Source organism: Pempheris klunzingeri, chromosome 2 (assembly GCF_042242105.1).
Source record: "Pempheris klunzingeri isolate RE-2024b chromosome 2, fPemKlu1.hap1, whole genome shotgun sequence".
Taxonomy (NCBI): Eukaryota; Metazoa; Chordata; class Actinopteri; order Acropomatiformes; family Pempheridae; genus Pempheris; species Pempheris klunzingeri.
Window position 1 is genome coordinate 16,995,250 of NC_092013.1, and position 108,076 is coordinate 17,103,325.

The 108,076-nt window shown below is 39.1% G+C and overlaps 1 protein-coding gene across 1 annotated transcript; it reads right to left on the reverse strand.

The window, feature by feature from the left end:
• Positions 1 to 3,001: 3,001 nt before the first annotated feature.
• Positions 3,002 to 92,511, reverse strand: LOC139217590 (A-type voltage-gated potassium channel KCND3-like). Its single transcript, XM_070848948.1, has 6 exons — positions 91,409 to 92,511; positions 17,726 to 17,888; positions 10,367 to 10,468; positions 5,666 to 5,758; positions 4,604 to 4,863; positions 3,002 to 3,239 (listed from the first exon to the last, which is right to left on the reverse strand). The coding sequence occupies exons 1-6, from the start codon at positions 92,509 to 92,511 to the stop codon at positions 3,002 to 3,004; spliced, it is 1,959 nt and encodes a 652-aa protein (XP_070705049.1).
• Positions 92,512 to 108,076: the final 15,565 nt, after the last annotated feature.

Here is a 108,076-nt window from a genome sequence, read left to right on the forward strand (position 1 = left end):
ACAAACAGCGATGCCAAGACTTTTAAAAAAGTGACCCCCACAATGCCTTTTGAAGTCCATCATATAATAACAATACAGTAGTCACACTGGTGTGAGGGAAGTGCTTCGTGTTGTTGAAGCATGATGGTGTGATGTATGATACTGCAAAAAGCCCTAATGTGTAGATACTGCATCAGTGGTAACCAAGTTAATCCAAGGTATGAACACAATGACTGAGCGGACGCTCGCTATTTTCAGCACTAACTGAGAGGAAAAGTTATCTAAAGGGTTTGTATTTTTTAATTTTTTTTTTATAAATAGCAGCATAAAGACCATGACATAATACAGAAGTGCAACATAAAGTATACCGATACAGCAAAAAACAATTTCACTTGGTACTTCATGATCAAAAAAGACATGAAGTTAAAGCAAAGTTTCCACTTTAGCTAAACAAAAGACGAACACAGTGTTTATTTCATACAGATAAACCAGAACATACTTGGCAAGTAGTCACAAACTATTCCAAACACCAGGCGACTATCAACTTCAAATGAGCAACAATGTGCAGCAGGTAGGTATATAAATAATATATCAATGCAGGAGTAAGGCCAAAACCAGACCAATCGTTTTAAATTAGTTTTCAATTGTTTTGTTTCAATGTCAGAACGCACCTTTGCTGCCATCTTGTGACCATCGTTGAGACCTTTCAGTCAAGCTTTGCACAATTAAGCGCATTAATAGTAATTATTATATTAATATTGAGTTCTTTATTGGCATTGGAAATAGTTCCATAGATCGATCCTAACTCAAGGTCCACCTGATGCCATTTGCTGAAGCTTTCAACCATACCACACATTCTTCATCTGTGAGTTTGCTCAGTTGTCATAGAGACGGATCTGTCGATATTCAAGCTCTCTGCTGTATCACTTTTAGGACTAATTATCTATGTTGTCAAATTTAAGCTAATTTTAAGTTAATATCAACAGATCTGTCTCCATGACAACGAGCAATCTTGATTTTTGGAAAAGCTAGTAAGAGGACACACTGACTTTTCTGATTATTCTGCCAAACGAAGACATTCCTGTGTTTTCTCATTTACTTGATTGTGTACACTCTTAATGCTCTTGACAAATATAAAATCAAAGTTTTAAATTACATTTAAAACTTGTGTTCGGCTGTCAGAAACAGTTAGGCCCTAACTGTTCAAAGGGAAAACATATTTTCAATTTGCAATGATACAACATGAACAAGCTGTTGTTTTTCTGCTTAGTTAGAATTCATCCAAAGAAAAAAAGACAGTAGAGAGAGAAGATAACAAAACCAGGGTAACTGGATGCACAAAACACATTTTTAAAGTTGCATATTTTACTTTCATTCTCTCCATTTCAAAAGCGTAGAAATAATCACATTTTCATGTCGCTTCTTAGTTTCACTTTTACTTTGAAAAAGCTGTATTGAACATGAATTGGCCCCATCCCTGTGATGTTTTTCTGTGGTTGTTTGATATGACAGTGTTGCCAAAATGCCCACTCATGCACATGATGAATACACACATTATCATTTTCTATTATATTTTCTTTCTCAGCCTACGACACTCAGAGAGTGGAGGCAGCGTAACAGTAGCAGCTTTGAATCATTCCACAGGACAAAAAGCACCAATCACATTTATATGAACAGGAGCATAAAAACACTGTATATATTTCATTACTTTAAGGGTTAAGGCTGGAAATGTTTTATATTTTTCTTATTGTCAACAAATCCCATGAACAGACCAAAATCAACGACGGATCGTTCCTACTTACAAGTAATGCCTCTGTAGTCATTGGCTCACTGATATAAGTTAAGATATACTCTGTGCCATAGACCTCCATAAAAAACATCACTGAGCTTCAAAGTTTCTTTGGATAATACGTCCTTTTGTTACAGTGAACATGGGCATTGTAGTTTATTTTCCCATATACGCCATCCTGGTGCTGCTCACTTGCACTCTAAATTTATATTCATCCACAGCTGAAAGTAGTCCCAAACGAACGCACTATTTTCTTGTGTTTGAGTAACGTTTGCTAGAAACAGCAGTGCCCAGGGGCTTTTTTTTTTTAAGAATGAATGATTTTTGTGATGCCTTTTTAAAATGTGGGCACACAGGAGGTCAGCAGGAGGCTTTTGACTCTCAGGTCGAGAACCACTGCTCTGTCTCACCTCGGTGTGAAAACCCATAATGTCACAAAGACAGTGTTAGAAATTTAAACATGAAGCAACTAAAAAGCACAGTGTTGTTTGAGTCTTTGACATGAAGAATAGGTACAATATTCTAACAAAAAATAACAAAAACACTGTTTTCAGTCTCAGACACATCAAACCCACATTTCAGCGGTACGATATTAGCAGCATCAGTTACTGACTGTTCAAATGATGCTGTAAAGAAAACTAGTTTTCAACCATTGTTCTTTTTTTTTTTCCTCAAAATACTTCAGACAAACAACACATAACACAAAAAAGACCAATCAAATTCAAGTAAACACAGTCAACACTTTTGATCATCTTTCTTCAAACACATTTAAAGTCAACAAAATATTCTTTTTACCATTTCACTGTGAATTCACTTTAAATTTACTGTGAATTTGTGGTACGTCGACAGCATCTGCTGATGAAGGGATTTGCTAATTGCACAATGTCTTTCAATCTTTTCCACAGTACTTGCTGTAAACCTGTTCTGCTGTTAGTAACTATTAGAAATGCAGCAATTCTGTCCGTATCTACAGGGCATACACGACATGACGAGTGCGTGATTCTCGGTTCAAATATCTACAGTCTTCTACCTCAGTGACATCTCCACATCATCTGTCCTCTCTAAACCACCAACTGGTGACTCCTTTGGAGAACAGCGCTCTTCCTACCGATCCTGTCCGACGAGACACGGTGCGACCATAGTGTAACCTGCTTCGCCTCCTTCTCTTCATCTTCTTTCTCTTCCTCCTTTCTTCCCTCCCGCTGAGCAGAGTTTCATCCGTCAGCCCGAGAGTCACAGAGCAGAGACTTTGATGATGTTGATGCCAGCTGAGCTCGTTGTGGTCTGGATGCTCGGAGTTGCAGGGTGACCCGGTGGTGGGGGCGGCCTCCTCTGGGGGGGCCCGTGGAGGCCATCGCCATCAGGGGTCAAAGCAGGGGGCGTCGGGAGGCTGATGATCGCTGTGGTGATTCGACCGCCTTGGCAATTGGTCCTGCCGCTGTTATCAGTTTTCAGGTTGAGATTTGAACGACTAGACACAAACAAAAAACAGAGAGAGAGAGAGAGAGAGAGAGAGAGAGAGAGAGAGAGAGAGAGAGAGAGAGAGAGAGAGAGGGAGAGAGAGAGGCTACATTATACAATTGTATAATGATGATCTACCTAGACATCATTTCATTGAAAAAGGCTGCCAAAGAGCCATTACACATAATCTTGACTTCGCACAAAGTAATATTTGAGTTAATATTGTCTACAAGATGAATTGCATAATGACTCAAATTTGATGTGTTCATGGAATAGCCTGGGGTAAAAAATATGCCTGTTAGCTAATAATAAAAACGTTGCCAGACCCCATAAACAAATAATCCAGATTTCCTCTATTGCTGCATATTACGCAGCCTAGAGATCCACTGTTACCTTTATGAGTTTCAAGTGAATCGCTCTGCCATTTTTCAATCTACTACTGTTTGTTATAGTTAATCATTAGCTTATCATTAACTGTTATAATAATGTAAATAGGTTTATCTTATTAGATAGCATTTAAAAGTTGGGGGAAAATATAATTCACTACTAAATTTAATTCAATTTGAAAATTTTGATTATATTGTACACTGTTGCTACAATCCCCTCTAGTGTTTGTTTTGGGTAGCATAAAATTTTTAGTTTGTCCAAAATTACTTAAGACGTTTATTCTTTCTCTACCTTTAGTTGCATCTGGTCTTCAACATTGTTTCAGTTTTATCTGCTGAGGTTTTGAGATTTCTGTTACCCCCCTCCTCCAAAACGGAAATGAATGTCATGTTTTTTTTGCAGTGATCAAAGCATCGAAAGAAACATCTTTCAAGAAACCATGTCCTCGATTCTCTGGATATTCTCTGGGAGAATATAATGCACAGGGGACCTGGTGTCACAGGAGGTATGCTGACATGTGTCTCATAGAGGGATAAAGGCATCTTATTTTAATTCCATTCCTCTTTTCCTCAAAGGAGTGTAGACAAGCAGACGCTGCCAATCCTCTGACGTCCATAGAATAAACTCAGTATCTCACAGGCGCCTCCTCAAGGGGATTTTTATCAAAATTCTTTAACACGCTTTTCTGCCAAAAACTGTTGAATATTTAGAGTTGGGATGTTGTTTCTGAAAAAGACACACTGCGAATAAGCTTTTCAAATGTAACTCTTCAATGCTGTGAGATGCCTGGAGGAGGATAAAGTATCTCAGAAACTTGGCACATAAAACTGAAACATTATGCATGGCTTTACACCACTCGCAGCAAGAGAGAAAAATCTTTTTTGCAAATTGAGTGAACTGACCCAAAATATCAGCAAACAACCTTGATACCGAGCATCTGTTCCCCCTCTGATGCCGCTGTGTGTTTCTGCTGTCCCTGAGTTTTACCTGGCGCCGTGTGACGGCGGGTCGCCACACTGTATGTGGATGGCACTGAGCTCCTGCAGTGGGCTCTGGTGTGTTGCGACAGGGTGGGTGGAGGGAAGGCTGGAGTTGGGCAGAGGAGTGTCTCTCTTTACCCTGCGGCCACAGCAGGTACCCACAGAGCTGTCGTGGCTGGTTATAGACGGGCTGCGCGATGGGTAGGTCTGTATCGCTGTTTCTAAACAGTTCTGCTCGTACAACTGTTCGTCCACAAACTCGTGGGCCTGGAGAGAAAGAGAAATGAGGAAAGAAAGAGAGGAAAACAGTATTTGAAGCAAATGAAAGACAGTCATAGTACGTGATGCCTTGACTGATATATCATTTCGATTTTTACTAATAAATACACAAAAAAAAGGATAATTAATGCTGATTATAATGATAAACTTTAAAAATTATCATTCAAAAACTCACGCTGGCTGTAGACCAGATCCAGTGTCACTATTTTATACAGATTTGTGTTTTTTAACACCAAAACATTTGCAAATCAGTAGCTGTCTGCACTTTCAGGAGTACACTGATGCACAGAACATCCGAATCACTGTGTACACTACTGACACAAAATGTCTAGTGAAAAGTGTCTTCGAAGGATTTTTGCCAAGACTTTGTTTCTTCCTTCTGACTGATGCTGAAGCACATATTCAACGGGAGGGAAAAGATTACTGTCACAGAGACATCTTTGACAGCAATAAAACTCCCTGGAGGTTTAAATACACACCCACACCGTTTATGTAATGACTAACAATGGCATACAATACAGGTGTGTAAAGCAAACACCATGGAGAAAAAGGCACGGGAAAGTAGGCAATGATGACGAAGAAAAATACACAATTTAACATTGTTGGTGGATTGAGTGTGCAGTTTTTAGCTTGCAGTTGTCAGCACCTCCAGCCCTGAACTAGATGCTGTGCGCAAAGCTTGCTCTCATGATACAATACGTAAATGAAAATGAATACATCCCTTCAGCCTTGGGTTTTTAAAGCCTAAAGTGTTGGAGTCAAAGATAGAGAAGCGTTAATGTGTACCCACAGTGGTTTTCTCCAGACAGTGCAGTAGGTGGTGGTGTTGGCTCTCTAACAGAGAGATGGACTTCGACAGCTTCTGTTCATCCTCTTCTGTATCCTTAATAAGCCACACACACATGCACACACAGACACACACAGACACACACATGCAGATTTGATGAATGTTGGCAAATTACATTGTTGGTGTATCCTGGTAACTCATTAAAGACTCAAACTCAGCCTGGTCTCATCAGTGCTGAAATGCCAGTGACGTCATGCTTTTGTTCTGCTTCGTGTCGCCCATTTTAACTGAACCGTCTTGATATGTGCTTGTTGATTTTACTCTCATTTCCATTGTGAGCTGGTAGCCAACCATCCCTGCTGTTTACTTTCAAATCACTTACTAGCCATTTAGTTGCATAATTGACAGCGTTTCTGCTTGGTGTGAATTGATCCCTCAGCCTTAAGCCTGCTTTGGCAAGTGATTTGGTTCTAAATCATTTTCTCCATTGTGCATCTTTTGTGCCATTAATACTCTTATTGCCTCTGGTTTGGTTCCTAGTGTAAGAAAAATATCCCTTCTTTCAGTATTGAACTAATAAAATATCAAGTCTAGCGCAGTGTTATTGCCAGCTCTCTTACTTAATTATCCAATAGGCACCACTGTGCGTTATGTGATGCTCCAGGAAGCTGAACACTTATTGATGTGTGATTCTTCAAAAAGAGGAAAAACAGAGGAGTTGAGAAAAACAGAAACAGAAACTTATGGAACCAGTTTTTGGTATTTCTCCAAAAGGGACTTGGTTTCAAAGCTCCTGCTCAAATATAGCTTAGTCTCAAAGTAATCGCAATTGCCAAAAAACATGAAAAACTGAAAACAAATTAATTCTCTCCCCACAGCGCAAATTGTTACTCAAAGGATTTGGGTGGGTGGCGATCCAGCCCAAGGACTCTCATTCAGACTCCAGACACATGAACAATACAGCGATGTGGGCACGAGAGCAGTTTGCCTTCTCATGTCTCAATGTGTGGATTTCCACTGTGACAGGGGCTTTATCAAAGACATCGTATGGCTAGAGACTGTGACCTGTGTCAAGGCCGAAGGTTTCTTTTCATGTAAAGAAAGAAGGCAATTTGATGCAGTTCACCTGAAATGTGACCATGATAGCTTTTTTTTACCTTAATATCTAAGTAAATGAAGAGAGGATGTCGGCAATGACTGGCAAGAACGAGTGATATGGATACAATCTCTAAGGGTATAGATCATTTTCATACTATTTTATAGATAGAAACAGTGACTGAAATTTGAAGGTTATATCATAGACAATATTACCATATGAGATGGTTTCTTTCTGGCTCAACCAGTGAATTAAATAGCTGACAAATCAAGGTACTTCTTCAAATAGCCTGTGACTCAAGCTCTCCCAGAGCTTGGACGTTTCGGTCCGTCATCGTTGATTTTAAATGGCTTGTACTAAACTCAAATGGAGGAGACCTTTCTTTATGTGGATAAATCATATTTCGTGTTTCTTTATAGCTGCCCGACATCATTTTTTCCAAGCTTTAAGAAGAATTCCTATCATCCGCTTTCATGAGCAGATCTGTAACTGAAATGTCAGAAGTCAGACCTTACTCTATACGGTCCTGGTTCAGTGCTATTCATCAGATAGATGTTAAGGTAAATGTACACTGTAAAATCCAAAATCCCTCCTGCTTATTGATTTACTGTGTTACCCACGAGAGAAACAACAGGAACCTCGGTATAACTCGAGAAATGGTGTACATTTCTATTGTCTATACTAAGATGTTCCGGAGACATGCAACATAATGAAGCCTTAAGAAAGGCAGGAGCATGTTCAACAGACTGAATTCATTCATTAAATTCAAGCGCTTCTATTTCTGTAGGCCAACTTAAAACAATCCGTTATGAGGCGATATGACAAAATACACCTTGACATGATATAAATCTGTCAGACGTTTTGACATACAGTGGTGGGTACATCTGTGCGTGAATTAGAGCACTGCTGCAATTTCCTTACTAATATGATAAATGACTTTTTCGGTTATCATTTAATTTGCTGTATTAGCAAGACACTCAAATCTGACGTCTTTGTCAATTATCAGTTTCTTGATTGATGTATAATGTACAAATTCACGATACACTTTCATATGTCAATACTGTACACTGTAATATGATATAAAGCATGATAGAGGAACCATGTAGCTGCATTATTCTCATCTACATTTGTCGCCACTTTTGCAGCAATTTGATGCCAGTTTTTTTTGCCATTAGTACATGAACAGGACATGATCATGGTCCTTCCCTACAAAGATCGGGTTGGTTCGGTTGTCCATTCTCATTGAGCACCTTCCCAGACCTGTTTAAAACACTGGCATAATCAGCAATGTGGGCAGTGATTTGGAGGGCAAATCAGCAGAAATCCTGTCATTCTAAAGTGAAAAGCCCAAATTAGGCACCCGAAGGGATAAACTCTAAGGTCTTGTGAGGTCCTATGCAAAACTTTACAGGATTATCAATAAATCACCCTCTACGACAGTGTGCCTGTCATCTGGATAACAAAAAAATGGCCGTCAAAAAATTAGAAAGCCTCCAGGGAAAACTGAAAAAGACCAGCAGACCAGAACTTTTAATCTAACTATAGGCTCTGAGAGAACCAGTCATTTTGTCATATATATCCCCACTCACTCCCAACCCAGACTCACGCAGCGCTACTGACTGACTGACAGCAGTGACACCACCGTAATTTGATGTGCCAGGACTCTGGCAGCCTCATCACACACATGCAGAGGGTTGGGGGGTCGCTCTACACTCACAGATGGCATTTGTATGATAATTCTAACCAGACACCCATGAGCTTTCACACTGGACTCGATTAGATCCAAATGGATTTTAGTAACCATCTGCAAGGAGGGGACTGTGTTACTGAAAGCAAGAGTGATGGAGTGGATGGGAAGGATATTGGCAATTTGCTCACGCATTACCAAACACATTTTTCCATGGTGGTGACAAGTTAAAAAAAGTGGAGGAGAACATTGTGGTGGATGACTACTGATGTCTGCAAGTGGCCATAAAGAGAAGGACATGTGATTGAGATAAATAGTTAAACAGTTTGTTAAATGCATTTGTTTGCGTGCTTGCTGAGTGTTAGATGAGAGGATAAATACCTCGTGTCTCTGTGTTAAGTACAGTATGGAGCCAAGAGGTAATTAGCTTAGCTTGGCAATAAAAACTGAAAGCACTGGGAAACAGCTAGCCTGGCTCTGTGGAGATAGTCTCTAAAGTTGACTAAATCTACTTTAATCCATACACGAACAGAAATTAAAAAATGGCAGCTTTTGGTTTTAAGGGAAGTCATGCCCTGCATTTTTTGGTAAAGACCTATTGGCTGATTGGCAGCCTCATGGTAACCTCAAGTCACTCCCTGTAACACCACAACTTCTTGTTTTTATATTTAAATCAGATGTAATGTGTTAATTAGTGAGCCAGGGGACGGTGCTGGTAGGCATGTTTTTTAACTTTGGAGAGAGCCAGGTTAGCTGTGTCCCCCTGTTTCCTGGCTGTATGCTAAACCAAGTTAATTGCTTGGCTTTGGTTCGTCACTGAGCGCACAGACATGAGAGTGGTATCAATCTCCAATTCACAGCAAAGCGGCAGAAAAGCTTATTTCTCAGAATGTTGAACTACTTCTTTAAAGCAACTATAATATATGTACGACACCTGCTTTGCACTAAATAGCAGACAGACAATGTTAGCGGATAGCTGGCGCAGAACGTGGAGTTTTAAGCGACTAAAACCAGATATTTACCTCAGGAGTGGTTAGAGACCAAACACTGAGCTAAAAGAAAGAGTAAAATATTACTGGATGTGTAAATACACTAAACTCTTTTAGAACAACTTCGCCATATCAACTTTATATATCAGTATTATGTTTACAACTTGTCTTGACTTTTGATTTGCCACAAACATCAATTATTGAAGGTTTAATGTATGGTGATGACCAAAGACAAGAACATAACCCCAGAGTTATCCTTATTCATATACAGGGGGAAAGACGGAAACATTTTGTACCCTTGCAGGACCAGGAGTCTTGGTGCGATCTTGAAGTTCGCTGCAGCCTGTTTTAATTCATTAACCTTCTAATTACCAGTGATGCAACAAGCAAATAAACTAAAAACATACTCTACTGTCTGACTTTACAAGTTTTACAGACATGGATTAAATCAATCTACGACTGAAAGAAAACTAAGAGAAGTACTTTGTGTGATTACACTGATAACGACAACATGGAGGATTATTGGTGTAACTCCTCTGCTATCACCCCTGCCCTGTATAACAGCGAGAATGTAATGACTCCAACTTCTGCTGCTCTTTTACAGCCTGTAAATGACTTCTAAATTGTCCTTTGGTTAATTAAGGCAGTAATTGTTTGTCATTTTGTGTGTGTGTGTGTGTGTAGTCGTTTGTGTGTGCATCCCGCAGTTATGAAGTTGCTGCTTTCAAGCTATTGAGTTGCAATGAACTGAAATAATTAGCAGAGGGATGTTTGACAAGGAACAATATGATTAATCTCTCTTACCGAATTACATTCTGCTCACATTACATGTCATTTTTGATGAACACATTTGAAAAGATGTCTCAGTAATCATCGCACCCACTTTCCTGTTGGTGGTTTTTATTGTTTAGAGGGTCAGAGGCCTTTCTTACCGTCAGCTCCAGCAGTTCGTTGAGCAGTCCGTTGCGTTTGCTCTGGAGGAAGGCGTTGGCGCTGCTGGACTTGGATATTCTTATCCTGGCCAGTCTGGCTTTCTGGGTGTGGGAAGAAGAAGAGGTCACAGCATCAGACAGAGTGGGCGGGAGGTCACAGAAGATGACTAATGCCTTGTTTAATGGCGAGAATCTGCCAATTCGCCATCCAAGCTCTGTAGTAATTCTCACAGCTACTACTGTACTACCCCCACAATTTTGGATTTTTTTCATAAAGACTTTCTTACATAATGTATGAAAAGACAACTCTACAGTAGTTATTCTGTTTGAATTATGCAGCCCACATACAGTACACTATATGGTCAAAAGCATGGGACTGTTCGACATCTCATTCCAAAACCATGGGCATTAATGTGCTGCTAACGGCCTCCACTCTGAAGTCTTACCACAGGATTTTGTATCCTGGCTGCAGGGATTCACTCCCATCCAGCCACAAGAGCAGCAGTGATGACGCGGGATAATGCCAGGCTCGCAAGCGTGTGCCAGTTCAACCCAAAAGGTGTTGGATGGGGTTGAGGTCAGGGCTCTGACTGCAGACCAATCAAGTTATTCCACACCAAACTGAGAAAAACAAGTTTTGATGGACCTTGTTTGTAAGCAGGAGCATTGTCACATTGAAACAGAAAAGGGCCTTTCTCAAAATTATTTGGGACTGTTTGACTATTGTGAAAATATTTTACTTCTTTGTAACTAAGGGGCGTATCCCAACTGGTGAAAAACAGCCACAGACCAAAGGTACAGAAGAATATGAGGAAAACCGCTGAAACAGCAAGTCCATTAATCAGCTAATCAACAGAACATTCACTGGCAACTATTTTGATAAGTGATTTATCATACAAGTCATTTTTCAAGCAAAAATACATGTTATATCTAATATTCTCTGGTTCTAGCTTTTCCAGTATGAGGATTTGCTGCTTTGTTTGGTCTTCTGTTTTCATTTCAACTGAATAACTGTAAGTTGAACAAAACAAGATTTTTGAAGACATTGAAGACACTGGGATTCAGAGAACTTGATTTTTGTCACTAGTTTCTGACATTTTATAGACAAAACAACCAATTGATTGAACACCAGAGATGAAAGAAATGAAGAAAATAATTGTCAAGAAAGATTTATTGATTGTGAAAATAATGTTTGTTGTAGCCCTAATTAAGACAGCAGCGTCCACATACTTTTGGCCACATACAATGTGGTGTAGACAAGATCAAAAGTAGATTTTCTCTGAAGGAAGAGCAGGTGAAATAATTTTATGTGATTTAATTTTGTTTATTGGGACTCCTCTTCCCTAGTTTTCATTGTTTTATTTTTTTGTTTTCACTTAAAAAACAGTCCTCCTGTTTTCTGGCACTTCTCTTTGGTTTCCTTTGCCTTTTCTTGTCCCACTGATTCTCTCTTACCCTAAATTGCTGTTTTTATTAACATGATTTTATGTCAACACCAGTAAAACCAGCAACCACCACGAAGCTAATGAGGATCCAAACAACAGTGAATTATCTTTATTATACTCTCCCAGTTAAAAGGATGAATGAAAAATCAGCCTTGTGTTCAACCTTTGACACATCTTTTTCTCTGTTGGCAGTGAGTTGTAGCAAAAGGATAAATGTGATGACTCTTCCCGAAGATACGATGACTGATAAGATGTGATAAGTGAACAGAGTGAGGGAGACAGAGAGAGACAGACAGGAAATGAGAGAAAAATAGTATTGGGAATTTCTACAAATGAAGAGGATATAAGGACGACTCTATACGATATAGAGCTGCCTCGAGTGCCTCTGAACACGTAAGGTGAGATATTTCTTTAACCTTGTCCTGCAGCTCTCTCTTGCCTGATAAATGCATTTGCAGAAACAGGAGAGAGGCAGAGCAATATCTGCTTCCCAGACGTGAATCAGGAGTAATGGAATTAGTTTGGATGCTTCAGAAAGTGTCTGTCTGACTGCAAATACCTGTGAAGGTGTGAGGAATGCTGAAGACTGAGATGTAATAATAACGCTGGTGTATGTACGTGTGGGGTATGTGAAATGGAGAGAAAGAAGGGAGACACTCGTCGACTTCTTTCTCCGAAGCCTCAGTTAAAGAGTGAATGAATTTGAAGGAGGAAGTGCTGTCGTGTGCTGGCTGCCTTTCTTATTGATCAAAAGCTCCACTTGACACGAGGAAGGAAAAAATATGAAAGAATAACTAACTCTGATCCTTCAGTAAGTGCAAGAGCACTGCAATTGGTTGCTCTGATGTGGTGATGAGTATTTCCTCTTGTCTGATGGTCCATTGAGCCTGAATGCTTGTTTAAGGAATCTTAGTCTGAGCTGATGAAATACTGATTTATTTTCCAGGGTCCAAAGGTGTAAGAAACTCAAGTTTGATCAAGTCCTGAGAAACGGGTTTCAAGTCACAAGTCTAGTTCCAAGTGGAGTCCAGGTCCACGTCATCATCAAGGATAAGGCTGGTGTTTAATATGTACTTTTCTTTCTTTCTTCCTCTTTCGTCTGCCCAACCCTTATGTTCTGTTGCTTCAAAAAACTCCCCTCAGCACTAAAATACATGATGCAACTTTGTTCACAGGCTGGTTAGATGAGTAAATTGACCTTTCTGTGTAAAAGAGGAGGAGTTCCCCTTTTAAAACAGGTTATGAGAAGGCTAATGAGGAGAACAACTGGGCACTGATGTGTTTAGCAAGTACATTTGTTGGGGATTAATACACACGATACATTTGGTGCGCTAGTGAGTATTCACAGCAGCAGGACTAAAATAAACTTTGCCACATTGATAGTAATGAAGGACCATGACACCAAGTTCATCTCAATGATGTGGTTTTAAACGTTTTTGGACATACATTAAGAGCAATGAGGAAGTATAGAAAACTTTATACATTATGCTAAAATTATGGTTGAGATCAACTATACCACCCACAGTCCGACAGCCAAACAGTCAGGCTGCAGCAGGTCAAGGAAAAGGGCACGAAGTGTTCACCTCTCACACAAGTGAGCCTTGAAACTACTGCATACAGAGACCTTTTCCCCTTTCTTTTATTCTTTCCATTACCACAGCCTCCCTCCCTCTGACTGTCTCCTTTGTGTTTTCTCTCTCTCTTTTCTCTCTTGTACGACCTCCATCTCTCTTTCCTCTCTTGCTCCTGTTGTCTTGTTTTGCCCTCACGTCTCCCATCTTGGGTTTTTTTTCCCCAGACAACCTGCCATCTCTGAGTGTGGCTCCACTTGACTTTGCTGTCCCATTACCGGTATGACCTCAGTCTATTTACTGCATTGACACTCAGTGACACTCTATGTACGCTGCATCTCTGAGTTGTGCAGACATAAAAAAAAAAAGAAACTTTTCTTCTTCTTCTGGGGAAGTCTTCTTTTTGACTTGTCTAGGAATAAGGCATATTAATATCATGGGTTGTTCCTCTAGGTAGTTATGTCCTCTGTGGGTGACTGCACATAAAAAAAGAGACGCTGTACTCTACACTGAACCCCCTCCGCCCTCCCCTCTACACACACTACAGTAGATAGTCAGGAACGACTGTCATTAAATCCAATTTAGATTCTCTATTTCTACTTTCTGATTGTGAAGCTGCAATGGGTACATGAGAGGACCTTTTTTGTAAAGGCAAATTCCCAGATGACTACATAATTGTAATGGGAGCCTGGAGCAGCCTGTTGTTAGAGAAGAATGAAGACGAATGAGACTTAGTGAGGAAAGGAAGGCCAGGAGAGATGGAGTAATAGAGGTAGGGAGAAAGGATGAACAGAGTTAATATAAAACAGATCTCCTTGTTTCCCTCTTTTTCTACATTTCTTCCTTTTCTCTCTGTTGTCAAGCTCATACAATAGAGTAAAATATATAGGACATAATTCAGTTCATCTGTGAAAAATTGCTCAAAGGTGCACAGTAAGTGGCTTGTGAATGTGATTTGGTAACCTTTTTTTAGGTGCAGGCATTTACCAGATAAATACATGGTAAGAAGAGAAAATTACACAGACCAGTCCAGCAAAGCACCTACACAATGTGCAAGGCATTCTTATTATGTAAGAGGATTACAGAGTATTTTTAGAGCTGTAACAGTAACTCATCATATTGTGACAAAGATGCACCTTTCTGTAATATTCATTTCTTTTGTAGTGCAAATGTATTTATATTATTCAGCATGAAAAAAAATCCCTTTGGCTTGGAAGGTTCTATCTTTATGTATACATGGTTTTCTGAAAAAGTCCTGTTTTATTGATCTTTAGGAATATATGTATTGAGGATCAAAGAAAAATATCCTAGCAAGATCAATTCAACAACTGTGGCTTTCAATTAAATTGTTTGACTGATCCCTTCGCGAACATCTCAACTCCATTGGCTTAAGTTTCAATATTTTTATGTTAACAATGGATTAAGTGACTACTTGTATGTGAAAGAGGTCGCTCATATTACCCACAGAGTAAGTCACTAGTCACTAGAATTAGCAGTTTCCCTGAGCTTTATAGTGTCTTTCAGCTCATTGTTCTGATATACAGTCTGCAACTTAAATGTTTTGGTTCACACTCACCACTCTCCCCAGTGTTGTTTATCTGTGTATGGTAACACCTGTTTTCAGAAAAACAAATTCTATAAATCCACTGTACACGACAACTGGTGAACATAGTGAACACAACATTTTGCAGCTAAAGAGCCACATATTTCCCTTAGGAGTTGGTGGAGACCAAAACAGAGCTAAAAGATGAGTGAACATTGGACTTTGATGAACCATAATGTTGCTTTGGATGTGCTGAACTGTTTGCAAACAAAGTCATCATATCAACTTAAAAAGTGATTATACGTTAGTATTGTGTTTCCAGCTTGTTTCTGCTTCCCCCAAGTGGCGAAACAATCAGTATAGGTTTTTATTGCAGGTTTAAGCTAGCAAAATATAAGTTCTTAAAGTGTTCAGAAAATAAGAAATTGCATTGCAATTACAATTGAACTTCATGAGAAAAGGGAAAACTCTGTACACTGTGATGAGACTGTTTTCTCAAGTCTAATATTTCTTTTATCTATTATCTTATTGTTATTGTTATCATGTTGCAAATGCTACTGTTCACTCCACTCACTGCACCATCCATGTATGTGACTGATTCAAAGAACAATACTTGAGTCTAATATTGAACATATCAGATTAATGTTGGTCTTAAAAATAATACCACTGCATTACAGTCTTCCACTTCTGGTCCCTCTATGACTGCAGCAAAAAAAAAAACTGTAATAAAAAATGTCATTTCTTTTTCATTTTCATTTAACAGCTCAATAGTGCTTTGATAAATTAATTCCTCATTTAAAATGGGTTATGTATCCCAGAGTTTCACCTCTCACTAATTTAATGGGATGGATAAGCCCCAGGAGCTGCTAACTCTAAAAGAATGTCATTAGTATGAGTTTTACTGTCTCACTGTGGTCTAACACATGTTTTACAACAAAAAGAATATCCTTCAGGGGAACTCCTCAGGATCTATGTAAAACAATAGCATGTACAATGAGTACAAAATACTAAATGACCAACAGAAATGCTGCCAGACTGAAGATGCAGCAGTCTAAGACAAGGTCGTTGTGGTTTTTGTGCTCTGAATAACTCCAACTCAAGAGTTTGTATTTGAATATGAATGTTACAACATCTGTGTGACTCCTGTAGCCACTCAGTAATAATGTCCTTGGTGCCCAGTAATGGTTTGTAGAGGATGAGTCACAAAAACCAACAGCTTCCTAAGATCTTGTTCAGGCAGATTCACATGACCATCTTAACCGCAGTTGGTGCGGTTTGCCAAATTAGAAATGATGCTGCCAGATTGAACATTGAACTTATGACCAGAATTTGCATTCTTAGTCACAATCTACTACTTTAGGCTTCCTTTCAATTGTAATGGATTTGGCCTACTTAATTTGCAGCTGAAAGTAATTACACAAGTGATTATTTTACTTTTGAGATGCTCTTACAAACCTGTGTTAAAGAAAGAAAAATTATGGATAGACACAAAATTAAAATTGTTTTTTATTAGACTAATTTGGCAGATGATTTTGTGCTAAGCGACTCAACATGAATGCATTCAATAACAAAAAGGAACTATTTTAACTAAGAGGACTGTTGTGTTGGACAGAATTCATAGAAGTAAACTTACCATTGCTTACTATCAATACATCTAAAAATATCAAAATATTTTCACCCTTTAAAAAGCACCCACTATGCAATTCTGCTCTTAGACTACATTTTTCTGTTTGTTTATTTAAAAGTCAATAGATTACTTAATGCAAGTTTTACAGGCATCATGGAACAATTTACATGGAAATCTTATTTGCAATGTGTATTAGGCCTACAGCATTTTCACTTATTCCATATTTGTGGTGTAATTTGCTAAAAAAATGAGAAGTTAGGTAGGAAAACTGTAGGAAACTTAATTTCATTGCAGTAATGATTTGGCAAAGTGGTTTTAGAGTGTTTTTTTTTTTTATTATCTCAACTGTGAAGAGGCAAACTGAACCACATGAAGGTGTACAAGATTTCACTCCATTGTGTTTGAACTGCATTTTTTCCTTCTACTTCTGTTGATTCAAGGCTACATATAAATATTAATGAGACAATGAGCTACCAAGGACTCTTATATCAGTATGGTTTCAAACCAGACTTTTCCCTCCTCAATTAGCTATCAGCAGCTGCTCTCTACCTTAATAGCACTCTTATCTAAACCCGTTGAAAGGTCAAACCCTCTGGGTGAGTGTAGTGAGTGGATAGCTAACATTTGGTGCTTGGATTTTAAGTGTGTGTGAGAACAAGAGAGTGTGTGCATGTGTGGAGGGACCATGAATAATGTGGGTCTGAAGGGCAGCAAATTTCCTGTGTGTGTGAGACGGTGTTGGAAAATGTGGCATGATGTAGGCTGAAGGACAGCCATTTGCACTGAAGACACTGAATACATAATTGGGGTCAATCCTTTTCACCATCACCTTGTTTAATTTGTAAAATGTGTCCGCTGTTCTCTTCATAAAAAAGGAGACTACCACTTTGTCAAGCTCTTTTAACCTCTCATTATATTAATGATCTGAATATAACAAAAAAGAAATTCAAAAGCTATTTCAGACACATTAGTGTCCTCTCACACAACATTTTTACACTTCGACCTCCCATTGATTCTCATTAACTTACTTATATCTAATGATCCTATGGTACTCAGGCCTTTTGAACATCAAGAAAGTGAACTCCTAGTGGTCAGGTTATATGTATGTGCGCACACTCCAGCACAAACGCACTTATTTGACCCCCACATTACTCCCTGTTGGAGGACGTTTACCTTCTGAGCACGGCGCTTGTCCGCTCTCTGGTTCTGGTGGTAGATGCGACTGAAGTTGGAGACGATTACGGGGACGGGCAGAGCGATCACCAGCACACCGCTCAGGGAGCAGATGGAGCCGAAGATCTTCCCGGCAATTGTCTTTGGCACCATGTCTCCGTACCTAGAAATGAGACAGATGAGAAGAAGTTAGGCAGATACATGCTTTAGGATACACTACGTATGTTTCATTCCACCTGTTTCTATGCCCATTTTCCACTCATTCAACCTGAGTTGAAATGCTCTGAAACACATATCAGAAAAGAGAGTGTAAAGTTTTGGAAAACACCTTGACATTGTCTGCTGCTGCACCTGCTGCTGTAGACAAAGCATTCGTTTAATGCTGCTTGACTGCTGATCAGGAAGGTCCAATAGAAAAAAAACAAAAAGAATGAAAAGAGCGATGGTGCAGTGGGGGCCAGACAAGAGTTCTTGTTGCATATGAGTGCAGAGGCTGTTGTGCCTGATAAAAACACCACATGGATCAAAAGAGACAAATTAATTGCCATCATGGATCAAAGCATCCAAACCACTTCTGCTCAATTTATTATTATTATATTCTCACATCATCTTCTGTGTAAGAACTTGATGACAGATGAGTTCCTTTAAAAGGTGGTTAAAGGAAATTTTCAAAATTTCAGAAATGCATCTTTGTAAAATTACACAATTTTAAATGAGCGATAATTGCTGACTCTACATTGCCATACACACACACCCACCGAGGTTGAATTATTCCAGCAGATCAAGTAGTTCTGAATGCACTCTCTACTGAATGAACTTTCTACTTTACTGCACTACACTTTGTGGCAATTTATTCTAATGTTTTTGGCAAACAATATCACAGCACAACACATTGCATCTGATACATGCACCATTTTACTGCTTGCTATAGAGTTAGAGTACTATATCTGCATTAGCAGTTTTTTTTGGCTACGTTGGGGGCAGACATCATGGTATCACCTTCTAAGTGGCTATGGTTATCACGTTAGCTTATTTACACATACGGCAGATTCATTTTTGATAACAGGTGAGTTTCTATTATACATTATTGGTAATAGTGAATGAGTGAATAAGGGCCTGTTTTAGACATTGTTAGCCTTTGCTGCTTTCCTATTCTTTATTCCCCATTTTAACTCCTTTTGTTCTGTGCTTCTTTCGGGCTTCCGATAATTCGATTACACAGGTGAATGGCTGCTGTAACAGGTGGACAGAGGTAGAGAGATAGGACCACTGCTATCTATGCAGCTCAGACTGGACAAAGCCATGCCAATGGGATCTGGGGCCAGGAAGAAGCCAAGGTAGACTTGCTGGCCAGAGCTGTGGGGCATGGTGGCGTGTAGTGGAACAAATTGATTTAAAATCACAGACTTCTAGGACAAGCTTGTAATCGGGTGGGAAAAAAATAACCCTGAAACCTCCTGGAGAGGCTGCTGACATCATATTTAAGTAGTGAGATGTGAGGCGATGGGAAACAATGTCTGCTGGTACCATTTTGAGAGAAAAACTGAGTAAAGTCCCTGATGACTGATTTCCTCAAGAGCCACTTTTAACAGCTGATCCAGTTCGGGGGTTTGATTTTGATCCTCAGATTTTTGCTAAAACACTTGCACTTGTCAAAAGACCTTTTCTTCTCCTTCTCTCTCGCTGTTTGGCCTCTTTGGCTCCTCTGAGTTTCCTCTTCACTGCATTCTCGACACAATGAGACTCTTGACAGGTAAGCCCCATGCACTGTTGACCACTGTGTCTCCTGAGGGCCGCTCTCTGCCCAGACGTGGGTGGGTGTTGGCTTTCTACTTTTCTAACTGTTGTTTTTTTGGCTGAAAGCTCCCACTCTTCATGCAGAAAAGCGCTATAATCGCTAGACTTACCTCCTGCTTACTACCCACAAACTGAAGAGCTGGAGGATTATCACAAACCCTGCCTTCTGCTCTGCCTGAACAAATATGAGCAAGAGGGGAGGGCATAATGTTGCTCAAATCCTCTTTGAAAATTACTTTTTCCTCTCTATAGTTTTTCTTTGTGCGAAGTAGAGATGAGCACAAATGATGAAGACCACAATAAATGACACAGATGAGTTATACAGACTAAAGTGATGCTGTTTCGACTTCTTTTTCCTGTTTATTGCAGAGAAAAAAAACAACCCTTTCATGTACACATTGGTACATTGTACAGTAATTTTACAGCTCTCGAATGATCAATCACCAATAGTGATTGTCCAATCATAGCTTAGCAACCGTGGCAGGTTTGTCAGGCTTTGGATTTCCTCACATGTTGAAGTGGTGAGCATGTGGTCTGGTAAGAGAGACACTTGAAACGATAAGAGTGTGGAGGGTGGAGAGCAAAAGGGTAAGGAGTGGATTAAACTTTATGTTTGTCTGCGCTAACATAACGTAACGTAACTCGCATAGTACTTAGTACTTAATGGTCATGCTGCATGACTTCCAATGTCAAGCATCCAAGCAAAAACAAAGTTGCTCCTTTATTTCCATATCTTCTAAATAACATGGATCATTCATTTGTAATGCAAATAAATTAGTAAACTGGGCAAAGAGTTTTAAACAAACTCATAAAGCTAACGATTATTAGCAAACTAGCTAGAATAAAATGCTCGAGAGACAGTTTTCTTTTGCCTACCACAGTTGAGACTAAAGTAACTAAAGGGTCGGGGGGGGGGGGCAGCTCAGAGTTGTTACTCATGTTGCAGTATAGAAAAACATTCTCATTCCTCTTTACACGCCAAACTCAATCTCAGAGCAACACTTTTTCTCATGTTCAAAAACTCCTAGCAGGCAGGCTGATGTGTAGTGCAAGTGCAGAGGGCACAGAATCAGAAATATGACGGATTATTTAGAAATGATGGAGATTTGACCACAGGGCTTGTTGTTATTGTTGCTCAGTCCTACTCCTGGCTGCCAGACAATCAGACAAATGATTTCACAGTTCGCTCCGCTCACTGTCTGTCAGCCGGTGAGAGATGACACTCTCCTGGCTGCCTCTCTGACTGCTTTGTTGTAATAATGTTTGACACTTCATACCCACTATGATGTGTCAAACATCATTACAACTGTGATATGGTGGATTATTCAAAACTTTGCTCTTTGCAGTGAGTTCGCTCACAGCAGGGTGTTGTATTTAAAGGGATGGGTGCCAAAACACTCAGTTAGCTATGATTGCTTTTATGTTGGCTCCAAAAAAGGCCGACGTCTCTTTCAATTCGGAGTTGACCCTTCACTCCTAGTGGTGATCACATGCTGTGACCAATCACTTTCTCTTCTCATTATAAAATTTAAATGTACCTTCTAATCAAATGGTTCGCTAATACAGACCAGTCTGCCTTTTTTTTAACAGCTCTTTAAAAGAGTTTTAATTATCATACGCTTCTAACTACCTTTCAGGTAATTGTCGATGATTTGATTTGATTATTCTGATGGTAAAGGTAATTTGCCACTGGCTGGACGCTTGCACAATGTGTTATGGGTCAAAATACTCTTTTTTAGTCTGTTTTCAGTCAGATTTTAGCCGCCTTGAAAAAAAACACAGTCCCCTCATTATTTTTAATGCAACAACTCTGTTGACCCAGCAGGGCTGGTACACACGTTCCTAGAAGATTACTGATGCAAACACAGTATTTCTACTGGTCACTAGCAGCTAGCTGATCACTGAGATGCAAAATAGAATAGTTGCTGCTCACGATAACTCTCTAGAGTTGTCATATCCTGTCTCATAGCAGTATAAACCACTGTGTAGTGTTTTGCCAACTGATAAACCCTCAAACTAACAGATGTGGATCATATTTCACTGTTTGACCGCGACCTGAAGCAAGAACCCGATGGTCACTCTGACAGAGCTCCAGCGTTACTCTGAGGAAATGGAAGAACCTTCCAGAAGGACAACCATCTCTGCAGCACTCCACCAATCAGCCTTTATGGTAGAGTGGCCAGACGGAAGCCTCTCCTCAGTAAAAGGCACATGACAGCCCGCTTGGAGTTTGCCAAAAGGCACCTAACCGACTCTCAGACCATGAGACACAAGATTCTCTGGTCTGATGAAACCAAGATAGAACTATTTGGCCTGAATGCCAAGCGTCACGTCTGGAGGAAACCAGGCACCGCTCATCACCTGGCAAATACCATCCCTACGGTGAAGCATGGTGGTGGCAGCATCATACTGTGAGGATGTTTTTCAGCGGCAGGAACTAGGAGACTAGTCAGGATAGAGGGAAAGATGAATGCAGCAAAGTACAGAGACATCCTGGACGACCCGAAGCACACAGCCAAGATAACGACGGAGTGGCTTTGGGACAAGTCTGTGAATGTCCTTGAGTGGCCCAGCCAGAGCCCAGACTTGAACCCCATTGAACATCTCTGGAAAGACCTGAAAATAGCTGTGCAGTGACGCTCCCCATCTAACCTGACAGAGCTTGAGAGGATCTGCAGAGAAGGATGGGGAAAACACCCCAAATGCAGTTGTGCCAAGCTTGTAGCATCATACCCAAGAAGACTTGAGGCTGTAATCGCTGCCAAAGGTGCCTCAACAAAGTCTGAATAAAGGGTGTGAATACTTATGTACATGTGATATTTCAGTTTTTTATTTTTAATACATACAGTGTCTCTGCATAACTACAGTGGAACTGCATAACTTCCACTGCAGCTCATTTGAAAAGTTACATCAATACAAACAATAAAAAACCTAAATTTGTATTTAAGAGTTAGACTCTTGCTTTTAAGTTGTTGTCGTATATTTTGAAAAAGAACTCTCTTTCATTTAAAAAATCAAAATGGAATACGCAGCAAAATGAAATGATGAATGAAGTGTTTAATAAAAGCAGCAACTAATGAACGATGACAACCATATTGACCCTCTGGTGCCAAAAATACTCACAACTCACCAGCTCACATGGATTTTGTTCAACTCTTCTATTACAAATGTTTATATTCTATTTAATATCATTATCATATTAAATGAATATACTATTTTTTCTATATTCTTTGACAGATGTGTCATCCCCTTTAGGTCACTTACAACATCAATGTGTATTTCTATTTATTTTTGGCACTCTCATGTACATTAGCCTCAGTCCTCACACAGCAGTGAGGAGCTGCAGTATCAAGTGCCAAAGAGTTCAAAATTTCCTCTCATTCATATAATTATGATTAATTAGTCAGGAGTCAGAAGTATAAATATTTGTGTATAAATAATGCAAAACACTGCAAACTGGGAGGATGCTTTTCTCTCAAATAAGCAATTATGGTTAATACATGGACTACTCCTGTTAACCTGAATATCAATATTTACACAGTGATATATGCTAACATGAGTAACAAGCCAGTAAACAGTTAATTTGGTTAACAATTAATTGTTCACGAAAAGCCTGAAAGATTAGTTAAACCAAGCAACAAGATACAAAACACAGCAGTAAGGCTACTTCTCCGGTAAATGCGCTTCCACAAACATTCATTACTTTGCTGTTTCCATCTGCCACAGTTTAAAACACAGACCTAAGCGGGTGGAAAAATCAATTGTGAGGGAATTTATTCAGTCATGGGTTTTATCCTTTCCAATCTCCTGCTCGTTTTGCTCTTCATTAAAAGAAGCTCTGCTGTTACTTCCACAACATGTGGAGGGAACAGCGTGCTCGTGATAGATGTTTGATGGGCATCAAATAAAACAGAATTGGGAGGACGTGCTGCATTAAAAAGGCATGATGAAATCAAAGCAATCAATCTGGCTGAATGATTTCAGCTTATAGGAGGCAGAATCAAACCAAGTCAAACTTTGTTAGATCTGTGATGAGGAACATTAAAAACTGTTTTCACAAGAGCAGCTAAAGGACAAAAGCTAGTTTTTCATCATTTGGGCCCTGTGTTACTCTTGCTTTGACAGGTGTTAAGAGTTTATACTGTAATTTTCATTTATTTCTTGAAGATTGATCACCTGTACGAGGGTACCTGAAAATGATCAGAAAACCAACAAATGACCAGATTTACTGGACATATGAGTCATCAATCAACACACACACAGATCTACAAAATGTCTCGAGGGCTGGTAACATTTTGTCCTGCCACATTTGTGGTTTGCAAAGTCCCCATGAAGACATTCTCTTTGGACTGAGCATCTTTTTAACATTACTTAACCTCATGTAAACATGTTTTAATTTGCCCTACCAGCTGGTACCTGACATGTACGACAACCAATCCAGATCAGGGATTGCTGTTGTGAATGATAATTGGGGTCATTGGGGGATTCCCTTGGGCTTGTTCAACTCTAATAGCTCCGAAGCGTTAATTATGGACGAATCCAGAAAACACAAAAAAATTGGCGACTTTTTTTTTCATCAAGAGATAACAGATAATATGAAGCAGTGGAGAAGGCAGCACAGTGGGTGCTGTGATTGAAGACGGAGGGTCACTGCTGGCTGCTGATGCTGATGGATGCTAAAACTGCAGCTGAAGTGGGTCCCAGAACTGATTTAATGGACTATTGGAGCCATTCTTTAGAGGCATTTAGAGATCATAACAAATGAGTAAATTACACACTGAGGTTAGTTTGAACAAGACGGATGAAAAGAGAAGACAAGTAAAAATGCAAAGACTGTTGAGTGTAACCTTCTATTTTTTTTTAAATCCAATCAAATTATAAACTATATTATTATAACTCCACTCGTCTTGGATCTCTCACGAAAATTGAATTCTCACTATGCCACCAGCTTAAAGGAAGAATGGGAAGGGCAAAAACTTTAAATTCTTGTTCACTTTGTACCAACTTTGAGCTCATTACTCTTCAACAAGAGCATCATTACATTTTCTAAATAGACAAATGCCTCTGGCATCCATCTGGTGCCATTGATTTGAAGCTGACAAACAAAATGATGGGTTTATTGCTTTAAGTCATCACGGATCCCACCAATTCATGGATTGTTTTTCAGCCGGCTTTTGCTGAATTGAGAGAGCTTGCTTAGTCCTCACAACACCAGTACAACAAAGGGCATTTGGACTAAGACATATTTGCTATAATAAGATTGAATTGATCAGAAAAAAAATGATTTAATTGGTTATTTATTCATCAAAGTAACAAACACAACGAGGCAACAATGATTAATGTAGGTGAATGACTTGCACATAAAAAGTTTAAGTATTCAAAATAGCCCTTTGCTAAATAATGAATTCACGTCTTTAAAGGATTAACAGATTTATATAAATCTCTTGAATATGTGGTAAGCTGCCAAATCCTGATTGCTTTTTGTGACAGGCACACATTTTCTGTGTGACACTGCAGGTTAATAAGAGATCTCTTTGCATGATGTTTACATAATCTGCCTTGAATCTGAACAGATCTAATAGTATGCTGCTATCAGTGTTGGATAATCCCATTGTAGATAGAAGTGCAGAGTTTGGAAAATGTCAATCCACTTTGGCTGGTGCTCAAATACTCACCTAAACAAAGAAGCAACGAGCAGACATTTGTGACCATTTTAAATACATGAAAATAAATCTCATGTTAGACAATGGTAACAAACAAAAACACTGTCAATACTGATTTGGCATTTCTGAGATGACAACTTTGGCTTATTAGAACATGGCTGCAATGTAGAGTGATGTGATCAGACAGGCTGTAACAAGCCAACAATTAAACTAAACCACACAATTTAAGGGTAAAACTGAAAGTAATATGAACTGTAAAGTTCTCATCAATCCCTTTCTGCCCACAACTGTACGGCCACAGTAGATGTTTACAATGGGACAGCTTGGGTAATAATTTCACTGTTTGCCTTCTTGTTTTTCTTCTTCCAAATAAATTTGGCTAATCTGGGGATTTGTTTAAAATATAAATACCACTTGGGGGTATTGGAACAGCCAGTAAACACAAAATTGACATATTACTGCTTAATAAAGTTGATGTGGTGAATGTGTTAACAAACAGTTGCCTACTTACACAATTAGGAGACATATTTGAAACCCTGTTTCTGGCCACCTGGCAAATGTAAATCCAATATTCTGTCTCTTTTCGCTCATGTTTTTGGTCTACTTCAGCTCCTGAGGCAACTATCAGGCTTTTTTGATGCTAAAGTCTCCACAATGTTCACCAAGCAGTCAGTACAGTTACTTTGTCTTAGTGTCTTAGCATTTTTAAGACAGTGAGTCAAAACAAGTTGCAGGCAATAAAACCAAAACAACAAGCTGAAACATGTTAAAATCGTATTAATTCTACTCTAATCTATAAAATGATTGATGTGTTCATCACTACTAACAATGCGACATGTAGTCATCCAATCCACTCTTACCATAAAAATGTTGATTAGCGCAGCTAAAACTTAATTATAGTACTAATGACCCAAATATCTTATAATACCACAAGCTGCAGTTATAAACTCCAAAACTGAACATCACTTGATAAAATTTCCTCTCCCCGACGAGTGAAGCAGTGTTCACAGGCCTTGCACGTCTCTGCAGCACCAGCTTGGTCTTGTTTGCTGCTCACTTTCATACTTCAGGACACATTTACGACCCTCTCTTGTCCTCTTCAATGCAGAAACCAATCTGCTCTACTTCACCTCAAGAAAGTGAACGTGATCAATGGCTGCCCTGACCATCTTTCCAGGGGGACTATATAAGGGCACACAACCTGCTGTATTGATATTTCCTCACAATCTCACCTTCTTTCTACTGGAGGGAAACAGAAGAGTGGGTAATAACAACAGAAACAAGAGGGAAGAAAGAGCTAGGGGCTGCGATGGGGTTAAACTGAAGGAAAAGAAACAACCTGATGTCTGTTATTACACACAAAGGCATGTGAGGGATATGGGACATTAGTACATGTGACCTGCTGCCAGTGGAAAGAAAGCACCATCCATCATGACCTATGTGAGCTCCTGTTTAAATCAGAGGCTGGTCAATCTCAACAGGAAGAGTTAACATCAAGGGCAAACTAACCTGACACAGAGGGCATGATGACTGAAAACAGTAATGAGTTTATTTAAACGCATGATTACAGCTGGTATTCAGCTGAGCTTCATTGTTGGCCAAAGGGTGATATATGAGTGGCTAACTGCTGCACAATAGCAGAAAATAAGAATGAAGGAATAAAAGCTATTTTCCTTAACCTTTATTTACCCAGGGAAGGTTTCCAAGGCATGCATTGTCCTTTTCAAGTGCCTGCTTAATATTCAGACAGCTACAGTGTACTCATGCTGCCCAGCAAAGCCACTGTCCCCTTCTAGGTGATTAACATTGACTGTTGCTTATTTTCACGTTAAACTGTGCTAGATAATTGTCTTTGAAACAGAGGAGATTGTATCAGCAAAGCTGTTCAAAGTCTTTCAGATACTGTAAAAGCAAGAACCACTAGAAGAAGAACCGGAAGTCCTTTCTATATTATTTCTATTTCCAAAAATATGGAGCCCTTTTCTTGGTTCTTGGTCTTCAATCTTCTCAATCCTGTTATATCCCAACTGTCATGACTTAATGTTTTAACACTGAACCACTTGCACAAACACTTGCACAAGCAGATTTGTTCTTACGTGGCGTGAAGGAGAAGTTTGAAAGTACTTGTCGTAATCACCAATCACAAGGGGGAACAATCACTTGTTTGACTTGAAAATTATACTATTTTAATTCATTATTCATTAATAATAATTTATATACTATGTCTCTGAAATTTACTGAGATCTGCGGCTCAGCGGTAGAGTGGGTCGTCCCTCAATCGGAAGGTCGGTGGTTCGATCCCTGGCTATGAGTCTGCATGTTGAAGTGTTCTTGGCTAAACACTGAACCTGAACTTGCTCCTGTGTGTGAATGTGTGTGAAAGAATAGTCTCTTCCTGAATGAATGATGTGTGAATGAGGATGTGATGCTTTGAGTGGTTGAAATGACTAGAAAGGTGCTATACAAATATAGACCATTATTTACCATCTACTTATTTAGATCTTAACGGCATAAGTACTTATCCGTAACATGTGAACAATTCAGAAGTTGTCGCACTCCAACAGCTGCCTCAGGATCTTAATGTAAATCGTCATTGCACCAACATTGTATATACATATAACAATGTATCCTCTCGTCCATCTGTTCTTGTCCCCTTGACTGCCTCTCATTTAAGTCGTACACCGTTGGCTTTAGAAAGACATTTTTGGCATCTAACTTCCCGTTACACTGCAAGTCTCTGTGGTGACACAGCACTGACAGCTGTAGTAATATTTTCTCTACTGACACTGACACTGTTATGATTTCTCCTGCTGATTTGTAGGCATAGGACTTTTACTTCTTCAGTATGAAGTATTTCTTTTTATATGTGGGTGACATTTTTGTCACTGAATGTTGCCTACAAATGGATAAGAACAGGTAGCCTTGCATGGTAATTTTTTGGGTGAATCTCATGTACTCGCACCTGCTTATGAGAAGGTGGTTTTTACCAGTGGAAGAAGGACTTTCATTTACATAAAAATACCAGTGCAAGAAAGTAAAAATACCACTACACTCAACCACAAATATTATAAAAGTGAAAATCCTACACTGTAAGAAAAAATAAGGTCATTTAACTTAAAAGTCTTTGTTGAGTTTTTGCCACAAAGAGCTGAGTTCTTTGAACATACCGATATCCTTTCAATCAAATAAAGCAAGCAAGTTATAAGTGGTCCAAAATGTATTGCTGTAAATTGTTACAACTTAACAGTTTAAGTTCTTGCCAACAAACAAGTTATGTTGTGCCAACAATAAACTTGTATTACTTCTTCATATTAATGCAAGTTTGTGCGTTTGTTAAACTCACCAGCTTAAGTTGAAAGAATTGTTAACCTATAAACTGTTGTTGAAAGAAAACAATGTTTTGGCTTTGAACAACATAGCAGGTTAAGTTGTGAATAAATCTGAACTCATTCACTGCAGTTGAGTGAAACCAAATATATTTGCTAATTGGACACATAATACTACTTTTTTCAATATTGGCACCACTTACAGTCTAATGTTAGGAGAACTTATATTTTTATGGCAAAAACTGAACTAACCTTCGTTTGTTAAAAGAATGTATAGTTGTAATTCCTGTTGACAAAGTCCCCCCCATGCATGCAAACAGGCTTTGTAAATAATTCACAATAGACAAGCGGTCAAAAGATTTTTTTTATTTTCTAAAGTTGAACAGAACAAGTCTTTAAGTGCTTATAAAGGACAAAATTGCAAAAGCTGTAGGCCAAATACAAATTTTTAGGCGAGATACTGTAGATGAATAGGAAAAAATAAATGTATAGATATCAATTTGAAACTTTTGTTGTAGATCATTGACATAAATGAGTAAATTACTGTATGTTTTCTGTAATTTTATGTTTTCATATAAAAAGTCATTTTAGGGATGAAAATGGCCAAAATTTGATTTATTTTCAGCAACAAAATCTAAATGATTGAGCCAGTTTTAAATTTAAGTTTTGTTTTGTTGGTATATTAGTTAAAGATTTTTTTCAGCAGGGATTTTAGATCTTTTTTGAACAAGTTAGTTATTTGTGAGAAAACCTGTAAAAATTAAAATTTTGCCTGTTTTTTGGGGGCTCTGAATTCAATAACTCAGGCAGGAATTAAACATTAAGTCACTGAAAATAACTCAAAATATTCTTAAGTACAAGACTGGAACATTTGGAGCCTATAAGTGCTACAAAAGTGGAGATCTTGTTGCAAGAGTGTAAGGAAAACTATTTTGAGAAAGTGAGCCCATGAACATCGATGTTTTCACCTGACGTGTCTCGCCTTAAGTAGAACATTTTTGCAAAAACATTTAATCTTTCAAACAACATTTTTTCATATGGTCTTGTATTCTAGACAAGCTTGGAGCACACCTGCAGTGCCTCTGAGGCCACTTTGGGAACCACTGGTATATTAAAAAATGCCAGGTTTTAAAACTAGTCAACATGTATCTAAAAGGGGCCAATTAAACAGGCCTGCTATTTCAAATATTCAAATCCTCAATATTTCAAATCCTAAAATGGCTCAGAACAGTGAGCAGGAAAAGATGCAACAGGATTTACCTATGAAACAGTTACATTTTGTACCTCAGTATTTTATTGCGCAGTCCATGTATTCTGGCAGAGGCCTGTTCTGGTTTGATTTTCATGATGACCTTTTGCAGAAACTCGAACGTGTACTTCATTGCTGAGGGATATTCCAGGTTTACGGCATAGATGACACCCATCAGCATTGCCACACCACATGCTACACTTTTCTCGTGGTGAATCACTATGCTTTCTTCGACCACAACGGCAACATCAAAGACCTGATGTGGCACAGCATCCTGCTCCTCTTCATAGGCAATAAGCAGTCCAAGCTCCATTCTCTTCAACACTTCATCCAGATGGTCAGAATGGGCCTGGAGAAATAAAAATGAAAGAAGATGTGCTGTTACGGTTTAGAAAACATAACAAAATCTTTGACGTTAAGATTTTTTTTTTTATGCACCAAAACAGTGATACCAAAGACGGTATACAGAGCTTTTAACTGTATCTGGTGATACGGTTGAAAGCGCAATGGCGACAACTTATGGTCGATACATGAACACATAGGGGGTGAGATGTCAGGTGTATTTTCCATCATCTGAACGCCCAAAACCTCTACCTAACAACACGCTAACGACTTTTACGTGACATGTCACAGAGAAAGGGTCAAAAAACGTTGGACACTTTCTTTTTCCGAAGTCGGAAGAGCACTGGAGGAGACGATGAGCCCGCTCGTTCATCATGGCAGCAAGCAAAAGTAACCAATAAATAATGTAAATACAGTGCACTGACTAAAATGAAATATCTATTATGAAATAACTAATAGCTTTCACGTTTTTCATGTTGTAGGCTTGTCAATCACTGAGGCCTTTGAGCCAGTGATTAACATGGAGCACGAGGCAATAATTGGTGGGTTTAAATGCCTTTACTGGCTGCTAAAACATGAAATTGCCCACCATACAAATTATGGAGCCTTGCTTGATCTTGCCAAATTACTTGGCTGTGACTACTCCAAACTTCAGGTAAATCACTGATCCAACCTGCACCATGTGCACCTGCACCTCTACCACCAGGCTTAGCAAGTTTTCGGGGGGAAACCCTGCAACTTCATAACCCGTTTTGGGACTAGCTTGAGTTTATATGATGGGGTCATACATTCACATTTTGTGACAGAAGAATTTTAATTTGGATCAAATTTACTGTACTCACATCACACATCGAAAAAACATTGGATGGATCTTCTTTGAGGTAGAGTGGCAGTCCCAAAAGAGCAGCAGTCCTCTTCCTCTCATTTGTGTTCTGCAAAAAGTGAAAAGTAGTTTATGGCCAACTTTTCTTCAGTTATGCTACAAAGACATGCCATCAAAACATTTTGCAAGATCACATCAGTCCATAGAAGAATGAAGGAGGCATTTTACAGGTGGCAAAGAATAGAAAAGTTCAAAAATATGTAATACAGCTATGCTGTAAACCCCAATTCAACTGTTGAAAGTTAAAGGGATAGTTCAACGTTTTGGCAAATTTGCCTACCGGCGTAAACCCTATCGTGATACGAGTAGGTACATACCTCATCCTTTTCGGTGCGTGCTGTTTCGAGATACGTGAGGGCAGAGACGCGCATTGCGTAGTGAATACAACGGAGCTTAATGGTATTTGCTGCTCCGTCCCTCAAAACTAATCAAATACGCAACCCCACGACTTCAAAACACTCGTGTGGACAAGTTGTCACCTACACATTCACAGCGCTATGAAATAATACTGTATAATTTTATAACATTACAACACAGGAAGCAAATACTCTGAACTACTTTCTTTGAAATCACTCCGCCTAGCGTTTGGAATGTAGTTACGGCAATGCATTTTACTCAAAAACAACCCTATTTTATAATTTGAGGGACGGAGCAGCAAATACCATCAAGCTCCGTTGTATTCACTACGGAATGCGCGTCTCTGCCCTCACGTATCTCGAAACAAATTTAGATATTCTGAAGAAAATTAGATTCAACAGGCTTTGAGCAAAACTTTGTGTAAAACAGACAATTGAAAGTGACTGAAAATTTACAGAATTTCATCAAAACCTGCAGTTATGTTTCGAACCATAATCTTGTATGAACGTTTGGACCAAAAAAGTGGGGCAATGATACTATTTTTCAAAGAAATTTAGATTTAATGCCTGTTAGAATCCAATTCAATGCTTTTTAAAAACATTTAAGGCCTTAATTTTGGCAGAACTCATTTAATGACTTTTAATGCTTCGTAATGCGCGCTGAAACCCTGACTTACATCTTTCTCAAGGGAGGTCAAAATGTCACACAAGGAGCGACACCTTCCAGACTTGCTTGAAGATTTGTAGAGTTCCAGCAGCTGGGGAACAACTTCATCAAGGCCATCCAGAAATGAAGGCAGCAGTTCTTTTGCAGCAACTCTTTGAAATTCAGCTTTTATCTAAGAACAAAATGAAAAACAATTTATACTGGCAAACACACAAAACACGATTTTTATGAACTGTAAGCAGTTACACTACCTGTCTTTCTTGAAGCAATGCTGGCCATCGGTTGCGAACTTCAGTAATTAGTGGTTCATCACCTATTATTTCTCTCCTCCGCTGGGCAAATGTTGACACCATCAGCTCATCCACCTCGTCATGATCGGGGTTTGTTTTAAGCATTTCCCTCTCAATCTTCTTCCGGTTTTCCTCCATTGCTTCTACACTGTCACCTTCTTGTAGTTGTGGACAAAAGTGAACTTCGCCTTTTTTAGACTTCTTGACTTTTCTTTTAGCCTGCCCTCCTTTTCGCTTGTTCACAACCACTTCTGGAAGTCCAGCATCAGCCAAGTCACGACGAAAGTTTCCAAGCTTATACTTAAGGCTATAGACCCATGAATACCATCCTGCTGGGGACCCAGGATCCCTCAAGCCCGGATGTTTGTCCACAAGTGCCCTTGCCACCAACTCATAATGATGATTTTCAGGATATGGACTAATTTTACACATACCATCTGCAAGAGTATCTAGAATGTCTGACTTCATTGCTTTGGGTACCTCCATCAGGAGTCCATCCTTTGCATATCTTGCATTGGCTTCTTTCAACTTGAGCTCATGGTCATAGGAGAACTGAGGTATCGGGTAAGGGTCAGGCCACTCAGCCAAATCCACGTTACCAATAGAGGGGCTTGACAAGCTTCCTGTGTCCAGTGTGGAGTCAGAGCTTTCTCCTGGATCAGCAGTAAGGAGCACTTTCAATGTTGCTCGGTCCACAGGAAGTTCTTGTATATCTTGCAAATTGCAGAGCTCATTATTGAAGTCAGGGTCCTCAAACTGTAAACAAAAGCTACCCCTTAATCCAAAATTCTTTCGGAGTATCTCGTAAAGTTTGTCAACAGTAGGTGGTCTCTCTTCAATGGTCAGGCGCCTTATGTCATTTGGAGATAGGATTACTCGTAGTAGCATTGTGGATTGTCGCAGCTATGGAAAAATAAAAACAAAGTTAAAACACTGACTTGCTAAAGTAACAAAAAGACTAACAACAGTAAGGTGAGGTAAGGTGAAAAAGTTAAGAACCTTTTATTGTCACATGGATAGTCAATGTGTTTTGACACCAATGTCAGGACAGTTTAAACTGCCAAAAAGTTATTTGTGTTGAAACACATTGGCTATCCATGTCACAAAAGCACTCTGGTCACCAGAGTGCCTCGGATGTCTACTTTTTTTGACTGCCTTTACTCTTTTTCTTTTCTTTAGCAAGTCAGTGTTTTCTGCTCTAACAGATTTAATAGTTTTTCATTAATAGTAAGCAAAAAATAATACAAAAATAAATCAAAAATGACTTACATTTACTTCAGCAAGAAGGTTCTGGGCGTCATCAGAAGGCAGCCTCGAATGAAGTATGCAACAAGAGGAATGTAGTCATTGAGTTCTTCCTTTTGAACTAGAAGACAAGGAGACAGGCTTTTCTTCAAGTGATAACTCCTTAAATGCTTGACATAGCGGGCTGTAAAAGGTTCAAGGATAAAGCAGACATGTGTGGCTGAAACAATGCCTATTTGAATTATTTTCCCAAAGTTCGGCAGTCCACTAGTGTTGCCAACAGATAAAAACATGTCAATACAATATTTGGTTCCATTCAAAAACACACGGGGAGTCAGTTCAATGTCATCAACATCACCAAACCTACTCAAAACCACCTGTTGCACAGCACTGTCCAGAAGTCTCAGTGGTACTGTTGTCAACTTAGGAGTCTCTACTTCAGGTCTGAAAAGGCTTGGCATTTCCAAGTAGTGTGCCAACATAAGTTGATGCCTCTTGGCCAATGTATGTAAAATGTTTTTAAAGTTGTTGACATCATTCACAACCTTCTTGAAGAATGAATGTTTTGCCTCAAATCTGATTGTCCATGTCTCTGTTGGAGGTCCAAACTTTTTAATCAAATCAGGATAATGTTCTACAAAATGATTCTTTGGCCGTAGTTTATAATCAGGGAAAACTAACTGTAGTTGCTGCCTGTGGTCAGATATTTTTGATTCCAAATAACATAACCTGGCTGGAGTGAAACATGAAGTTGACAACAACTCCACCAACTCTTTCAGTTCAAGGACCAATTCCCATGTTTCATCACCTTCTGGAATTTTGTGGCCAATGATAAGTGGTAGAAAGCGCACAAGGCTCCAGTTCTCATGTCCATTTCCCCCAAGGCTTCCTTTCTTTTTGTAATTCGGTGGAATGTTTTGAGGTCTGTTTGTTTGGTCAGAATACTTAAAAGGAAAGTTTTGTATTCCCTCATTGAGTTCATCTAACGTAAAATACTTTTTAGAAATCAAGTTAGCCAAACATAGACTGAGCTCAATTGGTACAATTCCTTCAAGTACATCATGTAAGAAGTCTGGTGGAAAACCTCTGCATGCATGAAACCCTGCCAATTTATTAAGTGGACATTCTTGTTTCACTCCATCAATGACCCCCAAATTTCCCAGTTTCAGTTCTTCCACAGCTTTATCATACAACTCTGGTGATCGTAACACAAAATTACCTCTTCGAACATCAAAAGTTTGTATCTCTTCACGTGAAGCAAGACAAAACCTACAAAACTTATCCACATTAAAGGACTCCTGAAATCCACCCAGTGAGTGTGCAGCCAAGTTATCAGCAGCAACTGAAAAAACAGTCCCTTTCACAGTACAATCAAGTTTCTGGATGAACACTCCAACCGTTTCCAAATATTGAATATCTGATATTAACGGTGCCAAAACCTTTTCATAGCCATATACTTTAACATGTTCAGTTTTGCACAATATAGCAAGGTAAATTGAAGACAAAGCTGATTTGTGCTGCTTTGGTAAACTAGCTAGTGCCCAATAAATCCCACAAATTTTGTGCTTTTTTCTGGATGTACCTAAAGGGTTACATACTTCGAAGTCGTCAATGTATAACAGTAAAGAGACACTGGGTTTACCTGAGAGAACTAAATTTTTTTTAAAGTAATCACTATCCTGACATGAATTGTAGTGCTCTGAATGTTCAGCTGTGTTTCTCAATGCCTCCAGTACTTCATCTCTTTGAAGAAGTTCAGTGAGTAGTTTTAAAATTGGAATATATACAAATTTATGAGATTTTATCAATGGATTTAGATCATATTGAACAGGCTCAATAACAGAAAAATGGCGCCTATAAAATGCCTGTCTTTTATATTCTGTACCGAGTGGGCCTGTTCTTGAAAACCAGGAAAATGAACTTGTACTTTTTAAAATTTCAGTCACTGATGTGATTAATTCCTCAGAGGTACAATTATGGGACTTTAAAACATCAACCACAGCCTCCTCAGTTATTCGACAAGCACAGTCACCAATATCAAACAATTCATCTACAATATGTTGAATGGCAGTTTGTGACACATGAAGAACAGCTTGCATGCACAGTAGCAGAGAAGCTATTCGCCGTTGTGTAGGGTCTTGGACAGATGGATTCTCAGGTTCAGAAACAATCAACTCAAAATCTGGATCCTCTTGTTCCGCAGTTCCAAAGGCTTGTGGCAAACTACTAACAATTAGGTCTGGTCTAATATCATCCAAGGTAGAAAACTTGTGACGACGACTTCTATGACATGAAAAGCTCCCATAGAACCTTGACTTATAAGAGCAGTCTGAAAATGGACAAGCTACTGTTTCTAGTGTTTTCAAATGTTTATTTAAATGAATGAAGTAGCGCTTGATGGTGGTGGGTTCCAAATAACCACATAGATCACACCGTAGTTTTTGGACTGAACTGGATCCTTTGTGCGCTTTTAAATGTGATGTCAGATCCACATATGACTTCACCACAGTTGTGCAGTTTGAATAAATGCAGATCAAGCCTCTTCTCCCGCGTCCATGTTTACCTTTGTAGTGATTCAGTATTGTCTGCTCGGTGAAAGTTGTGAAACAGCAAAATTTACAGCTCCACTTCATCCATGTTCTTCGCCTAGAACACAAAATTGGAATTAAAATGTAATTAATATTCTTAATAGCCAACTCAAATTTATAGGTAGTACTTACAAAGTTCAAAGCAATTGTTTTTAGCTACACAAACTTTTACTATAAAAGCTGCAGCCAGAAACTTTTTATTGAATAGTTTAATATCTCTCTCAGTGTGCTTCGATAAAAATACCACTAACTTAAGATATGAATTCAATGATATCAAATCAAATCAGTTATGAATTTTGTGTAAGAAAAATGTAGTGCTGTAGGCCTACATGATGTAAGCATAAGTTCAATTGATATTTGCAAGCATAGCACATTTTTGCTTCACATGGTCACAGTCACGTTCAAACCTCCATGCGGTGCATGGGGCTCTCTCCTACACAGTGACCGCAGACCATGGCCTGTGCTCGGACTCACGCTGCACCGCGCGTTGCAGCGCGGTAACATTTAACACAACGCAGAAATTGTGTATGCATCAAAACAATTGTTTAAGTAGTAAAAGTACTTGCTTAACAGTAAAAAGCCAACATTAGAATTTTACCTTTACAGGCACAAGCCTCTGGTAAAACTGCAGTGCCTCTTCGCTTCGACCAGCCGGAATCTGCCTCGCTCCTGCCGTGTCACACGAGCAGACATGCAAACACCAAAGGCATGAAAAAGGTGACTTTTATAAAAGTGATGAAAATGTCAATTTTCATTGTCTAGCAATCTTGCGCGCCCGAAACGGGGCCAAGAGGAAAACTAAACCGTTGAAAGTCGATTTGTAGGAAATATTCTCATTATTGTGCACAAAGGAGCATTTAGAGCAAATTAACAGTTTTTCTAATTTATATTGCTACATTATTATTACATTAAAAAACTACAATCGATTTAAAAACATAACTTAAACCCACATTTCTACAAGTAGCTAACCGTCCCCCCTCTAGCTAGCAATAGCACCACATGGCTTACTCGACATGAAAAAAGTATATAACCACATTTATATGTGCGTGCAGTGCATGGCTTAAGGTGATATAATGCATATATTTTATTTGGCTAAAAAAACAAGTAAAATATAATTTCCTTACATTCAACGCGCTTCTGGACTCCACGACGAAAGGAAGAAAACAGTCCTCACGTCAGCTTTTTCCAGCAAAGTGTACCAGGACCGTATGGCGGACTGATGTAGATAGTATTCTTCCGCGAAGTCGACAGTTTTGTCCAGATTAACTTTTCTCAAGCTCCTTTTTCAAGTTGTTACATTAGGATTTATATTAGAAGCACGCATTAACTCATCAAAATTATTTTATATGTGAACGTCTGCATTCCTAGCACTATATGTGTGGCGCAGTAATATTCCTGTGCGGTTACAAGATCCGGTTTATACTCTACAACTCACCACACTAAGTCAAGTTCACTTATTGAAATTTTATCCTTTGTTTGTACAACACAACTCAAAGAGTTATCCACATCTTAACTTATGAACATAAGTTAAAAATTTAAAACGTTCATTATCATGTGAAAACAAAATACAATCTAAAGTTACAACAACATAATGGGTGAAAGACTTCTTACAGTGTACTTAAGTAAAAATATGTAAGTATTATCAGCTAAATATACACAAAGGATCAACAGTGAAAGTACAAGTTTGGCATAAAAATGCTGCCATGGCTTTATTCTAATGATTCCCTACCATGGGATGATTAATGGGCGGAAAAGAAGAAAAAACAACGTTGTGCTGTAAAAATGTGTATTCAGTTTTAGACTTAACTAAATGCTGACATAATGCATAATTTCAGTGGAAATGTCTGCTTGCTGGAACTGCTAACAACTTAGATATGTGAAACTAGATGTTGCTTTTGTAAAGGGGCACAAGGTTGGACATACTAGTTGAATCTTTAACCCTGGGCTTTATTTTATAAGATTATCATACGTTTTTTATGAAAATTATTAATCTGCAAAGTACTTAGTAAGCATATCTGCCACACACACACACACACACACACACACATATATATACATATATATATATATATATAGGAGTGAAAAGCAAATTGTGCAGTTGTGCAGTTAATATTGTTTACTTCTATATTAGCTGAATCACAGAGTCACAGCGAAAAGTAAGAAATGCAGGAGAAAGAATAGAAAAGGTTCTTCCATAAGGGCGAATGTATATCTAAATGATGACAAAGTTAGTCCGACAATTTAGAGTCAGAATAATACTGCATGTGTTTCCATTTCCCCTCCACACTCTTGGATTACTGCTCTGAATCATCGCTCTCTGTTCTTTGCTTCTGTTCGTAAAGGCTGCCCAGGCCTCTTCATGGAGTTTCTCTCTCTGCTGTCAGACAGGTTTCATTGACAATTTCAGCCACACAATCATCTGAAGTAATGAAGCATAGTGTCCCACGGATGTGACAGGAAATTCATATTTGTTTTTTCTGTTTCACTCCTCTGCAGAGCGGTAGCAGCGTTTACAGCCCAGAGAAGTGCTGGAGTAGCAGAACATTCGGGAACAATTGTGTATCAGTGCTGAGCAAGGCAACAGGATTGGTATTGACTTTTTTTTATTGTGATAAAAACACTACAATGAAACATTAAGCCTGCTAAACCTCACATTTCAGTGGATTCAGACAATAAAAGATTATTGCCGGAGTCAATTATAAACCCAGCCTTAAAATACAGCATCATTCAATGGGCTTTGTACTAAATCACATTCTTCCTTACTGTGAGAATTCACTGATGCTGAACTATATGACTGCAGTGAATAGCAGACGAACTAATCCGGCCGACTAATTAACATTTCTGTGTGTTTAGAATGTTTCAAAATGATGAAATACTGAGTATAAACTGACCAAACATTGAAAGTGTTTTAATCAATCGTATTTAATGGCTCAATAGTTGGGGACTTGATAATCTATATCGACCATCTGTGAAATCCTGAGCATTATTAGTGTGAAGGCTATAATTTGGTATAAGAATCTCTGTGCCACTGTGGAATACATTGTGCTACTGTATAGTCTAACATTTTCCTTAAGTAAATACATCATAAAAATCTGGCTCCCAATGATCTTTCTTGTACACAGCGCAAGCACACAGGCGACTTTTCCATCTTTACATGTCCCCACAGTCAGGAAATATTCCCACTGCTAAGCTTTTATGGACTCTACCTGCTAATTGATGTTCAGTCTGAACCTACCAACACAAGAATATGTGACATCTGGTGAGTGTAATGTTGGACAAGAGAAGCCATAATTGCAGCCAATGATTTAACCCACAACCAATTACTCTCTCATTTCTGCTTGACTTGTGCCTCTCTTCCTCCTGGCTTCCTTAATCTCTGTCACTATGCGTGTGTCAGGTGGACGAGGTGAAGCTCTTGATCAGTGGTACTCAAATTTCCTCTACCATGATGTGACGGAGACCTAACCAATTAGCTATGGATCTGGGGAACTTGCCTCCTTTGTCGTATCAGGGACAGGGAAATGAAAATGGGGCAATTAATAAGCAGGAAGTGCTTTCCTCTCATTCCTGCCCTAATGGGCCGATCTGGTAATTCTGTGATTGAGCTCCATCAGTGGAGCAATAACAAACTCTGCCCCGACTGTGCAGGAACCAGACTGAATAGACATAATATCAAAGGACAGCCGGATATGACATGCCAACCCACTGTTCTACCAATTCCTTTGAAATGCAAGTATTTTACATTATACACCAGCAATTGCATTTTGAAGGAAACCTAAGGCCAGCTAGAAACATTTATACTGAATAAATTCCCAAAACAATCGTGGGCAATAGAACAATTACAAAAGTGTGGCTCAACAAATGCTGACTTGTTCCTCTCTGCTGCCCCCTTTTTATTAGCCCAGGACTGGATAACTGAGAAAACATTACATACATTTTACATTTCCTCACACTCCCTTTTTATGGTGGTTTTACTATCACAGAATGTGTGGTAAAAATAAAAGCAGCCATTACTTTGTAGTTAGCTAAATCTAATTGATTTGTCCGACATCCATCGTTTATGAATACATCAGTCGATTAAAGAGCAAGTTATTGTCAATTAAATACTAATACATGCTAACATGCTCACGATCACAATGCTTACCTGGTGATGTTTAGCCAGTCTGATATTTACCATGTTCACCATTTTAGTTTAGCGTGTTAGCATGTTAACATTTGCTAATTAGCATTAAACACAAAGTGTATCGTCAATGTACCAAATGTCATTGCAATCAATCGAATAGTTGCTGGACCATTTCACAAACAACAAAAAATGTTTACTATCACCAGTTGTCATGAGGATTCATCCTTGTTGATATCTGTACCAAATTTCATTGTAATCAATCAATCTTTCATTAGTTAGATTTCCGTCTGGACCAAAGTGCTGCCATTTCAATCCCTAGAAAAGAAAAGACAACTCAGTGGGAAGTGGAGTCACTGAGACAGTTTCAAGATTTAAACCAACAACCATCCACTACTTTCTTAGACAGGTTGCAATGATACGCTTCAAAAGAACATCCAATTATCTACTGTCTTTGGGTCTCTAGGTAAAACTTTTTAATGGCATTTCCCCAATTTCAGTTGTCAATTATCAAGCTTCTCTTAAAAAATACCATCTCTGGACCACTACCAGACTACTGCCAGACAGCCAGTGTAGCCGCATTAATACCACATAGACACAACACAGACGACTCTGAGGGTAGAGGAGTACTGGCAGAAAAAAATAAAAAATGAGATGATGGGAGTCGAAGAGCAGGGACCCGTTATCCACCACAGATGGTCAACCAGACGCCGCTGATCACTAGCAAGTAAGAAGTGTGCTGAGTGGTTTACTGGATTATAGCCACCCTTCTGGACAAGACTCTCCAAACAGCTGCTCAAGTACATTTTATCTTCAAAATACAAGATTCTCAAAACAACCAAGGACGTTAAAGAACAGTTTCAACAAACCTACAAACAGAGGATTAGGAAATTATAACTATAGCATAGTATGAAGGCAATGAAGAAGCAAAAGCATCACTGTGAGCTGTAAACAAGATTGTTGGCTGATCAAAACCCACAATGCTGCAAAAGGAAAACATATTAAACTGCCAACATTTAGCAATAGAAAGTGGCTTTACAGACGATAGGAGATTGGGTTTGTTGAAGACTTGTTGCAAAGTAAATATGTTTTACTGTCATTGATCACTGATGGTAAAATGAGGCAGCATGACATATAGTAAGACATGATATGACAAACACCGTTTACATCACACCTCATTTGCCCTTTGGTTCGGCTGACAAGATTCCTAGTGGACAGTTCTTCCCACGTGTTTATCTTCACTCACGGTGTATCCCTCCTCACATCCAACCTCCAATCAGCTGTCTCTCCATCTGGCTCCATTAGAGAGTGTGAGATGAGAACAGAAATGAAAATGCTTTCTTTGGGATCTTTTTAAAAAGCCTCCTAAGTAGGTTACAGGAGAAAGTAGGCTGTCAGAGAGGCTCAGGAGACCAAAGGAGCTACTGTTGTAGCACTCGAGAGGAGTGGCATCCCACTTCAGGAGTCCACATGAAGAGATGGATACAAATGTGGTATTTGTGATGCAGCAGGTAGAGCGTAATTGGTTTCACATGTGTCCTGAAGCACGGGGATCATTCACAGTGGGGTGAAGCTTCTGCTCTGTGTGCACAGATGAATGGAACTACAAACACCTCCAATACTAATCTGTCTTTTTTGGAGTGGACTATCTCACATACTGTATATCACATCCACTTAATAAAGATATAATAATTCTTTCTTAATTGTTGGCTTATGCCCTTAAATAGAAACTATTTTTGGCACAAACTGTGTTGGCCTTTATGGCTACAAGTTCCAACAAGTGGGAGGAGCCACTGCTTATAAATCTCTTCTATCCCTCTTTTTGGATATAGAAAAATCTCTCAGACACCTTTAAATTCACAGCATTTTATTTCTACCGAGGCAAATTTAGCCAATCTCATTCCCTCATTATATAAGCAGAAGCAATCCGCAGTAATTAAAATTTAATTAAGCATGAAATTTGTAATAGATTATTATATTTCAGTGCGGGGCAGCAGATGCATGCTATTATGTAGCAGGATTGCATAAAGAATGTAATTTTATTAACCATCAGTAACTCATAGCCTTAATCACAGATATCCTTTATTTGAATAGCATCCACCCAGGATGTAAAGAAGGGGAATTTAGACAAGCCTAATAAGTAGTAAATGTGTCCTGTATCGCAACAATCTTAAATGCCTTGTGATGTAAGAGTGACATCCATTTGCTTTGGGAGTTCAATGCATCTACGATTACCAACTATGCAACAGATAGTAATGGAAGTACTAACACTGATTCAATTGCAGTATGTCAAGTTTATGTTGAGTTGGGTATTAGCAGTGAAGAAGCTGATACTACTTTGATGTATGTGTTACTTCTGACTTAAGTGAAGCTAAAAGTAGACTGATATAAAGAGGAGCTAAAAATAACACAGTACAAATGAAGTAAAACCTGGTGACATTATGTAAATTAAGTCTCCCAGAGCTGTTGTTGTTGCTGTTGTGTGCGTGTTAAATTTGGTAAAAACATAGTTAACATTAAAACATTTCACTGCCACGGCAACATTAATTACTTCCAAAAGCAGTGCTGGTAAATGTGCGTCTGCGCAATCCATTTTTATTCATGTCTTTGTTGAACCATGACTGAAACTACGTTGAAGTCTTGACAGCAGCAGCACAGCAGGAAAGGTTAACTGCGTGGTCACACGTTTCATCACGTCTCTGCTGTCTGTCTACATACTATAACCGTGGGGCAGGGTAGGACAAATCATCTTTAGTTGAGAGACAACTAAAAACAGTGCACAGTGACCAAACATTAATGAAACTTAGTAACGGTGTCATTAGCCAGTAAGGGGAACACTTGAGCAAGTTAACATCGAAAAGAAAAGCTTATGAAGCCATTCATTCAGATAGGACATAAGTGCTAACAGAGTAGACTTATCAACAGGATGGTTTAAGATGCCTCTATTCGCTTTACTAAGCACTCCAGCGAAATTTAGCAAGAGAGAGAAGAGGTCCTTTAATAAGATATTTTAATTAAAGTCTAGAGACAAAGATAGAATCTAATTAAATGATAACAGTAGAAATTGTTTTTTTTCAGGAGGGACAAACCTAATGAGAGAACAGAACTATGTGTACACAAAGAAATTAGAGCATCATGCTTGAACAGAACAGACAACCATTCCTTCATAAAAAGGACAACTATTCCTAGTCTTTGAAATTCTTGTTTGTACACAGTACTGAGAGGCAACAGATTAGCTTGAAAGATTTGTTTTTAAAAAAACAGAGAAACTACCGGCCTGTGGGTCCACTAATGCAGTGGGAAAAGGGAAGAAAAGGAGGCATGATTTTATCGGGCATAAATGCGAAATCGGACTACGTGAGTTTCTTCCATGGGGGTCAAAAATGCATTGAAAAATGTTGCATGAAATTTCATCATGAAGTCAACCTTGAGCATACTTTCCAAAACATGTAGTATTTCAGTGCTTTTTCATTTGATTTTAGAAAACAGATTGACTTCAAACACCACAAAAGAGGACTGTCAAGTAATTTTCCACAGAATCAGTCATTAATACTAATTATCAAAAACATAGAAGTGGTTCAAAGATCGTTAGATATCTTTTGATGCCTAATGACACATTTGGGCAATGCATGTATGTAATTAGCGTATGACCACGATCTTTTCAGATGAGTATGGAACATGCCGTTTTTTCATCACTGTGGCTTAATAAAGACGTATACCCCACCCACAGGCATCCATAAAGCTCACTCACAACAGCAATGACTTTCTCTGCTCTGATGTTCCTAATTAAGGCAGCTTTGTTTTCCCTTGTTGGTTCAGTAAACTGCGCCCCCAGGCTGATTGAATTCATACCGAGATGAAAAAACAACACAGGGCATCCCCTCCTTACATAATATTTGAACATGAAGAGAAGGTATTCAGAACCAGCCTATAATTAAATAAATACACGTTGTTTTTTTTTTACTTTATCATGCCCCACACACTGATGTTCTTGCTCTTCTAGCATATTGTTTCACTCTATGAATACGTTGTTGACATGCCTTGACTGCTCCAATATGGCTTGACTTATTGTTTTTGCTTTTATTACTTTATTTCCCATTGAAACTACTAATGACTGTATCTACTGGTTAATTTCATTGTGTTGTATTTTCACTTTTCCTGGTGTGAGCTCATCTTCCCCAAAAGGTATCGGTTCCACCTTAAATTACAAACACAACTTCAACAATAATAACCCTGGAAACCTATAGCTAAAATAATTGCTCCATGAGGCATCATTTCAATTGGATGACTAAATAATGAGAGAAAAAACATTACGTTTCTTAGATCACATATTCCAGTGCTTCCATCTGGCACTGGCCTCGACATGTTTTGCATTTTACCAACTGTTAATGCACAGGACATTTAACAATTCATATGGATTATTTGGACATGAAGCCAACTCTATGGAGTTATAACAGTTTCATTAATATAGTAACTCAAAATATATGAGGCAAAACTAAATGTAGACTGATTTGTAACTGTATAAATCTGATGTTGTATCTGTAAAGTGATTTACAAAATGCAAAGTGAGCGAACAGAAGAAAAATCTAAATCAAATCAATATTTGGTGTGACCAGTCTTTGCCTTCAAAACAGCATCAATTCTTCTAGGTACATCTGCACGGATTCAGGTGTATGATTAACCAGTTATACCAAGCAGGTGCTAATGATCAGCAATTTTATATGTAAGTTGAAGCACAGTCATTACGTAAACAGCTGTAGGAGGCTTAAAACTGGGTGAGGAACAGCCAAACTCTGCTACCAAGGTGAGGTTGTGGTATTGAAAGACTGAGCACAGCAACAAGACACAAGGTGGTTATACTGCATCAGCAAGGTCTCTCCCAGGCAAAGAGTTCAAAGCAGACTGAGGCTTCAAGATGTGCTGTTCAAGCTCTTTTGAAGAAGCACAAAGAAATGGGCAAAACGTTGAGAACCGTAGACACAGTGGTCGGCCAAGGAAACTTAGTGCAGCAGATGAAAGACACATTATGTTTACTTCCCTTTGAAATCTGAAGATGTCCAGCAGTACCATCAGCTCAGAACCAGCAGAAACTAGTGGGACCCAAGTACACCCATCCAGTGTCCGGAGAAGTCTGGCCAGAAGTGGTCTTCATGGAAGAACTGCAGCCAAAAAGCCAAACCTCTAACGTGAAAACATGGCCTGCTGTAGCAGAAGGCAGTTTGTTCGCTTAAGAGCTAGAGAGTGGTATAATAATAAGCGTCTGCAGGCAACAGTGAAGCTGGTGGAGGTTCCTCACAAGTTTGGAGCTGCAGTTCTGCAGATGGAGTTGAGGATTTGGTCAAAATTAATGGTTTAAGGAAATACAGGCAGATACCATCATGCAGTACCATCAGGGAGGAGCCTGATTGGCCCCAAATTTAGTCTGCAGCAGGACAACGACCCCAAACATACAGCCAATGTCATTAGGAACTATCTTCAGCATAAGAAAAGCAAGTAATCCTGGAAGTGATGGTGTGCCCCCCCCCCCCCCCCCCCCCCCCCCCCACAGAGCGCTGATCTCAACATCATCCAGTCTGTCTGGGATCACATGAGGAGACAGAAGGATCTGAGGCAGCCGACATCCACAGAAGATCGGTGGTTAGTTCTCCAAGATGTTTGGAACAACCTGCCTGCTGAGTTCCTTCAAAAACTGTGTTCAAGTGTATCTAGAAGAACTGATGCTGTTTTGAAGGCAAAGAGTGGTCACACCAAATGGATTTTTCTTCTGTTCGCTCAATTTGCATTTTGTAACTTGATAAAAAACAATTAAATTTTATATTTTTCAAAGTATTCTTACTTTTAGGATAAAAGAATAACAGAGAATGAGATGCAGTAGAAGCCTGGATCATGTGCCGATGTCAGTGTGTGAGAGGTTCTCCTGGCCCCCACAGGACTTTGTCCCTTATAACTAGTGTTTGTTATGAAACTTAGGGGTGTCAGCCCTTCAGTTTAAAGGTGGTCTACATGCCAGGGCTCAAATGGGAGCAACTAACATCCTCTCCTGCTTGGAATTTTAGGGTGAACGTGATGATGGACGGTCTGGTTGACATCTGGCACTGAGGTCGTGTGGCAGTCAGGCAGAAGGCTATATGTACGAGCCAGGGTTTGCTCTAATTGAGAGCTGCACAATCACTGCCAACTTGTTATCGGGCAAAAACAACCCTGTAATAAATGATGATGTAATAAATCGTTTTAGGTGTGTTGATTCACTGCTGGTTTCCATAAATGTATAATGGTCAGATTGCCACTGTTCCACTATAGAATAAGAGGGTGCTATGAGATGATGTCGTTAAAAGAGCCATAGTGGAAAATAAATGTAAAGCATTTAGGCTCATTTCGTGTATTAATTTGAGAAACTTATCTGGTGCTTTCATCTCTTCAGTGGAGCGGAAGCATCAGTGGATGTTTTAAGTTAGATGTTTTATGGACGTCATGCTTCATTAGATGAATCTGTTTCTATTGCACTTTGTCACATTTTATTTTTTATTGATGCACCGACCTTTCCACCTTCCCCAAGTGTAAAAAGCTTTTATCCATATTTCAACTAATTTTTCAAATTCTCTCTGTTTCCAGTTTCCAGGTTTTTTCTTCTCTGTATGCACAAATGTAAAATGTGAATAAAAAAGGTGTATGGAAACCCACCTATTCTCAATATGGAGGCTTTAGGTTGTGGTGCTGCTGAATAGTATGATGTTGTACTATGTTTGTAATATTTTGGCCACCCTACTTAGGGTCAACATGTTACCATGATGATACCATAATGATTCAGGGTAAGTTGTAATTCAAAACTAACAAAACTAGTCACTGAAGTATTTAGGGTGCATGTAAAGCACAACAGTTAATTGCTTTGAACATATGTTTGAATACTTATGCATAACTTTGCATACGTTTGGCAAATCACATAGTCTTAGGAAATGAATTTCAACATATCGCCCAGCCCTACTCCTTGGTGACTGATGACTAATGCAAAGAAGTTCTATAAATAAAGTAGACATTTGTATTGCTTGTTAAATGCCCACATCTTCAGTCTTATTTTCATCTGCATCATTTTGAATTTGTTCAGTTGTGGAAAAACACCTCACTCGTATGTCCATACATTTACGTTTTAATCCTATGCAAACCAAGCAGATAGTGCAGATTAATTACGTCTGATGCCTGAAATCTGATATGATAACTTGCAAATAACAATGTGGTCAGTTATAAATGGTGAATGTGAGAAGAAAACAAATTGGATTTTTCAACTGTAGGAGCATATTCTCAAATGACTTCAGCTGTGATGAATATATCAGACTAGATGGTCTGAAATTTCATATCTGCATCCAAACACCAACAAATCAGAGGGAGTGATTTTCATGATAAGCGTTTGAGCAGTATAGTGATATTCACTGATATCAAAAATCTTTGTTGAATACAAACATTTTGTCATTTTGGAAAAGTCAGATATGTTGTAGCTCTATCAAGGCCTAATTACATTAATGAAACAACTGTTGTCAGAGCAAGAGGGATAGAAGATCCTGCAAATCTGGATTACATAGTGCATTTTGTATGTGAATAGCACAACAGATGAAAGAACTCCGCTGAACCCGCACTGACGGATGAGGTCAGTTGGCAGTGATAGCAGCAGACATTTCACATCAGTAACAAAGGCATTAGCCAGCTAAATGTGAGGCAGAATGACTGCACCCCAGACAAGGATTTTGTTATGAAGTCAGTTTTAGGCGTACTTTTAGGTAATTCCAAGACTATTACCATCTGTTTGTGCTTGTCTCTCCATGTACTAGGCCTTTAAACAAACAATATTTACTCCGCTGTTTCCCTGGGCAAACATCTGCTCGGCTGCGATAGGTTTTAAATATTAGGCAGCAAAGCTTCCCCAAGCTACCTGGCAGTCGCAGAATAAATTATATTTGACATTTTCCATGGGGATGATAATAGAGGGATTCTGTTCCAGTGGAAAACACTGTTTATTTCCTTGTGTTATTTACATACTGGTTTATTCCCTTTTTGCACAGCTATATGTGATGTGTGCATGGCGAATGAATGAACTCAAAATATAAATATAATCTTGTTGGTTACCTGTCGCTGTCCCTGTGGTTTTCACCACATCTCTTGACTTTGTCTCTCACCTTGTATTTCATATTGCTCTTTTTATCTCCCAATCAATCTCTCCATATGAGTTCCTCCAAGTGCAAGCAGGGATGTGAACAGTATGTAATAGCACGGAAATGTGAGCTTTCCAACAAAGAAAGAAGATTTAGATTTGATCCTGTACATGTGTGGAATCAAGATGGCTTACTGCATCTCTGGATTTACTTTATCTTTCTGTCTTTCTATTTATGTGGGCTAAATACTTAATGGGGACCTTTAAGAAGGAAAGGAAGATGGAAAAAAAAGGTTTATAATGGTATATGGTTTTACTGCTGATGTGCTTGACATTTGCTCGTTACATGTTACAGTGCTAATTATTTTCTTGTTAACGTACTGAGCCTGACAATGTCATTACGCACTGTATGCATGCTAACATGTTTACTGTTACATGTTAAATGTTAAAGACCATACACTTACCATATTAACTCCGTTGTTAGCACATTTGCAGGCAAACATGATAATTAGCTAACTGAAGTGTTTGGGAATAAAGCATGAGTAATCTTAGGTGTTACCAGATTTGTTTATTTATTCATTTCTTCTAAATTTGAAAAGTGCTTGGCAACACAGGACACCACAATAGGTTTAAGTTGTAACTGCTTCCATATGCAGGCCTTAAATCTTGGCTCTGATCTGTACCATCACACCTTTCTCATCCTTAAGCTGTTCATGTGTTGCAATGATTTCTCTGTAGGTATGACATACACACTTGATGGCTATAGTTTGTGTGCACCATCTTATTGGTCATACAGCTAATATGGTTACTACCTCATCGCTGCCAAACATTGACTCGTAGAGCCCCTTGTGCCTGGGTGACTCACAGATTACCACAGCTATGCCCTGAACAAAGTTCAGGGAAACAGTCCAGCGAGCGGTTGGCACCGTGTAGAAACAGAGATACTGGCCATATTTCCTTTAAGCACTCCTGCACACCCAAAAACAGTCCTGACATATTACTAGCTCCATTAAAATAGTATCTCTGAAGATGTTTAGCCTGAGACATACATATTTGACGTATAGGGTCTCTCTGCTACATTCAAGAGACCTGTAAAATCAGAGTGGATCTCCATGTTCTCGTTTATATATTGTACGGTCAATGAAAACTGTTCCATTGTACTAGCGTCCATTGTGTCCATCAGAGGATGAAGCTTCGTTCCAGGGTAGGTTCATACAAAACTAGAAAAACACAGTACAGCGCAATTTACGCTAAGTAACCTCTGCCATGCCTTTTGCTGCGTTCCAGATAACTCCGAAAGTCAAGATATCCTCCTGCAAAAGATAAAATAGAATGCCAGCTCCTACGTGTAAACTTGGGGCAAATCCATTGACTCTGACTTCGAGGTTGGATATGGGACACTTCAACTGGGACATTCCAACCCCCGATTTTGAATGGGCACAGCATGGGCCCACCGATATGGGAAATACTGATGGGGAAAAGGCTCTGTTACAACAGCTGATAACACCAACTCCCTTGCGGTCAAGAAGGTGATGAAGATAACAAAAACAGGGATTTATTGATGTCATATTGGGCGAAAGGTCATTCAGCATTAAGGGTGTAAATGTGTACAAAAAGGCTGATTGGACTGGTAGCATTAGACATTATCTATGGACAGGCAGATACACACATGCATACATACAACCAAATGCCATCCCCTTCTTTTCCAGGAAGAGCTCTGACCTGAGCGTCAGCTCCAGAGTGCTGTATTCGGAGCTTGGTGGGCAGCGCCAGAAAAAGGGAATTAATTGGAGTGTTTTCAGAGAAGACATTTTCTTGAATGGCATCACTGTGAAGCTTTGATTTCTAATACTTCAATTTTCCTTTCTTTTCTTTTCCACCAATTTGTGAAGCCTCCCTTAATGAAACTGCTGTATAACTGTATGCTATCTTAATCAATTAATTTCCCCCTTTGCTGTGACAGTTAAAACAGATAACTTGATTAGCATCCTTGATATAATTTAGCCCTCTCCATTTCTGGAACCAGCTTGCATTGATTGAATGACAAATCATTTCTTTTCCAAACACCCTTCCAGGAAAACTAAAGCTGGTTGGTTGATGCGATGCGGTGGGTGCCTCTGAAACGTGAGCATTTTAACCTGCAACGATAGCTTGAATTGTGGAGGCATGGCTCCTGTCAATACTCTGCCTCCAGTCATCAAACTCTTGGCTCCCCTACAGTTTCGAACTGCAATTCAATTTTATACCACTGTCATAAATACAATATTTGGGGTGGTAATAAAAGAGGCACCATTCTCCATATTACAAGTCGGTGTGTACCCTTGAGAGGATTTTGAAGCAGGTAATTAAGTTGAAATAGTTGCATAATGCTGCTTTAATAAACGTACTCTCAGATGATCATCTGCCTCTTTTTATCAAAGCTAATGGTTCATATTGTAATTTTGAGCAGTGTTTATGAAGCGCAAAAACAAATAAATAGATTCAAAATTGCAGTGGACTTTATCAACAGATATTCCACAATAGACCTGATCAGACCACATCATCACATGTATGTCTTGAGTCAGGGACACTGACTTACTGTGATTTACTAGAAATATATTTACTCAGTATGACAAATAAACAGTATTACAGGGCATGTCAATAGATGCCTCTAAACATGATATATGAGCTATATCACACCCTGCAGAAGATAAACTATGTGTGAGCACACACACTTGTGTGTTGCATCTGTGTGAGTCGTGCTTGCACAGCCTCACACTGATTATATCCAATAATGTCATCATGTAGAGGTCACACATCATGATGTGTCTGCAGGCTGCTGTTAAGGGCTGGACACCTGGAGAAATACAGCCAAGGAGAGGTGGATAAAAAAACACGATGAAGGGCATGAGGATGGATAATACCTGGCTGATGCTTCCACTAAGGTTGTTGTTATGAATTGAGATACTTGTTCATTTGTGCAAGTCTACTTCAATTAATCAGTTGGAAAAAAAAAAGAGAAAAAAAGCAAGTTTTAAATGCACGAATGGTACAAAGAGTAGTTTGTTCCAAAGCATGACTGTGTTGGTGTTTATGTTGTGTTTCCTACTGTGAATAATGGGTGCTTTTCTGAACTATGATTGGTTTTGTAAAACTGAAATAATTATTACTATTTGAAGAAAATGAAACTTCAAATATTATTATGCCAATAAATACCAACCCATCAAAACTTTAACCGAAATAATTAAATCTTCGGTTAAAAATCAACGAGTTTAGCATAAAATATATCAGCCAATCTGCTTCATCAGAACCGTGAGGGTGCAGCTCAGATCCGACTGACAGTGGTGTCTCCCTGACAATATGGGCAAACATTTTTGACTCTTACTGTTTTTGTGAAATTCAAAGAGTAGGAAGTATTTTCCGTGTCCTGTATTCCCATTCCCATTTTTAATTTGTTTTTAAACAATATCCTCATTGTTACTCACCAGATATACAGGGTCTTCTGGATATTGTAACAAGGTTTATGTTAGAGACACAAATTTTACTTATTTCAGCTCTAATTGGAGAAATCCTGTTTTTTCTGTCACACTGGTATGGTGTATTAAATACTACAACACCCATGATCCTTGGCAGCTATTACTATGAAGAAAAAGTGGTCAGATAATCTTTAGCTTGCTTGGTTTGGGCATCATAGTTAATGTTTCACACCACAGGGATGGTTTCATGTACAGCCAAGCCTTGGAAGTGCTCCAACTGTCAGTAACCACACATTGTCTATGCAGAACTTGGATGGGACTTATATGGCTGCAACCAGGAAAGCCCAAAATAACTCCTCCCGCTTTGCAACTCTAGTGTTAAATACTAATTGGTTGGTGGAAATACCCAACTTCACCTTCCTCCAAAAAAACCCCCATCCAATTCAAGCAAGTGAGAGGAGCCCAGACACATAAATCTGTCGTGACATAATCAGCATGGCTCTAAATCTGTGATCTGATTAAGAATGGGCCTTAAAATTAAGGTATATACAGAAGGTACAAAGGTATGTTTTTTTTTTAGTTTGCTTTGAAAACATCATCATCATGTCCACGTGGATTAAAGAAATGATAAACAACTGCATTTATTCACCTACAGTAACTTTCATTCACTGCACTCTGTACTCACAGAGCAATACTCAGGTAATGGTGATCCCAGCTGAGATTAAAGCGTGAAAAACTATGCAATTAAATCACTAATTTCTGGATGGGGTGCACATCTTGAAGACAACCTGCAAGCTAGCTTAATAGGCCTAAGGTACTTGTGAGGAGTAATAAAAAAAGGTGGCATCTTGCCAGGCTCCTGTTTTGAAGTGTGACAGGGAATAACGTGTCTGTTCTCATCTCTTGAGATCAGTTCTAAGCCTCTGATGAGTTGGTAACTGAGAGTCAAATCAGGTGATGAGCTAAGAAGATGGGGCTAACATAAAAAATGAGTACAAGACTGGATTTGATAAAATCAGTTCCACAATAGCTGAAAGCATGAAGCAATGAGATGATAGGACTGACATGTGATATGATATGACTGCCAGGAATAAGATAAGTGCAACGTCTTCACATTTCAGTGTATAACAGAGGAAGGGAAAAGGTCCCGCGTGTGTATGCATGTTCCTGTCCAATTTTCAAACATATAACAAAAGGAGTCAAAATCACACAGATTTCATCACAACAGTCAGATATCCACTGTTATCGATTCTTCTGAAGCCCCATTCTCCCGCTCACACCACCACCCCCCTGCTCTCATCTCATAGCAGCTTGGGTTTAGTGAGAGAGAACAGAACATGTTTGTGCTATTCAGAGCCCTCCACCTGCTGTGGTCCTCAGCAGGGGAGCCTGCAGCCCAACTTACCCCCACTCCCACTCCGACTTTGAGGCCTCACCTCATGACCTTTTAAATTGACCTCAACCTTTTGCAGTCATCAGAAAAGAAGCACGAGGAGACTGGCTGCCAGTTTCTCTACATTTTTTAGCGAAAGCCTTTATCACTAACAGTTTTCAGTGCAGTCAATGAAAGCAAGGGGTCAGTCCTGGTCAGGAAGTTCTCTGCATGCATTGGCATTGTGGCGCTAGAGGAGGAGTGTTGGGATCACAAAAGTCAACAGGATTCATCACCTAAAAACCGTGAATGCACCGAATGTGCCAATCGAGTGGATGTTGAGATATTTCACAAATTAACTGAACATTTTAATCAGCTGAGAGCACAAGATGAGTCAATAATATTCATCCTCTATTCACCATTGATACCAGGACCAAATACCATGTCAACCTTGTGGTGCTAAAGGAAAATCCAGGGGACTGTCAAACTCAGTGGCAATCCTCATCTAGGGACACGAGAGTCAATTTCAAGGCAATCTACTCAATAGCTGTCGAACCCGTGATGTGACCCATTGGTTTATGGACTGCCATTTTGAAGCCTCAAGTTTGGCATTTTCAAAGTCGCCATCTTGGTTTGAGGCCATCACCATCTTGATTTTGGAGCCAGAATTGATATATGATTTTATTTTCCCATCGTCTGATTGTTTAGGTTTAGGCTCTGATCGGTTAGTCACGAGGTAGTCTTGCTCTAAAGCACGCCCTGCATCTTGTCTACAAAATGAACATCATGCTTTGTTGAAGAAGACTTGAAACTAGCGATTGAGAACATAAACTTATTAGGAAAGTGTTTACTGAGGTAACAAATCAAGTGAGAATAGGGTCATTTTCTCATAGAATTTGATACAATCACAGTCGCCCCCTGCTGGCCATTAGAAATTATTTGGATATATGGCATTTAAGCATTGGCTTCCCTTTTCAGACTATGAAGCTATATCCTCTTTTACACGGTCGAGATAATCCAGTCAAGTGGAAAACTGATAATTTGTTGTATGGCTAAAAACTTAACGATCACCTGTAACCCAATCGCTAGTTCAGGTTGAACAGTTAGTCATTTTTCAGTTAAATGAAGGCTTCCATAAGTGGATAATTGTTTTCTACAAATACACAAAAACAGAGAGACACTTTCAACCAGTCATAGTGGCACAATACAAAAGGCTTAACATTGTTGTAACACAGGCAATGACATCGAATAAAAGCATTTGAATTTAAAGTTTGTTCTCTTGTACTCCATTGGGAGGAAAGCAGCTACCTGCAAAATCAAATAACTCAACCTTTGTCACCACTCACGGGTACTAAGTGCAATTCAGCCAGAACAAGGCCCTGTAATTTACAAATCACCTTTGTTTTGCTGTCTGGGGGCGTCTTTGGTGTCCAGCTGTCAGTGACTAAGAGAGACGTTTGTTTACTGTAATCAACCAGAGTGAGCAGAGGCACTGCAGATTCCACAAATCACATCCAGTCTCTTAGTTGTGACTCTCTGTTCATTGGGCAGGTGAAAAACACTTCAACAAGCCACACTGAGAAAAAGACTCTAGTGGACGCAGAGAATGAGAGATTAATTTTTTGGTGAATGCATGGGGAAATTCAAATTAATCTCGGGAAACACTGTAAAGAAGAGGTACAGTAGGAGTTGTGGGGGAAAATAGTCTTTTCTTTTTTTCCCTCAGAATTCAATTCATTTTTTTAATACAAGACATGCCCCTGTAAGATGTGGCGGTCAAACTGATTAACTTTCTGAAGATGTCCAATATCTGTATTTTCTACTGTTTACAGTGTGTGCGCTGCATGTGTGCAAAAGGTCTGGATGCCCCTACATTCCTCATACTACAAAACAGACAGTCCTATTATAAAATAAATAATAAATAATAAAACAAGGCCAAGAGATACAACCGTGTTTACTTCACAGCAAAAGTATAGTAGTAGTAGACAACATTATATTTTGTGATGTAGCCTTGCACTAATGTGCATTGTAAAGTGGGGTTTGCACTGTTGCAGCGGAGCATGTAAAAGCCCCTAGATGGCAGCACAAGCAGCATGACTTTAGACTTAAGAGTTTAGTTTGGCTGCATTCAGATTTAATTCAGCTCACCATGAAAAGCTGCAGCCCTCTCATTCATTTCACCACTCTGTCAACACAGCAGGGATGCTGATGCAGAGTAATCTGGCGAAAAACCGCAGGGTTTTCTGGGGCAAGAGTTGCAGCTCAACTTTTGCCAGACTGCAATGTGACATCATCTGGCGTGGCACTTTGTTGGCCAATCAAATACACTGATATTACTTCATAACATGAACACTGTATTTCTACAGGAAAGATAGTTTGATTGCTACCATGATAACTTAAGGTGTAAAATCCTGCGTGAGGTTTTTGCCGTGTTTTTGTGGCCTTCAAACTCAATGCTTACCCGGAGATTGTTTAGTGACTCATCAGTGCCTCAACTACCACGTCCGTACTGGTGCAGCCCCTTGCGTTGTTAAAAGCAGGGCTGTCTACGATCTGAACGCTGACTTATGCTTCAAAGGGTCTGGGTACTCTTCGTAGGAAAAAGCCATCACGTCAAAAACAGTGTAGCAGTTTCTGACCACATTTCATATTTATGTTCAGAAACCCATCAATTAAACACCTTGGTCAGAATCAGCGGGCTGTGTTGCAGTATTTATCTCCATCACTCAGTGAAAGAAGCAAGACACATTGATCTAGTTTGGTCTTTTCTGTTCCATAAGAGCTAACAAGCTTTACTGCATTTTTCACTGTTTGTCAGTTCCCCACCAAATATTCTTCAAGTATTAATAGGTACCTCTCTATTGTAAGCAGCTTCAGATCAGATATTCCTATTCAGGCATTCTCAAGACAGAAAAGACAAGCAAGGCCTCACTGGTTATTTCCAATATTTAATCTCAGCTCATACCTAATGTACAGCTACTGCAATTCTCCCCTATGGCCTCACGCCAAAGCGGTTCTCCCATATTTGCACATAAAAGTTCACTGCCCGATGAACATTACTGCTGGAGGGCGAGGTCACCATAGTGATGAGAAGTGCTGGGTAACTGCGACTCTTTCTATGTCATTCTTGTGCGGCTAGCTCACTAGCTTTAGCAATAAGTCTGCTTAGCCTTGTGGAAGACTTCACTCGTGCACAATGAGTTCAGAGGCAGAGTGCGCGCAGATTTGGTACATTGGTAGACAGGCAGGTCAGCTGTCCAATTATCTAATTTGTCTGAGTAAGATGATTGGACAGACTTATTAAAGGCCTATGACAGCTGCAGAAAGCAGCTCTTTTTGCAGAACCATATGATTTATTGATTGCTGTTGGACTGTTATTGCAACAGATATGACAAAAGCTGTCTCTAAAATAAGTTGCATACTCTGCCTGTAATGGGCAGTGTTCAGTTTTCACTTACTTAACCAGCTGCCAATTTACAGAGCAGCCTGCAGACTCCTCACACATGAGGCAAAAACACTGATTTTAAGTTTGGAGTTCAGTCTGGCATATTCATTATTCAAAAGCTGGGTATAACTTCCACTAGCCTGCAGCATACAGTGTATTCTGTATCATATTACACAGCGTATCTGAGAGTGTTAGTATCACTTTCATTTTCAGTCAGAGGCCTTGTGCACATATTTCACAGACTCTGTTAATTTTGTCTTTATTGTCTGCACCATGTGCAGCTGTACTGTGATAATAACGAAAAGAATGTGAACACAGGCTTATTAAACTAATTTCTTTTAAACGTAACATCATGTTTGGTGTGCCTACGATGGACTCATGTGGAGTTTGTGAGGAGAATGGGCACGCAGTCTAAGCAGTCATGGACAACTGCACATTGAAACTCAGACCGCATCGAACTCAGTGTTCATGGAGGTCCCTGGAGGACCAACGAGCAGTGTGAACAGGAACTCATCTGGCTCAGCCTCTGCCTGTAACCCAGGGGACTAAAGCCTTGTGTTAACGCCATGATAGCGTATGTACACTCCACCACCACAGAGTTTAACTCACATTAACAGATGGCCTATTTTGCTGCAGCAGTTTAATTAATACCAATGAGGCTTTCAGTTTCCATTGAGTTTTATGTTCCATCATCACTCAACTCCTTTTCGATGTCTTTTGTTCTCATATGGAAGTTTGTTTTGCATCTGCTTATGGCTGATTCTAAATATGGCCCCTGAGATTTTTTTCTCTCCCTTTGACAGGATGGAATTCAAGATGAGTTGTGATTGGCTGCAACAGCACAGCCCCGTCGTAATGAAATTTAGGGCACATATGGCATTTTGTGTTATTGTTTCATTTCTTCCTGTTGGAAACAGGGCCGAGGAACAATTTCATAGCTGCATAGCTAAAGGCAAAGCATATCAGTACAGTGCATTATTTTTATTTTTATTTTTTTATTTTACCAAATCTTTATTATCAACTGTATTTACATGAAAATATACATACATACACATTGTTTCTGAAATTGTAGCTAAAACCATTTATACAGCTTCCCACAATATGTATTGTATTAGCATGAACAAATTATTTAGATTCACACATCTATGGAAATACATCCATATATATTGTAGCATGTTTAATAAAGTAGTAATAAAGTGTATTTTACCTGTCAACAGACATATCTACGTTCTTACATTCTTAATCAAGCAGTCAAACTGATAACGAAGTCTTCCTATTCGCAAAGGCCCATTTCATGTGGTAATCTGGCATATCTGACTCTAGAAGCACAACAGGTGCATCCATCTCCTGCTACATAAACACTAAAAATCGCAGCTTATGCTTTCCACCACATGCTGTAAAGATTGGGTGCTATGGACTGCTCAATTTGTTTCCTGTTGAATATGCCTCTCTCCTGACTGATTTCTGGGTAATTTCATTAGTTGTGTATGTGGTATACTACTGTAAATACCAGAGGTCCACTTTGGTCTATTGTAGGTAGAAAAAAGCAGATTGTGAGCATGAAAAAAATGTTATATCGGGAGACCAGAATATTACACAAACCCACCATCTCCCATTTTCCCCATGAGAAGCACTGAGGAATCTGGCTGTACTTTGAGGAGAATAAAATCCTGCCTGGCTTGAAAACAGCTTTTTTCTTTTTTTTCTGTTTATCTTTTTCAGTAAAGCCTCTGTTCTATTTTCTATTTGCCCTTTTATTGTTATTATTAGGCCTATTAACTTTTTGTGCTGTAACAAAGTGATCTGCAAGACTGAATTAGTTCAAACTGCTGCTATGCTGTTTTTACTGTCATTAGTTTTAAGCCCTAATGGCACTTTGTTTCTTGTTTTATTTCATTAGGTTTTCAGTCCCAATTGCACTGTTTTGTTTTGCTGATCCATTATGTGAAATAAAATTTAATGGGTGTTATGTTTGACTATGTGTGGACCTTGATGACTGTGGAGAAATGTGAAGCCTGAGGCTATGAACACTGCTATGCACTTTATCCTCAAAATAACGAATTAATTTCTAACTTAGACTTCAATTAATTAAAGAATAGTCACTCTAAAATGAAATGATGCAGCAGTAAACCACACACACACACTTATTAAGCTAAGCCCTGAAGGTCTTAGCTAATCTGCAAAAGTCTTTGAATGCAACACAACAGAACTGCCTAAAGGTCAGAGAATTAATTTCTTCTTTTTACCGTTAACGTCTGATGCTCTTCAGGATCTCAGCCTTCGTGGCACAAACATCTCAATAGTGATGATGCCTCACTGTGGTCCTAATTTGTGTTCAGCAGGAACCTCACTCTCAGGTTTTGCTGTTTATTATGAGGTTTGTGTCAATATAAACAGCATCCAACTACCTGTATAAAATTAAAGGAATGCCCTTTGCAAAAATACTGAAACACTGAAATAAAATGCAAACATTAACTTGCACAAGCAAACATGTTATTGATGAGTTCCAGAGGACAAAAGGGACTGAAGCACACCAATTAGTTGACAGCCTTTAATTGTGCAAACAGACTAATGTTTCAACACTAATATTTAGTATTGACACAGACGTTACTCTCAGCTTTTAAAAGCAAAAACACACTTATAAAAGCTGAGAGAATCTGCAATATTTATATTGGACAATTGTTGAGATTATGCAGGAAGTGCAGCACTGTAACAGATTTCCAGTTTAAAGCTGTTGAAATGAAAGATAGTGTCCAGCGTAGGGATTAGCCCACAAGGTAGTTGAGAAAACAAAAGCTACCACTACTTCCTCATAGGTCTCTTTCCTCTACTGAGTAGTTCTAATTTGAACAAAATCACTAAAGCTGCATGGGCTTCACATGCACATTACACTGCGCTACACTCCATGTGACACGTGCAAGTGAGACTAGATGGAGAAAACAAATCTGTAAAATGCCACAAACACACGCTTTGGTGCTGCAAATACTGCTCTGTAAAAATGGCCTTGGCAGAAATTAAGAATAAAGAGAGAATTTTCACTGTCAAAGAGGAACAATACGTCAGTTGTCTGAGCATATGTTGGGTTTAGACATGAAGATGTTCAACAGAGTAACATAATGCCTTGTTAGCTACAACACAAGTAAACACTACACATATGTTCCAATATTTAAAGCATGATGACTGCAAGAAAAGTTCAAGAGTATAACTCCTTATGAACAAGATTCACAACGACACTGTGATATCACCCAGGCAACACAATTCACATATTCATGTATTACATGTCTACACTAAGGCTTTGACTTACCTAACTATTTTTAGATTGTAAGTTAGAGCCATGGTCAATGTGTGCTTTGCTTTGTGTGATTTGTTTACAATACTGTTTTTGAGATTGATACGATTTCTATTTAAATATAATATCTAATTTATAATATTTATAATATTTTGATTATATTTAAGTTAATGTTCACAATGATCCTCCGTTGTGTCAGGGGAGAGGTGGCTGTTTGTGAGGTTTTATTTACATGTAAAATCAGCACGTTCGCATGATGCCATTGAGCTTTAGGTTATCAAAACACATTAAAAGTGGCAGAGCTGTAGTCATGTGACGAGATTTGTTCTGTTGTATGTTTCTTCTGGTGGCGGCTGTGGTTAAGAGGCAGAGCAGATTGTCGACCAGTCGCAAAATCCTGCACGTCAAAGTGTCCACTCATTCATTATCTGCTAGATTTGTGAGATTTTGGTCTAGACTACATACTATATATACTATACATGTTGTTTGCCTCATGTATGTGTCCATTGTAACTCTGATGTAGACACAGTAGTCTGCTTGCACAATCAAAGGCTTTGAATTAATTAATGTGCTCCAGCCCTTTTTGTCCTCTGGAAGTTTGCAGTTTGCTCTCGTCGAGCTGAGGAGCACCTGATTCAGTTGCATTTTGCTGGAAGATGTGCAGAGAACCTTGCACACATTATTGATGAGGTTTTGTTAAGTGTGCCAGCAGAATGCCACCTGTGTAGCTGTGGGTGGACATCCATCACTGATGTTGACACACACACAGAATCATTATCATTAAGGTCCTCCTCTCCCTCCTCTGGATCTCTGTTTTAATGTAATGACATCCGGCAGTGCTAAGTTGAGATCACATTAGCATTTCATGATACACAGTACATATTGAGGCTCTAGGGAGCATTGGCTCTCTGCCTGATCCCTGCACAAACATACTAAATGGTCCAATGCAGAAGCAAATATCACTTTGATCAACAGCTGTGCCCATAGGAGTCATGGGAGTTTACGCAGTTAACATCACTGCTGTTTGCTTGTTTTTCAAAAGTAGACCTCTGTAGCTTCATGAAAGGCTAAATGTCAGATCTAATGTACATCTGCTGCTTTCTCTTCACCTGTTTACCGTAGGGAACTGTTGCGCCACTAACCCATCATATTTAACCCATAGTATTTTCTAGGAGATGATACACATTTGAGAGAGAGTAAATTTGGTCTATTTGTAGAGTTAGGAGTGGAAGGAGTTGGAGGGAGGGAGACAGACATAAAGACAAACTAAGATGTGTGGAGCGTTGGAGTAGGTGTGCTCACTGAGCTCATTTCAAAGCCCTGAACATTCATCGTGCTCGAGTGGTCATCTTGCGGCTCACTCATAAAAGGGCTGAGCCATCATCATCAAGCACTCAACCGTTACCACAATACAGTCTCCCTGTTTCTTATCTCTGGTTGCTGACACTTTGTAGTGTATGAATTAGGGGTGTTAAGAAAGACAGAGAGAAGATGGGCTGATCAACAGCACTAGAAAGTTTGTTTTGGCCACTTAAGCTACAGATACGGCAAATGGGTTCTACTGTACCAAATGATACAGCTCAGTGAGGGACATAAAGAATTTGAAAGTGTTGCACCGATAGCAAACAACATATTAAGTTGTACTGAAAAGGCACGCTGCAAACCCCAGCTTGGAATATGAACTCTAAAGAATTATTGTGCTTACACAATAGGTGACTTTACTAAAGATTTGGATCCTGCTGTACCCACTAAAAGTTATCAAATTACAAAAGTTTAGATTCCAATTTGGTTTAATCTCATCACGAAAGGTTCATGATTCAGAAGCACTAGATGTTGCACAAGAGCATCAGCATGTCAGAGCATCCCCCAGCACTGCCGCCATGGCTGCACAGCCAGGTCTCTCACCTTGCCTACTGTCCTAATGGGCTCACTCACAGAACGACTCACTGACTCACATGTATTAGTGTGCACCAAAAAAATAGTAAGAGAACTTAATGAATCACAGATTAAGACTTGAGGGTGTCAGGACTCTACGAAGAGACTTGATATGTTGGTATAATTCAAATTTTGACTTTGAATGCAGATCATTTAGGCCTAACAGTTAAGTTGTAATAAGCCTTTTACAGTGCTGACGCAGAAGTGAGTAAGAGACAGACAGAGGAATAGTGAGATAACATCAGATCATCAAATCACTTTTCTGACGGCAGAAAATGACATTTAAGCAAATTAAAAGATGCATAATAAGCTATTTTACAGTAGCTCTTCATTAAGCTCCACAAAAGAGCTGCTTGAACAGCTCTCCGTTTCCTTTCGTGACCCTCTACTTGTATTTTTCTGACTTTTTCAGCGGGTTCAATGTAGTGCAATAAGACTGAAGCAGCTATAGTGCTTACTGACGTTGTGTTGACGTTGTTTTACAATCACTGATCTTTTTGTTGAGCTGACATCAGGCTATTCAGCTATTTACTTACATGATGAATACACGCTTTCAATTCCACAACTAAAAGCATCTTTTCAACCAATATTCCAATTCGGCAGCAGAAAAGAAATTATTTTTTACTCCAGATGAACTGCTGTTGGGCTCATTTACAGCTGTAGTCTTATTAAAACCCTGATAAATTTGAACAGCTTTTCACCCTTGAGAGTATTTATTCTAAGGCCTAATACATATCCCAACTAAACATCTCATGGCTGACTATCAACACACAGGGGAACTTTTTATGTATCCCCTGATGTAATGAATGGTGGGATGGTGTGCAGACAGAAGAGGTCTTATTTTGCTGATACCTCTTGGTGAGGTACTGTCAAAATTACTAGCTTGATGCATTGACAAGATGAAGCCAGGAATCATGGAAAGCATGGGATTAAAATGTTAGCCCTGAAGCCAGCTACGTTTGGATGAATCTCTTGCCATCAGATTAACAGATAATTGCCAATTTCATTTTGGTAAAAATGGATGTCTAGAGCAGCATTTCTAGAGGAGCACGGTGATACTGTATCTGAGCCGCAGCTCCCACAGCCAAAAGGTTTTCCAGGACGAGCACCAAACAAGACAGCCTGTCTATTGTGTTGAGGACAGCCGAGGAACATGCTGCTGACAGCTCAAGGGAATGAAGCATTGTGTTGCTGCTCTGTCTGAGGAGACAATGACAGAAGAGAAAAGGCCACAGGAGACAATTTAGACCGAGCCGGTTCGTCTCCATGGTGACTCCTCACTTTGAAGGGCTGCCCTGGTTCTTCCAGTCTGACTTGGTGCTAACAAGATATTTCTAAGTCTAAACATAGAAAACACCTCACAATGATGAGGTCTTATTGGGATCACCATGAATTATTGGAACTTTTGATGTTATTGCCCATGATTAACGGATTTAAAGGCCAACAACAATTATGTGTTGCGGGCGTCCTTTGCTTGATTGACATCTTGCAAATTTTTGTCGACTTGTACCTTCGTCATTCTAACCAGTTCATGAAATTCGGTATTCTCATTTAACTGACCATTCAGTAAGTCTTGCTCCTTTAGTTACTGATGCTACGCCTTCACCAGTGCAGAGCTGCACACTTAAAATGATAGCGCTGGTAGATTTACTGCTCAAAATTCGTGATTATCTTTGAAACAATAGGATGCTAATTTCAGGCAAAAGTAGACAAAGGCTTCTCATCTGTCATTGTTCACCACTTTTTGGATTTTGGCAGCTGAAGTAACAACTGTTGTGATTAAAAAAAAGTGATATTTCTGTCTAACATAATGACATTTAGATGTTTACTATAGAAATACACATCATTATATTTATGCTCTGTTAGTATTTTTACACAATATGTTCCACTTTTACATGAGAAAATGATCTGAGGTAGTTTGCTACTGATATGCTAAGTGTTTGTGAAAGATAACTATTCCTCACGATTTTCTTATTTATTCTGGTTGTGGAAAGGTAATAAAAAGACACAATAAAGTAACTTAACTCGTAAGTAAATCAGTATAGTGCTATGATGTCAATTAACAGGATTTGTAACCCTCATATGACAAACCCTCCAATTATATGACCATCTTGAGATGTCTGGCGACATTAGAGAAGTTAAATCCACTAATTACATTTACTAATTTCACAGCCATTTACTGTTTACCCTTTAAGGCGGTAAGTGTTCACACTCACTAAAGGTAACCTTATAGCTTACACTGACATCAAAATTACATTTACAATAAACTGACTAACATTTTAAGATACCTTTGAAAAAAGACAACTCTGTACTTGATAAACACATAATTTGGGCTTGAATTGTGCATGTTGTTTTTCTACATATAAGAAAGCAAAAAAAAACAGAGATTCGAAGGGAGCATTGTACAGTGTTGCAAGATTTTGGGAGACAGAAATCCATAATTTTTGTACTCAGCACAGGACAAGAAAGATGTGTGTGTGTGTGTGTGTGTGTGTTGCAATTAATTGAAGTGTCTTTGTGGGAATTCATCACTGCAAATGATCACTTATTCTCTTCATTGTGTGTAACATCATACTAGAGGACTTGGAAGGATGATCTCTGTGTGAAAGTGTGTTTCTATTCAGATGGTTTACATATTGTCGATAGAAATAGCAATACAGGTGCTGTCTTTGCTGTCTGAGTTGAAATTGTAGTTATGGAAACAGTTTTGAAAGAGATATGACAAAAGAATGTCAATAGTAACGTACACAGCAGGAATGTGCACATATTTTCAAAATACATAGTGTTTCAGACTTGACCTCACCTCTAAAAGCTAAAAATGTGAGAGATGACTGTAAAAGAGGGGAATTGAATGCGGTTAGAAGTGATTTTCTTCTCTATGTTTATGGCAGGTCTGACACACCCAACACAGCTGCTGTACGGTTTGTCATAGCAACTGAAGATGACAAAGACCTTAAAAATGCTGATTTTTCATTGTGCTCCTTTCATTCTTCAATAGCATTGGCAACTGACTTTGTGGTAGGACTGTGAACACAGAAGTGAAAGAATGGAAGGAACACGGGTAATGTTTTAGATTACAGCCCAAACGTGCGGTATAATTACTCTAGAGTTGGGGTGTAATTTTTTTCCGCTAATTGCGTAGCAGTCGGCAATATGTATGTAGGTACTGAGCAACTAAAGAACCGTTATAACAGGGGTATGTGTAACCTACTGAGCAATAATATGGACGTTTGGGAGGAACCTATAAAGAATTTAGACAGTAGTTATTATTTAACTTTTGGGTACTTCTTGTATTACTTTTAAAGGGTAATGACCATAAAACTGAGAAAGAATCTTGATGTTTAAATGAAGGTTGAAGTGTAAGATCGTGATAAATATTCCATATTATTCCATAACTTCACATCTTGTTCTCAAGTACATACACGTATGTATTGGCACATACTGTAGTGGTAAACTGTTAGTGCAAATAATTTACACTGTAACTCTGGAATAATTATGCCGCACATTGCAGGCTGTAATGTAAAGCATTACCGTAACATTTAATGAGAGCATTAGACATGAGCTTTTTTCTCTTTAAAAGCAGTACACTTTTTCTCTCTGGATGAGACTAATGTCGTTGTGCAGCAACTCTTTCTGCTGCATGTACTACAGCTTGAATTATATGACCTTGGGAGGAAATAACACACTTGGTTACCTTGCTACTGTGGTCCTAGGAGAGTCATTGCCCAGTGAAAGAAATGGTTCACTGATATTATGTGAAGGCCAATGAGATTCTGCGGTAGCCTACAGGGACAGTTTGCCTCTATGTCCATGTCTGTTTACTTTTTCTATTCTATGCCATTTCTCTTTCACCCCACCTGAAATCCTATGTCATCTCTGTCCTTAAAGTCATAACCCCAAAATTCTTTTCAAAAGCAGTGAATCTGTAATTAATTCTCCTCCTAACCAATGAACTGAAGCCACCTCCACAATCTCAGAACATTTTTTGTCCTTCTTCGCAAATAAAATGAATGAAATCGAACTCCAGGCTGGTCAGGTCTCCACACTGCAGTTCCTATGCCTTGCTCACAGGGTTGGTCTGACTACTTTATCTATTATAAAAATCTTTCTCTCTGCTACCTCTGTCCCCTTCTGCCTTATGCACGCAGTGGTGCATCCACTGCTTAACAGACCTTGCCTTGAACCTACTTAAAATTTAGAAGTGTTAGACCCATGGCTAAACTCCCATTTTTACCAAAGTTTTACAAAAGACTTTCTACTTAAAAACAATTTATTTTATGACAGATCTCAATCAGGTTTCCATGCACATCATAAGCACTGAAACTCCTCTCACACCTGTTTTAGCTTCTCTTCACTGGTTACCGGTCAATTTTAGAATTGATTTAAATATTTTACTGACACATTTAAAGCACCCATGGTTCAGCTCCCTGTTACAATGCTGAATAGCATATGAGCCAGTGCAGTCTTTCAGTGCTCCATGCCCAAGGCTCGAAGAATCTGTGGTATCTTTTAAATCACTTCTCGAACATTTCTAAAAAAAACAACCTTTTTATTAATTCTAGCTCATCATATTATTTCCAACATGTCTTATCTGCTTTACTAATACTGCTTTTATCTTTATTGTTGGGGATTTTATTACATTGTATTGTATTATTTTATTATTATTATTATTATTTTATATATGTCATTATTTTCTCTTTTATTTGGCTCAGTTGTGAAATGTTTTAATCCTGGTTCAACCATTTAAAGCACTTTATAACTATGTTTTGAAAAATACAAATAAAGCTAGTTTTTTTTCTAATTCTTATAATCTTAAAGAAATATCTCATTTACTTGAGATTTAGGTAGACTGCTAGGTCTATAATTATAGAAATATGCTGTCATATTATCAAACATTTATGGATGGCAATGGTAATCCATTACAGATTACCAAGATATCTTGATAACTATTGGATTCATGGTCCCCTAAGGATGAATCCTACTGATTTTGGTGATCCCTCGGCTTTTCCTCTAGTGCCACAATGGCGTTCACATCTTTGGTTTTCAATGACATCAACAATTTTTAAATGGATAACTGTGAAATGTGATATCGATATTCATGTTTCCTCCAGTCTGAAATGTAATAACTTTGGAGATCCCCACACTTTTCTTCTTGCTCCATCATCAGGTCAAAGTTTGAGTTTGTCCAATACTTTGGTATATGACCAAATACCTGCAAAACTAATGATATACTTTGTGTGTGTGCTCATTAGCAAGTATTAGCATGCTAACATGCTAAACTAAGATAGTGAACATGTTGAACATTATTCCTACTGAACATCAGCCATGAGCATTGTCAATGTGAGCATGTTGTCATGCTAGCATTGGCATTTAGCTCAAAGCACCGTTGTGCCAAAATACGGCCTCACATAGCTGCTAGCATGTTTCCAGCCTCTGAGCTTTGTTTAAGTATCCAGCCCCGTATGGAAAGACTAGATTCTCTGGCATTTGCTCTACTTTTCCCCTTTGCTTCTGTTTCTGGCATTTCTACTGGATCTTTGTGCTTTGTTGATAAAGTGTGACAGTTTGGGTAGCTACAAGCTTCTAATCCTTTCCTGGTATGTTGGCACACTTTGTTTTTGGACTCACTGCAGTCAGCACTCCCTCAGCTCGTGGACCAGTGAGTGAGTCTGGCTCAGTGATACATCCTCACTGGTGCATAGTCCTACCAGTGCCATGCCGTTTCCATGCCAGTGCATAACGAGGACAAAGCAAACAGCAATATGATGTTTAAATTATTTGGTACACTTAAGCACTAACTACTATACAGCCTCGTTTAAGTTACATTAACAGTTTTTAAGACTTAAATGATTTGTGAGGAGTGGTTTAAATGTAATAACGTGTGTAAGGGGTGGTTTTAAAGTTAGTTTTTCTATGAGAACACTGGATGCATATAAGTTGGGATGGTTCAAGAAAAGGGCAAACTAGTCTCTGAGGACTGTATGATACTTCTAAACTCTAAAGAGTGTTCCCACAAGAAAAGTTCAATACTCCTCCTTTATCACTAATGAGCGCTTCATATGTATACTGAAGACATCACTCTGGAGATTACGGTGCTGCTGAATCCACTACAGTATGTTTATGTAATTGAATTTAGTCAGCCCAACAGATTTGTCATTATAGCATCAGCTAAATATAGAGGTGAGTGAAGCTCTCATGTAACCTCATAAAAAGGATGTCAAGGATTTCCAGGATGAAGGAGCAAAGCCGCTGAGGAGACCAGGACGAGGTGGAGAGAGATATTTCCAGAAATGAGAAAAAGAAATCTTCACAGGTCACTGTTACATCAGGATGGGCCTTTTGACTGCGTGACATAAATTGGCCAAACCATGTTTAAGAAAAGTTTCTGTCCCACCCAAAATACAAATTAGTGAGTGTTAGATGACTAAGCTGCAACCCACCTCCATTTACTGATGACCAAAGTGTTTTTTTGTTCAGCTATAAGGCAAATCATTTTTATAGTATATGTTTGCTTCCTGGACTCAAAATATTGGTTTTCAGCCAATGAACAGCAACCTATCTGAGTAATGTTTACTGGTTATGTATATGTAATGTATTTCAGAGCAGCACTACACCTCAAATTATTATCCTATCTAAAAAGAGTGAACTATCTTATGCTCTAAAGCTCAGAGTGTAGTTCAACCTACTTTTCCCAATAAAGGCCAGATTGTGCGCCTTGTTTTACATGTCTGTCCCTTCTGTGTGTTATTTATCAAACAGACACACCAGCCTGGAAGTGCAGTTGGCGTGACATCTGAGGCACACTTTGGGGGCCATTAATGAAATGCACAGATCTCCTTTAAGTGTTTAAGAGAAGGTTATACAAATAACAGGAGGGGGTGTCATAAGCGCAGTTAATGACCCATTCTATGAGATTTACTAATGTCCACACAAGTTCACTTTTCCCGCTCTGAAAAACAAACACAGGTTTGTGAAGTTGTTTTAAAGTAGGCACGTTGTTATTAGACATTAATTTAATTTGTAGAATATAGAAATTCCAGAGACTACAGACAAATGATGAGCTGCAATGAATTAATTTAAACACAAAAAAATCTCATGTTCTAAGAGAGTAAAGCCTGAAAGGTAGTGGTGCCAAATGTGAATGTCAGCATGGCAACATACTTACAACGACAATGCAAACATGCGGATGTTTAGCAGGTGTAATGTTTGCCATGTTTGAAATCTTATTTTAGTGTGTTAGCACTCAAACATTTGCTAAGAAACATTAAACAATAAGTACCCCTCATGAATCTCTCTACAAAATTTCATGGCAATCCATCTAATAGATGAGATTGAGATATTTCTGGGCCAAAGTGGTGGAGGGACTGACCCACACAGCCATCCCTAGAGCCAGGCTGCTTGCATGGCTAAAAACTAACGCTTCCCTAGTGCCTTTAATGCCTGCAGGAAGGTAGAAAGAACATTCCACAAATGCACCTTGGGCACGCTGTGGGGAAACAAGTCTGTATGGCAGATGAACTTAACTGCTGTATGTTGTGAACAAGTCCCTAATTAGGCCTGCAATTATTAGCACATTAATTATTTACATTTACTTATGAGTGAGTAATTGGTGCATGTCTGATATCTCTTCACTGGCGTCTGCCACTGCCAAGGAACTCTTTCATGTTACAGAGGCACTGAGCTGAGTCTGTGGTCTGAGCACATTACATGAAATAACATGGTGCTAATGAACCCCTTGTGTCTACAGAACTTCTGTAATTGCAATAGCAGTTTGGTGTATTCTGGAAGTGCCTCTATGTATAAATGTTTTCATTGTTATAGGTGGAGTCTGCTTGTCAAATAACTACACGTACATAAGGATTCACAGAAAACAACGCATGTACTTCACTGTCACTGTTCACAGTTTTATTTAACTAATAGAAGCCTTTTTCATTGCTTCCCTATAGTCGTATTGGAGCTGTGGTAACTTTCTGCAAATGCTAAACAAACATTTAATTCTGTTGCTTACGTATTAATAGTGTATAACTCACAAACTACGGGGTGGGCCATACTGTGACACAGCCACAGAAAAGCACATTTTAACCCAAACTACGATGTTTCCTGAACCTTAACGAAGTACTTATTTTAACCCAAACCATTAAGTGTCATTCTTGTGCCAAAACCCAACCTAACCTTAGTGTTGTGACATCTTAAACAACACATTTTTCAACACTTATTTAATTTGGAAGACAAAGAAAAATTTGGTGTTCCTGCTGATAGGGGCGTCAGATTAATTAATTTAATTTCAATCTTTGACCGAGGGACTTCAACTTTAACGTGAAGGACAGTAAAAACAAACTTTTTAAACTCAGAACTTGTTTGACAGAGACCACGATTATTAATCCTCAGTAAACCTCACATCCATCTTCTAAACCATGTCCTAAATTATTAAAACAAAAAAGGTTCAGATACACCGAGCAGAGATGAGCTCTCCTGAGGCTGGAAACACAAGAAATCAATAGTGGCAATCAATGCTAGATGTGAGGTGACAGATGTGAGGAAAACACATCTATGCAATCTCCTGAAGAGTTTTAAAAAGAATTGACAAACAGTGATTCGCATGTGTAGAACAAATAGAAGCAAAACGGACTTGCACACACACATTTTTATTGGTAGCAGCGGGGCACTCTGTGCACTTTATATTTGACCCTTTGCCACCAGGAAACGCCATTAAATTAAGCCAAAAGTGCAAGTGACATTGGTGCCTCATTATAGGCCACTTAGAAAAATTCAGAAACCACAGTTGTATCCAAACAAGCAAATCAAGAATATGCAATACTATAATTAGACCAATAATAAGTTTAATAGCCCTGAAAGCAAAAGCCTGAGACTAATGTGGGAGTCATATCGTCTCTGCTCCAGCAGTTATTGCAGTGCTGTGCTGAGGGGACTGAAGGTACAGCTGAGGCAACACCACAGTTACCAAATGCAAGTTGTGGAAGAGGCAGATAGATGGGTTCATTCATATATATATATGTCATTATTTTATTGGTGTCCATTGTTATGTATACCTACTGGTACACTACGGGGTTAATATCTTGCAATGGGCCACACCAAGACAAATGGGGTTAAATATTTAGCTTATATTTCTATAATGACACTGGACGCTATTATTCATTTTATTGCAAGTTCCAAGTCTATTTTTACTGCTGGACTTTAGAGGTGAAAGCAGTTGTAGATCATCACCACAGCAAAGACTCAATATGTTTAAAGTTTAAAGAGCCAAAGATGAAACCCAATGTGTGATGGGAAGATACAGAAGTACTCAAGACAAACTAGCTATTTGAGGTCTAGGATAAAAGCGAGAGAAGGCTTTGTAATTTTAAAACGCTGAAGACGATTATGATCAAAAGGCATGTGAAGTTTGATCAAAAACAGCTCATGCAGAAGTTTAACAGCAGGACATTGTACAGTAGCATGCACACTGAAGTTTTCTGAACAACAAATATATAAATCTATTGCACAGTATATAGAATTGTATGTATTGATGGGACTGCGTCAAACTGATATGATTTGTATGGTAATTTTTTCATTAATATTTTGATAACATTGTGATTGCTGTTTTCCCTGTCTGTATTCTCTGTTGATTATTAATTTATTATGAGATGCAATAATATTCAAGACCCTGTGGGGTCAAAACTAGTCAGTGCTTTATTAAAGGCTTTTGATACAAAGTCTCTACTTGAGGGAAGAATTTGTCCTCACTGTTTCTTTTTTTATCTCCAAAAGCACTGGAATTACTGCATGCGATATTGGTACTTTCAACTTTAACACTTTAACACATTTTTTTGTTCTCTGAACAAATCAATCTCAGTCACAGTCTGCAAATATTGGAGCTAATATAATCTTCAGAGTTCAGCATTACTAATTAATGGGAAATTGGCATAATAATAATTGGGTGTCATATCTCTGGGATATAAGGAGCCTTTCTCTATTGCTGTGATGTAAAATTCTGTATATATAAACAAAATATAACATTATTCAACATTCCTTACAAGAGAATTACAAAACTTGCTGTTGAAATAAACACATTAGTGCCATCTCAGTTTCGTTGTATTGTTGTTTGCAGCAGTATAATGACAATAAAGATTTTGAATCCTGAATCTTGAATCTTTACACGTCAGTCAGTGGAAAAACAAGCCAGTATTTAATGCAAAGGGAAAATGTTTTGACACGATAAAATATCAAGCAAAAATAAATAGAAAATAAATGCATCAGAAGTTAAAGTTGGATGGTTTTATTGTGTAATAATTGATAAAAATCATGCCACGTTTCAGATATTCTGTGACATGTCTGTTAATGCACAGCTCTCTGCAGCCAAACAGAAGTCCACCAGTATCATGTGATGTCTGAAAACCTGTTGTATTTCATTGTTGGCCTCTGATATTCAAATCAAATGCTGGATAGTCAGTTGCTCATAGGACAACCAATCTGTCGGCCCAAGCTGCTGTTTATTATGAACTGCTCAGAAATGGAAGGAGCTCTTTCTTGATATGCAATTTACTCCTCCTGTTGGTTTGTCATTTTCTGCTGTTGACCTTTCAATTATATTTCATTGGCTTTGAAAGAGTTATCTAAATTTCTGTAGATTTACTTATTTTTCTTAACATGCTAAGAAATGGTGATGGAAAACACAAGGTCCAAACTATGGAAATGGACACAAAAATGTTTCCCTTGATGGGCACCATGAATGGACTTTGCTTGGCTGAGCATTGGCAGCGTAAAAAAAAAAAAAAAAAAAAATCTTTGCTGTGGATGTACAGCAACAGAAGAGACAGCAGAAAAGCTAACACGCATGAGAACGTGAAAGTGAGCAGCTGTCATCTAATAGTATTTTTGGATTTCCACTGAATCTGGGGACGAAACTTACTGGCAGACTTTACAGTTCAATGGTACAGTGTAACAGTATTGTTCAAACACTGGGAAACTGCTGAAAACATTCGCTATCTGTCTTCTCCACTTCACCTCTCTGAGTTCTGTCCCTTTTTATACTTGGATTTCGGCATACACAAACAAGTTCAACCAAGTGTGGGAACTCGACGCAGACAAGGAATGAGGAGTGGCTCACAGAGCAGGAAAACACACATTTTCCTGACAAGCACTTCTGAAAACTGAGGTGTTTGATGCTGCTGCAAAGATTTGCCATTTGGTTTCATTTGTGATGCGTGCTGAGGAGATTTAATATCCCTCTGGTTACACTTTTTTTAGCTTGACATTTTAAACTATCTAAATGGATTTAATAACATTTCCAGCCTGAATTCAATAAATGCAATTTAATACTCGTCAAAAGTCAGATTGGAGAAATTTAAGTATGTGGCCACAACTATCTGTCCCCTCCTGGGAAGCCCTATTCATTTTTTTCTAATATCTATACACATCATAAAAGCCAACAACAAACTCAAGTCATTAACTGACATTAGACAAGTAAAAGACACAGGCAATTACAAATACCATGACAGTGTTCAACACAGTGACTCTCACTTTAAGGTGGATAGCATGCTTCTTCAGATAGACAAACAAACAGACAGACAGACAGATAGACAGATAGATAGATATCAGCCTCTCTCTCACTGGCCCTGGTCACCAGCATCCTTGTCAGTGAGTGTCTGACACTGGATTTAAACGTAATCAATGTCTATAATAGCCTTGAAAGAGATGAATGACTGCCCTATTCATACAGTATGTGCATTATGGATCTCTGAGTTCTGACATAATAATGTTGTGCCATCATCTTTTGAATAAAAGTGGTGCACTGAGTGCCTGTGACAGTGTTTTTTCATTCATCATTTTCTCAATAGGAGCTGTGGTTACCATTTCACAGTTTGTCTGTAAAATGTACTGATGATGATGATGAACTTGATCAGACTGATCATCCAACTGAACTAAAAACATCTCTTTTAATTTCAACCTGGAAAAAACTTCACCGACAGCAGCACAAATCTATAAAGATAGCAAATTTGGAGTTTGGAGTAATGTACAGTACAAAAAAACCCAGTATAAGAACTTGCAGATGTTCAGTGTCAGGGAGGATGGGTGTTGAGATACTGCTAGATTGAAGAATAGTAGTCTTTGTATAATAATGAATACATTTTGTCAAAATAGCAGCTTCTTAAAACTCAACTTTACCTATTTTAAGGGTGCTCAAACACTTAATATAACTCACATAATACAGTGACTATAAGAAAGAATTGTGATTTTTTTAAGGGATATTTGTGAAATTCTGTGGGGATTGTGTGATTTGGGAAGGTTTTCACCTGAATGCATTTTAGCAATTCAATTATAATAAAAAAAATCCTTCAATGCGAGATACGTAAGGAGTGAGATAGGATTGTGAATAACACTGTTTCTTGTCACTGTAATTTGGCAGAGTATATCATTGGGAAGTCTACATCTTTATGGTGAATAAAATGTAAAACAGAATACAAACTTCAAGTCCAACAGCAGCTAAACAGAAACCTTCATCTCTCATTGTTTTTGTATTCAGCAACAATGGCTATGCACTTGGCTTCACCAGCACCTGAAGTCCAAACATAAAAGCAACTGTGAAGAAAGCACCCATGCCCAAGTGAAGATAACAAGCGTTGGAGAGGCTCCTTATGCTGCAAGGACAAAGAGAGGTCATTGTAGCTTCGAGATGTCAACATAATTGGCATCCCGAGCTGTTGATTCTCTTCGAGAGAGACGTGTCATGTTGATGCGTTTGAGGACTGAGCCGCATGCCCGCATGCCTGCATGCCTGCATGGAGGATAACATTTCTGAATGCAGCCTTTCATGAAGGCCTTGAATCTGTTCAGCAGTGAAAGTTGTGGCTGTCTGTTTTTGCAGTGAATTTTATTATTGCTTTGGAGTTTTTGCACCACAAACTTGGCAGCAATGTCAACAGAACCTTTGTCTGTGAATGAGGTGCAGTTGGTAAGATTGACAAAATTTCCAGGTCCCTCCCACTACGCCATGCTTCAGCTCTGCCTCCAAAGCCCCTCCCTCACAGAGGAGGCCGTCTTGCACATGCGGGCTAATAAAGAGGCAACCAACACGGCAAGAACAAAACACAAACTATACTCCACATAGTCAGAAATAACATGTTTTACAGTGTTCCCTGGCTATATTTTACCAAGATACTTGGTCTTCACTACAGTTTGTGAGTACTTAGCTTTGTGGCTGTAACTTTACAGTGCTTTTGAACATACAGTAATGTTAGCGTCATATTGACTTGTTTACTCAAGCTGGGCATACAGTGTACAACTATTGAAATGTTGTTGTTTAATTCCAACCCCTAGTGTACAAGTACATCGCCTGTGACGTAAAGACAAATGTGCTGACACTGCACAGTCCATTCATGAAGGCCCATGTAAAACAGAAAATAAAACGGCCCTGCTGCAGACGGTTCCGGCTTTTGACATTTTTCAATAAAGATTTGTTTGAGATCTCTGACGTACAGAAATTCATGCGATCATCTGACGGTCGGGTGGGGGGCAGTTGATCAGTCCTCTGTTGCCCCTGTGCACTGCACACTGCATCACAAGCAACAGCCAGTGAAGCTGAAATTCAGAATGACTCACGAATGAGTCCTGCTGCTCAAAAATCGGGTCAGAAACGGGCTGAAAATCATACAGTTTTTTTTTTTTACCTGTCTCATACTACAGTCAGGATATAGTGACAGTTTCAGCAAATGTGTCAAAATTGTACTTTTCTAAAAGTTTATACAGCACATTTTGAAACTGTGGTTATAAGGTGTTTTAGAAGCAGAGACAAAAGACATAATATGTTAATGTCAATCATAGATGTTGTTTTATGAAGCCATATATTATTTCAATATGTGAAACATATTTATACTTTCTTTTTACTCTTATCTTGATCTCTGAAAGCAATGCTGTACAAAAAAGTAAAAGTTCTCTACCACTCAAGTCAATCAAATCAAATCAATCAATGCAATCACATTTTTGTTTTAAGATTGTAGTCTACATGGGAACAAATAACTGCTAAGATGTATAGATGTATGTTTAGTTACATTATGCTACACGTCTATGCTAGCCCTCCACAGACACGACCATACACTCATCTGAACCAAACAAACAACACAGGAACAGCTTATTGCTGCACTAACACACCTCCAGCATTAGCTCTTTGAATTCAATCACACAAGTTGCGATTCAATTTATTGCACTCTTATTCTAATCTTACGTTCATGTTAACCTGTGCCAATTACTTCTGCATTCATCGCGTTTCAGCAGCAAGCCAAGAGACACATCTGTTTCATTCTTCAGTACTTTTAAGTGCATTTCATGTTGGAAAAGCAGTGTCATTGTTCACTTCTGGCTTACAGACGGTTTCTTTTTTGTTTTTACACAGCACAGCTAGAGGCATCCAACATCAAATTCAGCAAAAAGCAAAGTCATAAAGAGTCAAAACAATACTGACAAAGGCCACAAGCCAAAATGTGTTGGTCTCACAATAAAGTTATTTCTATACAACAACTGTTGCTGGAGTTTGACCATTTCAGAAAGCTGTTGCAAAGTCTATAACTATAGCTACATTTTATATGTACTTGCAGCTGCTATTGAGCGAATGGCCCATTCTTTATTCAAATTGTTCTCTTTACATGCCAGAGGAAGAGAGACAGCAGTAAATACCAACTAAAATACCTGTTGTAATGGATTTTCTCCAATTGTGAGGCTTGTTCCGGAAAGTGCATTTAAAAAACAACATTGGATTGGATACAAAATGCTCTTTGGTTCACAGCTGGACTCCACGCAACATTTCCCCCATTTATCAAACCACAAGCTGAGTGAAAAAACAATTACAAAAAAAAAGATAAGTCTTATTATGATGGGATAACTTCCGAACACTTTTGTGTTTTATGATGCCAATCTAATGCATAATTAACACCAATGACAATTGTTATCACTACAAATGGCTGCTCAACTCATCAATCACAGTAACCTTCCTGTTGTATGTCACTCCCTGATGATGATGATGATATAAATATAAACACTCTCCTTGAATATGAATGCACTGTGAGCCTTTATTATAACAAACTCACAAATGTTCAATCAGAAATCTCATTTTGGTTAATGGATCTCATCTCTTGCTTCATGAATATTTGAATGAAACACAGCCACATCATCACTTTCAGTTCTGATACTGGAGAGAAAAATAAACAAACACTTGACTCAAGTACATGAAAGACAACATACACTTTACATTGCTTTTAACATCTTCTGAACTACATGGCTACATTTAAATTGATATTTAAATGTGGGTTGAAAACGGAGGCATGAGACTGTTTCCTATAGCTGAATTTGAGACTGTAATGGAAAACATAAATAAACATGCTGCTGCTATTTACAATGTCAGGTAGTCATATACACCCCAGGCTAAAGTGGATGACATACACACAGGCAGTGCAACATATGCTTACATTAGATATCAGTTTTGATTTGTTTAGGAAAAAACTAAAGTATCTTTGTTTCTCACAGTTTCATGCACTTAATTTTATTTTCACTCTATGGTCAATTAACCTCGGCTGTCCGATGCTCCACTACAGTTTCCTTGTCTGTATCCTCCTTCACAGCACATGGAAGGTTATTAGTACATTTTCTTTACCTTTCTCTGAGCCAAACTCTTGCCAGCTGTGTAGGAAGATAAGGGCCAAGCATCTAAAAATAACCCCCTCATTCGGGATACATAGCATACCGTGTCATTCAAGACTCTCCTTTGTGCCCCGATACAAACATCTTGAGATAGCATGTTGGAAACTGTACCAGATAACATCACGTCTCCTCTCGTCCTCGCTAGCTTCCTTCCTTTTCTTTTTAATTTTATATCCACTCACTTCCTTTTCGCCTTACTCATACTACTCTGCTTGGCTTTCTGGCATCTCTCCTCTGTCAATTCCCATTTGTTCCCACTATCACACTGTTGACATATTTTCATATGTTAAAAAATTCTGTCCTTGTTCTATGCTTTTGTTCTCTGACTGACTTCCGCATAACCCACATTTCACATCATCTCCCTTCACTTCACTCCTTTCACTTCCTTTGTTGACCTGAACATGTTACATTCAATTACACAAGCACGCACACACATATTTGTCTGAGCCTTGGTGCAGCCGCTCCAAGGCCAACATTATTCTCTAAAGGTGAGATCGAATGCAAGATTTTGGAAAACTGTCATTGGCAATTTCAGACATTTGAGAAGCAGGCAACCAAACTGTTGCTACCTTATGTTACCAAACAAAACAACTTAAGAAGCAGCATGTTTTAAGGGTGCTAAATGTGTCAATTTGTGGTTCCTCTAGAATAAAATTTCCCGTTGCTTCTTGCCACAACAAAGTTGGCATCCCCTGCCAAACACACACCAGCAGCCCTCTCTCTCTCTGTGTTTGATGTGGAAAGCAAGAAGACAGATCAGACTCAAGTAACAGCTCCTGATTACAGCAGGAAGACTTCTGACATAAACTAAGCTGACATAAAACGAAATCCAACCCAGTTACAAAAAATGGAGCAGCCGCCTGTCTTTGTGCCGCTAGTTTTGTTTATAGGACATAATCACAATTACAGCGCATTCATTTAAAATAATCAAATTCAATCTCAATACTATAGAGGACTATGGACCTGATGAATCACCATGTGTTATATGTTTTATGCTGCTCAGTTATTGCTCCGTACATCACCTGTTGCTTTGAAATATGCTGAAATGCATACAAAACCAGTTTTCACTTTACAAAAAAGAGCAACATGAATTATTACCAAATCAGATCATAACCAGTTAATGGCTTGTTTATAATACTTCCAATTATTCTAATTTAATTAGCCTGATAACAACTATTTCTGTCTCTTTTATGTGCACAAACGATTGCAACACTATGAATGTCTTCTTGGAGAGTCTGTTTCCACCCACCACGTGAATGCAAATCCAACATTCACTCTCTTATTAGCTCTGTTTTGAACTCCACCAACCCCTTAGGGTATTATCTGGCTCACTAGACTCAGCACCTAACATCATACAGATAAAGTTAATGACTTGTTGGTGAACACGGTGAGCCAAATATTCCCAGAAGAAGTTGGTGGAGATCAAAACAGAGCTAATAGGAGAGAGAATATTGGACTTACATTCGCATTGTGGGCAGACACTCGACTTCACTGATAACGCTGATCTCTGTCTGCTGGTTATGTACATGTTTAACATAACACTTTAGTTTTGTTGTCAGCTTGGTGTTTACAGCTGCTGCCCTCAAGTGATGAAAAAAGAATGATTGAGTGCCAGTGATGCTCTGTATGTTCTGTGTCTTTGATTAAACAGTAGAAAGCCAGAGCTAGGAACCTGGTTATGTTCAAAGAGTTGATACAGTAGGTAGCTAATCCAAATAGTCACGCTCAGAGGGGGGGTGAAAAGCTGACCACCAGGGAACTGGGAGAGATGCATACATTTGTAAAATAACGAGAAAATGCTGCACATTTCAGACAATCAAAGTGACAGGAATAGTTGTGTCAAAAAAGGCTGAGAAAGAAGCTAAAACCCCGGTTCTTCTCTCAACTCCACACAGTCACAAATTAAAATGGGTGTGAAGATCAGATTGTGGAGTTTAAAAAGTTTATAATATAAGTTTTAAGTATTTGAACTTTCTCCATAAGATGTTGTTCATTTGACTTCAGGTTGGGATGCTCTTTTGTATTCTTCTAATAATTTGTGCATGTGGCATTTAATTAATGACTGTAAATCAACACCTCCCCTATACACACCTGGGAAATTGCTTTAGCACAATAAAAAGAGGAAGATAATACTTTTATAGAGTTCCAAGGAAGACTAGTTTGTTGTAATGCATCAGAGTACGAGAATAACTGGGGCCAGAGCATTTCTTGTGTCGCTGCTGCTACTCCTGAGCTTACATCATGATTCATGCAGGAGCACCTGATTTGACAGGTGATTTTTGTGCACACGTTGTGCTGCTGCCAGAAAGGGTAACTGATGGCAGACCTGATGCAGGTTACTGTAAATGCAGTAACAGCACCGCAGCCTTATCAAGCAATTGCTCTCCTACGCTGCATGTTAAGGATTGTCTGTCTGTGTGTGTGTGTGTGTGTGTGTGTGTGTGCGAGCATATGGTAAACTAGGATAAAGCTTTGGTCATTATACTACACCAGTAATAGAGAGAGAGAGAGAGAGAGAGAGAGAGAGAGAAAGCAAGAAAGAACAGAGGTCGTTAAGCTTTTGAGACACCACCTATCCTTTGCAACTTTAATTCTTTTTAAATGAGTTTAGGTGTTAAATGAACCTGTGTTAGAGCTAAATTAAATTCCACAGCTATCATTGGAAAGGTTCCTATTAAAGAGCCTTATGTTGGGAAATTGGCTCCAAGAGCATCTTGGCCCGATAAAGGCAGGAATATTTCTAATTTCAACCAAGCTGCACTCCTTTTGACCCCCAGGGGTTCAGCAAGGCAGCAAAATAGCCCATTAATTCTATCTGCAAGCAGGCTGCCATAGAAAAGCCCGATAATATATAACGTCTGATGATTTTTGTGAAGGAAAATTCCTACTCACAAACTATGCAGCTCCACATGCCGGTTTTGTTTCAGCATGACACAAAGTCCTGAATTATTAACAAAACAATGTTGTGTCTGTCCATCCTCACTTCTGTTACCAATATAATTGAATGTAAACATAATACTTCCAGCACATAAATACTTGGAAAACCTAATTTCCTCACACAGTGAGATACTACATTGTGATTAAAAAAGGCAAAGGAGACTTTAGATGTTACACGTATGCTCTAAAAAGTATATACTCTATTGGCCTATTGATGAAGTCCCATCAAGAGAGGCTTTGTTCTACCCAGTGTTAATTAATCCCTTTACAGAGAGTCGGGTGACAAACTAAGAATGCAGTTAAGAGAGCCTTTCATCAAAACCAGGCCTAAGATTATTGCTTTCTTTATTGTCACCAAACTCATTGCTTCAGACCTGCTTATTGTAGTTTCACAGGGCCACAGAGATCAGTGGTCAAGTTAGACAATTAACCTCATTTACATCTTCCAAAACATTCATGAGGAACACAAACTTCAAGACAAAGAACAGAAAAACACATCTTATCAGTAGTTGAAAGATGCCAGTTTTCAAAAGATCAGACTGAACAGCAGCAATGTTGCTACACAAGATAAAAGAAATGTGTGTCCATTGTCTGTACGTCAACATGCATCTGAATGCATGTAAGGATGTGTGTTGTGCTGAAAATGAAACAGCAATAATTTTGATAATCAACTTATCTCTCAAGCCAGATGCCAAACATTTGCTGGTTCCAGCTTGTAAAATGTGAAGTGTTGCTGTTTTTTTTCTGTTTCATACTGCAGTTAAGTTCATACTTTTTTGGAATAAACAATTTTTATTCAAAAGTAGCTCGGACCGGTAAAGTCACGATCGATACAGTCATGGAATGCAGAGAAGATGTAATGGCAAACTTTATCATTAATTTTGTACATTGTACGCAATACATTGAGTATGCTGGTTGTGTATGTGGTAGGCAGTGCATTGGTGTGCGATTCTGAACACAGCCTCGGCTTGGGTTCTGTTCAACGGGTCTTCCAAATTACATGATACTTCGTTGTAACTACCCTACAGAAAGACACACACTATCAGCCGGACAGCAGCAATTGTGGAAAGGACGGATGCTGTTGTTTTCCTTGGGACGGTCTCCTTTGTTTATACTACACTGAGCGTCTGCACACACATACACATATACACACAGTACAGTATATGAACCAATAGCAAACATGTGAAGATAAAAGGCATGCAGACTCCTGTGGCTACACAGACATGTAACGTATAACTTGAGTTTAATGGATTCATCACCAAATTCATTGATAATGAAAATAGAGTGGACACAAAAAAACTGAAGCAACACTCAAAGAAAGTGAGCTTTTTGGGTCTTTCTCTGCCACTAACCTTCTTGTTTTGACCAACTCTGTATCACAGAGTGCTAGTGAACCTGAAGCATGACTCGTCCGACCTCTCTTGTCCTGCCTTTGGCCCCTAGGCCCAGTCTGCATCGTCAAATAAAGACGTTGAGCAGAGAACACGGAGGGGAGCGAGCTAAAAGTCTCTCTGAAGAAAGAAGCAGATTATATATAGCCACTGATTAAGGCAGAGATGGGAACATGACCTACATGCATAACAACATTTCCTCTCACTTTCTGCTACAGAACAAGCCTCCGTCCAGGACCAGGACTCTACAACTGGGAGAATCACTAATTATAACACCAGAGTCAGATTTCAATGCACACCTCATTAATATTTCTCTCATTATTGGGTTAATAATGTTTTTAGAGGCGTGGGAGACTTGGGAGAGCCGGTGGCGTCCCAACGAACCTTTGCTTCCACTGCACCTGTCATGCAGGTAAAAACGACTGCTCTCATCCCTTGTGCCTGTATCGTGTATCAGATTAGAGTTGAAACAGATAACTCCCTTTCGCACACAGAGCCTGTGTTCTCAAAATAGCTGTTCCCCTGGGAGACTCGTGGGGGATGAGGGGAGGAAGGGGAAGGAGAGCAAAATAGCCGGGAAGAGAAAGAGTGAGGGAGAGAGGGCTTTTTCCTTCCTCATCAATCTTTTGGATCCTGTCCCACTGATGCCAATGACCGCGTATCCGGCCGGCTCCAACAGCGGCAAGCGCCGGCAGGCAGCCACAGAGAGCGGAACTCGCTGAGATCCAATCCAGATCCTTTTATCAGCCACCTGAGGTTGATTTAACACCCCTGTTCCTGGACAGTGAAAGTGGCTGATTATACAGCCAGTCAGTCCCTTTTCCCCCTCATGTCCCTCAGCTACAGGCCATTACCCAGGACTGCAGCGCAGCGCCGTCTGGGCTCATGCAGGCATGGAGAGGACGCAGAGAGGCAGGTCATAAAGGCGAGACAAGATCAAAGGCAATGACTGTGTGTGTGTGTGTGTGTGTGTGTGTGTGTGTGTGTGTGTGTGTGTGTGTGTGTGAATCAGCATATCGATGTGTACGTGCTCTCTGGGAATATATATTCATCTGATCAAAATATTGACAGGCTCGACTGTCTGCTGTCTATATCAGAACTTTCTACATGGCTTCTCATATGTGTTAATGGTTTTCATGTCCAGTGAGCTTATCAGAATTAAGATGTTTGTGAATGTGGACTACACACCCACAGTGGGGATGGCTTGGCTAACTACATTGCTGTGGAGTTAGAGTTGTGCAGCCTTTCACATGTGACCCTTCATCCAACAGCTCACCGTGGCCGCTCCTTCTTGTTCCATTACTCTCTGCCGTATTTAAACCTGATCCATTATCAAAATGCCCAAGACTTGTTTAGTAAACACATTTTTGATAACTGGACATGGGGTAACAAATACATTACATTTTCTATGAGGGAAATTTTGATTTTCAACCAGCATTGTATCTTTACAATGTGGGTAGTTGATGCTAATCAACCATGTTTAACTTTCCTCCGTGTTGCCTGCACACAGAGCCTCCCGCTCATTTATCAGCCAAAGTCTGCTACATGACGCATTTTTGCTGGCTCTAAGGCTGTTGTTCAAAATACAGACTGTACTTGCACATTTTTTTGTATGCCGTCCATCAATTAACTGTTTTAACTGTTTAATGCTGGGATCAGACATTTAGGGCTACTTATATGAGCCAATCAGCAGTACATCCGGCATTTTGAGGAGGAAGAGGCCAACACAGCCAAGAGTCAAGCAGCAGTGAATTTTGCTTGTTTTTGCTGTTTTCTAGCAATGAAAAATGTATTTAAAACATCTCTGATACAGCAGAAGAAAGTGGACAATTAAAGGGACACTTTCCCGATTTTCAACCAGCTTTGTATCATTACAATGTATCTGTATATACAAATTCACTATTTCCCGTATGTTGCCTGCACTGGGAATCCCTCCCCCATTTCCCAGCAAAAGCCTTCCAGTGGACTTTAGGCTTTGGGGCTCTTGATCGAACTACATTGATCAAACCACATTTTTTTTGTATGCCTGCCCCTTCACCATTACAAAATGAAGACAGTCACTGGAAGACGATGGCAGAGGGAAATGTTCCTATAGATATGCAAAAAAATGATTTTAATCGTTTTAATTCAGGTATCAGACATTTGGGACTACTTAGGTGGACCTGAGTACAGTGTGGGGGACAGTGTATCTCTGATTGGCTTATAGTTGATGAAAACAGGAAACCTGGTTTGTCGCCTAAATTAGACATTCTGGAAACTATTACTGGCAACATTAAATAGGTGGAGTGCCCCTTTGAGTGGAGCTAGGCAACATATTTGAATTTTTATTTTCGATAATTCTTACACTGGAGACCATCATCTGCAGAATATTGGGAGAGTGCAGACTGAATTGATTATTGTTTTTACACATGTAGTTACACAAATAAGGAGGAAGCAGCCCAAGGACAGATTTATACATGAAATTCAACCAATGCAAAAGTCTGCAGACAGAGAAAGAAGGCCACTTAACAGCAGCATTGAGAGTGCAGTGGTGTACATAATTTCCACGACCAGTAATAACATGTAACACACAGTATACAGTGGTCAGGTGCTTTCCTTGCCTGGAGGGAGAAACAAGATTTATTCCTAAAAAAGAAGCCTAATTTAACTTTCAGATTAGAAACAAAGTTTTCAAAGTGTGGTCTAAAAGACAAGTTCTCATCAATAATGATACCTAAATACTTTTAAGTTCTAACCATTTCAATGTCAACTCCTTGAGCGGTTGAGATCTTTGGCAGATTAGATGTTAAATTCTTGCCATTCAAAAAAACATGAATCAACGGCAGACCGCAGGAATTTAAGGGTTTGCACTACTGAAAGGGATGAACAATAGATAACAGTATCATCTCCATGAAAATGGTATGCAGCATTTGACACAAAGATTATTCACATATATAGAGAGCAGCAGTTTTCCTTTTATAGAACCCTGGGACACACCTTTTGATACAGGTTCAAATGTCCTTATGGCTCTATGGACCTCTGTTAAATCAAGAGGAGTAAAATTAAATGGTTGAACCACAGAATTAACTGGGGGGGGGGGTTAAGAGTGACTTTTCTGTTCATTAGGTTGTTTTGGATCTGGATATAAAGACTCAAATATGGAACCAGAAGAAAAAAATGTGCATCAAGGCAGTTAAGAATGTCAGATTTACAAGTTAGAGAACATGAATCGTGATCGTGAATACACTCTGAAATGAAGACTTAATTACTTTCTAAATTTACTCAGGTTCATTTCAATTACTTGTACTTTTGAAAAGGTAGAACTCAGATTTGTCTTTTTTTGGTGAGAGCGGAAGAACGATTCTGGAGCTGTGTAAAAATCAGCCAGTCGGCCTAGGTTTGGGATTTTCTGGCCTTAGCTCAGGCAATGTCTCTTTCCCTTAACAGACTAGACATGTTTATTTAGAATTTTAATAAAAACACCACAAAAGTATTCCCATGCCAGTTCTACATCATTAATAAGAGAGATCCTGCTCCAGTCAAAGTCCCACAAATCCTGACAAAGAGCTTGCTCACAGAAATGCTTGACATCCTCTTAAAAACCAATTTGTAATTTTGATTTTGGGAGCTCTGCTTGTCTGACTGTAGCTATAGGACAATACTCTCTCATATCATTTACAAAAATACCAATATCCAAGTATTAATGAGGAGCATTTCTTAGAAATAAATCAAGAAGAGAGGAGTTCTCTGGGGATTTAAAATTTGGACGAGTTGATCTATTAATTAGTTGTGTAAAATTAAGAGTCTCATGCAGATTTAAAACGGTCAGAGACAGAGGATAGCCAGTCCCAGTTAAAATCTCCAGCAATGACAATCTCATTTAAAGTTGAGGCCAACAGTTGCTTATTCAACGATAATAAACCCTTACTGCTTGCAGAGAGGAGTTTATAACAACCTACGAGTGATAAAATTGTCCTTGAATAAAAATTACACTTGTTTTTTACATAAATGGCAACACCACGACTTTTTTCTTGGATGGTCACAAAATCATTGTTACCCTTAAATGTCATGTCTTTGTAATAGTTATGTTTCGTCAGGTTTCAGATGAAACAAGAGCATCAGGATTAGATGATTTTTTCCGGATTTTCACTAGATCCAATTTAGGAAGTAAACTTCAGACATTTATTACCAAGCACAGATCCAGCTTTAAACTAACAAGGGGTACTCAGACAGTAAAAATTATTATTATTATTAGGTTGAATATTTCCAGCAGCAAGTACAGCAGTAGCAAGACAAGACATTGTCTTTTCACTGAGTTATGTATTAGCACTGATTGATTATTCCTTGCCAAATAGGGGATAAAAGTAAAATCAAAACAACCAGTCATATGGACTAAATAGGTTGTTAAAATAAGATAAGAGTCATGAACTCATCAGGTTTGTTTGATCCAACTGGGATATTTAACCTCCAAGTCTATGCCAAATGATGAGGCACATCCTGGTATCCACACCCTTCATCCACTTCATGTGGATACAGAAACGTTAATAAGCACAAAATAGGTGCTTAAAAAAAAACCATGCTGACGTTGCCTGACATCTCACATAAACAGGAAATGAAGCATGATGAAGTAATGCTGTGAAAACATGAATTAAAAGCAGGACCAGCCACTGTCTAAGACAATAGGAATAAGATTTCAGACAACAGTATAAGAGCCAAGAAAGAAACACCTTCCTTTATCATGAGAATTTGGGCCCATCAGAATCAACAAGCACCGTGTCAGTGTATCAGGATTCAAGCTGTGAGAGGTGGACAGGCTCCATGGTCCAAACAGAAGGGCAATCGCTCGGGACATTTGAACATTTGAACTGTCACTCAGACATACGGACAGGTAGAGACACGCTGCCATCTTGGTACTTTCTTACTGCCAGATGTTCGTCTCACAACAAAAATTTGACATATGGGAAACATTGTCCATCAACTTTGACTGACTGTGTTTGAGCATTGAGCCTGACTCCCCTGTCTTGCCAGAGTTCTGCACTCTGTCTGCTTGGAGCAGTAGCTTGATCCAGTGCACTGAGATGGAGGAAGATGTGGGCACAGTCTCTGATTTCCTGTTGCTTGACCAGAGTCCCATTTCATCCACTCCACCTTCCCGCGACCGGACATGAGCTCGAGGCAGCAGTCCAGGTTGGGTCAGCTCAGCTCTTATCCCGCTCTGCCCTCTCAGCTCAGCCCTCTCCTCTGGGACGGTTGCACCACCCAGTGCAGCGTTCGGTCTCGCTGGAGGTAGAAAGATGGCTTGAGCAGAGACTGTAAGGTCCCCTGCTCTTAATCCAAACCATGTGCTTCATTTCCATTCCAGTGTATTTTTGACACATTAGCCGCTGCAGTGATTGTTTAAATGCCCACTGCTCTTAATCCAAACTTAATCCTAACAAGTTAAAACAAAAATGTAAAATGGACGCAGCATCTGAAATGTTTTTTGGTACGGTTTGTGTCGTTAGCTCCAATAAAGATCCAAAGTTAGCTGTTAACTGTGGTATTAATACTTCTCTATTGCTCATCATGTACAAAGTGGTATTACACAGAAGTACAGGCCAGGGCTAGCTGGTTAGCATGCTAACTTCAGTCGATACATTCTGCAACACAGAACATAGACATCGACACTGGTATTTCTATACATTTTGATAATATTGGCAATTGATTTGTGACTGTGTTAAACTAAACTTGTGGCTTATATGAATTTACACATTGCTCCTTTAATAAGACAACACACCTTTACATTAAATAAATGTACTGTGGTACCTCAGCTGAGTACAGTTTGGAGGAACAAATACTTTGAGTTTGGAGTTACACTTCACATCAGTGTTTACACTGTACAAAACTAAAAGAAACATCAACCAGATACATGTACTCCAGTTGTGTACTGAAATGCGCTGGTTACATACTTGTAGGCTACTTTGATACCAAAAACCTATTCACCTGTTTATTTTTTCTTACTTTATTTGTTTTCTGTTTAAAACAGGTTACAAGTTATGTTTTAAACCTATTTCTTTGAATGGAGCAAAATTATTATTATTATAATAGAATTATTTATTTCCTCAACATTGTAAATATGTTTTTTATAGTACCATCAACACCCAACAACTACAGATTATAATAATAAAGGATAGTGATGAAAAAACCAGGAACCCACACATACGACCACCTGTTGGTCCTGGGGACTCACTCCATTGAAAATCTTTTAACATCACTGTTAATGCACTGTAGGTTTTGAGATTTTGCCCCAGTGGCTGTTTATGTGCATTGACAGATGGGTTTATTGGTGACCTCATCACCTGAAAAACTGGAGGAGGTCGTGGGCGCATGCTACACTAGCACAAGTATTTTAACATATTTTATTATCACCTACTTGTTTTTGTTTTGTTTGTGTGGGTTGGAGTTCTAGTAAACAAAGAATGTATCGTACCTGTTTGTGTTTAGGGGGGCGGGTAGCTTATTTTCTGCTTGTTTTGGTCAGAGGAGGTTATGGTGTATGGTGCTGCAAACAGTTGAATACTGTGGAAGAGTGAAGCATCGGTCAGGGTTTTTTCAATACCCAGACCTACCCGACCTGTTATAAGAGCCAATCTACAGTGGCCAACTCACAAAAATACATGTTAATCAACAACCCAAGCCCAGCCCGTAGCAAGTAGGTGGAACAAAGTTCTTTGTCGGTTTTTGAACCGCCTGCCTGAACCTGTGATATTTTCTCAGATTTATGTTGAACACTACAGAAACAAATCCTATAAGATAATAAAAAATAACACCGTCTCATTTATTTGCTTAAAATCCTGAATTCTTGCAGTAAGTACGAGAGCTTTGCATTTGTACTCTGGGACTCAAATTCTGTTTGAAGAAGCGGAAAATGAACAGACTTTTGTCCAAGGTGAGCACAGAAAGTCAGAACATATGGCATGTGTTTTGTCTCAAATTAGGTTTCAGATTTTAGATATTTGATCTGGTACAGAGATATATAAATACAATATCGACTAGCTTCATAATTTCTAATGAACCCTATAGGTAGACCCGGGTGGCTGTACAGAGAAAACATGTTGAATTTGTACTCTCACAAAATGATTGTGTGAGCCTTGAATGTGGATCACCTGATAGTTTTCATGATTGCAAATGGCTGTCTTTGGTTAGTGATGAGGATCCCTATTGTCGGAGCTGTAGATAGACTCTCAGTGCTGCTGCCTATTGTGTATTGGACATAATGGCTCCACACTCAAACTCATTGTTCAGAGTTCACAATTTACATAATACTTCTATCCTTTTAAATGTGTGATACAAAAGACCCTCTCAAAATACTTATTGCACAGACACACAAACACACACATACACAAATACTGTAGCTCAGGTGAGCTCAGGGGACCTTTTTTTTTAACCCTTATATATGGTAGAGAGGTGTACTTCTAGAGATCCATTTCTTTAGTTGTGAAAAGACAAAACTTTGACACTAACCATTACCTGAAGAATAAATAGCTGTTTTCCATTCTGAAATAACTACTGTTATGTGACCTTAAAAAGACAGAAAGTTTCAGGTTTGCCAGCCAAACATGTCACTCCTCCTCACTCCTAAAAACACATGGAAAAAAAGCCACAAGGTCACATCATTATGTGTCTTGTAAAGGGTCAAATGAGGTGCTGCATGACAGGCAACACGTTCAACTATCCAATGCTCTTAGCCTCTAAGAAGATTGCTCTCAAAATGAATAATGCAGAAAATAGAGCACTTATGACACAATATAGACAGGTTTGAAAGCTATCTGTCAGCTTGTGGTCTGTGAAAAAAGGTCTGGAATAATATCTTATTTGACTTATCTAACTTTGATCTATTTATTTGGCATTTCAAATCAACCTCAAAGTTATAACCCTTAGAAATTTTTAGTCCTGGTTGGCAATTTTAATTATTTAATGAAATGGCGGACTCCGCCACTGATGATGAAACACACAACACAGAGAGGCAGTTACAGAATGCAAATGTATTGAATATCTATCAAAATCTTAAAGATTATGACTCAAAACTATATTAGCACGACATAGTTGGTGATTGCTACGTTTGTTCGATTGATAGTACGAGTGGCTGTGAGGAGATCCCTTCCTATGTGTCCCTTCCTACACAAATCAAGTGGATATTTCTGTATCAGTATGGACAGGAGGAAGAATTAAACTCACCAGTAATGCTTTCAATGTACATGTGGATTTTTAACAAAGTGTGAAAGTGTCCCTTAATACTTTTCCTGCCTGATCATATTGACAGCAATTTATCAACCAGTAATACATGTCTATTAGACATTTATATTAGTGAAACCACCAAAAATATTTTTGTATCACATCATTAAAAGCAGTTTTGCTTTTACATATACTGCATTATCTACAAAGAGAGCCTCAAAGAAAGACTGATTTTCAGGAACTCATAACTATTCTTCCACTGTGCCTTCATAATAGAGTCCTTCACTCAGCCAAACTTCAGGAACACTTTCAAGTTCACCCTGCCATTCATGGCACTGAATCTCAGCGAGGTTGTGTGAAAGATTAAGAGCAGAGTGGAATCATAATAAAGGTGACAGAGGATCTCCCATGAGACATCTTGCCTCTAGGCATACAGCAGAGAGATTTGACTTTATAATGGAGTGAAAAACTTCCTCACAAGGCGTTTTTACACTGAACACCTAAGCCATTAATATGGTGCTTCTGTTGTGACCACAATTGGGAGAAAAGAAATACAGAAATACAGAATGCACAATATTATTTTCTCTGTAAAACGATCAAACTGAAACGCTGTTCAGCCAAAGATGGTAATTAATCATATCATCTAAATGTCACAAGGTCGCAGAGGAGGAAAAATTCTGAAGATTTATTAGTTTATTAGATAATTATGAATTGGCTGACAGGTCATAGCTTTTTTATTTTAGTCATACATTCATCATCATTCATAAGTTCAAGCTTGCTGTCTGTCTTGGGTCAGGCTAAAGGTTGTGCATCATTTTCTCAAAAGGCTAAAACTGAAAGGGAACCTTTTCTCCAGTGAAAGCACTGAAGGTAGCTCTACATCAATCAAGCCCTTAATGCAGACACAAACCTGTGTAGCATCTGGGCCTCTTTTTACTACTCAGATGTATGAGTTCAACGATTGTCTCCTTGTCTGGCAAGCGCTAAGTGAGGCAAACAAAAAGCTCCGGGTGTTTGTGCCGGGAGATAAATGCTACACTGCCCACACTTACTCACACTGGCAGCCTGAAATAAGGTGGAACATACTGAAGTATGGGGTCAGATAGTCTTAATGCTTATTTGAAAGTCAAAGTGGTTTTCATAATTAATTACATTTATCAAAAAAACTCCACGCTGGATCTAGTGCATCTATGAACAACATAAACGAGGTCTTTAACAAATACAGTGTTGCACTATGAACGATTTAAAGGATGCTTGCAATGCGTACATATGTGTGAATGGGTTTACCTGTGTGTATGTGTATTACTCACCCCAGCGTCGTCATGGTGACAATGGTGTACCAGAAGGAAGCTGGGATGCTGGTGAACTTGCTGGAGCTGGAGCCCTTCTCTGCGTAGAACATGACTGTGGCGAAGATGATGATGGCCATGGTGAGTGAGAAGAGGAGGAAGCCCAGCTCTGAAGCACAACTCTTGAGTGTATAACCAAGGATCCGCAGGCCCTGCGAGTGACGGGAGAACTTGAAGATACGAAACACTCGAAACACACGCAGTGTCACGAAGGCGCCGCTCACGTCCTCGTTGTTGGTCATCACCAGGCCGATGTAGTACGGCAAGATGGCCACCACGTCGATGATGCTCATCACTGAGCGCATGAAGCGGTAACGGCTGGGTGCGGCAAAGAGACGCAGCAGGTACTCCACTGTGAATATCATGACGCAGGCGGTGTCCATGCAGAAGAATGCCACCGTGTAGCGTTCACCACATGGCATGTCTTTCTGATTGGCGGTGGAACCACAGGGCACTGTCTCCACCACATTAGTGATGACTGAGATGGCAATGAAGAAACCAGTGACGTAGTAGAAGACCAGGGCCATGGTGGAGGTGTGGGGGTTCTCAAAGGCCCGCCACATGGTCTCCCTGAAGTTCATGTTGGGCAGCTTCAGGTCCTTGTTCTCCTCCTGATCATCCTGCAGCCGCTCTAAATTCTCCCGCTTTCTGTCCTTGTACTCTTCATAGCAGCAGTCACCGATGATCTCAGGGATGATGCCGAAGAAGGTCAACTCCTCGTCGTAGGCCGAGATGCACTCATGGCGGGGGTAGTGGAGTTTCCCTGTCCGGTAGAAGTTGAGGATGCTTCTGAAGGCATCAGGGTCCCGGTCAAAGAAGTACTCCTTGCTTTCTTCATTGTAAAAGAAGTCCTTTTCAGAGCTGCCCAGCAGGGTGTCGGGGTAGCGGTCCAGAGTGGTTCTCCAGGTCTGAAAACGACGGCCGCTGACATTGAGGATGATCAGCTCGTCCTGTCTCTTACTGTTGTCTCTTGGTGCAATGGGCATGGGGCAGTTGGCAACAGGCATCCAGCCAATGGCTGCTGCCCTGGCAAAAGGGAGCCACGCTGCCACTCCTGTCGCCATCGTGAAACAGAGTCTTCAAAGTAGTCCTCCTCACCTTCAGAGTTGACTTTCCTCAAAATCAACTGACATCTGAGGGACAAATGGCAACAGAAGGAGGACACAAAGCTAAAAACTGCAGTTCACTAGATGTTCACACAAAAAGAAGCACTAAAGGAAGCAGCATGAAGCTGTGTCATTCTTGAGCTCTGAATTAGTTGTACTTTTTTCATTTTCCTGTCACTCTCCCCCTGCTTTCATTCCAAATCCAACAGAACCTGCCCAAAATGTCATCCAATTTTGAGGAAAACCCCAATATATAGCAACAACTAAAGCACATTTGTCTGCTCAGACTTACACACATTATTAAACATAAAGTTTATATGGAATTTATACTCCATGCACAGGCTGCATACGCTGTGACTGATACCAATTTAATGAGCTGAATGTGTCAATCACCTGACTTGTGCTTTGGACCTGTGCCCACGTTGCTGCAGATATGAATAACTACAGTTGGATGTACAGTGAATACAAAAACATCTGCAGCGTTGGTAAAGACACAAACACGAGCACAAACCTATCTGTCGTGAGCTGCATCATTAAACTGGCCGACAGGGAGAAGCGCTCACTGTCAGAGACTCAAACAAACCTGTTGAATCGGAATAAGGAGGGAACTGCTCTACATTTATCCACGCGGAACCATATTCAGGCGGTTTTATTTAAAATGAAAATCATTAACTTTGAATTCTGAAATAACCTCCATCAGTTATTTTGTCATTGGATGTAATTTGCCTATATTTACACATATCTTTAAGAAAAACAAAACGTGACAAAAGGCGGCTGTGTAACAAGCCTGACATTTAATTTAAGAGAAAAAACACTTCTTTCTTCCCCAGTGCGTTTGTTCACCCAACATGGGACAATGCTTAATTAAGAGTTAACATATTCAAAGACACAAATGTAGTGAAACGAATTAGACAACAATCACATAAAGCCACTCACCGATAAAAGTGAAAAGGGGGAACAAGATCCCAACTCTTACAAACACAATCCGAGTTTCTGTAAAAAAAAAAAACCAAAAAAAAAACACAGTCCTCAGTTGCAAGTGAGAGAAGAGGAGCTCGGATCCATCCAGCGGGATGAAGCACCTCTCCTCCCCGTCGTTCGGTGGACAGACTCCTGCACCGAGCAGAGCGCCAAAACGCGGCTGATGGACCACAGTTACTACAGAGCTATGTAGAGCCACGAGACTCAGAAAAACCCCGTCTGCAGCAGGATTTGCGGACGATCTCTGACTCGGTTTTACATCCTCCTTTCTTTGCTCTCCGTGTCAGTGTTTGGAAAGTGAGATGTGATGGAGAGGAGCGGCGCGCTTCCTTCTCCTCCAGCACAAAGTGCAATGTGCGTGTCTCTCACCGTGCCAGCTCTGTGTCATCAGCCCTCCTTCCCTCTGCCTCACTTTACCATCATCTGTGACAGTCACCCTCTCACTTTGGCTACGTTCAGTTTTGTGGTTTACTAGAGTAGAAAATACCACTGAGTGGTAATGGAGGGACAGTGACAGAATACTCATTTACTACAGTAGAGTAAAGTCATTATGGAGCACTTGAATGTTACAATGAGAGAAGAACATAGAGGATGCAGAATTATTGTCCTGATTTTAGTAAATGCCTCTATAAGAAAGCTCTATGAAGGACTGTACTAGATGTCATCTGTCATACAACATTATTCTCATTCTCCAGGGGGGGTTTAACATGAACAACATTTGGGAACTTTGGCCTTTTGACACATCTCTTCCACTTTCTGGGGCGAAACAAACTACACTCGCCGTAGACTTTAATGTAAAATAGATGTACACCACAAAACTAATTCCACCCAGATTAGATTACTTTAGAAATGAACCGAAAACACTGGCAAATATAAATCCACTCTGCCTGACCTAAAACGCACAAAATACACCAAAAAGGTTCATGTGATCCACCTTCAGTCACGTCCCCACGTCTCCAGCATCAGGCTGGTGTATTCAGGTCCGTCAGTGACCCACGTCCCCTGTTTCACCCTAGGTACATACATAAGTACACAGTGTAAATACTGAATAGTGCTTCACACAGATATATCATATATATGTGTTTTTATATATAGAATAATGAATAATACACACTCATAGTTTAAGGTTTAAGGTACTTTTTTAGGGCTGCTTGCAGTTTCACCATTGGCTGTAATTATTGCTGTGCGTGTGGTGGCTCTGTTGTTGAGGTCTGAGAGGTTGGGTGTAGGGAGGCTAATAATTTTCAAGAGTGAATGTCTGATACTGTTAAACTTGTTTGTGTAGGAACCTGTCAGTGTGGTGTGTCAGTGTGGATAGTGATTTTGGTCAAAACTGAGTTTATTGTATCTAATGAGTCCGATGTACTTGAGGCTGTCAACCTGTTGGACTGTTTTGCTGGGGATCCACTGCAACACTTGCTTAATGTCAATACTTGTTACAATCAAAAAGAATGTCTGCTCTGTGAAAACATAAATAATTGTCCTGAAATATAATACAATCCTCACTTTTTTTTTTTTTTATAATATCCAGAAAACTATATGGTTTTGTATTCAACCATTATTGTACCATCCAGCCAACGGCAACTAGATTTCAACACAGTGAGGTCCTGACCAGGCAATAAAGCAGGACCCACATTAACCCTAGAACACCAACGTCGGGTGATTTTCACCCACGCGATTGTGGTCACGTGATTTTCATTGTGTGTCATTTTTTTAAAGGAATTTTTCGTTTCCTTTTTTTCGTTTTATGAGACGTTGTATGGGGGAAAATAAAAGAAGAGTACTTCAATTTGCCGTGTATTGTTGTACTTTAATATATTTAGATTTTTTTACTGGATATATTATATCAGGTAAAATATACCTGACGTTAGTGATGGTGTTACTAACTGTATTCAACGGTTAAGGGCCCTATCATGGCATTTCGTTGTACGTGGTTGGCACGTACTAAACAAATCTTCAGTCAAATTCATCAAGTCAAGTCAGGTTCATTTATGTAGCCAATGGGAAATTTTTCCAACGATTGGTGTCTGGGAATGAAGGGCCTTGCGAACAATTAGCAGTCCCCATTTAAACTGCGGAGCATCATGGACAGTGATTTTCACCCTCTCCACCATGTTTTATATGCACACGCAACACACAGTACAGAGCCAACGTAACAAAAATGTGACACTGTGAAAAGTGAAAAGGCTGACCTGTGTATACCTGTATATTCCCCATAATGCTGCAACAGTGCCCTCTAGGCAAGTTACATGCCAAAAGCAGCAGTGTAGCAGTCCTTGTTAGTATAGTGGACAGTATCTCCACCTGGTATGCAGAAGACTGGGGTTCAATTCCTCAAAGGGGAAGTTTGCATTTCCTGCCAGCTGCCGATTACTCGCCTAGAAAGACAAAAGTAAAAAAGTAGCATAGAGTGTGTTCCTGCTACAAACCAGTTGACTTACAGAGGAGCTGCTTTGCCCAGTTGGTTATCCATTCTTGGGCTCTGCATATTAAATTAACAGTATATCAAAGGTGAGTAATAGCTAGCTGTGTGTTTGAAAATTTCATGACATCACTCATTATGGAAGCAAGGAATTAAAATCTCAAATGGAATTGAATATGATGATTTTTATCAGCTTTAATGTTAATGCTTTAACATTAAATTAATGAATTGCTTATCTGTGCAGCTGATCTGGAAACAAAATAAATCCATGCCAGCTTTCTCCACTACTTACTGCACCATCGATACTTTTCCTATTATTCTGTTTGAGCAGCCAGCACACAAAGTCTCATATACGAGTGTTACTGTAAGTATTAGGCTATAACCATAATTTTTCTCAAAAAAGCCTTTATCATCAAACTCCTAGCATTGCCGAGAGTCGGTGTCGAAGGATGCCCTATAGAGCCTCGTCATCAGAGAGGAAGAAGCAACGAGCCCCAGTGCCCCCCCCCCTCCTCTCCTCCACTTCAATCCCAGGCAGCATGGTCTGTACATAGGCACCTCAGGGGAGCGCTGTGGCTGGATGAGGAGGGCCTTTGAATGGATGGCCTTGTGTGTGGCCGTGGAGAGAGGGAGGCAAAGTGAAAGAAAGAAAGGGAGAGAGACAGTGAGACTGTGTGGCCTGCGTGATAAGACAGATAGGCTATTGATGGACTCCAGTACATTCAGATGTTCAGATGAAGTTCTGGGACACCATATAAAATATTCATGAATTGAGCCTTCGAACATTTTTTAAGTTGTGGGGTTTCTCACACAAAGAGGCCATCTTTTGTTTCATCCCTGGTGTTATCTCACTGCAGAGTCTAAGAATGAGAATATTTTTAGGTATGTTTTCTCTTTTTTTCAGTAGCGCATCCACTGCTTTTTCAGCGAACACTGAATACATTTGATGCCACTCAGATGCCAGAATCACTGAAGAGGAAATAGACGATACAAATACACACGCTACCGATATCATTAGTTACATCATTGCCTTCCCCGCACACACACTTTAGAGAGAATTAGCTGTGCATATAGCTCAAACAAAAGTGAGATGGAACAAAGTTTGGATTTTTGACTCTGCCGTCATTGTCTTCAGCAGATTCATTCTCTTATTTGTGATTCTTTTGATGTATCACCTCAATCTGCCAAATGCCAATATAGCTCTTTCTGTGCTGTGGATAATTTACCCCACTCTCACTCCTTTTTGTGACATGTTCAAACCTCTGGGGTGGCAGTTAAACTTTAAAGAACACTTACGTGCAATTTTTCACAGTTTCTTTGCATGAGATGGTGACAGTAGCGGCTTTCAAATATTCAAAAAAAGAAGGATATCTTAAGAGAATAAATGCAAAAAAAAGTAAAGAGACGGAATAAAATACTTTCTGGAGAGGGAAACTGATATGCAAACAGCTTTGCAACCAAATAATTATGTCAACCATTTCTCAAATGCAGTGTCGATATTTTCTTAAATCCTCTCTAATCCATCACAGGGTTTTCACAGTAACTTTCCAACTTTATCCAAAAAGTGTGAGGAAAATATATTAGTTTTTATGAGACTCATTTTCACTAAATTCTTGTGTGGATGCTTTTCAGTAATTTGTGAGATGGTATCCACAGACAGTAAGGCAAGCAAATGATACAAATAAAACATTCCTGTTCTTTCATCCAAATGTGCACTAATAAGCCTTAATTCAATCCTTGCAGGGCTTTGGCATTTAGAAATGCAGGTATAATCAATCATATTATGTATTTAAATCTTACACGGTAATTGGTATCATTTCTGTTATAGTGTGTCATCCAATTTCTGTTGGCCAGAGCCAAAGCAGCAGCTGAGATTATAAGATGTTTTTGATCTGCCTGTGCTGCACCTTTGGCTGCTGTTTGTTGCTGATTTTATGAAATATAGGCCCCTACACACAAACCAACTCCACGAGAGTTTTATTTTCATTCACACATTTGAATTAGATTAGATCTTTACACTAAAACCTAATATTTAGATGTTTGATCAGCATTAAGTCAGATACTGCTTTGTGGGGCTATTGTTCAGCCTCCGATCCTTCATGGTTTTCATGGTCTTATGAACCAACATGTTTTTCCTTGCACACTTGTGGCATTCAGCCCATGAAGAAAATTCAATATCTGCAAAGATTTGTACCTTGAACTCACAATAAGCATGCGCACATCTTTTCTAAACTGACACCTTCAGAATCAGAAAGAAACTTTCCAGAAAAAAACTTTCTGAAGCAACACTAATCTATGTTTTCATATTAGCAACTGGATGAAACCGTGTGCTGTGGGTTCGTCACTTGTAGTGAGAATTTTCCCCCAACTCTGAAGTTCCTCCTCAGCTGTATGCAATGTTTTATTATTTTTCAGCTGATAGTTTTGGTTGAACATCACTCGACTTTACTCTTTCGATTCACTCTCACCATTGTCATCAGCATCGTTTACAGCAGCAGCAGGTGGCTGTTTTTGATGAAAAAATTCACCTGCTCAGCAACTAACAGCAGTGGGGCAGCACCTTATGATTATTTTCAGCATCGATTTCAAATTGAAATGTAAATCAAACGATTATTCAATTTTCAATATAGTTGCAGATTAATTGTCAATCGACTAATCAATTAATCGTCTTTATATTATTTCAGCTCCAAGTAGCAGTTGCACAAAGATAGCGACTAGCTACTCAGCATAGTGGAACATTTAGCAGCTAAAAGGAGAGAGAATATCGAGCGTATATCATCTGGTATTCAGAAACACAACTCGAAATAAATGCTAATATTTCCCCAATTTGTAAATATTCAACCATTAAATGTGCAACTGCATAGCGTCATTCGATAGATAGATGAATAAAAACTAAATAGATAAACAGACAGATAAATAAATGCAGGTTTAAAGTTTCATGTTCATACATAAATGTTGGTTGGTGAATTACTAGATACACACATACTGATAACTGACTCTTAATAATTCAAACATCAGTTTTTTAGATCCGTCTACCTTACAGGAATGTAAAATGTTTTTCCCAATCATTTACTCACTGATGATAATAATACTGTAGCCTCAGGAAATGAGTAATGCAGGCACCAGGTTTTGTGAGAAGGAAGAGGAATTCATGGACTAAAAAAATGATATCTGGTTCTGCTGCCAAAAAAAAAAAAAAAAAAAGTCTCCACTGTGAGCCCAACAATGTCATAAGAGACTGAGTACAATGATAAATTGATGGAGTGCTCTTTTAAAGCCTTGGATCTTCTTCCCTAAACTGTGAAGCTTATTTTAATATTACAGTGAACAACTATTTTTGTCCAATAAACTAATCCTTCTCACATTATTCAACATTATCATCTCTTTTCATGCCAAGATCAAAACCCCCAAAAACATCCCATAGTTTCATAATTTACTCTGCATCATCTCACACAGAAAAACTTATGTGTAAATAACCATCACTGTGAGCCATGATGACTGCAAATGGTTTAGTATCCTGTTATCTTTCTGCCAAACCCCAGTCTATTGAATATTTATCATGAGCAGGAATGCTGTAAATATAGAGAGTTTGATGTCTTCATGTGGTGAGACTCAGTCTGCAGGCATTACCCATTACCGATTCATCAGTAAAACACAGCATAATACTGTAATTCAATGTAGATACAGTGGAGATTTAATGAGGAATGAAGGCAAAGGTCACTTTATTAAATCACTGCATCGCATTTTGACAATAATATACAGAAGATAGAAAGATAGAGGAACAGGTAACATGTATAGAGAAAAAGACAGAGATGGGGCCAAGAAAAGGAAATGAAGGTGATGACGTGGACATGTGGCCACAGGTGTCGTCTGAACAAGTACAGAATATGAACAGCTGGAGAAGCAGTGTGTCTGAGAGGCTGTCAGAAAATAACAAAGGACAGAACTGATAGAAAGATGTTGCTGTGAATCATCAAGAGTATAAAAAAAACAAACCATAAGTGTGTCCCTTAAAGAGGGAAAGACAATCAGTCTGACAAGAGGCCCAAAGAAAAAGTGTGGGTGTGGATAAATAAGTTCTGATGGAAGCCAATAGCGCTGATTGTGTTTGAGCAGTCATCCTATGACACACTTAGAAGAGATCCAAGCCCGGGCCTCATTATCCAAAACACAAACTGCACTACAGCGTAACATTCATGGATCCCATTGATCCAACCTGTTGTGAAAATGCAGAGAACATGTACAAAGCCTGAGACAAAAGATGAACTGACTGCAGTGATGTCCAAAACCATCAGGCTGGTTGTTGTGTAAAGCAGCTGCTGATGGAAGCCCACCACTTAGAGAGAAATTATTTCGACTCTGGGAGCCCTTTAAGCTTTGAGCAGCAGAGCAAATAAACAACACACAAAATCCTCTGTGAAATTCATTACAGCCAACAGCACACACAGAACACATTCAAATCAGGTGGGGGTAGGATGAGGAATTAGCATATATCCACACACTGCCATAAGTCTCAGTGAAATGATGAATAGAAAGCTCTTTGGCAGAGTTTTAAAACTCATTTGTCAACTGCAAATGGATCCAGAGAGTGCAGGTGTGATCACGTTATGGGGCATTTAACCAATTAGACATTAAAGCAGCAGTCTAATGGATGGATGTAAAATAACCCTCTCTAAAGTCCATTCGGCTTTTAGATTTACGTACATTTACTACGGAAAACACAAATGAGTGATGCAAAGTTTCACCACAGTGTCAGTGTCCTGAGTATAGAAAAAAACATTTAATAGAGCTTTAATATTACAGGAATCAAATGCTTCAATCACATCACGATCAAATTTGCAATCTGAAAAATGACAACACCGCAGGATGTCAACATGGTGACGTAACCCTAAAGTGTACTTTACCGTTAAATGAGCTGATACCTTGTAAAATGCAAAAAAAAAAAAAAAAAAAAAGGACATAACTTTTCCCATTACATGTCACTGCCCGTCAGAAAATAGCAACGTTATCATAGTTCAGTGTTTTAATTAAAACTCTAATGAGTGCAGTGAACGGTCCAAGGAGTCCAAGCCTGATTTATGACAAAGTAATAAATTACACACAGGAGTGAATATTTTCCAATTATAAAAGTCCTGGCTGACAAAATCATCAGCCTTAATAGGTTGGAATAAGACAAAGGTTCTACACAAGCTAAGACTGGATCTGATGCGGAAGCCAGAAGTGTTTCTATTTGTTGCTGTTTTTTTTTTTTAAAACTTATATTATGTACAGTTGCATGTATGCCCCTTAATTGCAAACAAATGGCGTCCCCACACACACGAGCACATTACCTTGATGATAGGTGGAGATGCGACAACAGGAGGATGTAAAAGCCCAACTGGGTCTCTCCTGTCTTGACCTAGTTACTGTATAATGGTTTGCATCATTATCTGCAACACAGTTATTCAGAGACATCAAAGCATTAAGCAGATGCAAGACAGCCATTAGATTGTCCTGCAGAGAGGCAGGCTGACAAAGTTTAGGGAAATCCACATTAATATTTCAATAGATTGTATAGCGCTGAAATGATGAGCTGATTAATTGATTATTCGAATGGCAGAAATTTGATTTGCAACAATGCTAATGATTTATTTATTGTTATAGTCATTTAATCACAAGAATAAGTCTTCTGAGAGGGTTGCACGTCGGCATAATGGTGCTTTGAGCATCGACATCAGCGTGCTAAAGTGCTCATGGGGACAATGCTAAGATGGTGATGCTCAGCAGGTATAGTACGTTTATTTTGCTCACGATCTCATTTTGCAATGATTTGCTAATTAGCACTAAACACAAAGTCCAACTGAGGCTGATGAGAAAGTCATCAGTTTTTACTTGGTTGTAAAGAAAAGCATTGAAAACAAATGTACTTTTGATCTGTTGTTGGTGCTCGATGAAAGGTCGGTGGATTACCGGAGTGATGTTCCTGTGGGAAACATGGATGTATGTACCAAATTTGATGGCTTTCCAATAGTTTGAAACATTTCACTCAAACTCACCAAGGTCAGTGGTGCTAGAAGAAAGTAACGGGGATTGATCCTTTGGGCGTCATGGACATCAGAACCAAATTCTATCCAACGGGTGTTGAAATATTTGCATATATTAATAATAACGATTTTACTTTAAAATGTTAAAAGTTTGCGTTTTTTCCACTAAACCCAGACAATGAGAGAGAGATGGAGGGACACAAAAATGAAATAAAATCCAAGAAACTGGTCCAGTAGGACCAGGGTGTGAACACTGTGGCCAATCAGCCGCAGGTCACACACACTCACACACATACACACACTCACACACACACAGATGTAAGGTATGATGTTGTGATGACATTTGGATGATATTTTCATGGACAAAGTTAAATTTGGCTTGAAAGCTGTGTGCATGCTCTGAAGCTGACAGCTTTAAAAGTCAAACACAAAAATAATTTAAATTCTGTTACTTTGATGAGAACAGTGTGGATGTTTCGGACAGAATCCTCTTCTTGCATATGTCGCTCACACACACACACACACACACACACACACACACACACACACACACACTCACACTGTGTCATTATATTGTGCAATTTGCATCCATTTCTCACCAAAAAATATATACACACAAGTTACTCTATCATGGGGTATTTTACCTTCCATATGACTTGGTAATCCTAAAACTGACTTGATGATATCATTATATCCAATTCTCTTTGGCTATTATTATACCTCATTTATAAAAGCTCTGTCACTAACCTTATTCTGGGGCTTTAATTTCCAACTCAATTAGATTAGAGTGAAGTATGACTGAGTACTTAAAATTTTTGGCCAGCAGGATCCAGACATTTTTGGCTGTGTTCAATATCCTCCCTGGTGTAGTATGTGTGTGCTATGGGGGAAATACCTTATCTAACTAACTAGATTCATTTGGGCATTTCTGTTGATGACTGTTTTTTTTTAAAGCCTCCCCTGATGTGATGCTGTAATTCTTTTAAATTCCACCGCCGCTTCTTTAAGTTTCTCTCAGCTGTTACAAAAGCGGCACTCAACACAGTTTGTCTGTCATCTCAGGTTTCCCAATGTTCTTTTTTACTGATGAAAATGACTTGAATGTGGTGCTTACTTTAAGGATCTTCACAATGGTGAGAAATTGTGGCCTATTTCCAAGACTGAAAGGCAGCATTGCACAAAGAATACCGAAAGCCAGAGAGACGAATAAACAAACAATCTACTTCAGCTGGCCTGATTGGGCCTTTGAATCAATCTGTCTGGTGGTAATAATGACAAAGCTGGAGGTAAACACTGCACTATATGAGCAGTCACAGCCTGTGATTTCACATCAGAGAAAGAATTACTTTACTCACCTGCAAAGTCAAGTGGTGTTTACTCGAGCCCAGCCACGGACCAGCTTCATCAACTTATTTTTTGTTCATAACATCTGGTCATTAAATTGTTATACGAGTAACAAACTGGCTTCATGTGTACGTGCTGACATTGTTCTGTCTCACAAAATCATTATCCTCTATTTAGACAACGTTTGCTACCTGCTGCTCGTCTTCTTTTAAACACTGTTGAAAAAAAGAATGCTTCATATGATTCATTGATATCTTGGAGTATTTGCTAAGATTTTGGTTTTCTTATAGGAATACACCAGCAAATCCCCTCAAACAGATCTTTGATAGAGGGGGGGGAGGGGAGGGGTGCTTTGAAAGCCCTCAGCGTTTGTGTCTCTGAATCGATAGTGCCACCATTTCAACATAAAAGTGAAAAGTGTCTGGCTTTCAAAACCGCACCAGCTGAATAACACCCTGCCACGCTTTGTCCTGTGGGATACTTCCATCAGCTCAAAAAGCAATCTGTCTTTTGACTATTTCACTATTGATTACTTACAGCCAAAAATGGTGAGAGGGAAAGTGAACGGGACTGCTGAATGTATTTCATGTTCACCAGGGTGATTAACATACACATTAAAGAGAACAACCTGTTTCAAAAAAAGGACGGATTAACAGTAAAGAGCTGGCAGCGCTTTTTGAGTCAAAGGCTCTTTTGGTTTTAGAGCTTGAATGAAACAGCTTGACAAAATCAATTTTGATACTGTATGGGTAATTAGAGTGACTGTATTACATTACATCATATTGTTGACTGACCAGTCGGTAAACTCCTAGCTTAGCGACTGTAACTAAGCATGTCAAGCTTTGTATTTCTCAGCATGCCGAAGCAGCGTGCAAGGACCTGTAGCAAGACCAAAACTATATATACAAAGAGTCTGGAGAGTCTGTTTTTCTTTTTCCAAAAACACCCTGGAGCAAAAGTGTAGGCAAGAGGTTAGACAATGTCTTTGTCTGTTCTAATGTAAAATGCTATCATTCCCTGCTTAAGTGAAATGTCTGGCTAAGCTTACAGTAGTAACCAGTCATTCGGCATCATTAATTAACTACATTAGCTTGAAGGGTTACAGTTTGCATTAAAAAAAAAAAAACACATCAGTTCTTCCTCATCCTAAAAGCCTAGTAACATTGTCTTCTAATGTTAAAAAGAAAAATTTAGCTAAGCAGTCAAACAGGGTTATGTTAACAAAATAACAGCTTGATCTTAAATTTGTGCTTATTATACTAAGGATCTAAACTAATTATTGAGCTAGCTATAGCTGATGAGATCTGCCACAGATGGCTGTCATTTCAGCCAACAAACACAATGGCTGCTGGCTGGAGATCACAATAGGAAATGGCTGGTTACTGTGCACTCAGGCTGACTTTTATGAAGAGGACTGAAACTCACCTCATGTAACAAAACCGTAGCGCTTTTATTGAATTTAAGATGATCTTTCTCCAAGTTTTACTATTCCATAGCTGTCATGTGCGTATATTACAGAAGGCGAGAATTCAAAAATTTTAGTACTGGATTTAAAAAAAAATGTTGTAAAAAATCTAGTTATTGTACGTATAGTCTGGGTTTAACAGAGTCATTCAGTATTCATATTTCTTGCCTGGTGATTGAATTGAATATGAAAGTTCATTTCTGTGGCGACAGCTGATGAGTGTTGCAGATGAACGGAATTCCTATTAAACTTTAAACCAACGGCAAACACTGCATGTACTCTGCACGAGACACTATATAATACTGCATTATATTATATCTTTTAAAGTTACCTCCCTTGGAATCTCTATTCATTTTTCAAGATGTAATAACATTTTACAGTATGTAAGAAAAATCACAAAATCCTCCAAACTGTCTCATATCAACTGTCCCTTTGAATACTCCGGCTCTGCTCTGCAGATAAATACTTCAATGAGTGCTCTAAAGCAGAAGACAAAATGATAAAGGGCCTTTCTTGAGTTCTTATAGCTTGGATATTTCTTATGAAGTAGATAATCTAATTCAGTTTTATAACAGTGTTCATATCAGAAATGCATATCCATGCGCTCACCTTTGAGTTATTATATCAAATTTGTTGGATATCAGTTTCCATCAGTCACGAACAGAGTTGTCTAAAATGGAATGAAACAAGTGTCTTCAGTACCAATCATTAAAATTCACACCGCATACTTGTTACAGACACAAGGAATTAGACTTTTGGAGAGTGTAGGAGCCATTATGTGATTAAATTACCATTCATAATTTTGCTATCTGGTGCTTTTAGCCTGGATGGTTGCCTGGATAAACAGGCAGCCTCGTCCAACAGAGATATGTGTGTCCTGTATTGTTCCATTATTTATTCAAATAGAGGTTTTTAGACAGTACTTTGTCATTTGGAGCAGGAAAGAGACATGATATCTTCAGACTGTCACATTGCCCTTTTATGTTTATGCCTTTGACGATTTTATGAATTGTCTGCACGTGGTGCATGTGTATTATATTGCCAGTTACAATTAGGAGCCTAGTATTTCAATGCTACTAAGTTCTGAACAGTCAGAGAAATTGGGTCAAGTAGTACACTGAAGTACTGAGTCCAGCAAACTTGTTTTAGCACAGCTGTTCTTATGAGGGGAAAGCAATGATCCTTTTCATTTCTTTGTAATGGCCTCAGTGAGTCACATTTTGAAGCTATTTAGGAGGAGTATTTGAGTTTAAGCTTGCAATCGTTTCTTGTTATAATGGTACACTGACTCAGACTTTGTTGGCCCTGCAGTGCCTCAAATCCAACAAACTCAGTCACTGTATTCTCTCCTGCATAGTTTACAACAACAACAACAACAACAACAACTCACCTTCGGGAAAATGAGCTCAGGTGTATTCAGCTCAGACACAGTCATAAAACGCCTCAAGCCCCATGTTGATCAACACACTCTTGGTTTATAACTCACAAGCCTTGATAACAAAGACTGTGCTTGACATCAAAATTGATGGGGTCGGCTTGTCTAGTTTGGGAGGGGAAAAAAAAAAAAAAAACCTTTGTCAAAAAGTTGGCTCAAATGTCACCCAGGGTGCTGATAAATCACATCTATCACACCAAACCTCCATTTGTCTATGTTCTCTTGTAAGCCAGTGATTTGTAGCTGGCTCCATTTTTGTCAGCTCATACCTAACTGGGCTATAGTTTGTCTAAGCTCTGAGACTTCTTGTTGTATCCACCACAAATTGGATTTGTTATATGTTTTTCAGTAAATTCTTCCAGGGATCATGCTTGTCTTTTAGTGAAGTCAACATACCCTTGAATAACTGAGCTACCAAGGAGCACTTGTTTAGTTTTTATGGTCCAATCGATGCCTTACATCTGAGCGCTGTAAGTAAGCAACTTGCCTACATATACAGTGAATACATGAATAACAAAGCAGTAGTTAGATATTAAACTCCAGATCCAGCTGCTGCCACATGATTAGAAAACAAATACGGTAAGGGTGACAGCCTGCTGTTTGAAGACACATTACCACTGTGGAGATATGCAAATGATTAATCAGGACTGCTTCAAGGTCATGCACTTGGACAATTTACATTTAACATGGCCAGTGGCAAAACAAATCAATTTCCCAACCTTAACCTCTTTCTCTGCTTCACTTGCAATCAGGTGAGCCGAGCACGTAGACATATGTGTATTACTGACAGACTGACTCACTGAGGGGTATTGAGAGGTTACATCCTCCCACACTCTTGAATGCATCCTCTGTTCAGCGAATCAGATGCAAAAAAAGTGACAGATATGGAGCAATAGATGAATAACTAAAACCCCCACAGAACCGGGTGCCAGGCAACAGATGCTGATAACTGCCTCAGATTAAGTCCTAGATTGTCGCCGGCTCCTGCCAAGACTCTGATGCTATATTTACTGCTCCCTCTCCATCCCTCCTCTGATCGTGTCTGTGCCACCATGGTGTGTCATCTCTACATTATGTCTGGCAACTATGATGGAGCGCCAGGTGTGAAATGGATGTGAAATATTCATTTTGAATGCCAGAATACTTTCACTCAAGCAGGGAATGATATGGCAGAAATAAGAGATTGAAATTTTGTAGTATATTCAGTATATTCATTTAAACTTGATCGGGGTCCCAGATGTTGCGGCTTAGATATTCCTCTTTCAGTTTTTAAGGGAACTTTTGAAATATTTACTTGTCATAGAGGCTGGAACTGGTAGAGGTCACCATCACAGCTGAGCATACCTTAATCTTAGGTGGGGAAATATTCTTCATCATCCAAGCAGCTATTTTGAAAGTCAAAGTGTACCTTCTTCACGATGCTCCCTCTGTGCTGTGCTAAATGTCAAAGCTCTGTTTGGACTTGGATTCAGAAACTCACAGAAAGCCAGGACACCTTTGGAAAATTAGATATGGACCTCAGTCAGCGATTATGTCAGTAGAGATAAGAAACAGTGTGTGGGAAGAAAGATCTGAAAAAGTACAAAAGAACAAAAAGATGTTGTGCTGACACAGCAGAGGCTGAAGTTGTAGGTAGAGCTGGGTGATATAGCGAAACATACGATCACAATATATTGACAATGCTGCCAGTTTGAAGAGTATGTTGATAATGCCTGAAGCCTGAGGAAACCAGAGGCTCCATTAGCTAAACTTTAGAATATAGTGTGGTGGAGTAATATCAGTCCCTCAGATTTGTACTTAAGTACAGTAGTTGAGTGTGTGTTAGTAATCTTCCACCACTGTCTTCATCAACC

Coding starts and splice junctions, on each gene's coding strand:
- LOC139217590 (XM_070848948.1), bottom strand. CDS start 92,511: ATGGCGACAGGAGTGGCAGCGTGGCTCCCTTTTGCCAGGGCAGCAGCC. Junction 4,864..5,665: donor ACTGTCTGGAGAAAACCACT/GTGGGTACACAT, acceptor CTTTCTCTCCAG/GCCCACGAGTTTGTGGACGA. Junction 3,240..4,603: donor CCGCCGTCACACGGCGCCAG/GTAAAACTCAGG, acceptor GTTTGTGTCTAG/TCGTTCAAATCTCAACCTGA.